We start from the raw sequence: 101,189 nt of genomic DNA on the forward strand, positions 1-101,189 counted from the left end.
ACCCGAAGCGCCAGGCTAAACTTCACAGATAAAGACTAGATGAGCGTTTCGTTCTTCCGCGTACTAATTTGTATATTTGCCAAGAAATTCTTCAGAATTTCTCGGTAGTCAGTGCACTTCGAGCATGTACGAGAACCCCGGGTGAAATATTTAATGAAATATGTAAATTAACGAAACCATCGGAACGTCACACCTCGCGATGTACCTTCATTTTACTTACCCGATACTTGCAGTTGGTCCCCTCGTCTTGCACCCTGCAGATTCGCCTCCTTCTTCGGCTTGTGGCCAATGCACTAGCACTCACTTCCCCTTCGTCGATCGTTCACGGTTCTTCCGACCATCTGCCCTTGGTTCGCCGATGCGCGTCCATTCGGATACGCAACGTGACACCCCGCGAAGAAAGAGACAATTCGAGGAACGCCCAATCCGGCATAGCGTACACGTAAGAATAATTGTACAATAAAATTATGATGTATAGCTTTTTCACGTGTGGTATGGGCGTTATGGATATTATGGATTTAGTTCTTTTCCTATTTTTGTTCCTTTGCTGATTTCGCAGCGAGTTTCGCGCGCTCACATACCAGTGTACTTGGAAAGTATCCGAGACTCGTTGAAAGTAGCGGACCATATAATTATTGGAGAAAGTAGTAAGAAATGTTGCGATCGTAGCCATTTTTACGGGTTATATCTTTCCCCGCGTGTACGATGTTGAAGAGAGGAAAGGAAACGTTCGCGTGTGTACGTATACGGGAAAGAAAGAAAAAGGAAAGAATTCATCAACCTATTCGAGTTATGTAAATATGCACATAACGCGAGTTCTTGTTCGTTACCAGATGTTGATGCAATTTTATCGACTATTTCCCGCTCCGAGGCGGTAACTAAATAGTTTTAGCTAGTGAAAGCAGCTGGAATTACCGCAATCCGCATTACATTTCCAAGTTTTGTTTCTCATGTGTACATACATCCGTATTACGCTTCTACCAATTCCTACTAGTTGGATCTTATTGGCTTCGACTAATTTCTACCGATTGGCGAACAAGTTTACTTTTCTCAGTTTCAAGAAACCGCTAGAGGGCCCCCCATTCTTCCTCTAGTTCCATTAACTTACATCTTCGGAAAATCATCGAGGAACGGTCGGCTTTGCGGGCTCCACGTATCCAAAATCAGTGACCCACCGTTAGCGAGTTACATCTCTTCCACGCGTGTCGAGCAGAGAAGACACGTTAATGTTTATTTTTGACCGTCGCGAAACCAAGCGTCGGGTCGCGGGATAAAAATGGCATCGCCTCTTTTCCCGCGACCGCCGTGGCTGGGCGGCAACCGGTGCCGAGAGTGAGGTGCTCTCCTTGACACTGTATCTCCCTCCAGAAATCTCGCGATCGCAAGACCCGCACGCCATCCATGCCATCGTCCGCCATCACGCGTCCACCTCATGGACAGTGTATCCCCCGGGCGTTCCAGAATTCGTCCATCCGAAAACTGGGGGAGTTCCTTTACTTTTTTTTTTTTTTTTCTAAAGTGAATATTTTCTGAGTTGTTCATTCTTATAGTTGACTTATTCCACACACGCGATTCAAACCCTAAGCGCGCGCTCGACGCTCCAGGGTCCCGCAGTTTTTATTTCATTTCATTTTTTTTATTTTCATCTCATAATTAAGTTAATGAAAAATAAGTATAATTCGAATATTAAAATACAAATAATTAAACAATTCCACGTAATTATTGGTTACTAAATTACTTAGTAAATATGTCAATTAATGAGACATTCAATTCAATCGAGTAAATGAATTCTTTGATTTAATGTCAATTATTGAAATAATTACCGATGAAATTAAATACTAACTCATTTAATAGGAGCGAAAAATATCTTGAGTTACTAATTTTGTATTATTTTAATTATTTGTAATTACTTTTAAATTAATTAAGCCTTGTGTGCTCGATGAAATTCTAATCGAATTAATGAAGCAGCCATATCGTATAATTCAATGAAGATTCATCCTATAAATCCTCGTAATCACTAAAGTCACGTAAACATTTTGTAATCACAACGCCGCAGAATCGAATAAATACTCTGTTAATGCAAACCAAGTCGTTTACGACACTTCGTATTTGGATCGTGTAATAACTTCCCAGGCAAAAAAGGCTTGGCTAATAAAAACATGATCATGTGACGTCAACGAACAAAACCTATTAACGAGTACTTGCGAACGCAACATAGAATTATTCGTTGATTGCGCATGCGTTTCATCGGGCGTTTAACAGATAGTTCGCAACTCATCATTGCATCGGAATAATTATGTTATATCGATGAATACAATTGTTCTTCTTGTAAAAAATCATCAGGTTATCCTCGTCGTAGCACCTTGTGCAATACAGGACAATCCAATGAGGACTGCCATTTGGAATATCTCGTTACGTAGTAATTATATAAAACAATATTTTTGTAGAATGTATAATATTCGGTGAGCACCGTCTCAAATTTTTTATGGTGGAGTGAAACACGTTGAGAAACTTGATGGATATCGATAAGAAAGGTTTTGTCTAAATACCTACGTTATCTACGTTCGTATTTATATCGACAGCGGAAACAATTCAATCTCAAGCAGACGGAATTAAAATGCAAACCTCAAGGTAATCTACGACGGTTGCGCAAAGATGAAAAAGAAGAACAGAAAATGACGTCCGCTTTTCAAAATTAATGGCAATATTATGAAAATATGTAAAAGATGAAAAAACATAGCAAACGAATCGACTCATTGGTAACTCAATTTATTTGACACTTCTGGCGGTTAGTTCGACATTCAGCTACGCAATATGGAATCTCTTTTGGCTTTTTTTATTAACACTTTTGCATATCCAAAGACACGAAATCGACGGAACGCGATAAGAATTGTAAATTTCGGATTTTCAATAATCATCGTGATCGGGGAATCAACGGACTATGGAACATGCTATCTCAGAATACAGATGCAGCGTGGTCATGTCATCGATCGTAGAATCGAGAAGTAGGACAACGCAGAACTGAAGATCTACAAAATGAAGATTGCTCGTTTCGGATCGATGCTTACGTAAATCGTTGCGTTTCGTACCGTGGCAACCTGGTTTAAGCTGAGGGGAAAGAAGCCATACGCCGTGCAGAAGAAGGGCGTCTGCGAGCGTCTCATTATGACCATGAGGAGAGTCTTCATCGAGCGATCGCAACCGAACCAGCTCGACTCGTAAGCCCCATGACCGACTCCCTCCGTCTGCATGGAACGTGAAAAGGGAACGCGGCTTAAAACAATTCCTAATAGCGTCGACACGAGTGTATTTATAAACTTACCTGGTCAGTTAGCATTGTTGCAAACCAGCAAAATGTCACGATCATCATAAACAGAGCGGAGAGGTGTACCCAGTTCAGTACAACTTCTATGTAGTCTCCCATGGACAGCATCTGGAACGGGTAACGGAGGGTTTACAAGGAATTACGTAAAAATATGAAAGCCCGTGAATAATTAAATGAACAAGTGACCTTCTCCATTTGGTACATGCAGACGCACATGTTGGTAGCGCACAGCAGCATCGTCAACATCACTACAGGGCTGAATATGCTTTCGATCGCGTTGCATATACTGAACAAATGCAATCGCGGACTCATGTCGGTTATTCATTTTCTGCTTTTTCATGTTTTTAGCAATCGAGTGAGATATTTGGCCAATTATTCCGTCATAAACGCAAAAACGTAGAAAAGCGGCGACGTCAAATGAAAATATTCGCACCGATGAAATTCGAGATCGGATCATTTTATGCAGGCCTCACCTCAATAGTTCCAAATGATGTCCGATGAGAACGATGACTTTCAACTCGACGATATTGTCGGGCCGAGCCATACCTTTGTCATTGAAAACTTTCTCAAGTTTATGACGCAGAAGCTATCAAGACCAGTTGAGAAAAAGTCAATAGGAGCGAATACGGATGAAGTTTCGAAAAAGCCACGAACATACTTTCAACGGATATCGATCAATTTCCTTTCAATTAATCAAAAATACTGTGAAACGGTTGAAAGTCACCCAAACCATGATTATGCACGTACAATGGCTTACCCGCAAGTGGATGGCTGTAAATGTGGTCAGGTGTGCAAACAATATATCGCAGGATACCCACATTATTACTGCGATTACCACAAAAGCCTGTTCCAGACTGTTGACAAGAAAGTAGACGAACGCGGTCTTCAATGGAAACGGATACATTATTGGATACACCATCTGCGTATGATCGTACGAACGGTTCTCGGTCTTCATAAATATGTACTGAATAGTGATGTCTCTGGGAATCAATTTAAGGAAGAGAATTATTTCGATTGCCATGAGATACGATCCTAGGTACAGTAGAATACAACATGTATCAAGACAGATCCCAGCCAAAATAATTATTATAATTTGACACTTTGCATTAGTCTACCGATAATACAGTCGAATGAACACGAAGGACATGAAAATATGAATATTGGACAAAAATATAATTAGAGTGCAGGAAGTTACGGATAATTTATTCAACTTTTCCGATGTAACGTCAAGAAATTTCTTTATATCCTGGTCTTTATTGTCAAGTATCATTCGTCTCGCAGGACTCCCAAATGAGGTTATGAATATGCTGCAGCAAGATACGTACAAGGGGTATGCTTACATATATCTAGGTAAAGTATAGAAGATGAAGCCGCCCACAATTATAGTGAAATAAATGTTTCTAGTAACAAACAATTTATCGAGCATCTCGTCAACGGCGTTTGAGTTTAGATCAACTGAATTTTCCCAATGTATCGCCATCTTCTGAAGGAGGTTCCTCAACTCCACTCGCTTCTGAATAAGTCTTACACCCTGGAATATAACGCAGAGAGAAGCGTTTAACGATAACTGGAAAACTGTGTCGTTAATTTATTTGGATTCATATCAGTGAACAAGGAACAATTTTGAAAATCATATTTTGTTAAGAATTCCGAGTGCAGTTTTGGGTACGTTTGAACTTCGTTAAACATCTACGCGTAAATGAATAAGATGAGAACGTGACCATGATAAATCATTTTTAGCGGTGCAAAGCTACATAGATGCTCTGTTTATATGCCATACTTTCAAAATGATAAAAAGCAATACCCTGTATTAAAGAAGAAAAAAATGAGGGCTGAAAAATTTACTTCTCATCATAGTTTTTGCGGTTTAATTTTTTACAAATAAACGAAGGTGCAACAAATTACATTAAGTACCAACAAAAGTGTGGGACACAATTAGGAATGTATGACAAAATGAAGAACGTTATTAAGTAAAAAATAAGAAACTTATTAAACATTGGTCAATTTGCCCCGGTCTCCCCTACCTTTTAAAATCGTTTACGCGATTACTTGCAGTGCTTACCTTTGCAGCTGAGAGGACGACTGAGATTATCGTGGGAACCGAGTTTAGTGCATGCATAGGGTTGTCTTGCCATATGAACAGCAAAGTTCGGAATTCGACAGCTATAACTAGCCAGGTTCCTGTGATGCACAATGCACAGACAATTGTTTCCAAAATCGTTGGCATTTTGTTTTCCCCGGTAAGTACGCACTGCATAAATGGCATTCCGATACACCGCATCATTATCACGCTGGGACCGATGAATTCCTTGAAGGTGATCGTCGCAATCTTTTTATTCCTGACGATCATATTTCTACAGAAACGGAATCGGACAGGTGGTATTGATTCACGTCAGCGGATACATGCAGAAAGATAACATTTTGTTTAAGATAAATGAGTTAATTTCTGGTCATTGTGTTTAACGAAACTTATATCCGTTCATTCATTCTGTATTTAAAGTTATGATGTTATGAATAAAATATTATGAATTCGAACGTATAATTGTTAGTACATGGACGGTGATGGCAACAGATGTTAAGGTGAAATTAACATGAAACGCGTTACCTAAACCCATTCGTGTTAGTTTCCAATTTAGATATGAAGTGTGAACGCAAACATAGAAATCGCTCATTCTTCACTGTTTCGATATTACTTACGAGGACTTGGGATTCAAAGAGAATTAAAAAGTTTCCACTAGTTAGAGACCACTGAACTGCCCGGATGTTTTAGTGAAACCACTAAATTGCTTCTTCGGTAAAGTATCAAATGTGAGCAGTTTTTGCTACTTAACCGTGGGACATCTGCGGAACAAACTAGTTTACCCCTCTCCTGATCTGTAGGCTCCGCAACTCATAGAAATTGAATGAAATTATTACAATTGTGGACTTAGGTAGTCTTTAGTAGCTTCTTCTAAACGTGCTTCCTCACAATTTCACGTCCTCTCTCCGTCTGCGTTACTCTTTAGTAATTCTTGTGATCCGTAATCGATGAGCATCGTGTGTGTGTGTGTGTGTGTGCGCGCGTGTCAGGGCTCTACGTGCAATTTGCTTGCATAATTGCGTTTTACTCGTCGTTATCATAATTCCTGGGTGCTGTGACAAGGGGAAGCCAAAGAACTAAAGGCTTCCCCTTGGTAGAGCCCAGTACAGAAATACAGAAGTTCAAGAAGGGTCCGTAGGTACAGGCTTCGGTTCACCTGAGTTTCCTTGAAAACTTTTATCTACAGCGTTCGTTCCGCTTTCAAATACAATAAAGTTTCACTCGTCAGCCAATCAAGTTCTTTGCTTCCTTCAACGGAATCAACTTGTGGTTACTTTCGTGTGCTTATATCATTTTTGAAACTTGAACGATAATCCCGGTTGCGTGCATTTTAACTTTATATGTTACTTAGTAAGGGTACGTTATACACCTGTCAGTTGGATCATTGGTCATGCCATCGATTGCAGCAAATGTGAGTATCAACAACGTTCAAATTCATTGCTCGCCAGCAAATCGATGTCATGTACTAACTCGTCGATTGTATTATCTGTGCAAAATCGATCGGTTTTCAAAATTAGTCTTCAACTATGTTTAAAAAGAAATCCTCGATAACGAAAATGATTTCGCTAAAGCTGTAGTGAGCCTAAAAACAAAAGATTCAAGTTCTATTTCCATCGCAGTCTAGGTTATACATTTTATTTTCAAATATCTTTTTATGTAACAATGAAATCTCACCTTCTTATCCGATAATCGTTGCCAAAACTTGCTTTGAATACTCCGTGGCACTTCGTACACATCCCCCATGGTAGACAAAGCATTAAAAACACTTATCGATGACACGTAGACGGTACCGAAAGAAGCATTGAATTTTTCAAAAAGAATCTATCGGGTTGGTAACTAACAAGTGATTGCAGATTTTTGAATGCCATCTATCGACAAAATCCGCAATCATATAGTTGCCAACCCAATGGTTTATTAAAATCTAATTCATCGGAACCCAAGAACAATCGGAGGTGTAGGGTTTACAACACTGATCTGGGAATTAACCAATTATGAAACACACGACATTAGAACATCGAAGTAGCACGATCACGTCATCGTCCTTAGAATCGAAACGTAGGATATCGCCAAACTGAAAATCTGCAAAATGAATGACAATTTACAGATGCATGTATCGGTAAAATATAACTATCTCTATAGACCGATGCCAATTGTGACGTTGCATAAGACATTGCCGTGCTTCTTACCGTGGTAACTTGATTTAGGTTGAGGGGGGAAAAGCCATACGCCGTGCAGTGGAAAGGCATCTGGCTGCGTGTCATTATGATCATAAGGAGGGCCTTCATCGTGGAATCGCATACAATCCAATTCAACCCATGAGCCCCGAAACTGACCTTCTCCGTCTGCACATGACGCAGCGCGGGACACATTTTATTAACAATTTCCCGACGTGTGTTGATGTCAATATATTTATAAGCTTGCCTGGTCATTCAGCATTGTCGCAAACCGCAAAAGGTTAAGACCATTCGGAACGGAGCAAGAAAATGTATACAGTTTTAAATCCAGTACTTCAGATCTCCAAATCTTCGCAATCGTTGAGGGTCATCTTCCGATTTGTAAAGAATTTTAAGATTATGTCTAAGTGATGTAAAAGAAGTCTCGTTTATGAAACCTTTCCCAAAGTTGGGTGTACCGAATCGTTTCAAACTTTATAACGTAAATGTGGAGGCTATAAGAAGGGTCATGACAACCATAAAATTTCTAGTTTTTTTTAAATTCGTCATAAAAAAATGACATTTTATGAGTATCAGGTACTTCCTTATAATCTCCATATTCACGTTGCAAAATTTGAAGCAATTTGGTACACCCAGCTCGAAGAAAAGTTTCTTGAACGATTGACCCCTCTAATGCCACTTTCACATTCCCTTAATGGCAGGTATAGCTCCCTCTCCCTCTCAAAGTGTTTTAATTAATATGAGATGCTTATAAAATACAGATCCCTAGTGAAAAAGTGTAATATTTCAAGGTTAAAAGCTTAAGAATAAGGTTTACATCTTGCTTAATGACCTCACATTTACTGCAGTTACCAGGACCTCTTTTTACATAGCACGTTGTCACATAAAAATACACCACACCATATCATGCACTGTCCAACACTCGTTACAACACTTATTATACTTGGCACGATTGTCATATGAAGTTAGCCAGTCGGTATGAATTTTTAGAACAGTCTACGCAGTCTGCATAGTTCGTTTACAAATAGATTCTGATCGCAATCTACCTCCCAAAACGAAAATAAAAACCCTAACCTCCATTTTCCATTGCAAATGCCGAAACGCTTGGTTAATGAAGATCCCGTGGCATCTACAATAGATGCGACAGGCAACGTAGTAAATACAGTTATCGATAACAATCTACACGATGCTGAGAAGAACTAAATTCCCCAATTAGTATCTGATTTGTTGAGAGCGAATTCACCAGAACTGGACGTCAATTGTATGTCGATATGGGACTTGCAACATTGCAATCAATCGATTTAATCGATTACGAGGCTCAACATTAGAAAGTCGAAGCAGGACAATCACGTCATCCTCCGCAAAATCGAAAAATACGACAATGCCGTACTGAAGATCTGCAAAATGAAATCCAATACTTAATAAATTTTGGATTAATAGTCGCGATGATCGCGTCAATTCTAACTGATCGTTAGATTTCGTACCGTGGTAACTTGATTTAGGCTGAGAGGAAAAAAGCCATAAGCTGTGCAGTGGAAGGGTTTTTGACTGCGCCTCATTATGAACATGAGGAAAATCTTCATGATGGGATCGCATTCGAACCAATTTGATCTATACACGCCTAGACTGACTTTCTCCGACTGCGTATAATAAATAAATGAGATATTTGGTAAGAATCACCAGCAGCATTGACACGAAGTAGTGTTTTCAAACTTGCCTGGTCACTCAGCATCGTTGCGTAACCGCAAAATGTCATGGTCATAAGAAATAAAGCTATCAGATGTGTAACATTCATTGCTACTTCTACGTAATCTCCCAGAATCAGCATCTGAAATGGAGTATAGACTTTCTGATATATAATATAATTATTATAGAATAGGAGAATGCATGGGTAGATAAGTAAATAACCTTCTCTATTTGGTACATGCAGATGCACATGTTTGTAGCGCAGAGCAGCATCGACAGCATTACTACCGGACCGAATATGTTTTCGATCGCGTTACATAGTCTAGAAGAGATACGATTAAAAGTTAAATAACGTTACCAATGACATTAGGGGAGACCGGGGCAAATTGATCGACTTTTCAGGGAATCTTTAATTGTAAGAAAAACAATGAGAATTTTCGAATATAAGCAATCGATATGTAGGGCATGCATTCGGGCACAATAATTACAGTTCATGATTCTTTAATTTTTTGCGAATAATTATAGAAAAAATTATTTATGCACGTTGGCGCGGTTAGACAACTTACCTCGCTTCGTAAGTCAATTTGCCCCGAACGTCATTTTAACAATCAAAAGCATACCGATAAATGATAAACAATTTCATATAGAAATGAATATACAACGATACAAAGCTAAATAGATGCTCTTTTTATGTGCCGTATTTTCAAAATGATAAAAAGCAATATACTGTACTAAAAAAAGGGGAAAAAAAGGAGGACTGAAAAAATTTACTTCCCATCATAGTTGTTGCGTTTCTAACGTAGAATTAGTATGTCAACAACTGATAGATTTAAAGTATAAAACGATTAAATTTGTAAAAAAAGTCCTCTATTCCTGGTATCATCTAATATCCTTGTTTGCGAATTTTCAGAACTTTTCGAATACGAATTTTCATTATTAGAGGAACTTAAGAAGAACGGGTCATCGAGGACAGTTGCACGGGGGTTTCAGTGAATTTACCTGAATAATTCCAAGTGACGGTCGACAAGAAGGACGATCTTTAAATTGGAGATGTCATTGGGCCGAGGCTTGCTATCGTTGTTGAACGCGTTCTCCAGCTCGTGGCGCAGAATCTGTCACAAAACATCCGACTAGTTGGCAATACGAGCTACCGAACTTATGTTATCAGGTTGAGTGCCACGCCGATCTTCCGTGAGGCGGTTTAATCCGAAAACCACTTACATCGAAACGTACGTATATCAAATCGAGTTTAATTTGAACAAGGTGGACGCGGCTTATAAATCGGAGCAAGATTTGACACATCGTGTGCTGCGTCATTTCATGCTAAACTTTTCGTTCAATTCCGTAATCCGTTTATTTATGAAAAAAAAACATGAAATGCTCAATATCATTTAACAAATACATTGTAATCATTACGTGCAGTGCACGTTGTCTTTTGCGCTTTCTACTTCCTAATAATTACTTTTGCACTTTTAGAAGTATCAAATGTTTCGTAAAAATAAATACCGAAAACAATAATGCATATCATCCGTGGGAGTATAGCTGGACCTGGCTGGAACCGACGGCGCGCCAAAATGGCTGGACCACTCGCCGACTCGGCCGACGCCTCTTCCGGCACTGACTCGCTCTCGAACCAACTCTATACTCCCCAGTCCTATATGGCTTGTCAATTCCAACCCAATTTCTCCGGTCTCGCCCCCCTCGCGGCTTGCTCCGCGAGTCGTAGAGTTTCGCATTTGGAACGTCTCGATGGGTGATGGGTTTCGGGAATCCGCCGGCGAGCCTTCCCTTGGGAATGGACCACCCCGACTTCCTACCTCGGGTCTCCTCGTAAGCATACGGCATTTCCACGTGATCGCTTACCCGAAAGTGTATGGCAGCGTATGTGGTTGCATGGGCAAACAATGTATCGCAGGATGCCCACATCGTGGCGGCGAGTAACGCGATCACTTGTTCCATGGTGATGACGGTGAAATAGGCGAATGCATTCCTCGTCGGGAACGGATAGACTACCGAAAATATCGTCTGAGTGTAGTTGTACGAATTGTTCTCATTCTTCGTGAGAAAATATTGAATACTGATGTTTCTGAGGACAAATTCAAGCGAGATTACTCCGACTCCGTCGGGAAATAACGTAAAACGGAATACTGCAAGTGTGCAAACAATGGACAATTAATAATATTCAATTTACGCGCGAATGAATGCAGGAGATTGATTTCACTTTACAAAAAGAATGGACTCTTTCTATCTTAAATAAATTGCAGTAGTATAATAATAAATATGATCGTTAATGCAATGTCTACTTGAAATGGCAGCCCGTTTTAGACTTGGTTTTCGTAGCCGAATAATTTCTTCCTTTTGTTAACGTATGTTTGCTAAAACTGAAAATTAGAAGAGAGCTTACAAATCGCCGATAGCGTTAACTATTATTACGTTGCAGCGATAGAAATAAACACCGTAAGAAATTCTTAAGAGACTATTATTATATAAAATTCCAATTAAGTTATGCATGTGAAAGATATGCTTACGCATACACGGGGACGCTGTAAAAGATGACGCAACCCACGATTAAAGCAAAGTAAACGGTTCTACAGATAATTAATGCCTGGAACATCTCGTGCACGATGTTCATGCTTATATTTGTATTAATCAGGGTATTCCAAAGTAATGCCATTTTTTGAAGGAGATCCCTCAACTCCCCACGTTTCTGTATGAACCTTATGCCCTGGAACGTCAAACGGAGAGGGTAAGCAAGAGAAAGTATTTCAGATACATACTCGGCGTAAGGATTACTTTCTATGATTATCAAATGCGATTTTGAATATTTATGTAGCGTCAACATCTTTAATAAAAGTCTGCATCTAGGAAAATAAGTTTACAGTTTCTCCGTCGAGGTCTCATTTCCGGTGACCTCATTGAAGAGGTACAAGGTGCCTAAATAATTAATTGGGACGATTTTTTTCTTTTTTCTTAGCGCATTTTACTGCGTCAACTGGAATACCTTTTGTACTTGTGGTCAAACTGATTGGAAAGGAATTAAAACTGCGGATTATAGGGAACATCGTAAAGCAGAATAATTCTAAGCCGACAATAGGTACAGCAAAAGAAGGAGTTCTTAGATATATACGACTACCGAAGCATACAATTTATGAAATACATCTTTTGAGTTGGTTTATACGATCACCTCTAGTATTTACCTTCGATACATTGAGTATAATGCTTAACAATGCAGGGACAGTGCTTAAAGCGTAGACGGTGTCTTGTTGCCAGAGTGACATCAAAGTTTGCAATTTCAGTACCATCACCAAGCAGAGTCCCGTAATGCTCAATGCGGAGAAAATCGTTTCCAAAATTCCGAGCATTTGACGTTTCCCGAAGAACGCGCAGTTCATAAATGGCATTACTGTACACCGCAGCATCGTGACATTGGGGCCGAAGAAGTCCTCGAAGGTCATGTGTGCATTTCTTTCATTTTTTGCAATCATGTTAGTCCTAAGAGAGAAAACTCGAGCAAGTCCATCCGATCGTTTTCGGAAGCCACGTACTGCAAAAAGTTACGGTCTTATTTAAAAAAACGCTGCATCCATTTTTGCAGTCACGGTTTACGTTAGATTTCGACTATCTCTTTGAACCGTGCCTGGAGTTCAGGCAGGGTGAACAAAATACTGAAAATTCGAATAACAGATATAAAAAAACGCAAACAATTGGATTCGTCGTAGATGTATAAAATTCCAAGAGTCCTCTAGTATTTGTTAAACTTGTACTGCAAATTCAAGTTTACAAGTAATTGAATTACTTTGCATGTACATTTCAGTGATACGAAGAAAGTATTAATGCGCTAATATCATTCATGTTTTCAGGCTCTCCAACGGTTAGACGTGATAAAATATGTACGTATTGAAAAGTATCGGCCAAAAGGATAAAAGAATACGCAACCCAAAATTTCGGTGAGGTGTACGAACATTAATCTGGAGATTATCCGCCTCACTATGTAATTTACACGACCACTGACTTTTCTAATGCTCCGTACTTGGACACGAGCCACATAATTACGGACAGATGTATTCCGGAATACCTGACAAAGTTCATCAAATTTGTTCGGTTAAGTGTCGGGTGCCACCGATTCCTCCAACTTAACTCCGAGACACCTCCGGAGGGAACTGGTCGAACCCTCTCCTGATCGATACGCAGCCCATAGGACATGGCAGAAATTATTATACAATAATTGCTGGTCTTAGTAGCTGCTTCTGAATGCCTTTCCTTTCCTTCTCTATCGTCCCTTCCACGGGTCTTCGCTCTTTCTCCGTGTTGAGTAATACAAGTGATATCTAATCGAGTTGCAGGGTTCCATGTGCAATTTACCAGCATTATTGTATTTTACGTATTGTCTTCGTAATTGCTGGGTGCTATAGAAGAGGAGCGAGAAAGAGCGGTTAACCTCTCTGGTCATTTTAACCCCCAAGACCATTGGATAAGTCTATGGACTTCGGTTCATCGTGCCCGAAAGCTTTCGGCTGCTTTATTCGTTCTCCCTTCTGATAAAGCGAGCATTCGTGACAGCGTTCTCTTGAAGTAACGTGCATATTAATTAATTGGACTAACTGAGTGGCTGGTATTAATTTTTCACTAGATCGTTATCGTAGAAGATGTTTCGACGCGATGATAGCTGAGCAAGTCAGTTTTCTTCGTCGAAGATAAGGCATGTTGTTGATATCTTTTCGATTCTTAGATGAGCATTGATAATTTGCGATGCCACAGCAGTAATCAAAGTCTCGCTGTCATGTTTCTCACTCGTAAGTACGATATCCTTTCTATTGGTCACTCTTAGAGATGTCAATTTTCTAAATCGATTACATTTTGAGCAATTAAAGACTCCTCTTAGCTTTCCGCAGTCACTTTAACTTGAGTAAATGCAGCATTATTTCTGTGCCTGTATTGTATTCAATAATTGACTCACCCACCTATATAAAACGTGAAAATTGGTGATGGGGTTATGATTCTGAAGCTAAAATACACATATTGATCAATGTCTCTAAATATCATTTCCATAATATAAAAGTAAATGCAGGGACGGAAAATAAAATTAATAGCTTACGGGAAAATTTAACAAAAAGCGCAGAAATAGATGCGTAAAGTAAAGAACCCTTTATTTGAAGATTCTCGGCATTCATGTAAACGAAAGATATTCACTGTACTAAGTTCATCGATCTAAAAATATTGTGACGTGCAAATTTATATCACATTCTCGAAGCCACATCATTTCACGCCATTGTTTTCAACATCATAAAGTACGACAACGATGTATTGAAAATCTGAAAAGTGAAATTAATTAACAGACGTTGTTCTTCCAATGATTGATTATACTTTAATGAAAACACCGCTGTACGAAATAGCTGTTCGCTCTTCAGATACACTTATTCGCTGTCCATCTCTGTTTTCAGTGGTAGCGTTGTTATTGCGAATTTTTACCCACCGTGGTGATCTGGTTCAGAGTGATGGGAAAGAAGCCGTAGGCTGTGAGGTAATATGGCTTTTGAGAACGAATCATCATGATCATCAGAAACCTCTTCGCTCTCCTGTCGCATCCGTACCATTGTGATCCGTAGACACCATCGCTGATCATCTTTGCCTGCAACGGAATACATTAGCCGTATTGTTTTATCTCTTTTACGGAGGGGTAAAAGCACGGATAATCAGCTAGTTATATAGCACAAAGCTTTTATATCGTCGTGAAGTAGTCATTCGTACGCAATCGTAGAGTAACCAATAGTTAATACCATGACGATTAAAGTTAAATCTACGACGATGGTTTAATTGAGAAGCAACGTCCCGCAAAGTAAATGTATTATCTAAAACTTTATTTGATAATGCATTACCATACGTGGAAGAAAAACAAAATCACCATGTCTTTAGTACATAATTGTATCGCGGTTATACGTGTTATAAATAACGGTGACTGACACTCGTCTGGGCGATTCATTCGCAATAGTTTGGAAACTTACCTTATCAGTGAGCATGCTAGCAAATCCACAATAAGTGACTATCGCCGAAAAGAGTATCAGAAAATGAGCTAAGTTCTTCACCGTCTCCATGTATTCACCAAATGTCAGCATCTACGAAACGAGAGATTTAGCGATCTTCAGTGGACTACTGGTAGATACATCTTTCTCTTTACCATTTCCATTTGGTACAGACAGAAACACAGGTTAGCAGCGGTCATTAGCGTCGTCAACAATATTATCGGGCTGAATATGTTCTCAATGGCATGGCAGAGACTGAAAGATACGATAAAAAGGATTAATAAGATAAACGTTGCTCATTAATTGTTCTTTCATTGGAACCGTATGCGTTTTTAACGTTATTGTATGAATTCCCCGAGTCTTTGTTAGCACGAATATGACAATTTCTGGCAAATTGCAGATATCCGTTGAATGCTCCTCAAATATATATAGCTTCTGTTATTAACATATCTAATGTAAATTTTTTTAATCGAAGAAAGTGCAGAAGGTGCACAGGAGAGGATCTCGTTACCTGAAGAGTTCCGAGTGACGCTTAGCAATGCTTATTAATTCTTGAACATCGATATTCTCATTCCCGGGAAAATTGCCATCGGTACAAAATCCATGCTCGATGTCATACCGCAGATTCTTATGGATACAGGAAAAACATCGTCATTAATTAAATTACAGATTCAAGTGAAAGAGAGATCCGAAATACTAACTTCAAAATGGATCGCAACATGAGTGGTGACTTGTGCGAATACAGAATCGCAGGAAGACCAGAATAAGCCTATGGAAAGTACCACGAGGTGTTCAAGCGAAACACATAACGAGTAAGAGAGGGCATTACTCCGTGGAAAAGGGTAAACTAGGGGAAAAACTGTCAGACTGTAGTTAAAGGAATTATATTCATTCTTCGTAATAAACACTTGGCCCAATATGTATCTGAAACGTGATGGTTCCGTATAATACAAATGTATTAAAGATTAATGTCGCTAGACCAAAATTAGGAATTTTTATGATCCGACCAGCGGAATGGTAAAAACAAATGGCAAGATATATTTTGGCTTCGGAGAGATGAAAAGAAAATTATAAAATTGACGCAGGACAATTTTGTAAGATGAATCCAAAAGTTTCCGATCTCATTTGAAAAGAGTAAACGTCATCGAAAAAAAGGATGACTTGGGTGCTTTGCGAGGAATTAAATAGCTTCGGAGCAGACCACCTCCGTCTTACCCTAACAAATGGCGTTTTCTAGAAACATGACGAGGCGATGGGAAGTGATCGATAACTGTTCTGCATGCTGTTTGGCAGGTAATATCCTTACATATGCGCATGAATGACGTAGAATGGAAACGCGCCCATGATCACCAGGAGATACAAGTTGCGATGGCCGGTCACGATTCTTATCATCCTCGAGACTTCTGCCTCGTTTCTTCTTCTCTCGACAAACGTGTCCCACAAGTCACCGAGTTTGTTAAGCAGATACGTGATGTCTCGAGACTTCTCTAGAAGCCTTAGGCCCTGAAAAAAACGAAAATTTGTGAAACGTACGTACGCGGAAAATACCAATAACTAACTAAATCCAGAAAGGAAGTAGGCGTCACCAAGTCCTAAGTTTTTCAAACGATTGTGTCAATGATATCGATCGAGTATCAACCGGCATTACCAATCGCTTTTATTAACCAATAATTTCGGTCAAGATGCAAACCTTGAAAGTACACAAAGCTGCGGATATCGCAATTGGCATCAGATTAAGAGACAGGACGATGTCTTCCTCCCACACAAGCAGGACGGTGCGAAACGTAAATGCTACCATCAGCGATACCAGCACTAGACCGGCAGATGTGAAAACTGTTTCAAGTGCTCCAGGTCTTTTCGGTTTTCCCGTAAAAACGCAGTCCATGAAGAACAGTCCCATACAACGCAGCAATGCTACGTTCCCACCCATGAGGTCTTTGAAGCTTGCAATCGTCTCCTTGTGTTTGCTCATCTCTGGTTTTCGATTTAGACGGATTTAGACCGGTTCCTCTGGAGCCTTGTAAGCTCTAAAATCTCCTTAATCGATTTATATGCTTCAATACTCTAGAATTAAACGGACGAGATGACGAACTCTTCTGGTCTCGACTTAGGGTCTAGATGCCTGTCTAGAACCTCACCGTGTAGAGGTATCATCTTCTTCGTTCTCTGCTGATTACTCCCTGGCGGCCCCTTGGTGTCTCCTCAAAGCGGCTTAATAGGCATGCGATCTATCGATCGACGCGTCTAAGCGCAAGCAGCTTGCATTTCAACTTTTATATAATAGCTTCTGAAACCGAGGACGTAATTGCTAGGTACTGCTTGGGGACAAGAGGTCGTGCGATACGGACTCTTTCTCGTTTAAAGGTAGGCTCTGGCAAGTAAAGACGGTTTCTTTCACAAAATGGCCCCAGTCCTGGGTAGGATCTGCTGTAACGTGGCCACGTACATTGCCGACTCAATGGGAAGCGACCAAGTGGCAGCAGGGACGTCAAGAAGTCGAAGCGTTTCGATGATGATCCGAAGTAATAACTTCTTTCGGACAGGCATTCCGTATCTCTTTTTATTGTTCCTTCGCTATACTTGAAGAGCAATGAAAAATAGTACAGAGTGAGTTAAGTTATTAACCCTTTCGCGCCGAGCGCCGCATATATGCGGCATCCACGCCACGACCTGTGGGTACGAGCGCCGCATGGATGCGGCATTCGCGCGGCACATTTTCGGCGCGAGTTTCTGTCCTGTGACGGTACTTTGGCGGACGGGACTACCGTAGCGAAAAGGTTAATGTTGTTTCGCTATTTTTCATTCATTAATTCGTAGAAATTAAAGCAGCTGCAGTGCAATGTCGGTCAAAAATAATGAAAACGCAAGCAGAATTAATTAATCGCGGAGGAGGACATTTCCGGGAACATTATTCATTGAAATGACTACGAGGCCTGAAATTAGGATGTAAACATGACAACGTAAGCATTCCAATATTATTAGAGTTTAGTTGTCGATACAAATACGAACGTTGGTAACGTTGTCCGTCATTTCATGTTATCACTCAAGTACTCGATATGGCGTTATCGTCTGCTGGCGATTATTTCAGACGGTACGCCGCTTACAAGACCTCCTCTTTACCGACGGCGTGTAAGTTCTCCAACGCCTTTTACCTTCCTAGCATTCAAGTCCTAGTACGGAAACTTGCTTGTGAAATTGTAATTCCACGCGAATTCAGTGGAGGGCATCACTCGATACTTTCTATCCGATCTTATCCTGTCCGGGGTTCCAAGATCTACACGCTTCAATACCGAAAGGAAACTTTTGGCCGCCACAGCCGTCACGGTCTGTCCAGATATTGTATGTATAAAACTGAAAAAAAAAAAAAAAAACATTTTCTACCGGTGAATGCAAAGCGTGTCTCGTGCTTGCAACTTTCTCCTTTACGGACGTGCTCGAAACCAGGGTTGGGTAATTCCGCGTTTTTCGAGGTTTTTGACGTATATTACGTAAATCAAGTAATTTACCGTAGAAAATCGTAGAAAACCAGTAAATTACGTTAACAACATGAAGGATACGTCGATGCACGATATACGGCATCCACTGGTTATAAACGTCTTTTGGCACATATGTTAACAAGAAAATATTTTGAAGAATAATACATTAATCTGACGCTTGTGTTCCAAATTCTTTTGTTGAATGTTCAATTTCTACCTGCGTTTATTATTACCTATTCAGAAATAGAAGGGCGTAATATACTTTGCGCTGGCGTAGAAAATTAGTGACATATTATACGTTGTAATATACACATAGAAAATCACATATTTTACATGACGTATTATACGTACCCAACCCTGTCCGAAATGAAGGAACGAAGTAGAAGTCGCGACGAACTGCTGACCACGAAGTAGTATATGGAGATATAACACCGTGTATCGAAATCGCCCCCACTTTAGGGGTCCAAGATCTTCAGATTTTTTCCAATCTAGAGCCGAGAGCGTCTTCTCGATGAAATTTTACATTCCAAAAATATCGTCCGCTAGTCTTTATCGCGTTAAAAACATCACATTCTGTATCTATTTTTATAATATTTGTATAATACTAGCTCCACGTGGTTTCATAATATTTTTCTTATAGATATGCAAAACGTTTCGTTTCATTTTAACATAGGTATTTTTTAAATACTATCTGCCGGATACATTGTAAACGTTTAAAAAATGTTTAAAATAAAAATCATACGTTTTGTTCCCATAATGAAAGAGCGGAACGGAAATATTGAAAAAATTTGTCGTGCTTTTGATACTAAATAAAGTGTTCGATAACAATCATAAAGTAAACAATGTATTTATACTATATGTTTATAAATTATTAAAACTAAATATGTCATTAAGATGTTTAAGAAATATTTTAGATATATGTTGAAATGAAATCTACGAGACATCTTAAAACGTCCGTCGCTTGAGATATTTAGCAAAGATTACAAAAGAATAGTTAAAAATTATTCCGTGCTCCTAGGGCTGCTTCGTGGTCCTGACGTTGTAAGATGCGAACGCTTTCCCGACATCCGCGACGACACCGTGTTCTCGGGGAAGGCATTGGCGTCTCCCGGTGAACGTGCAGAATTCGATTCGACCTCCCACCCCGGGACTCTCGGGGACTCGCGGGCGAGCAAGCGCAACCCACGGAGGACCACGCACGGTCTCCGCTATTAAAAATAGCGCGCCGGTATTATTGACCCGCACGTCACAACTCTCGCTGAGGTCCTTCCGGTCGACCGACTCCTGGAGGTTCCGGCCCCACGTCCCGCTCGCGGACCGCCGGGTCGATGCTCGCTCCCCGGAAACGCCGCCAAGTCCTCCCGGAGTCCGGACCGGCCAATTCGATTCCCGAAGAAGAGGAAAGGAAAATCGCCGACACGGACCCCGCGAACCCGACCGTCCTCTCGCGGAAAGAAAACGGAGGGGGAATTATTTCGCACGGGCAGGCAAATATTTGATTGAGCCGGTTTCGCAGCGCAACGTGGGGACGATCTGTCTTACGGCAAGAGACAAAGAGAGAGAGAGAGAGAGAGAAAATAGCCGCTCTTTTCAAGAATCCGAGGAAGTTCTCGGATGTCCAGACTCCGCGTCCTCCGTCCTCGTCGTAAATGCATCGAATTTCCTTTCCTTTTCCTCCGGAATCAATTAGGCCGAGACCAACACCCGGCAAAAGGGAATTAGCCGGTGTTTAACGAAGAGCGACATCCCGGGGAGAAGGAGAGAGAGAGAGAGAGGAACCGGGTCAACGGGGAAAGAAAGGGATTCGTCCCGGAATCGATGAGCAGCTCGCGTGGGACTCTCGTCAAATGAACTGGACTGGAAAGGTGTCTCATCCGATTACCGAGCGGCTCCCCCAGGAGCGCATCGCAAGTGCCGGAGGAACAAGGACCCGGGAGACCATGAAAAGGATCTGCCTTTACTATTTTCAGCGCACCTGTGCCCCGGTTCCCGCCTCAAAAGAGGGAATGAATTTCAGACCACCGCGTCCTTTCTCGGCTGCATACATTATGGACCCGTTCTTTTCACCGGGAAACCAAACTCGCTGCTTACCGGCAAAAGGCGAAGTGCCATCGCGAATTAACCGACTTTTCATAACGACCGAAACGGAAACGAGTGCGTCGTCTCCCTTGAAGAAAAATATTCCATCTTTGCCCTATGAGCATTAACATTAATTAAGAGAAAACGTTGCCGACGTTCTTCCGGAAAGCAGAAGGCATCCGATTCCTAGCCTGACCTAATCTAACGTAGCCCGAGAACGGATTTCACGCCACATGCGCCTGACTTCCATGCACCCCGCTCAGGAGGCGTCGTTCATACATTTTTCAATGTTGGACCGAGAACATTTCTGCGCGTTCCGCGTGGCATTTGCAGGGACGCACGGCAGCTGTCAAGCCCAGCTGACCGGGAAGACTCGTCCCACGTGTCGGCCGTGGGGAGCGAAGCCCGGCGGTGGCGGCGGCGGTGGCGGCGGCGGTGGCGGCGACGGCGGTAGAGGTAAGCAAAGGCGAGCAGGGCCGCGCGGTCGTCGCTCGGCCGCAGCCGAATGTCGATACTCCGCGTGCGCGGCACGGCCCGCGCAGGGGTGCTGCGCGCGCAGGCGGTGGGAACGAGCGCGGTGGTGGGGGCGGAGCTGGCGGCGCCGGGCGGTCAGACGGTGCACGTCCGAGTACGGTGGCGGACGCAACGGCGTGGTAAGTACCGAGTTCTCGCGAGCGGATCTCTCGCGCGGGATCGCGAGCCGACCTCGGGCCTTGACGGCCACGCGGCACCCTCGGGAGCCCAACCCTCGGCCGACCTCCGCCCCCGCGGGGCCGCATCGCACCCATGGCGGACGAGGACGGCAACGCGTGCGAGGACTCCCTCGGCCCGGGGGACTCCACCACCGCCTTCGCCAAGAAGCTGCGCGGCCGCAAGGGCGCCCTCAAGAAGAAGAACGTCTACATGGTCAAGGACCACAGCTTCATGCCCCGCTTCTTCAAGCAGCCCACCTTCTGCAGCCACTGCAAGGACTTCATTTGGTGAGTGCTACCCTTTGATCGTCGCCCCCCGTTTTTTCGCCGGTTGCTTCTCTTCGTCGAGTACCCCCCCGTAAAGAACTCGTCGGACCCCCGTAGAAGCCCGGACGAACGTTTGATTCTCGATAGTTGGTTGGCTCACCGGTGGCGGCGCTGGGAACATCCCGCCATCTCTATCTTATGGCCCTGTAAGACGGGTTACGTACGCTTTTTATGTTATTCGCGGTTCCTATAGGGTTTCTATAGGTGAGATTTTGGATAACGCGCGTAACCTCGTTGTTGGTTTGTCGGTCGATTGAATGAACATCGGATACCGCTCTTCGCGATCTTCCGATTCTATGGAGTTCTGGGAATTCTTTGTTTTGAGGCCGGCTCCGCTTGGAAATGTTTTTGCTTGATTACCTTTGACGTAACACCTCACTTGTGTCGCGAGTCGAGCGCGGATTCAGCGATCGGCCAGCCAGCCTCGAAGCGATGGGGTTGTTTTATGGAGTACGTTCGCCTTTGCGATCACTCGATACGAGGAGGTATTCACTCGGGAAATCGTGGATTTTAATGCTCGAAATCACGGGGAAATGTGCTGGAAATCGCAAGCAGAAATCACTAGAAATTGTTGAAAATCATCGAAATACTCAGTTTGAAGATCGAACGTCCCTCGTTACCGAATGGCATTGTTGTTTATTGTCCAAAAGCAATCGATTCTCAAAGAAGGAAATTGTTTCCACTGATTTCCAAGTGAGTAGCCTCACGACTCGATATTTAGCTATTCCCTTTGACCGATATTTGTGCCTTACGAAACGAGGTGTTCAATTTATTCGGTACGTATACTCGTAGTTTCGCATTTTATTCCAATGCACGAGTTCCCCGAGGGTGAAGGGGTTAACGTATCCGTGACGTGTTTTATCTCATAAATCGTACTTTGATGCAGTACACTTTTTTGGAATACTCGAAGAAATTTAAAAAAATTTTAAATACTCCGAAGGTTGAAAATATTTTTCGAAATATTGTACGATATTTTTTTGAAATTCTCGACGGGCATCCAAGAATCTATCGGGGATGATTCGTACGTGGATAATTATTAAGCAGGAACCTAATAAGTGTGTACATTCGAGTGGAGCGGAAAAATTTCTTCCTAGGAGGAATACGAGTAATTTGCAACGCGGAAAGTGAATTACGAGCGCGAGCCATTAGGAATGCAAACGAAGCTTTAAAGAATCTTCAGACGCGAATTAATGACATTCCGATATCATTTTGACCGTAAGTACAGTCGAGTTAGACGAAAGTTGTAAGCATTCTTTTCTGAATAATTTTGGTTAAACAATTTTTATAAACGACATAATCTGAAGTGATGATCCGCTTTGCTACTGATCGCGAAATAAATCATTTTCATTAACTGAATGAAACAATAATGCCATTCTTTTACTTTCAGTTGGTATCGGAATAATTAATATACTGTAATATATATACATACATGAATGTTCAATTACTAACATGCTAGTTTAAAAATTGCTGGGAGGAATTTAGATTATTTAGAGTAAAATTTACTGGAATACAGTATAAAATGACACAATTCCTTGTGATTTTGGTTTATCGGAAACTTCATTCAAAAATGTAATTTAAATGTGCGAACGTTATTGCGTATTTAGTCCAAAGATACAAGTTGCAAAATATAATCTAGAAAGAGGAAATTTGAAAATGCAAAGCGCGACGAATTGACGCAATAAAAACCCTGTTTAGCATACGCGGAAGAGTGGTGGTGTAAATGAATCCAACGTTGCGAGGAACTATCGACGCGTGAATCGGATCGAAGCACTCACTCGAAAACGATTATAAGGCTAATTAACGCGCGATAGTTCTTAGCGTCGGAGCCATCTCGAAATTGATTTCGGATAACCTCAAAATACCGTCGAGGCATCCGGGACGCGTTCCGAACAGTCGGAAGGGATTTACTTCGATCCCGGGGGATTCCGCAGTCCCGGCTCGGCGGAAACTACTCTGCGAACCTCGTTCCATGGAAGTTTCCTCCGAGAGACAAAGTCGGACGGAATAATTCCGGATTAAAGTTGACGAATCGCGTTACAGATGGGCGGGAGCACCACCGACTCGGGATTCCGCGTTCTCCGCGGAACCGGGGCTAAGATGATTCGAATCGGTCCATTAAAATCGCAATTAACCGATCTCTGGTTCTAGTCGACTAATCTACGTTATTTAGAATGCCGATTTTTTTACCGCGTCATGGTCACATGAAAGGGTCATTCTGTATACATGAAACGTCATTATATTTCTTGTATGGCAGATAGTTTGGAGATAGATTTTATAAATATTTTAACGTCGTATATGCATAGAATGTCTCCTTATGTGCGGAGCCGATTTTGCTGTGAAATATTTGTTCTATACAGAATTCTTGATGCCGCGTCAGTCCCACGGGACCGAACGGAAAGTTCACTGTCAGTCCCCAGGGACTGACGCCGCGCTTAACGCGTTAAATGAGGTGTTCGGTCCGATTCGTTAAAATATGAAGAAAATCGTAATTTAACGACAGATCGCCGACTTTTCATTTATCTGTTTTTAATCGTGATTTTGATCAACTCCGTATTGAACATACAAACCTAATTATACCCTCGGTATTTCTGTCAAGTGGGAAGGAAAGTGACAGCGAATCGAGGGGCTATTTTCTCTCCCCCTCTCTCTTGGAGCTGGATAGGCGATTTGCCAAATTGCCTTCTATTGCTCGTTGCAATCGGTTCGTGTAAAAAGAAAAAGAGAGTAGGCAACCCCTTATGATCGGATCGGCATGTCCTACGTCGAATTTTCGTGCACGGTACCGGTTCACCCTAAGGCACAACGATATTCATAGGTATGGAAATTCTTACCGTGGGTGGATTAATTATTGACGATTTTTATTCAACCTTTGTCTAGCAAAATTGCCGATGTAAGGTTACGTCTATCAAACGGACAGAAACGTGTCCCCCTTTGTTTCTCTTGCGCTCACCTGCGGAAAATGATTTCTAGGGGTTAGGTTTGGCCGCTATCGTGTACGCAGGTCTGGACCCTAGAGAACATTTATCCCGTGCATCGTTTAAAAGTTTTATTTCGCGTGTTGACTTTTCACGTAAAACTCAACGTTAGACCTTTTTAATAGGAGCGATGGGCGTTCATAGTCCGAGTCGGGCACCGATTGGTCTCGTTACGTGACACACAACGCGACGGTGATAACATCGCGCACACTTCGGTCTCTACACGTGATACATCAATTGAGGGCAAATACAGCGATGTCGTTTTAAATGCCAATCCGACACCGTGCACTTAACGCCGCCATCCGAGTGCATCTAATTTCTCTTGCTTAGACGTTAACGCGTTTTGTGCCGCGATTCTCTTTCGGTCATTTCACTCTTTGATCGAATTTTTCATGAAAATTTAAGAATTTCTGCAAAATGTGTCGAGGTGAGCAGCTAGCAACACTTTTTCAAGTGTTTTCATTTCTCGGGAGAGGTTATCGTTTAACAGCTACTAAAGGCAACTAACCTCTATTTTATACATTTATTTACAATTCATTATTTTAAGTGTACTAACCTTTAAGTAACAATCTTGGCGGTGTCCTTACCAATATGCTGTTAAATTTAATACGAAATCATTTTTTTTTAACTTACGGTACAGAGTTGAAGCAATTATGTGACAATGCCCTACTCTGCATTTAATGTTAAATCGAATGTGAGCACGTTCGCAGGGTGCAGTTAACGCGTATACTCATTTGAGGTTAAGTCGAGCACTAATTAGGATATTCTCGGCGCTCGTTACGGCGCGAATGTGTATCACATTTGATAACATCGCACATCGTTGTTAACATGTAACGCATTAACGGGCGTCATATACGGGGATGTCGTTTTAAATGCCCAGCTGTTAACGCTCGTTTATGCCGCGCATTAACTGAAATGGATGACTCGTGCATACGGGTCTGGAAACTACAATGGGGGGAGAGATCAATTTTCGTAGAGGATTTTCCCACCCGAGTTGTCAAGGTACCCCGTTCAAAATGACTTCGGTATTTCGTTCGCTTTTCGAATACAAACGTGTACTAAACCGCAACGACACTTGAAACGAAAATCGGACAAATATACCCTATATTTCGAAGGACGCTAATTCTGCGCGAGTAGTACCCAAAATCTTGAGCAAAATGGCAGGATGAGTAAAGAAATCGGCAGAAATGTTAATAGATGTACCGTAGCACAGTTTTCTCAAGCAAATACGATGGCGTACGTGTACACGATCGACGTTCAGAACGGATAAATATTTTCGGCCAGTATTATGACAATCAATCTTTTTTACCGACGTCGATCAAATTCCTCGACGCGTTTTACTTCACCTTAAACGGTACACTGTTATAAATATTCATTAAATTTATACACTTTTAGTACATAAGGTTGTAATGGAACTATAAATGTAATGTCCTAAAAGTCAATTAGTATATATTATATTTATTACGAATTTCTAAACAGACTTGTAATACGATGATATATCACATTATAATTTTGTGAAATTACGTGGAAAAATGAATACACTTATGTCGTAAATTTATACCACATTTTACAAATTTCTTAGAAATATTTTATAAAATTAGTATACCATGTCTGAATTTTCCAAGAAAAAAGTATTATAAAAGTGTAATGTTTTTTTTGAACGGTACATTCGAGAAGTATATTACGTCGAGTAGCGGATACAAGTGGTTGCATACCGTGTTGTAATAAATTGCAAGTTTACGCATCTCCCCGGAATGTCCAGGGCTAGTTTGTCAATGTCGGTGGTAAACGGACCGTCGAAAACGGTGAGCCGGTCGAGGAGGAGGCTGACGTCTTCCGCAACGACGGAGATTACGTTGAATAAACTCGGCTGTTATAAAGTATCTGTGGCGGCAGAGACGGCATTCGTGTCCGACAGCGTTCGGCCGTCGGTAAGCGATTCAACCTTGACAGACCCGAACTCTCCGAATTAAGACGGCCGCCATTTCTAGCCTGCTATCGGATCTGCCGCCATTTTATGACCTCTTTTACGAGTGATCGTCGTCGAGAGGATCGCCATTGCTAAGAGAAAAGGCAGCGGATCAAATAATACGGATTTACTTTCGAGTTCGGAACACCGAGGAGCGTCCTTACAGTAAATAGCGCATTAAGATGAGGCGAAAGTGGGGTCCAAGCGGTCTCGTTTATGAAACTTTCAACCGAATCGTGTTAAACCTTACGGTGTAAATACAGGGGCTATAAGAAATGTCCTGACGTCCTTGAAATTTCAATTTTAAGATAATTTCTTTGTAGTTATTTTTAACATTTGTTTTATAAGATATATCAATATTTCGCAGGTCTCGAGACCTACCCTTGACCTTTTTATTTATGTGGTAAAATCGAAAACAAATTGGAACACCCAATTCGAAGAATACTTTCACGAACGATTGACCCCTCGGATGACACTTTCACATCCCCTTAAGAACTGTCACCGGCAACCGAAACACGCACAGGCCGGATCGTTTGAGCCATTGGGTCTCTCGTCAATCGGTGACGAGCAAAATCGGTCTTGGTTTGCACTTTTTGCATCAGCGTGGGAACGATCCTCGCCTAAGCAAGGCCAAGACCGATCTCGCTCGTCGCTATTGTCGAATCGTTGTCCCGGAATCGGGAATCCGTTGCCGGGCCCGACGCAATTCGACTTTCGGAGAGCGATGCCCTCGATCCTTCTTAACGCTTTGACTGCGGACACATTTCGTCAATGTCTATACCAGTTTCCTCGTATTCCGATTCTCCTCCGAAATATCCTATTCTTGGGAGAGGCCGAGCGAGTTAAACGGTTCCCATGATTTGAAATTTCGGACGCGAAATTCTCTGCCCCGCTGAATGCTTAACCGGGAATAATCACCGCTTGAAAAATGCAAACGCGCGGTTCGAGGTAATAAACGGAGCTTCGGGTGCTCGACCCTCCCCGCCGGTTTATTCCGGCGTTTCGGCTGATGTCGACTTTCTCCTCGGCTTGTGTTTCGAGTAGCTCGCCAACCACGGGGTTCGTTGGCATTTTCTTCACTTCTCAACGAATATACCCTGTTAGGAATGTGTAGAAAATTCATACGTCTTTAGTACACAAGGCTGAGGTAACATGATAAATTTCATGTCTCAGAAGTGAATTGCTACACATTTACGATGAACTTCGAAATTAATTTGTAATTTTGCAACATCGTATTAGAATGTTGTGAAATTTTGTAGAACAATGAGTACACTTGTGTATTCAATTTTTAACATATGGTGTAAATGTTGTTTGGAAGGGTTACAAAATTAGTATGTAACAAAACTTCCGACAAAAATTGTATAATGTTTGAATCATTTTTTGGCAGGGTACGTGTACAGGGCGAGTCGTAGATTTTTATAAACACGGGTGTAAATAACACGGACCATGTTTGAAAGTAAATGCGACGTGGAACGTTGTTTCGTGTACTTTGATCTCGATAAACGAACGCGGTATCGAAGAATCGCAAGTCCCAAAGACGTCGACAAGGAGGAAAGAAGCCAACAAACGCGGGAAACACCCGGAAGCCATGACGCGACCCAACAACGCGAACCGAGGAAACCTACGATCTTCCCGAATAAATACGTTATTTAGACGTGAAACGCGATTCGACAGCTTTTCTTGCACAACAATCCGGGAACGCTTGTCTTCCGGAGAATGGGAATACACGGTTAAGAGAGAAGATACGGATCGACGCCCTTCGAACGGTCCTTTTCACGCAACATACCCTACACTCTTCGAGGATATTACTCTTTAAGGAAAATAATGCGTTTCTACCTTTTTCTCATTTTTCAATGCATGCACGGAACTAAATAATTGCACTTACGGTGGTGATTGTAAAAGGGACCATCGAATGCGCGATACCGCGAATTAAATCAACGGGGCAAAAATGATATGCAAATGCCCACCCTTGCATGCGCATAATTAATCGTGAAATTGACATTTTTGGGTGTTCGACGTAACCTCTCTCTGCCGCGATCCGTTGCAGAGACGGCGGTTCCCCGCATGCGGTCCGATAACCGACTTATCCGACTTATCGATGCGTCGCCCGAGTAACTTGTCCGTAAAGTAAAAGCGAAATCGGGGAATGAGAGAATCGCGGATGACTCGCGGTTAACGTCAGGTGTAACGCTTAAGTGACATTGTCCGAAGTCGTCGTAACCGTTTGAGCACTTTTTTTTTCCGCCACCGGGGAATCCTTTAATTGGCACAAAAAATCCCATTCCCGCGGAATGATTAATTAAACGTCTGACGTAATAAAACACGCTCTCGAAGGAAACGGGAGCGGACGTCGAACGTCAGAAACACGCGATCGTACTTTGCCATTTGGTTTAATTAAAATGCTGGCGGTATCGAAAATTGGAGGACGCCCGAAGGGAGCGACGCGAGAACAAATCGAAGTTGCCGTTTGACGAATCCCCTGAGAAATTTCTACTTGTATCAAACGAGGACGTTTCTTATCAATTTGCGTCGCTACGGTGATATAGCTTAAAGTAACGACTCGCGATTTCGCTCGCCACCGTTTCAATTTCGATTTCTCTAGCGGGAAGATACATTGCATTTGTCACTTTTTAACGGATTCTTAAATAAACGAATTTATTTTGCCTACGTACATCAAATGGAACAATTTATATCGGTCAAGTCGTCATGTTTTGCATTTAAAAATTCCTTCTTTCCGGAAAATGTATTGCGCTTCGCGTTTATTAACTAAACACATGGATGTTGCGTATTTAAATAGATTTTTATGCAAACTAAATTTCTTAATACATCTTTTAATCAACTAAATTCACGGCGATAAATGCATATAAGTCAATGGTTCATGTTAAGCATTTACAAATTAATTACAATATATTCTGTACATTTTTAAAGAAGAAGCAACTTTAGTAGTTATATTAATTATAATAATGGTCACTTTATCGATTGGAGCAGCAGGTCGAGATGACGTAAAGTGGATGCACCGTTCGGGTATGCACTTTTAATTGTTTATGGGTGTGGATGAAATTTAAGTATCACCGAAATAATTCTGGACATACGGCAAACGAGTTAACCCAACTTTGTCATGAGTTAATTTAGCTATTCGGCACTGATATTGACCGAGGTCACGGATTCCGGCCCTCCGACAAGGGATAACGTTGCGATTTATCGGGTTACAATAAATCACGTTTCAGCGTCTTCTATCGGGGCGGCACTTTTTCAAAAATATCCTTTTTTCTCTGCGCTTATAACCTGCAAGGTTCATTCCCAGTGAGATTTAACGGACTGGGTTAATCCGACGAATTAAATTAAATTCAGTTTAATTTGTGTAATATTTTACTTAATCGGTAGCGGAGCATTTCGTGGCGTTCAGAACGTTACATCGAGGTTTACGTTGACGAGTCATGAGATGGAAAGTTGACCCTCGTTATTATTTTTTATCCGACCAATGAGGAAGATTCATCAAACCACGTAACGACGCAGCCTTTCTCCGAGTTCTTTTTACGGCTTCGTCCTATCGAGATTACGTAAAGTTATCTTCCATTCGCACATTTAAGGCATTAGAAGTTATGTCGTGGTACCGTGCCAGTTTATTTAAACTTCATTTTTTATTTCTTTCTCCTCATTCCTTATACTTTATTCGTTGGCTCTTACTTTTTGGTCCCTATTTGGCGTTCGTCGTCTTGTCTCTGTGATGCACTTTTAGGCGTTCCGTATTATCGATCTCTTTCTTCTTTCTAGCTTTGTTTCTTATTCTCCATACATCCTTGTATTCCTATTTTGATTATTACGTCCCACTAACAATAAGTAACGCGCGTCCACGCGGAAAGAAGCTGCGATGGAATCAACTTTTCTAGTAAACGTATAGATACTTGCGTTAAACGACGATTTCATTTGGACGTATAGACAAGTGCTAGACTATTAGTCGATGGGCTCGTAATCCGAGGCTAATCCGTAGTTGCTCCTAGTCGTTACATCGTTTCCTGGGGTATCGGCTATCCAGCTAGGATGGAGCAAATACAAGACCAAGACCGAGTCGATCATGGCACGGCTCTGCTCTCATCCTTGGTTGCGTATTCTCAATTTCTGGTCCCGCTCGGTCGAGTCCTGGTCTTGGTCCTTCGGTCTGGTGCACTTTGAAAGACCAAAACCAAGGCCGATTCCGCTCGTCTCTGGAAGAGAGAGAGATCAGTGGCAGCTTCCCCTATCTCGGTAATCGTTAATGGGGGCGAGAGAGAGGGAAGTGGACCCTATAGGAGGGGAACCCGAGGAATTGTGGGATTTATCGACGGATGCGATGTCGAGTACCGCCCTCGAGGGCGCCTATGCGCTTTTCGGGGGCCGATTGTGCCTAAAATTGCCCGGAATCGATTCCCTCGAGCCCTGCGTCGGAAAAATAAGTATAAATACTTCGCCGTCGTCGGGAGAGTAAACGATCCCATTAAATACCGTTCTTGTGTGGCGTTTCCGCGTTACGGTCGTATCGTGGCGATCCCCTTTCGTCGCGGTGCATTTCCGAACGATCTCGTATTCATCGACGGCAACCGATGCGTAGGTTCACCGCCTAGGCGAAGTCAAGAATTTTCTTCGAAAATCCACATTTTGAATGCGTCGAGATGATTCTTCGGTGCTCCGAAGTAACGTGTCAAAGCTTCGGACGGTTCGGTCCAATACCCTTAAAAAAGAAGTGGTCTCGATTCGAGTCGATTGATCGAGGGGGGTTTCGTTTCACCTCAATGTCGAAAACCGTTTCGTATCGATACGACGCCCGATAGCGTCGCGTCGGAGAGTGCACCCGATTCGGACCCGAAGGAGCCGCCCAGAAGGGCGGATTGCCTTCGGACGCTTCTTTTCAGCCTGCGTGGCCCCGGGATATCTCTTTCCCCCTTTGGCGTGCCGCCATGTGAAAAACGAGTCCCGTCTTGCCTCGGGTCGTTGTCGTTTCTTTGTCGTTTCTTCTCGCCCATTAGTGCCCACTATTCCGGCCGAGGGGAACGGAAAGAGGAGATGCTCGCGTTGCCGTACCTTGTCAAGAGTCACGGTTAATTTGCGAATAAAAGTCGATTAGACGCAAACTTAAGGACCCAAGAATCAGGTAACTCCTGGCTAACCCTTCTTCGGAAGAGGTCGTTAATAGCTGAGAAAAAACATTCATTCGATAAAAGAAATGTTTCTTTGAATATAGTGCCAAAGAAATATTTCGAATTCCGAATAAATCTTGCATCCAATTTATTCGAGCTCATTTGAGTCAAATAATTATTCTTTGAATTAACGAGATATCTCATTGATCCTATTCAATGAAATATTTTTTTCGTTCAATGATATTTTTTGCGCAGTGTAGAGGGTATATATTGAACGACCTATTTTTAATTACTAACTATCGACTTTCGCGACAGCTGTCGAATGACCGTTCGTAAAAGTCTATTAGGCGTCGCGAAGGGACAAACGATCTCTGCCCAATTAAAAGAGCATTATGACTTTATAATATTTTTCTTTCAAGTTATAACACGTGTTATAAATGTATTTAACCCGGTATACCCAATTTCCTCTGCAATTTCGCAAGATCATAACGGGACGTTATAAAATTATAAATTTACTTAAATTTACTTTATAATCCATCTTTCCTAATTTACTTCTAAGAGGGCAAATTCATCATTTCACTCCAACCTTACGTCCTAAGAGCGGATGAATTTGATAATTATTTCCAATAGGGCGAGGAGGTACGGGGCGATAATTATCGCGGTAGTCGAGGAACGTCGATCGTTATCAACCCAGACGCGAGAAGATGAATCCAAAGTTAACATTTACCCCATTCGGAATGTCATTATTTTGTTAGACACGAAACCGTTCGTGTACAACAGGTGTTACTTCCCCCGTAGGTGAGTTCCGAACAGTCACGCAATATTAATTGGGCGCATGAGAACGTCACCGCGTTCTAATTTACGGGCGCCAGATGGAAAAGCCTCGGTACACGTGAAATACGTCACGAGCATTGTGCTCGGCACGGTTGCGGGAAAATCCATCCCCAAAGTAGCTGCGACGAAGCGTCGGCGCGCCGCTAGTGATTTTCCACACCCCCCGAGTAACTAGATTTTCCACTTCGAGCCGGAGTCGATGCCTCGCGTCTGTCATCCTTGCCAACGAGTTCGGAGATGTCCGGGATTTAAGGCGCCGCGAAATTAACTCCATCCGCCCTCTTTTCGGCGGACGCGCCATTTTTAATACTCGAGGGAGAACGCGAGCCGACGTTTATATTTATGTCGAAGTCCGTTACCCTCTACGTTGAGAATTATACGAAACTAGGTACTCCACGTGTCGTTCCCACGGAACGATCGTAAATAGATCGAAGTAAAATCGGAGATATCTCTTGGACTCGTGACTTTTGATACTCCAATCGACCAATGGCGCCATCTCGCACATTTAGGAAGAACTGCAGTTTGGGTCGTTCCCAAGATGTCGGAGAATTTCTCTACACGCGTTGATAAAACTTTTTTCGTTTACCTATATTATTCCTTAGTAGCGCAGAGTAATTTCTAATTATTTCTTTGTAATCTTGGCTAAATATCTCAAGCAACAGATTTTTCAAGAAGTCTCGTTGATTTCATTTGAAGATATATCAAATATTTGTTGAAAATCTCAATGACGCGTCGTTTCAATAATTTATAAACATATAATAAAAATATATTTTTTACTTTACAATTATTATCGGACACTTCGTTTGGTATCAAAATACGACAAATTTTTGCAATATTTTCATTCCGCTATTTGATTATGGGAGCAAAACGTGTGATTTTGATATTAAATATTTTTAAAACTTTTATAATGTATTCGATTTAAAAACCAGTTATATTGAAACGAAACGAAACGTTTTGCGTATCTTTAAAACAAATGTTACGAAACCACATGGAGCTAATATTACGTATACGAATAACATAAAAATAATATTCTTAAGTAAATGTTTTGTAAATATTTCAAAGGACTGCTACATATTTACAAAATGTACGATATTCGTTAAATATATTGATAACATAAGAGAAATATTTTGTGCCACGAGGGTTAGGTCGAGGAACGAGTTTCCGCCGTTTTTAACGTAACGTAACGTAACGTAATTAAAACGGCGAGAACTTATTCCTCTACTTAATATAGGTGTATATTCTTATTGCGCGGTTAATCGGTTCCGAGATGTATCAAAGCCGCGTTGGATGAATATCGCGTTGCGAGAGGACCGATCCGCTTTTTGCACCGTGTCGCAACGAAACCGTTTCCGGAGTACCGCGTTGTAAAAGAATCGAGCGCATAAGGGCGGACACGAAAGCTCTTCCCTCCGGACATCTTATCCTCGGGGAAGGCATTCGCGTCCACCGGGCCCGATCGTTTCCGAAACGGAACGGAACGCCGGTCCCGGATTCGGTCACGAATAATAAAGAAAAAGACCGCATCCACCCTGCCGCAGTTGGGGCGGTAAATCTTGACGACACGTCGGGGCGCTCTTTGTAGGCGAGTGCTCGGACTTTACGTCGTCGAGCGTCGTCGAGCGTCGTCGAGGGCCGGTAAACGACGACGTGGACCGATCGGGCCGACATTACGACCCATTTGGTCGGCATCGCGTGCCTAGGAAATTCGCGGAGACCTCCTTTCTGGGCCGGTGTCGTGCCATCCAATTACGTCCTCCCGGTGACGGAGGAACCGCGATCAATCGTGCCTTCGGGATTTCGAGAAAGTCCTCCCGGCGGCCTCGTTGCGCAACGAGCGGAGGACCGGCTCGGCTCGAAATCGGTACTCGGTTTAGGCGCCTTACTCCGGTCGAATACTTTCCCAACTCGAGATACTCGAAGAATTCGATTTTGGACTCGAGTAGACGATTTCAATAAGGATTACTCGAATGAACGAATAAGGCGCAATATAGCGATCAAAAGGCCTTCCCTCCGGGGTGCCGCGACATCCAATTAGGTCTACCCGATAATAAAGGAACTTCTGCCGATTGTCCGCTTAGGAGTCGCACAAAGCTCGCCCGGTGGCCTCGTAGAACCGGCTCGTACGAGTGTACCGATCGGAAGGAATTACGTAACCTTCGCGACTCTCGGTACTCGTCCCCGTCCTTTCCTCCAGGTGTAGATATTCACTTACGTTAGGAATACTTGAACTGTGGCAACGAGTACTGCGTCGCGAAATCGATGAAAGGAGGTGGTCGACGCATTTTCTTCGCGAGTCGGAATATACCCGACAAGAGGAATCGACGAGGACGCGATCATTGGATTAGGGCAGCGGGGAAGCGCCTCCGGGATTCCTGTTCCGAGTCGTGGAAACTCGTTTACACGGGACGCCGAGGAGGGAATCGAATGACCGGACAAAGAGCTCGATAAAGGACGTTAAACGCGTCGGGATTGCTCCTCTTCCTTCGGCTCGGCTCGTTTGTCTTTCGGATTTACTCCGCTCCTTTTACGAGTCCTCGCCCCCCGACTCCATTTTTCCTCCCCGTTCTGTCCTTCCTGCAAGAGAGATTCCGTGCTCGAGTGATATATTTCAATGGGAAGACGATAAGTGAGCGAACGTACAGATTACGTAAATATATCGTTCCATTGATCGATGTTTGCGGGGGGGGGGGGGGTATTTACTAAGGAAATCATGAATTTTAACTAACGCTCAAAACTAAGTGGCAGTCGTTGGAAATCGCCGAGAACTGTCACGGAAGTCGCTTGTTACCGAATCGCATTGTTGTTTATCGTATCGTTATGCCGCGAAAGGCGGTAGAATTCTCGAAGAAAATTAGCATTTTTTTTTGGCATTGGGCCCAGTTTTTATTATGCACCATGTTCACGTTTTAGCGCTGCGTTCCAACGGGTTCGGAGGTCTAGCGTAGGACCGACTTACTTGCTCCCGAAAGGAATGAATTCTAAGTTTGACAAGATTTCTAGGAGGGTAGAAGGGGCTCCTCGTTTTCTCCGTTTCCGCGGACGTGAGATCTCTTCTCCCGGGATCTTTCGACGACCTGCAGTTCTCGGAACCCACGTGCGTTTAGGACATTCTGGACTATCTCTAAGTGACGGCATTACGATACGAAATCATAGGCAATCGGCTCGCAAAGAAGGAAATCGTTTTCACCGATTTCCAAGAAAAAAGCCCCTCGGATTCAAACGTTGATTCTTCAAATTCAGAATGGCGCCGTTTTTAGGTTTCTCGCAAGCATCTTCCGAGTGTCCTTTTTTTTTAATTGTACAGCTTCGGTTCTCGGAGTGGGTTTGATCATTGTCGAAACGTCTTCGCTTCAAAGTACAAGAATGAAAAACGTACGCATCTCGACGAGCAGAGTTCATTGAATTTCCTAAAAATTCGGGACAATGTTATCTCTAACCTAGCCTAAAAACGCAAGTTGCAGCACTGCATTCGGCTCGGCAATTGATTTCTTATTTCTTCCTCTCGTCCCTCCCATTTCTCGTCTCCGGGCTCATCCATCTCCCATCGTTTACTCGGTTTCTTCTTGGTCTCCATCGACGTGGATCCCTCCGCCCTCGTGGGTGTCCGTCTTTCGAGAGAGATCCATCTTTCCTTCCTTCCATTACTCTTGCGTCCTGTCGCCTTCCCGGGGACACGACTCCAGCTTTTCCCCTCCGACCCCGTTGAAAGTGATTAAAAAGTTTGGAAAATGGAGGAGAAACTTCCCGAGAAAATCTTGGAAGTGCAATTCCCGCACCGGTCGCGTCGACGTAACCTCCCTCGCCGAAATACGTTTCCACGTGTTCGGCTGGGCTTATCGCGCGACAATTGGCCCGACGATGATTAACGATTACGGCATCGTGTCGTCCGGTTATGTACACGAAGACGAATCTACGATGCTCGCCCTCGAGAGAAGAATGCCGGAGATTCAAGAATAGCACCGGGCGCGACCGTGTTTTCATGTTTCGTTCCACCGTTTTCAGCCCGAAATGCGACGAGATCGGATAATGGAGGAGGATTACAATGTGCGTCGCCATTTTCGAAGCAGCTAACCCCGTGCGAGCTGTGCTTTGGGTTTTAACGATCGTAGTTAAAGCGTGCGACGCCAATTTCGAATTAGACGATAGCGAGTACCGAGCCGTGAGTTGAATAATGATCGCGCAACATGGTCAAATTGAAAGTAGTACACACGAGTCTTGAGATCGAATGACACTCGCGTCTAATTTCGGTACGACCAAATCGAAATATAGCTTACGAGACCCCAAATTATTGTCATCGTTTCCAGTATTCCTGGATTCGATTCGATCGTTATCGAACAACGTAAACATATCACTGTTGAAATCGATGAGTTTACCGGTTTCAATGAAATCGGACAAATTTTTCCAATACCTGTGAACGTTTGAAAAGTCGAGGTTGTCGCGCCGTTGCGAACTCGGCAGTTTCGAGAAACTCGAAACGTTAAGGCGACGTGAGAAAGAGGTAGGTATGAATCTTTTTTTAACCGAGCGTGCCGAATCGTTCCAAACTTTTCAACGCGAATGTGTAGGCTATAAGGAACGCCCTGACATCCACGAAATTTCATTTTTCATTCAATCTGTTTATAGGCGTTTTTTAAGTTTTGCATTAAAAATACAATTTCACGGGCATCGAAACCTTCCGTATAGCCTCCGTATTCACGTTGTCAAGTTTTAAACGATTCGATACCTCCATTTCAGAGAAAAGTTTCATTAACGAGACCTCCGTGTAGCCACTTTCATCCCACCTTAATGGACGACTCTCTTGGGCAGAATACAGACACCATTTTAATGAAGCCGATCTGTACCGTTATAGACTCGATATTTCGGAAAATATGGGACCCGACAAATCGAAACGCTTATATCCGACGAACCCCATCGAGTAAAATACATTTAATGTAAAAGATTTTTTAACCAAGTCGATACATAAGGAGATATTTCAGATAGCGGCTTTACACAACCGACAACTACCAACGAAATAAAATCTCATTTTATAAAACCGTTAGAAATCGCAATATTGAATTTCACCTCAATTATCCAATGTCCAATGTATCGCTAGAAGATTGTACGTAAACGATATATGATGAAAGTAAAAGTAAAATGTGACACGCCTTTTCTAAAGGAAAGTGGCGAATGAAAACATTTTGGAAAATAATGAAAAAGGAAATACGATTAAGCTTAAAAACTAACGTTTTCGATCAAATGACACGGACAGGCGTTCGGAGGAAATGATCAAGTTTTTGAGGTCATCTCGCTCCCGGCCGCCATGTTGGAAAGCTCGAGCTTAGGCGGGCATGTAAAATGCATTCGACAATTTCCAGGGAAGTTTGTCTGTATTTCATGCAAATCCAGGTTAATTTTTCATAGCGTGTAATATTTCGCCGAGGCCACAACGAATTTAGCGGCGTCCAACTCCGGTAGCGGACTTAACGGGCGACATTCCTCGCATGCGGAAACGCGAGCTCGACTGGCCACGTAAAACGGATTAGAGAGCTCGCAGGGCCGCGAATTTCCTCCGGAAAGTTGCCCCACTTAACGGATTGTACTTTTTCATTACATTTTTGCCCACTTTTTCACGTATTAAGATCGTGGCGGATCTCGGCCAAGTTTGGCCATTCGCTCGCGTCGCTTTTGGAAAGGCAAGCTCGAGTTATCGGGAAAAATTGCATGAAAGTTCATTCCTTGATGATTGCACGTTTAATTCCGGAGGGAAAAACATTATTAATTGATCCGTTTTTAAATTGCGAAGAAAAGAATGCAGATAGTTTCGTTAAAATCAGCTTATCCACTCGCTTCCTGCGTTCCAACTTAACCGATGTAAAACCTACCTCGATCGGCATCGATGATACGGTATGACGTGCCCCAGCTGTCAGAAAAGCATTGCCAACGGGGACAAAATATAATACGAAAGACGAAAATGTTATCCCAACCGTCTACGCATCTGACCACTCGAATGCAGGTAGGAAACGGAAACCGCAAGCTCGAGGAACTCCGCAAAGACCAAAAGAATGTTTCGAATACTATGTTCGTGCGGTAACGGAATGAGACGATTGTTTCCCTTTTACCAATTCACAAGAGGGACGGCACAAGCGGCATAATTATTAACGAGCTTACGGTTATTCACTTTTATCCCTGGGAAAACCGTAAGCTCTCGAGTAGCCTTGGAAAACGCGGAAGAAAGTTGAGAAATCTTACATGCGTTCTAGTAAACGGGATGTTCGTTCAACTATTTTCAGTTTACAAGGTACGCACCTAAGCTCAACCGTTGAAGATGATACCAAAGCGGTATCTAAGGGGTCACCTTTTATGAAACTTTTTTCCGAACCGGGGGTACCGAGTCGTTTCAAACTTTACAACGTGAATACGAAGGCTACAAGGAAGGTCCGTACCCTCGTGAAATTTCAATTGAAAAAAAATTTCTTTATAGATATTTTCAAATTTGTATCTAAAAAGTGAAATTTCACGAGGGGCGGATTTCCCTTACGGCCTCTATATTCATATTGAGTAAGGTTTAATCCGAATCGGGAGACCCAGTTCGATTGGCCTTTCGGATGCCACTTCTGGGAGAATGCAAGCTCGAGTAGCCCCGGAAAGCGGAGCGCCGTGCATCCCCTAAGGTGAATTCCGGGCGTGGCGGCCGGCTAATTACTTGGATTCTGGCCGGCATCCAAACGACCGCCTGTTGGTCCCTCCGCCGAGGACGCGCCGGCGCCAAAGACGGACTCGACCGAACTCGTCCCGTCTCCCCGTGGACTTTGGATGTTTGGAGTCCGCAACCCCAAAGTAAGAATCATTGGATCCAAGAAATATTTTATTCGTTCAAAGGATAATTATTTTACTCGAATAAACTTTCACGATTCCGAAGAAACGATGCGTCCCATTTATTCGAGTGAAATAATAATTCTTTGAATGAAGAAAAACAATTCGGATTTAAACTGGAAACCGGGCTCAAATCCGAAGGTGGAATTTAACGTAATTCAATGTCGAATTGAAACGGAAAATCGAATTTTAACTTGAACTTGGATTCGATCTCAAATTTGCGCGATGATCAAAGTCAAACTCGGACCGAATTCGAACTCAACCTTAAAATCGGACTCAAACTAAAAATCGACGCGGGATGGATTCCGAATTGAAATTCTGACCATGTTGTATAGAAGCAAGCGACAACGCGAACTGGGTTAACTCGAATCCATTAAATGGAGCCGCGTAGCTGGCTAAAGTTATTCAAGGTAGTATCGAGTGGTCAAAAGTTGGTCAAGGCATTCTTATAGACCTAACGATGATTGGAGTTAACGTCATACGATTCACCCTCTGTCCCATCCACGGGGTCCAAAGAACCGTTTCAATTTAATCCATGCAAAATACGAAATACCGATGTCGCATCTTTGTCGCTTGCACGTTTCACATAAATCGGTAATATGCCACCCTGCGAAAAACGATTCATCGAAACAAAGAAATACATCTTTGAATGGTTCCAAAGAAACATTTTGTTAACTCGAAGAATAATTATTTGACTGCAATAAATTGACATTATTCCGAATAAATGTTGCTTCCAGTTTAATAGAGCTTATTTCAGCGAAATAATTCATCTTGGAGTTAAGAAAGTATTTCTTCGGTACTATTCAAAGATATATTCCTTTGGTTCGATGACATTTTTTTTCTCAGGACACCTAACGTAACTTGACGGATCAACGGAATGCAATAATTATTATCGTTATCGACGACCTCGCATGGTCAAATTGCTAAACGCTTGACCTCAAAACCACCGACGGCGCTCGTAGAATCGGAAAATTTCAATTTACCGAAAGTACGGTGACACGAGCAAGTCTAACCTAAAATTTCAAAGGTTTTTCCTCCCCAGTCCTCAGCTTACGCGATCGGTTATCAACTGGATTAACCTAGTTTCGGGTAATGGTGCTCCCGAAGTGGTTAATATTATCCTCGATGTTATCGCGCGGTTGAAACTTATTCACGGTATTCTTAATGGCCTAAAAGTGGTTCAATTTAAAGTTATAAGTGGGTTACCGTCCATGCCACCCGAAGGTAGTTCCGGTCGACGCCATACGCCGAAGAGGAAATCATGGATTTTAATGGTCCAAATCGCTGGAAATCACCGAAACATTGCCACAATTTTAAGACCGGCTGTCCCTCGTTACCGGATCGCATTGTTTATCATAGGAAATCGAAGGCAATCGGTTCTCAAAGAAGGAAATCATTTTCCCTGATTTCCGAGTGAATAGCCCCTCGCGTACGCTGCACCCCCGGCTCGAATCGAATCCGAGTTTCGTACATTTGTCGATAAAACGTTGTCTCAAGTATTGTCCGTGGTTAACATTTTTTCCAAATATTTTTAACTACCCAAATACGACTCAAATCGAGTTGCAATTTTCAAAGTCGATCTTTAGCTTACACGGTAGACGACGGTGTTCACCCAGTTTCGTAGAATGGCCCAGGGTAACGAGTCGTTGTCGTTCAAATATCTTTCAATAATTCTTAACGATCCTAAAGTAATTCGGTTGAACGTTAGAAGACTACGTTTAGTCCCACCTGGAGGTAGGTCTACATGGCACGAACCAAGTTGAAATTTCCCAAGTTTTTCATGGCCCGTACCGAGCTTCGGGCAGGAGTCTATATTAGCCTGAACTTGGTTGGCCTAGTTACCTACATGGAACATCGTAATAAGCAACGTTATAGCGTAACGTCATCTTAGAAATTATCGCGCGGTCAATCCGTATCGGAAGGGTCCTTAAAGTGATGCGAAAGGGCCGATAAAGAGGCCTTGTTTAATAACACGAATATGGAGGCTACGAGGAAGGTCCAGACTCTCGCGAAATTTCATTTCTTTTGAAATTTCTTCCAATGATACTTTTGAAATGTTGGATGCCACTATCGCATCCCCTTGATTCGCAGATAATCGTCTGCTAACCTAATTTCGCAGAACGTTGTAGCGCGACGGGACATACTCGAAGGAGAAAAAAAGGGTCGAATCGAACGTTACCCGCGGTTTATCTTGTCTTCCGCCCCGCAAACGGAATCGTCCGGTGTCAAGCCACACACGGGCAATGCGCGGCACAAAGCGAAGATAAATTTGGCGAGTTTTTCGCGGGGGAGTCGGTGTCGAGTCGAACAGGGTTAACCCAGTTACGCGGGACAAAGCCTCTCGGCGGCCGCTCGAAACGTTCCACGTATCTAGGGTAAACGTTCTTTGCTACAAGTCGGCCTTTAATCCGCGGATCAAGCCGAGCCGAGTTCGGGAAAATGGAGCACTTTTTGCTCCCCGCGCCGACGAGGGCTTCCGAATTGTCCGAAGAGGGCCGACGAATGCAGCGAGTGGCGACGGGAATTGATTCATAAATACCTACGAGACGGATCACTGGGATACGTCCCTTGACTTTGGATGGACGGAGCGAGCAAACGCGACCATTTCCCTGGGATTCTTGCGAAAGCGACGAAGGGCCGTTCTCCGGGGTTCGCGTTTCAAATCATTGGCTTTAATCGGATTCATTTCTAATTTAAATGACCACAACTTTTTAACAGGCGGCATTATTTTTAACAGTTTGCGCCTCGATTCTCCTATAGCGTATCGTTCATATTATTCACTTTTACAAAAAAGATTGTTGTAAAAGTGTGATAATCTCGTAGATGGGATTACCAGGGTTAGAAACTAAAACAAAAAGTTTTAATGCTGGCGTTTATTTGCAAATATAAAATAATCGATATTCGTTAAAAATTTAAACGAAGAAACTTCCTATGCGCGCAACAACGTTAGAATATGTTATTTCCGAAGAATATATTATTTTAAATGTCATCTTGACTCTTATTGACTCTCTTTCTTGCGGGACACCGTTTGGGATTTGCGCGCGATTTCCTCGAGTTCAACGTCTGAAACATTCGGTATGGCCGACTTGTCTTTGCCAAGGCTTTGGAGGATGAAATGAATTCGGACATCGCTCGCAAAGGGTAGGTGTTTTCCTTGCAGTTCCAGTTGAACGGCTCGGCCACTATTGTGAGGGGCCAGTTACGAGTTTGATCTATTTCGGAAGAGAGGCTCCGCCAAAATCCCGGGCACGGCTGCAGGCTCTCCGCAAAATTGCTCCGATTTCGCTAATTTTAGATTTTTACGGCTTCGCCGTAGATGAAAATAAAGACAAAACGCATATCCTTCGCGATACTTGTCAGCCGACGGTCCCTCGTAAAATTTGCCTAGATCCCGTCGGCCGGTCAAATTTCGCCATCTGCAAGTACTACGGTAGAGAAAGGGGAAATGTAATAATAAAATGGATCGGTTTCACTTGCACCGTAAACATAACATCGAAAAGTCTCCCTATGTTTGACGTAGCACGGTAGTTCCTCCTGCAGCCATGACGATTTTAACCGTTTCGATCCCAGGGGCCGTTGAAAAAACGTTGTCGACAAAGATGCCGAATAGCGCAATAGCGCTTGCCTTAGTTTGTTCTTTAGCGCTAAGTAGAGAAGAAAGGAAATTAGCGAAACGGGTGAATACTTTTACGACCGTACCGACGCACCCATTGGGTCGTCGGCAAAGTCACGACGCATTTTCGTAACGGATGGCATGGAAAAAATGCGTCACGACTTTTCCGACAACCCGATATAACGGTGGTCTTTTGATTTGAAAAAATGAAAAGAGCAACGAAGCAATGAAGAAATTATGTTTATTTCTCCCCCTTCTGAAGTCTCGATCCTTCCTGTATACAACTTCATAGCGTCTCGCTTGACGTCACGAGTTTCTTGATACCGGAAAATGGTTAAAGATGAATTTCAAGGCGGCAATCGGCGAGATAATAACGGGGAGATAATAACGGGGATGATCCGGTGGCAGCGCGTCGCGGAACACGCGGCCATGTTCCTCGAGTATTCCTCGGGTGTTCCTCGGGAGTTCCTCGGGTGTTCGAGTCGTAAGCCGCGGAGCAATGTAGGCTAATCAGAGATTTGTACTTCCCGCGCCTCCGGGCTCTCCAGCGGGGGAAAGGGCGCCGACGAAGGAGCGACGGAGACGACGCGTGGCTTCCTCTTCTTTGTACGAGTTCTTCCCCCCGCCGCCATTTTGACCGGTCGACCGAAACGCGGGGACGTTGCGACGGTGAAGCGACGGAATGGATTGGGGCAATTGCGATAGGCGGAATCGACGACGATCGCGTTAAATTCTTCTCTCCTCTTCTCGGTGATAACGTTATTTTGGGGAGTCAAGTGGAACCACGCAATGCCGGAAGGTCATTAACGCTAGAACTACCAAGAAGGGTCGAAATTACTTGTTTCAAATGGCTCATCCTGTACAAACAAAAATCTGCCGGTCGTTCCAGCGTTAAATTCTTCATCAATCGGGGTTTTCCCAGAGATCGTATCGGGGAACCGAACTTTTTACGAAATCGTTAAAAAAGGGAAGAGGAATTACGCGTTTTCAGCGCCGTTCGTTTAAGCGATATCACTTAAAATGCGGATGATGCCGTGGGAAGGATAACGTAATTTTCAAGGAATTTAATTCCCAGCGCTCATAAACCAGCGAGAAACTAAATTTCCCGGTAAATTCAGTTTCTCGGAGCCCCCTTAAGAGCGGCCCGGTTTTTATTTGTATGGTGGAAATTAAAGGAACGCTCCCTCCCGGGAGTGGCCTACGTTCCTTCCGATTTCTCGGCGAGGTGTAACGAACGCAAACCCGCCGGCAGGTAAACGGTATCTAACGACATTGGCCTCGGAATTCGGTCGCGCACCGTGGCCGATCGAGAATCAATTCCGGGATCTCGGAAGGCGAAACCGTCCGATGCCCGGAGAGTCTCCTACCCCCGACTTACCCCCGACTTACCCCCGACTTACCCCCGACCTACCCCCGACCTGCCCTCGACCTTTAAGGTGGAAAAGGAAAAAAAAAGTCGATTCACCCTATCCGGCACGGATCGGGACGGACGGGTTAAGGCGAAGCGAAACCTCCCTCCAATAGGTCAATTTGAATAAGTAGTTCCGTTTTAAGGTGACATGAAATCCCCCTCAAATAAGTCGACTGGAATGAGACACTTTTTTTAAGGATATTGGACCGAATTGTCCGAAACTTTGACGCACGACTCGTGATCGTCCAAGAATTGTCCCGATACATTGAAAATTTAGATTGTCAAAAAAAAAAAAGGATTTGATTAGACCTAAACCGGAGCCAAAATGACATCGATATCTCATATTTCGATCGACATAAAAGAAGGGAAGGCTTCGATATGACAAACAAAAGGGTCAGGACAATCGTACGATGATTTAGAACACTAGTAATCGAGAAGCTCGCGTTGGAACAGGATGAAGGCAAAAAAGTGTCTTATGCGTTTCCATATTAAAACGATGCGAACGCGAGGTCTCGAAGAGAAAATTTAGTTGAGCCCAAAATCACAGATGGCGCGTGGTCGCCCAGATCCAGGGGATTTCTGGAGTTTTCCTTCGATTTCTTTATAATTATTGTACGGAAACGACATATCGGGGATGTCATTTGATACGATACCCGATATAATTCGAAAAAGCTGTCGGGATAAATACGAACGTCGGCAACGTAAGTATTTAGAAAAATCTTTTTTTACCGACGACGACGAAATTTCTCGACGTGTTTCACATCCCCTTAAGAGGATCGATTCTTCTCCCCATTTCGGGTTATTCCTTTCGAGGCGACGATTCCGCGCAAGCAGTCTCCTTTGTCTACGCGCCACTGGTGGACCGACGATTAAATCAGCTTCAACGAGCAAATCGATGCCCAAGGCTCGCCGAGGGGGAAGGGGCCGTCCAATCGGAACGGGGAACCACTCGAAGCCGCTTCGAGCTCTCCGAAAACCCATCTCGGCGAATTCCCCGGCTAAGTCCACCCGCGACCGTCCGCCGGCTCGATAGCGATTTTATTCCAGAGCTCGGATCATCCGAGATCTTCATTAAAGTTTCACCGAGCCGGGAATCTCCCCTCGTGGTCGCCGGCCTCGACGACGAGACCGAGCAACGGGGAACGACGTCTCCTTCCTCGTTTCCGGCGAAGTCGACTCTTCCGAGTTCGAGTCGAGGAAGCCTCTCGTATCGCCTAAGGCGCTTAGAAATTTAGTCGACGTCGATAAAATAAAATTCATCTATACTCTTTTTGGCGGTAACGCCACTTGGGTGCTCAAGTGGTAACGTAAGATGGTGCGTCACGTTTCCGACATTTATTATTTACGCCGAAATCTCTTACGCTCTACGTTGGGAGTTAAACGAGACGAAGCGTTCCATATGTCATTTCGGTAAAGTAACGATAAAGAAATCGAAATCCCGTGAATTTTGGACTTTTTATATGCTAACGGACCGACGGCATCGTCCGTGACGTTTAGCTGCAACTAAATTTTTCCTCTAAAAATATGCGTTACCCCCGGGCAAGTCAGCATTCTCTTGCAATCGTTGGTGAAAGTATTTTCCATATTTTCCCATTTGACTCTGTAATATTCCGTTTCTGTGGTATTCTAAATTGTTCGAGTTAGGTCCTGAAATTCTTTATTTTTTATCGTAAGCCTACAAGAAGCGTAAAACATCGAAAAAGTGCACGGACAGTGCCGTGTTTGTTCTAGACCGTGATAAATAAATTTTGTACGAAGAATGAAGTTTTCTGAGTTTTAAGACCTGCCTTCGGGTCTGCACATTCACGTCGAAAAATTTCAAACGAATCGGTACATCCATTTCGGAGAATACTTTCGCGAACAATTTGACCTCTCAAATATATATATATATATATAGGCTGACTATTTCATATCATCTTAAGGCGACGTGAAAGTGACGATAGAAGTCTCGTTTATGAAATTTTACTCTAAACTGGGTGTATCGATTTATTTCAAAGTTTACAATATGAACATGGAGGCTGCAAGGAAGGTCCTGACACCCATGAAATTTGAATCGTTTAAAAATTTGTTTATAGGTATTTTAATAATTTTGTTATTAAAAATGAAATTTCATAAGGGTCAGGACCTTCATTGTAATCTGCATATTCACGTTGTAGAGTTTGAAACGATTCGGTACACTCAGTTCGGAAAAAAGTTTCACGAACGATCGAACCCTCGGATGCCACTTTCCCGTTCCCATAATATCGGTATTTAGTTACCATTTGAATTTGTGGAAAATTGTGCGATTCCTGTTGCCTAAAGGTGAAACATCCGGAGAGGGCGTTCTTTGCACGCGTCCTCTTGGTTTTGCGCCAACTTCGTTTCGTACGATTGGGTCGAACGAGGGAAGATTGGAAAACGTAAGTGATTGCGAGCACGGCGTCCCTCGGCGGGACAATGGGAATGCTCCATTTAGTGGATGCCATCCAACAGGAATGCAGGATTCGCCAGCGGTGACCGCGGCCGAAACCCACACGGGACATTCCCACGTCGAGTCTACTCGTAGCGAGCCGTGACCATCGACAAGGATATATCCAGGATATATCCAGGATATATCCAGGATATATGGAGGCCACGAAGGCAGCAGGACCCAGAGAGAGAGAGAGAGAGCCCTTGCTCTTCCTTTTTTCAAGCGTGACAAGAGACGAAGGCAGTCTATCCGAAAGCATGAAAAAAATAGCTCCCCTGTTCTCTGCCATTGTCAGGAGCCCGATTATCGAGTTCATACGAATTTTTTTCGCACGCGAATAGATTGGCCTGAGAAATTTGGCATTGTTGCGAAGGCGCGTCCATTGGTCAACATTTGAAAGTCGTATTTGAAACTATCAATATCGCCCGCGAAATTTTATAATATTTTTGTTCGAAGTTTCATTCTGTCATGGCACACTAAACTTATAACATATTTGCAAGAAATTTATAAAATGTGTCGAATTTAGTACATACGTGTACTAATTTTCTCTCGCAATTTCACAAAGTTTAAACAGGATGTCATCAAATTATAAGTTTATTTAGAAATTTGTAATAGACGTCTACTAATTCACTTTTAGGACACTGAACGTACAATTCTCCTACAACCTTAAGTACCAAAAGTACATGAATTTGATGAATATTTCTAACAGGGTGAAGAAGATTTCGGAACACGGCGTTGTATTTCCTTGTACCATTTCGTGGTCCATATATTTTACGTCCGGGCATTTCCGTCTCTACCCTCGTCCTCGAGAAATGGCCCAGCTTCGCAGGATTTTCAATCGGACGTCTCCTAAAAATTCAGGGGAAATTCGTTTCGTTGTATCCTCCCCTTAAAAGCTCCATACGTCTCGGGAGAAAAATTCGGGCGAGGGAAACGGATCGATCGGATTTATCTCTTCCGTCCGACCGACAAATCGAGAGCAATATGGCGAGCGAACGGATTTAACCTGAAAATTCACCAAGGACTGTAAAGGGGATTCGCCCTTCCTGGGAGACGTAGGATGCCGCGGACTCCCCTTCGACAGGATATTCGGTCACGCATTCTCGAGGAGACCGAGAGGGATTTACTCCGCCATCCTTTATCCGAGGAGCTTCGCATTTTTCAAGAGGGGGAGAGTCATTTTTTTTTCATTTTCGTGAAATATGAAAATACGCGCATGTGTTCGCTGCCGCTCGTGTACTTTGTCCCGGTGTCTCTTAACTCTTTGGAATTAGGTGGGTTAAAACTGTCCCACCTTTTGCTTAGATTTTTAAAGGTGGGACCCTCTTGATACCACCGTGCCTCAACGGGTTAAGGGGATGTGAAAATGGCAGCCGAGGAGCCAATCGTTCGTGAAACTTTTCTCCGAACTGGGTGTACCGAATCGTTTCAAGCTTTATAATATGAACATGGAGACTATAAGGAAGGTCCTGACCCTCGTGAAATTTCAGTTTTTATACAAAATTTGGAAAGTATCTATAAAGAAATGGTTAAAAAATTGAATTTTCATGAGGGTCAGGACCTTCCTTACAGCTTTCGTGTTCATATGTTCAAGTTTGAAACGATTCGGTACACCCAGTCCGATGAAAAGTTTCATAAACGAGACCTCTTTGACGTCCCTTTTACATCACCTTAACTGTACAATATGGCTGCTTCCTTTCCATTTATTTATCGGTTTATTTCCTTCACCTGGTCGTTGGTCGTGAAATTTGTAAACTGTATTTAGTGTCAGCGCTTAAGGGCGCTTATTTGACGTAAAATCCAAGTAAAATACCTAATAAATTGACCGACAAAGTTGGCGAGACTCTAACCTCACTTTTTCATAGTGGTCAAAGTATACATCGCTTGCGAATAAACATTTTAGTCAAAAGAAAAGAAAGGAATGAAGAGCAATGGCAAGTAGGAGCAAGCGTTCAAAATATTTAGGCTTCGACGTTCCAGGTTTCCATAAATTCCATGGAAAATTTGGAATTTTAAGCGTATCGGGAATGGGAACTGCGGAAACACGAAGTCCCATATTCGTATAACTTACGTATGAAATTTGTAAAGTCAAATGCCTAGTCCAATTCCCTACAGAAAACTGCGTAAATTATCTAGGACATTTTATTTAGCCAACCCCGTGGCAGCTTTGGGAAATAAAAAAGATACAAAAGCCGAGAATCCGGGGATTCATCCCTCGTCGAAGCATCCCTTGCCTCGCTCGATCACCGATGTGGCGAAATAACGAGATTCCCGAGTGACGTCGGGTCTCGCGATCAAAAACTCTCGACCCTCGTCAGTCGATTAATTGGCGGGTGCCTCTCGGGCAACGTTCTCGCTAAATGGATCTCTTCTTCCCCTGCTCTCCTTTTTCCCTTTGCTCACTCTTTCTCAAAGATATTGCGCGCAGTCGACGTTTGAAGGAGAGCTCCCATTTTCTCCTCTCTCCGGCCACCGTGAAATTGCGAGCGCTCTCCGTTCCAAGGAAAAAACCCTGAAAATGCGGCTTCTATTAGCCTGTTACGAGTCCTTTTTGAATACGGGGTGTCCTAGAAAGGATCCGCCACGCGATCCTCTTCGTTTTCTTTTTTTAGGGGAAAATGCTTTCGTCATTTTATACAAACTAAATCGTATATATTTTTGCAAGTTTTCCCTGCAATTTCGATTCTTTCTTTAGAAATATGCAGCAAGTGCCGATATTTTTTGCTCGCAATTATTAAGGAAATTTTTTATGTAAAATGTTTTTATACGTTAAGAAATAAAATGTGTGTCGGTACTTCCTACATATCTTGATAGGTCAATAAATGTTTCATGGGTTTGAAGAATATCATGTTTCCCGAAGAAAAAGATTTTCGTTCTTCGTCTCGGTTTACGTTTGGCGTCTTCTTCGCGCTCGGCGAATTTTTTGCGCTTTCCTCCACTTTGCAGTCGCCGGTACTTCGCCGATAATATTTTCCGGAAGGGTTCTTTCCCCGGTGGAGTTTCTGCCTCCGTTATACGAGGCTTCCTAAAAATATCCTCGACGGAAGTTTGCTTAACTTTCGAAACTCTCTTGATGAACCATTCGACGCTTTCCATTCTATAAACGATCCTCTATGAAGAGGATCCTGAACATCTTCGCTGAATTTATGTCCGCCATTCGACAATATACATGCAACAACGTATTATTACAATTTAATACCTCGCGAAAGGATCCACCGTCCCGTTGCGTCGACCTTGTTATCCTCTTTAGTGCGCCTTAAGGCGTTACGAAAGGGTCATTCTATATCAAAACGTCAAAACATAAAATTTTTCTCCAAATTGGATGCACCTAATGATTTGAATCTTCAGTACGTGGCTATGCACGTTCTAAGGAAGAACGCGATGCTCGTGAAATTTCATTCAAAAGTAAAATTCTTTTATTTATCTTTATTTATCTCTATTTCTTTCAGACTAAAACCAAAGACACTTTTTTGGAGTAATGAAATTTCATGATCGCCACGTTCTTTCTTAAAATCTCAATAATCGCGCGCTGATAAAAATCGATGGTAATTGAAATAATTGACAATTTAATTTCTTTCGGTTTCAGGGGCTTTGGAAAACAGGGATACCAATGCCAAGGTGAGTGTCACGGATCCTCGAGGTCGGCAACCCTCCTCGAGAGGGAAATCTCGATCGGCCACGTTTGCATTCGATCGATGCTCGCCCGACCGGCAAGCCTTTTAAGTTCAATAAGTACCCAATTACTACATTCGCGTCGTTCGTCGTCCTTCTCCGAGCACTTCGGATGTATGAAGTCCACGAACCCAACCGTTCGGTTTGTATTCCGGCGAAGGCAACGGATCCGAAAGAGACGTTCTTTCCCTCCCTCTCTTTTTGCCGTTAGATTGGCCACTACCCATAAATATGCGGGATGAAAATTATAATAATCTAAGTATTATAAACCTAACCAGTTTTGCTGGCGGACAAAACTACCCACAAATATTCCGCGTACGAAACAAGAATTTAATGATTCGGAGTACCATTTACATCTTCGCGTTTGTCGTCATTTTGAAAGAGACAATAGGGTATCTACTTGAAATGACAATTGTATCGTCTTAAAACGTTAAAACGGAAACGAAAATGTCCGTATTCATCCTTTTTTGAGCAATCTCGTTTGAACGTCTTTTGTGCTTCTCGGAACAATTTCCTTATTCCCGACGGAGTCGGCATTCCGCCTTCCGGAGATCCCAAAATATCCGGCTACGAAGTATCGTAAAAGAAACCTGTTTACATGATCTCTTTTCTTCCATGGACTCCCGGCGAGCCTGGCGCATTCTTTTCCGTTCCTCCGAGATATTAATTCCTTCGTAAATAACCTCTTTCAAACTTCCCGATCCGTCGCGGTTTATATCTTCTCGATGCACCTCTTTGACTCCCTGGCGGAATGAAAAGAAATGTTCTTCGTTTATCGTGACGCCACCGCGAAGCAATTAATAAACGGACAATATTGAGACGCTAAAAAGGCGACAAAATAAACACCATGGATGTTTTTAATCGGTCATCCAAACTCCAAACATGACACGTTGGATATCCGTCGTTTTTCTTTGCAGCGTTCGGACGAAGGCAAGAATAAAAACTCTTACAATTTTTTCGGTAGAAATGAAAAATGAGGTGAAAAAATGATCGCTCTTCGCCACCGAAAGTTTATCGCAGACTTGTACATTTTAACCATTCCGAATTAAAAGGTCACCTAACCCCCAAAATCTTAGCTAGAAACGAATTTTATGTACTATATATGTACTGGTGATGATATTTCTTGATACGTTAGATTTTTAACGGAGCTTAGCGTAATTAAAGCGACGAAACCTTATACCTCAACCAAATAGGAACGGTAAATCTACCGAAAACAAAGGAGTTGTTTTTTTTTTCAATGCCATATCCTGCACGTTTCCTTTATCATGACGCGAAGCAACGCGGAATGCACGAGACAGCCGATCCATGCCTCGTCGCATGTTGCCTCCGTTCGGTATCGAAATCAGCTTGGAATTTACAAAACGGAGGCTTTATCGTTAGCGGTACTTGTTGCACTTAAATATTTGCGATCGAAAGAGACAAAGGAACGTCCCTGACGTCGATCCTCCTTTGACGTGTTGCAGTGTGCAGCTTCGTCGTCCACAAGAGATGTCACGAATACGTCACATTCACGTGTCCTGGAGCTGACAAGGGCGCCGATTCCGACGTGAGTTTTGCGTTTCTATTTTGTCCTCCGACAACTTCCTGGTCTTCGACCCTTCGTTCCCGCTCCCATGTTCATTTTTTTACTTATGGAGAAATGGGGGGCACTCAAACTCAACGTCAGTCCTGAAACGAAGTTCTCGACATGGATCTAGGCATGGAAATCAGAATTTAGACACGGAGCCGAAGTTCGAGACGCGAGCCATTTTTCTTTATCGATTAAGGGGATGTGAGAGGTCAATCGCTCGTGAAACTTTTCTACAAACTGGGTGTACCGGGTGTACCGAATCGTTGCAAACTTTACAACATTGATGTGGAGGCCCTAAGGTAGGTCCTGAAACTCATAAAATTTCACTTTTTACAAAAAATGTTGAAAACATCTGTAAACAAATTTTGTAAAAATTGAAATTTGATGGATGCCAGAACCTTCCTTATAGTTCCTTTATTCCCGTGGTAAAGTTTGAAACAATGCGATACACGCAGCTCGGAGAAAAGTGTCACGAACGATTGACCCCTCGCATCCTCTTAATCGCGATCTAGCATGGCAAGAAATATAGAGACCGTGAAATCGTGTTGTACGTTGCTTTTAAGAATACAGACGTTAAAACGCGGGACGGTAACGGTTACCGGGTACTTTAGATTTCTTTTATATCCGTTTAAAAGACGCCAGAACGCTTGTAAAGAAATATGGCCGCCCCCGCCCCCGTTCTTTTCCCCTTCGTCTCGAGCTTCGCTCCCCGAAATCCCTTTCTTCTTAAATCCATGCCTTTCGCATTAACCCTTTGCGATCCGAATTTCCGCGATCGCCTCATAAACGTTGAGTCGAACTCGAGACGGAACCGCAGAGGGTTGAGAATCCGGGAACGAGTCGGCCATGTTGGATTTTGGCGACGGAGGAAATAGCACTAAGTTTCCGGCGACTATTCCTCGAAGCGAACGATACTTGTCGAGGAAAATCAGGGCAAGAAGGTCCGAGGTATTCGCGTCATTTTAAAACGAATCGTGCACTAGGAAACGAGACGTCGTGCTTCGAAAATCGATCCGTCGGGCCCAATGACGGAATTAGGATTTCAAGGCAATGATCCTACAATTAACGCGATGTTATCGCAAGCACGGACAGGCTGACATATTTTACCCGCCTCGACGAAAACGTGAAAGGTGTAACCAAATACCCTGGGGGAATTTCGCACGGTTTTCTCGCCTCTGGCGACACGATTCAATGTGGCCGACTTGGTTTTATCAGGTCCTTGATTCAGGACAGGGTAACTACACGCGTAGGGACAAAATGAAAGTTAACAAAGGGACTGTGGGAAGAGGACCCAAGCGTGACATGCTTATGCGAACTTTTAAACGACACGTGAAACAAAGGTAACTGAATTTATTAAAAAAAAAAAAAAAAAAGAAATAGGTCACGATTTTACACGACTCCTGTTTCCATCCGAGCCAGATTTCGACTAAGTTTTTGCGACGAACGACTAAACAACGATGGACTGTAACGATACTGTAACGAGGGGAACGACCGAAGCGATTTACACGACAGTTTCAAAACGACCGACTCCTTCCCTAGGTATCGCCGCCTTTATAGGCACACGCGATAAAGGCGAAAACGTCGTATATGAATCATTTTTTCCCGGGAAAGGAAACGACGCACGGCGATCCGAACCGATCGCGACTCATTAAAGGCGTGTAGAGCAACAAGGCATTTCAAAGTATAAGGAAATAAGATACGCCCTACGAGACGTTTAAAAAATGTCCAAACGTACATCCTCATGCCTCCAGCAGTTAGGGATGAGTCGCGCTGAAATTCAGAACTACAATCCCGATGGGGCTTTTGTATTCTCTCGTCGAGAAGCCAGCTTATCCCCGCATTACCGTGAAGTCCGTTTTGTTCGGTGCATTGTATTCAAATGCAAATCCTACCCTGTTAAAAAAAAGTACTGTCATTTTATAACACTCGTTGAACGTTTTATTCAAACGTGGTACTCTAATTTTATCATTTGTTTTCAAATAAAGTTTCTAACGTATGTTACAGATCTGATTATATTAATTTTTTAGATTTATTTTAATTATTATATACTTTACTAGAAATATTCGTGAAACTCGTACACTTAGTGCATAAAGTTGTAGTAAAATTTTCAATTTTAATGCAAACCATTTTATTTCGGGAATCACGATCTGCCGGTTTGTTCGTTCGGTCTACATCGGATCGCTATACCCCGATAAGAATCGACAGAAATTTACATACATTTTTACATACCTTATAAATGAAGGTTTACATAGAAAAACGTATAATGGAAAAATAACAAATTAGAAAAAGTATAAATATACAAAGCATTGCACATTTATCGTTTAAGTGCATTTTTACTTGAATCAGATTAATATTAGATTCTAATTTTCTATACTTAACTTACATGCTGAATTTGATATTACAAAGAAATTGTAATTTTACTGCAATTTATTGTGGCACCGAAATAACCGCAGCTTGAGTATGTAAATTTACGTTTTTATCATTGTACAATCTAGATTTTTGTCAAAATTATGTACAATTTAGAAAATTGTAATAATTTGCAATAGTTTCGATCAAGCGGGTCTTTCCGCGAGCAAATTTTGTCCTCGCAACCCGCTGGAGGCCATCGTTCGATCCTGACAGACCACTTGAAAACTCATTAACTAAGACCTATTACGCGGTATAGACGGATACCCACTCGGCATGGACGGTTTAATTACATCAATGCGAACTGTGCCATCGGCATATAGTTCGTATCCGGTCTGGATCCGGCTAGTGTTAAATCCAATCCAAAATCGTGGGACAAATCGATCCGTAAAGACTTTTAGCGATTTCCTTAACGTGATATTCGCTATTTTTCGACAAAACTTGTCATGGTTGAACAATTCATTTATAAGTTCGTCGAGGAAACTTTCTAAACGGATTTGTTACATATTTTATATGGACGAATAGAAACGGTTCGGTTAACTGACTGAACACGTAACGAGGACCATCATACAAGCACTTGGTTTTAACATGAACATGTCTTATCGCTGGGAGTCGGTCAAAAATGTGCGTCACGTCGTTTTCAAACGCGTTCTTTGTCACCATGATTTTCTGATACCCTTACGAATGCGTTGCTATGATTTTTCAACTTTGTTACTTTCTATCCGATTTGGCTGATTCTTTTTGCAACGCGTATAGTTGTTTTTTTTTTAACGCTCTAACATCGCTTGCATCGCTGCCGCTGCTCCGGGAAGGCAATAGTTCCATGTTATTATTCACAAGATTTTGTGTCCCATTGATTTCTCTTTGTCCACCGTTGTAGGATGTAACTAGTAACTAGCTAACTACCTAGTCAGTGACACGTATCGTGTCGCGTTCCTAAATGTATCGCGATGATTAATTTAATTACTCCATTTAATTACTATGAAAGGGAACTCGTCCCTGTTTTTACCCCTCTTTGACGTTTCGTTCTCCGTTCTCGGGATCGTTTCAGCCTCCGTAGACGATATCGTTGCAGCCCCAATTTTCTGTACCGTGCATTGTGAATCGTGCGGGCTAAAAGCTTCATAAGACATGTTCATGACCTCGTGCCTTCTCCACGAGGTAAAGAAGGTACGAGTTTTGATTCCAACTCGACGGATCTGTCCGAGATCTTCTCTCACGACCGGTCTTATCAAAATTAAGCCGTATCGAGTTCGCCACAATCGGATCGGTCCCTGTAGACTCTTTAATCGGGGAAACGAGGCTTTCGATCCGTCCAAGCTGGAGCAATCCGATGGTCAAACTCGAAGGCTACTTTGGCTCCCACCGGATTATTCCAGCGAAATATTTGACATGGATCGATCGGACGACACGCAAACTCGAAAGGGTTTACCCGGGGTGAACGACCCCGAACGATTCCGACGGATCGAAGTCGATTAATTGGCGATTATCGCCGATGCCCCGGCGTCTCCGGAGCGTCTCCGGAGCGTCTCCGGAGCGTCTCCGGAGCGTCTCCGGGGCGACTCCGTTTTCATTTGCGAATATCGCCTCGAATAATCCCCTAAATGAGCGCGGCCGTGGGCGGTGCCGGAAGACGGTCGACCTTGGATGGCCATCGTTTTCTGGACCGACCTCGAAGAGCTCTCCTTCTTGCAATCCAATCTCGGATGGTCCTTTTTTCCGGGCCGACCTTGGACTCTCCTCTTTCAGGTCGACCTCACAGGGCGGGGAGAAAAGTTCCCGTGCGAGCTTGAAAACGTTTGGAGACGAACCTGTATACGAAGACTTTTCCCCCATCCCGAGCATACATACAGGTATGTACCCCGTCCCTCAATTTACGCGCAGTATCCGTTCCACGTGGATTCGTTTTCCGCGAAAGAAAATCGCGTAGAGTCTGTCGGGACAAAAGAAAAATTAGTAGAAGTAGAAGCTAGGATGTATCAGCTTTTGAGGTACATATTAAAAAAAAAGGACGTTTCTAAAACAAAAGTAAATTTAATTCGATGTCGCCATCGCTACTGTAATTCAAAACGTTCAGTCTTTTCTATTTAATTGGCACAAACGTATCGCCTGAAATATTTGGCAGTTCGACATCATTTTCATCGTTAACGTTAATATATTTTCTGGTCGCGTAAATTAAGATCGCGCATAAAAACTACCACGTAAATTGAGGAAGGGGTGGATACATATTTAAAGGTAACATATTCATATTATTTGTATACAGGGCGGGGAAAAAGTTTTCGCCCAAAGTTTCATTCCGAAACGTTTGCAGGATTGTACGGAAATGCCTCCTCTCCTTTTCCGGTCGATCTCGAAGAAGCCTTTTAAAAAGTCGAGCCGACCTTGGATGGTCCTCCTCTTCCGGCTTCCGGTCCGACCTCGAGTCTCGATCGCGTCGTCCTCGGTCTCGTATGTAACGGTGACCTAACGCAGGACACTCGGACGAAGCATCAGTTCAAGCAACATACCTACAACAGCCCTACCTTCTGTGACCACTGCGGTAGCCTTCTCTATGGTGTCATCCACCAGGGCATGAAGTGCCAAGGTATCACGTATGTCCTCCGTATGGTGTGCTTTCTCTCTACCTCGCTGTCTCTCTTTCTGTGTCACGCGTTTCGTGCATCTTGGGTATGACGTGTGTACAGGGTGAGTTACGTGAAATGCCCAGAACAGGGCAGAACGGTTCGTTCCTTCGAAGCCACGAATGGGTGAATCGACGCGCGCTCTGAGAAACGTTCGTGCCATTCGTGCGCTCATAGTACATAAGGTTGTCCCGGCATTATACATTTAATGTCCTGAAAGTGAATTGGGATACATTTATTAGAAATTACGAAATGAACTTTCCTTTTGGTGACATTGCGTAAAAACTTTGCGTGGGAAAATGAATACACCTGTGTACTAAATTTATGACACATATGTTATAAAATTATAATGTCCTTTTTAACAGCGCGACCAAACAAGTGCCATCCATTTTGTACCTTTCACGTGACTCGTCCTGCATATACTTACCCGCACCCTCGGTTTGTATATACACTCGGTTCTTGTATATACACCTATCGGGGATGGTCTTCAAGGGTGCGTCTCTTCTTTTTCCGAATGACCTGCACTAGTTCCCGAAGAAGCGAAACGACGAGGTCAAAATATAAAGTCGTTCTTCGAGATGAAGTTGCCGGGAGGGATGCTGGAGATGTACCAAAAATCTATGCGAAAAACTACCCAGATAGAAATTCACGATCATCGTATGACGAGGCAAATCGATTTACAAACAATTTGTTGCTGGAACAAAAATTTGCGGTCAATTTGTCGTAAGCGATTAGAGCGATATATTTACCGCATCCTCGAGTCATATGCCAGTTATGCCATAACCGATATTTATGAGCCGAAAATTCATGGAAAATATAACAGGAGCTACAATATCGTTCCGTGACATTAATTTGCGGAAATTGTATGAAGTTAGTCGATGGTACAAATGTGAGCTCCATGTTCCCGTTTCCTTCGGGCCATGACTCAAATATGAGCTATGGACGCTGGAATTGTTTATCGGTAATGCGTGAGAATTTAGCTGGACGTGTGCGGACAGACATCGAGACATTGCGGGTACTTAACTGTGTTTCATATTTAAATATTTTTGGTTCGTCATTGTGCCCTATGGACATGAGTTCCGAGTGAGGACTCGTAAGCGACGAGCTCATGATTCGTTCCATGATGTTTTATGAGAGAAAAAATCCCTTTTTCTATCTGGATAATTATTCCATGTGAATGTCCCCGGGTTATCTACTTATAGACGAAAAGGAGAGTCCTATATCTTGAAGAACCATCCCGATGTACTTACCCCTATTGTAATTACGTTATTACGTGTTTTCGTGTACGTCTTCGTGCGTGTACATAAACGGTCTCCGATGGCTCTAAACTCCGACGTAAAAATAAACGAACGAACGAAAATAGCCGCCTTCTCGCAGTAATATCCTTGAACACCCATTTAAAACAGACGTACATTGAGAAAAAATGTTCATTCAACCAAAGAAAACTTTATTAATTCCAAGAACAATTATTTTATTCAAATAAACTGTCCCAATTTCGAACAAATGTTGCATCCAATTTATTCGAGTTTACTTGAGTTAAATAATTATTCTTTGAGTTAACAAAATATTTCTTTGGTTCAATGAAATTCTTTTCTCAGGGTAGAAAAACTCTGCAACGAGAAGTCCACGATTAGCCCCGAATTAACGACGGGAACTCGAATGGGTTTCGCCACTGCTGCTTTAACGAAACTTTCGAAATTTCCCGCCTCTCCAATCTGAGGAAAGTCCGTTTCGCGTGTTTCGCGTAAACGGATTTAAGGAACTTCGTGCCTTGTTAGCGTTTTCAAAGGCGCTGCTAATGAAAGCTCTCAGCACTCGTTGCGACCCTCTTTTCTGCAGAACTGTGCAAAATGGGTGTCCAGACCTGGTGCACTGATAAAAGCAATTCATCGAACGGAAAGAAATATTTCTTTGAACGGTACCACTTAAATGTTTAGTTAAGGTGATGTGAAAGTGGCATCAAAGATGTTTCGTTTATGAAACTTTTCTCCGAACTGGGTGTACCGAATCGTTTCAAACCGGACAATGTGAATATGGAGACTGTAAGGAACGTCCTGACACCTTCATAACTACGTGTTGAAGTTTTAAATAATTCGGTGCACTCGGTTTGGAGAGCAATTTTAACTTAATATTTTTAAGTTATATATATAGAATGACCCTTTCATATCACCTTAAAAACAGGAAGGAACGGAAAAGAATCATGAACGGGACAATTGAGAATGAATTGTAAAAAGAACACAAAAATGTTAATGAGAATCGGAAGAAAGAATCGATCAGAGCCATTCGTTATTACAGAAGGAGGAATTGTGAAATTAAATCTACGCAATTTCGCTCGTTGAAGGGAAGAGAGGTAATTAAAGAAAATCAATCGCTGCTAATTGGACCTCGGAATTAATTTTTCGACGTCCATTAATTAGAGCTTTCCTCGTTCTCCGTTCCTTGTGTTATTTTAAAGTCTGGAAAAAATGTTAATCTTTAATATCAAAGCCCAGCCATGGATCAACAGGCATCGACCTGGATCGCTTAATAATTAACATCACAAATAAACATTGATTAAAAATCCGAAGTACTAAAATATTGTGTGAATACGTGTTTCATGCGTATTAAGTGTCGTTACCCCACCTCGTTTATCGCTTTTTCTCGATTATATAATGTCAATGATGTACATACACAGAATGTGTTGTCGATCCCTGCAAGTTTGCTGTGATTTCACTTCTCTTTCTCTTAAATCTCTCTTGAAGCGTTTCGTGGCTTTGTTCTTCTCTGTTTCTATCGAGAGCTATTGTCCCTTTTCATGAAAAATCTGTATATTGTCTTAAAGGACATTTCAACGTATTTTGCGCCTTCGAAGTTGTCCGTTCTTGTATTTTTTATATCCTTGTCGACTGAAAGATTGTTTCATTTCTTGGGCAATTTAGAGCCTCTCCTGAGGTTGTCTGAATTATATTGATTTGAGAATTGTCTCATTTTCTGGAGTGCGTATTTACGGTATCGAGACGAATATCTATAAATCGGTAATTTGTATTTCTTGTCCCCAAAGTTTCTAGTTGTAATAATATTGCATTCGTCGCAGAAACTGTCTAATTACTCATATTAAACGATTGTGCGCTCAGAATGTATGCCTGATTCTGTATATACTATTATATTTATGCTCTGCGGAGTAGTCTAATACTAATAATGTTGAATTCTTCGTCTCAACGATCGTTTAATCATCTGCATTCAGAATTTCCTCTCGGAATGGTTGTCTAATTTTCGTACGGTGTATTCGTCTCACATTTGTCCAATTACATCGGTATTAGGAATTTCATTTTTTACACGCGTGTCTAATTCTATGTATTATATACTTCTGGTTTCCGGAGATGTCCTGTCTTCTATACTATTTGTTTATTGCCTCGAAGATTGTCCAATCGTGTGGTTATAATGTGGCCAATGAATTATTTTGTTACTTTTCTCAGGATCATCTTCAACTTTTAAGGTGATGTGAAAGTTACGTCAAGAAGGTTTCATTTATGAAACTTGTCTCCAAACTGGGGGTACAGAATCGTTTCAAAATATACCATGTGAATATGTAGGCTATAAGGAAGGATCTGACCCCCGTAAAATTCCAACTCGAACAAATTAGATATTTTCAAAATTGAAAACGACTGACTTCTCAGATGCCACTTTCACACCCCCTTAATACCTTCATCGTCTCGAGCATTTCCGAGTACATCCTGTTTATTCGTCATCGGGGTCGTCGAATCTTCTACAAAATGAATATATCGTCAGGAAATCTATCGGATCTACCAAAACCATAATAGACACTCTCGATGTCACGTTTTCTCGTAAGTCGTATTTCAACATCTTCGTGGTGTGACGTTTTGAAAGATCTTTGTCCTCTGATCGTCAGATCTCGTGCCGCAAAGGGTGAAATTGTCGGAATAGAAAAAATTGATTTTGGTCCCTTCTCCAGGAGAAGTCAATCTTTCGGTTTCTTTCCTGACTCCTTCTCGATGACTCTTTTCCTCCACGGCGCGTTATTAGACCGTCTTTTTCTTCCTTTCAATTTCCTGCGCCCCCGATCGATGGGGCATCCTGTTGCTCTCTCGGTTCTTTGCAACCTCCTTCCTCTACATTTTCCCTTTTGCATTTTGCATTTTGCCTCGTTTCTCCCTCGCCGTCTATTTTCCAGCATAGTATCCGATACAGCGTTCGACAACGGAGGATTCTCTTGTTACGCTTCGAGCAGCAATGGTCTCGTGATAGGATGAGAAAGTAACGAATGTCGTGGGATAACGGGAAGAGGAAACTCTCGTATCAATTTCCAAGGAAATGCTAACTCTGGAGAGATTGGATATCCCGATGAGATTTGTGCCTCTTCGGGTCTCACCATGAAGAACATGATTCAGACATCGTGCCACGATGACTTCACGATAACTTCACGGTGACTTAGCAATTGTCCAATAGTAGAAGAATCAGGATATTTTCCATCGAATTCGACATTGCAATATTTATGAATGTAAATGTTGCAGCCAGAATTCTGTCGTTTCGTTAGCGTTACGACAGGACCCTAGTAGCACAAAATATTAGTCTTATATTTTCTATATATTTAACGAATATCGTACATTGTGTAAATATTTGCAAAATATTTACTTCAGAATATTACTTTTATAATATTTATATAACATTAGATGCAGGTGATTTCGTGATATGTTTCTTATGGATATACAAAACGTTTCGTTTCATTTTAATATAATAATTTGTTTCAATATTATCTGTCGAATACGATGTAAACGTTTTAAAAATACATTAAATCAAAATCACACGCTTTGCTCCCACAATGAAATAGCGGAACGAAAATATTAGAAAAAGTTTTCGTGTTTTTTGATACCAATTGAAGTGTTCGATAATAATCGTGAAGTAAAAAATGTATTTCTATTATATGTTCATAAATTAAAAATTATAATTTCTATATATGTTCAAGAATGATTAAAACTAAATATGTCATTGAGTTTGTCAAGAAATATTTCAGATATCTTTGAATGAAATCTACAAGAAATCTGAAAAAATCTGTCGCTTAAGATATTTAGCAAAGATCACAAAGAAATATTTATAAATGATTCCATGCTACTAGGACCATTGTCGAAGGAGGTGCCTCTTCGGTTCGGACGTTCCTCCACGACGCAGGATTCCCAGGGGCGCAAAATGGTCGAAGCGTTTCCGGCAGTTAGGGGTTTTTCCGCCGTTTCCCCTCCTCCCGAATCCTTTCCGCTTTTCTCCGGCGTGAACTATTCGCGCTCGCAGCCGCGTCGATAAACGACTCTGCGGGAGTTTTCGCGAGACAACGAACTCGTTAACGAGTCTCTCTCTATTTACGAGAACGTATTCCGACGTAACTCGCAGGAGAGAGACCTCGCAATTTCCAGATTGCCGGGGCGTCCCGAAACTTTCTTCCCTCCCTCGTTTCGAGCGAGTTCCTCGTTTTCCGACTCTTTCCTTTGCGCGAGCGCATGCCCGGGAACAATCGACTCGTTAATATTACGTCGGTGCTCCTCGTGGAGGGGCAAACTTCCTCGAATTCAAGTTCCGACGTTTCTTCGGGTCCGGTGGACTCCGATCGGCGGTTCCAACTTTCGAGCGAGTTCACCCGAGCGCCTTTCGCCGCTAAGCAAAATCGATGGGAATTTACGCGGATTTTTTACACCTCGTACCCGAAGTATCCTGGAGAGGAACGGAAAATGAAAATATTACATGTCATTTTATCGGGCGTTTTTACCTCAATTAATCGTAACATTATATAAATAGCGTTTCATAGTTGCAATCCCTAGATGCTCCTTTCCCTTCACCTTAGGGCGACGTGAACGTGGCGGCAAAGGGGTCTCGTTTATGACATCTTTCGACGAACCGGATGTACCGAATCGTTTCAGACTTTACAGGGTGAATATGGAGGCTATAAGGAAGGTCTCGACGCCCCGGAATTCCATTTTTTATTTTCATTTTGCTTATGTAGGATAAAAATTGAAATTTCATGGAGGTCAGGACCTTCCTCCTTAGCCTCCGTACTCACGATGTAAATTTGGAAACGATTCGACCCATCCGGTTCTGAAAAAGTTTCGTAAACGAGGTCCCTGGACGCGCCTTTCCCGTCGCCTTAAACGGCAATCGTCCCCTCGGGGGCCAAACTTCCGCGCCGTCTGGCGGGGAGAAAAGTCCCTAGACCGGACCCGGGGATCCCAGGGAAGCCCTGCCGCGATTGGCTGGAATCCCGCCATTGTGCGGCGTCGTGAATAGTGACTCGCTGCTAGATTGCTAAGTTTAATTGAATCACGGGAAGGGACGGGAAAAGCTGTCGCGCGTCTCCGTCTCCTCTGCCCCTCTTCCCCTCGTCCCGTCGTCCCGTCGTCGCGTCTCTGGAAGGCAGGATGGGAGTTGAATGAAAACCGGGCTTTTGGCCCCGTGTTTGTGTTCTCAGGCCGTGAGCGCTCCACACAAATGGGATGTTTTCACGTACCTGACGCCGACCTTCTGCGACCACTGCGGCTCGATGCTTCACGGCATCGCGCATCAGGGACTCAAGTGCTCAGGTAGCTAAATTGCGACTCGCGATGCGCCGCTTCCGGTCGATTTGTCCAGGGATAGGGCATCCTGCCGGTGGTAGCGGTCGTCCTGCTCCTCTACGATGTGCCAACGTCCTTGTTACGGCCTTATCGCGTCCTTGATCACATCCCCGGTAACGTCTTCGGGGTATCCACGGGCACCGTTAGGTCGTTTGCCCCCGGCCGGCAAAATCGGTGCCGGCGCCGCTTTTTTGTTCAACGGTAATAATGTAAATAAATGAAAGTTGCACTGTTTTTGGCAGGAAAGTCGATGCCAGCGCCGGTTTTTCCGGATGCAATGTAAATAAATAGGAGCTTGCTCCCGTGATCCGGCAATCTCCGGTCCGGCTCGGTCGCCGGTCCGGTCGTCCGGCGCGCCGGATGTCGGAACAGCGGTCGGCTTGCCGATTATAATGTAATCTTATGGGGAATGATCATCGGAGCTGGCGCCGACTCCGATTTTGCCGGGGCGGGTGAAAATTATCATGCCCGATGCGGGTGCGGATGCAAACGGCCTTAACCGGAGAAAATGGACGCCGGTTGGGAGACCGTTCGCCCGCCATCTTGGATCGTCTTGAGAAGATTTCATGTCTAGAAAGAGAGCTATTTTTTAGAGCCTTTTCTGTTAGAAAAATGACAAATGAAGTATCCGTTTACAAGCGGTTATTGTACAACTATTGAAGTACGGAAAAATCATTTTCTTTCGTGGAAATAGCTGGGACCGGTCAAAGGAAGCGTTTCCTTCCTCTCTGTGAAGAATAACTGCAAAGCAGGAGGACGAGGAATAAAAAACAACGAATTTTCATTTTTTACATGCCGTTTATGAAAAAAAATATGTATGGCATTAAAAAATATGACTCTTTATAAAAGTGGTGAATGTTTGAGAACGGATATCACTTTTACTTCAAAATTTAGTATAAGAATATCTGTAGCAAGGTCGATTCTTAAAATGTCGCAAAACACCTACACGTTTCTTTCATAAAATCTCATAAAGAACATGAAAGCATTTAGATTTTCCTTTGCGTGCTGTTCCTTATATCAATCGGCCCCAACTATGCCATTTTATTCGAAATGAACTTTCTCCCCCGAACTGCAATAACTGTACAAGAAATGCTTGTTGACAGGTAATTTATTTTCTTTGTTATTTTCTAAAAAAATACTCGAAAATAGCTGTTTTTTAGGCGCCGAAGTAATGCAAGTCCTGATACGTTTACGTGTTAATTTAGTTTCAAAATGCAAAATCGTAACGAACGATCTTAAAAATGAATGTCAACACCTTAGAAATGTCATAACCTGAACCTTTATAATACAGTTTCAGTTTGTTATTTACCTTAATATATACAAATATACCCAAGCATTAATTACAGGTTTATAAAGAAATCTTCATTTTATCCATTTTACCTGGATGTTGACTTCGTATAGATAACTGTGACATACCTTCGAAGTATTCTAAGATGTCGGACACGTATTATATGTAATCAGGATCAGGATTTCCCCTAATTCAGGATATCCCCAGGATGTTCTCCGAGTCAGGGGTCGATAGAAAGGGGATGAAACAAGATGGCGGACGACGATTCCCTCCTAATCACAGTCCTACAAGGAGGTACTACATATTCCACTGGGGGAGGCAGGAATAATACCCTAGGTGAGGCCATCTTCGGGTGGAAAGATAGCATTGGCTTAAGGTCATATGAAAGGGTTACTCATATATATATATATAAAACGTAAAGAGATTTATAAAATTTTCCTCCAAACTGGAGGCACCGAGTCACTTAAAACTTCAACACGTGATTATGAAGGCCCTAAGAAAGAACGCGGTGCTCATAAAATTTCACTTTTGAAAATATTTTTTTTTATTCGGTAGAACCGATCCGATCTCAAATTATGCGATGGACAGAAACAACAAACACAATTTCAGATTAGTAGGAATGAAACATTATTCCGTGATACTGCTCGTAACTCAAGTTTCGCGATTCAGCGAAAATTTAATTAAACTCCATAATTTCGATACTTCTTTCAACCGAATAATTGCAGGTGGAATTAAAATTAGGACCCGGGTCTTTTATGTGCTAATTTATTACGTATGAGTCAAAGATTATATTATAAACGTTTTATTTGAATACTCCTTGTCTATGCAAGATGCCGCAGTATTTTATAAATCTATTGTCGTTTAGTACCCATTCATGGTAACACTTTTTGTAAACCATTTTAATAAAAATTGTTTGCGTTAATCATTCGCACATGGAAAGAAGTTCCAATTTTATGTCTTTCTTTAGCGATTATTATAAATATCCATAATAATTGTTACATAAATTCATAATTATTATTGTTTATTGGAATTATTCTTCAATGGAAGTAAGCCAATGACTCTGTTAGCAGCAACCCGTCGAGTTACCAAAATGGCCTCACTAAAGGAGTCACTTCCTCCACCGAAGTGAATAGTTCGAAAGCACGCACGTAGGAAATAACTGGACAAAGCCTAGGCATAAAGGGTTGTAACCTAAGGGGCGAGAAGAATGAAAAGCTATTGTCGCGGATACGAGGAACCAAGTTGGCCGCAATATTCTTTTCTTGCAGCCTTTTATCCGACAGCCGGGTCTCAATTGAAATGTTTCTCCCTGGGACTACAACTTTTCAATTAATGTCATCTTTCCTGATACCGAATAAATTGACCATTCCACCGAGTTTTAACATTAATCTAGCAGAGATTAATGAAGGAAGAAAGAAGAAATTTTCGGGTCAAATAGAGCTTTACTGCTTTCTGTCAACGAAACGATATCGAATTAAATTCATGCAAATTACAAACAACATTCAATTTTGTTAAGCTCAGTTTCGCTAAGTCTGGGTGTTTAACTTATCGTCGTCGCGTTCCGTGGGTCCAAACGTCTCGGAACGAAAAGTTAATTTGCTTCAAGGAGTCACTTTAGACTCTGTCCATTTATTTCCTATCCTACATCCACGTTGGCAGGTGAAGTCCCGATTTCAAAGCCCGTCCTAGTACCTCATCTTTAGGCCATTTGCCCTCACCCCGGCAAAACCGGCACCGGCACCGATTTTTCACCCAGAAGTAACGTAACTTTCGTTCATCGACATTATTATCGGCAAAAGACCGGTACCGGCGGATGGATCCTGGATGCGATGTAAATAAATGGGAGCCCACCCGGCCGTCTAGGGCGCCGGTGCCGGAACAGCGATCGGCTTGCCGATTCTAATGTAATCTTGGGTGAAATGGTCACCGACTTCGATTTTGCCCGGGGCAAACGACGCCTCTTGTCCGTAGTCTTCGAAGGTCTAAGGGACGTTTTGACGTTAAAAGTAAGGTACGAGGACGAGACCCCACCCCAAGTCCACGTCGAATCCGCCGGCACCCTTAGACCCGCTAGTTAGTTCCCATCTAGCGGATCCTCGTCCAGTGGCCGCGGTAGCAAAGGGTCCCTTCGAGGTGGCTTCTCTTCGCGGCCCTTTTTGGGGCCGTTCCGATCGAGCACTCGCGTCCTTTACGGACGCGCTTCGACGCCTCGGGTCTAGGGACTTCGGGCGTGCCAACGGACCCGGGAGATGCAAGACTGCACGCCAAAGGCGCGCCCTTCCTCTTCGACCGTCCATCCACTGTCTCCCCGTTCGCATCCGAATCGATGACTCATTGGCCATTGCGTACCGGGTGAGCATTGTTTGCCAACAATTTGGCAACGTCATGGAGCCCGCAAACCTAACCATTCCCGTGGTATTGCGAATTGGAAGGCAGCGCGATCTCCTGTGCCGCTCTTTTGGATAGGCAGTCGCCATATCGCGCAATTATATCACGTAAAGAGAGAAAAAGGGGAAGAAACTCCAGGGTTTCTTCTTCCTGGATAAACTCGTCTTCGAGAGCCCCCCTGTTGGCCAACAATGTTCTTAGATGGTACCGGCTTTAAGGGGACGTGAAAGTGGCACCTGAGATGTCAATCGTTCATAAAACTCTTCTCTAAACTTTTGTCTCGACCGAATCGTTTCAAACTTTACAACGTGAACATGGAGGCTCGTGATTAACATTGAAACGTTTGAAACGTTTCGGTAACCCCAGTTCGGAGAAAAGACATCTTTGACGCCACTTGCTCGTCACCTTAATGGCCTTTGCAAATACCTCGCGTAATGCCGAACACCGCCATCTGAAAGTTTCCGCATTCGATTGACCAGTTCTTCCCAGCGTGCTTACAATTTGCAGTTACGCGAGATATCTGCGAAGGTCTTGGCGCTCTTTCCTCTCTTCCGTCGTTCTATTATTTTTGCGCCCATCAGCTGTCCACTCCGTCGTCTGCCGGCCCTTTCTCGAACGCTCGCTTCGTTCTCTCTACGTGTACCATTGCGTCGATGCCTAATGTATCCGCTACCCTTGTACATACATACGTAACACCTGCCCTCGAGACGCTCTCGAAAGCGATTGGCTCGTCGGAACGGAACTGGGAATTTCCCTAGATTCGAATTTCGATTCTGTTCCGATACGCGCTGGCAGGACGGAGGACCGATATAAACACGGATCATGGACCGTAGATGAAACCGGATGGACCTGAATATTTAGTGTTTGGCTTAGAAGGTGACACGTGCATGCAATGAAAATGACAAAGTTTCTCTAGAGTCCTCACTTTCTGCATTTTCATTAGATTTCAGTTACAGAATTGACTCCCTGAACCTTACTTTAAGCGTAGGGTGTAAAGGTCATGGACAACGCGTTAAGCTTTGAATGATATCACGCGAGAGTTACGTTTTATCAACCGATGCCGTCAGATTATAGCTATCCGTTACCGTGCGCGATAATTGGCGCACAATATGTTATTAGCCTTCCTCGATTCGAGCACGAAAAGGCAATCAACCATATTTTTCCATTCGCGCGATGCCGAAGAGACATCGTTAGTAATGAAACGTACATTTCGAGATTTTCAATCGATATTGTATGCGAAAAAGGGGAGAGTTATTATGAATACCATGAAATAAATTTGGGCAGATCAAAATGCAATGCTACGAAAATATAATTAGCAATGATCGATNATATTCTAAGATTTACTCTCTGTCTGGTATACGAAAAGAGGAAAATTCAAACGCGATTACGAAATTATTAAATAAATTCGGGCAAATCACAATTTTTCCTCGATTGCGTGTATGGAAAAAAAAAAGGAAAAATTGAAACTGATTATCAACGTTACAAAGAAAGTCAGACAATAAATCGGAAGGGAACATTTCCCGCGGCGTGATTCCGATATCGATGGGCAGAATCGCGCTACCGATCCCTCGGCAATCAACGGTCGACGCTTTAAGAGAATCCCGAGCCTCCTTCCTACCATCGTTCGAAACACGGTTACACGTCGACGCGAAGAGCCTCGTGAAGTCGTCTTCGAGCCAGTTTTATAGCCGTCACGTATTGCCAGAGCCGTATCGGGAAAAATCCCAAGGTGGGAAATAAGAGAGGAAACGAAATCGCATCCGGTCCATCGCCTTCTTCGGCGTCTCGACGCATCCTCGACTTTTGCGACTTCTGCATTCCAGCATATCAATCGCGGATGTGGGACCCGCGAATCCAGTCATTCCCATGGTATTCTTTTTATAAGGTGGGACGAAAAGATCATTCTATTAAAACATTTATAAAGCTGAAGTTTCAAATGATTCGGTGCATGAAGCTTTATAAATATTTTGACGTTTTATGTATGCGGATCACCTTAAGGTAGCAAGACGGAAAGAGGGAGAACGCGATTATTCTTCTCCTTCCCTCCCTCTCGGTCGACTATGCCATCGCCATCTTGCGTTGTGCAACGGTCTCACGTTCTCTTCCTTTCGGTCCTGCATCCACGATGTCGATCCATTGTATGCGCCTTCGTGTCATTCGTGCATGCCTACCCTCTGAATGTTGAGAATAGCCATCCACGGTATCCATTATGGTCTGTTTAGTGGTGATGCGAATTCTAGGCTCTCCGTAGCTCGATGACGGATCGCGAGATGGATCTCTCGTCGCGTCGAATGGCGCATAAATAACGCGGACGAGCAGCGCGAAGGGAGAGCCGAAACGATAATATGTCATTGGGAAAGGAGATTACGGGGTGTCGTTTGAAAATAAAGATCCTTCGAGTCCGTTTCGGTTTTGGCTTCCTTTCTTCTGCCGATTTGGCGCCAAGTTTGAAAGTACGCGGGAAAAGGAGGGGGCAGGGGCAGTCCAGTAACCCATGCAAACTATATATGCTCACGAATTATGCAGCATGTGATATGAACGTTCACAAAAGATGCGAGGAGAGCGTACCGAACCTTTGCGGATGCGACCACACCGAGCGTCGCGGACGCATCAATCTTCACATCACCTGCACCGGAAACAAACTCACCGTCGAAGGTACGTACTTCGTTTTCTTTGAAATATTCATTTAAGGTGACGTGAAAGTGGCGCGAAAGGGTCCCGTTTATGATACTTTTCTCCGAACCGAGGGTTCCGAATCGTTTCAAACTTGACAATATAAATATGAAAGCTGCAAAGAAGATTCTAAAACTCACGAAATTTCAATTTTTTTTACATTTCTTTATAGGTATTTTTTAAATTTGTTATAAAAAATGAAATTTCATGAGGATCAGGACCTTACTTATAGCCTTCATTTTCAAAGTTTAAAACGATTCGGTACACCCAGTTTGGAGAAAAGAGTCATGAACGATCGACCCCTCGGATGCCACTTTCACATTCCTTTGAGCGACGAGAAACGAATTCCCTTTAAAAGAATAAACGATAGACCAATCAATCTAAGAATGAAGGGATGGAACCAGTGTTGCCAACATCAGTTTTCTTTATTCCAAGACAATCGGATTAAAATAATAGATCAATTCGGTACATTCAAGAAAATAATACGACAAATTGAGAAGTTCAAATATTTAAGAATTTAGAGAAAAGTTGCGTCCGATGTTAAATAGGAGAGTAAATGCAATACCCAAGATGGCGCAGAGGGTCCCTCTCCAGTCAATTAGGGCCTCGGAAACCATGAATCCAGAGGATTTCTGGAGTTTTACCTCGATTTCTTTATAATTAGTGTACGAAGAGGACAGATGGAGTATACCATTTAGTACAATACCCAATATAATTCGACACAGCTGTGAAAATAAAAACGAACGTCGGCAATGGAGGTATTTAGAAAAACCTACGTCGATCAAGCTCCTCCACGTGCTTCACTTCGCCTTAAACGATGAATGGAATTGAATACATTTCTTTATAACGCTCATTTCTAATATTTCAAAAGTCAACTGGAAACTGAACACGCGATTAACTGTAATGAGCCGAAAATGAACTGAACACTGAATAGTTTAATTTCATTCTCTATTTTAACAAAGCACAAATGTCTTTACGAGCAAAACGAAGGATGTAAAAAAAATATCTACCAATGATAAAAACGTCATCCATACAGTTTCTTTTTCTACCGAAACAGTGGTGCAATTTGCGTCGTATATATGCACAGTACTCCGAACTGAAATAATAGGATGAATACTATCATAATAGTACGATTGGCAATACTGGATGAAAATGGTATTGGATACAACGTGACATGAGGTTTGCAGCTAGTATAGAAAAATGGGACGGGATGCATTTTCATCCGAGATTTAGTACCGTTGACGCAGGCTCTTAAGAAATATAAAACTGATTTGTTACCGTAGGTTTCTATTTTACCCCTTTTTACGTCAATTTCCAAACGCGAAAATAAACTAACCCCCCCAATTATCGATGGGCTCGCTCGATAAAGAGTGATTTCCGTTGACAACGAATTTTCGTAATTTTCCCAAGTTCCGCTGACATTTCTTATCGTCAGATAAGAAAAGCGACTGTCTAAAATACAGTGATTAGATGATCGATTACCGATTCCAGTGAAGCAAGGGAGGAATCTCATTCCGATGGATCCGAACGGACTGTCGGATCCCTACGTCAAGCTGAAATTAATTCCCGACTCGGACAACGTCAAGAAGAAAACGAAGACGATCAAGTCCTCCCTGAATCCGGAATGGAACGAGACAATCATTTTGTGAGTATCTGGCCATCGAGGCGCAGTCGGGGAGCCCAATCGATTGTTGCTTCGAGACGAGGGTAGAACGATTCCATGACAAGCGGGTCGCCTTTCAAATAGAGATGCGAGTTCATTGTTTTATCAAATAGATGTTTCACTCACAGCTGACAGTGATGCACAAAAACATGCCATTCAAAATTAAGTTGATACGAAAGGGTCATTCTTTACATATAAAACGTCAAAATATTTATTAAACTTTTCTCCAAATTGGGTGCACCGAATCATTGGAAACATCGGCATGTGATCATGGAGGCTCTAAGAAAGAACGCGATGCTCATGAAATTTCCTTCTAACAAATTCTTTTATTTATCCCAGACTAGAACCACGGATACATTTTTTTTTTTAATGAAATTTTATGAGCATCACCTTCTTCCTTAGGACCTTCATAATCACGTGTCGAAGTTTCAAATGATTAGGTGCACCCGGTTTGAAGAAAAGTTTTATAAATATTTTGACGTTTTAAAGAATGACCTTTTCATATCACCTTAATAACTCCAAGTTTTCAAAGATCGTCAGGTGATAGTTTCGGAACAAAGATGATCTCGTTGGGGAAGAATGCTAAACCCTTTCATTATTTTGAGTTCATGTGTGGAGTGAGATCGAAAAATTATTAGAAAAAAATGGATATCGAATATGTAGCATCAAAGAATTCAGGAGTTCCTCCAGAAGCCCAGAATTAGATCTATGCATTTTGATCCCACTTTTGCATATCGATCCGGATTGCATATAAGTAATTATTATGCACTTAAACATCCGTCCAATCGTTTACACATTTTTTAACTGCTTTCTATAATTTCAATTACAAGGGCACAATTGTGTTCTCTAAAGAACACGATGTCACGGTTCTCGGCGCGTTCAGGAGTTTAGATGGAAATGTGGTCATCCAGAAAGTGAAAGACTCCGAGCTTTGTTCAGACAGGACTGTACAATTAAGGAAGGTTAACAATGATAGTCAATAGTTTTAGACAAAAATGATACAGCAATCCTTATGTTACTATAAACATTTTTTGGAGAAACGGTAAACGCATGTTGGCCAAACATTTTTAAATTATAAAAGTTATATTTACGATTGCAATATTTTTTACTAACATTGGCAATCTCCCACTATCCCGCTTAGTTATAACGATGCTTTCTTTTGTCGTTACAAATTTATTTGCTCATTCAGTACTTTTTCTAAAAAACATTTATTACGATCACAATTATATTGACTGCAATTTCTGTCGTTAGTGCATATGCAACTGCAGTAAAAGCTAAAGTTAGTTACGACATATTTTTCTGGAAAGAATTTTACGCAATTACGTTTCCATTCCACCTTATTCATCGAGATAATATTTAACACCTTCTATACAAGTAGCGATGTATAAAAGAATCCATGTACGATTTTTTACCAACCCCTCCTGAACAAAGCACGTCGGAGGGATTAAATACTTTCCATATAATCCATCCTTACCATTGTCGCAAAGAGTTACCGAGGATATTTAAGGGGATGTCAAAGTGGCGTCCGAAAGGTCAATCGTTCATGAAACTTTTCTACGAACTAAAATTACCAAATCGTTTCAAACTTTACAACGTGAATGTGGAGGCCCTAAGGTAGCTCCTGAAACTGATGTAATTTCCTTTTTTATAAAAAATGTTGAAAACATTGATAAACAAATGAGAAAAAAAATGGAAATTTGATGGGCGTCAGGACCTTCTTCATAGCTTCCATATTCATATCGTTAAGTTTGAAAAATCGTTTCAGATTCGGTAAACTCGGTTCGGAGAAAAGTTTCATAATCGAGACCTCTTCACGCCGCTTTCGCATCACCTTAACCTCTTCGTCTCCACAGCGATCTCAAGCCAGAAGACAAAGACAGGAGACTGCTGATAGAAGTCTGGGACTGGGATCGGACGTCCAGGAACGACTTCATGGGCTCCTTATCCTTCGGCATCTCCGAGCTCATCAAGGCCCCCGCCAGTGGCTGGTTCAAACTCCTGACCCAGGAGGAGGGCGAGTTCTACAACGTCCCCGTTCCCGAAGAGGGAGTTGACCTCGCCGAGCTCAAGAGCAAGATGCGAGTTAGTAGCGAACACCTCGTCCGGATCTGCAGAAAAAGTGTTTTTCATTTTATTCATTTTATTCGTTATTACCGAGTAGAATATTAGCCCCCATTTTATCTACAATTCCGAGGAGAGAGTGTCAAAAGTGACGCAGCTTTATGAAATGTTGCTTTCGACGCTGATACAAATCAATGGAAATTTAAATACATTTCTACACACTTCGTTGTTTTGCAAAGTGTTCTCTCCGTTTTGCGAAGCTGCTTAAAATTCATAGGTTATATATTCCATTCGTTGTATTCTAATTGCAAGAAATTCATGCAACGAGCCATGTGCTGCCACCCAGAAGAAGAAAAAAAAAGATTCAAGCGTCCGTTTTCTATCGGGAGAAATACATCTCCGGCTCTTTAATTTAAACAGCTACATTTTATCGTTCGTCTAAATAATGGGTCGAAAAAATGTAGACGCATCGAACACGATACGAAACCAAATTATCGATGTACGGAGTTGAAATTATTTTATTTCATTTTTATCTTGATTCAATCTCCTTTTCGTAACTGCGCACTATCCACATTTTGTAGGGTCGAATAAAATAAGATTTGTAAACAGAGCACTTTCCTCCAAGAGTGAAAAAATTGCACTCGACGATGAATGAATTTTCTAGGTAGCAGTACATGACCTCTTCCGGCCCCTTGAAAGCGTCAATTATCGAATAGTTACAAGTTCGAAAGCACTAAAAATGTGATTTAACGTCGTAGAAAACCTCGGTGACGAAAAAGTCAACAGTGCCGCAGGATAAGGAAGTTCCGCACAACATGGGCAAGAGCGACGTGATCCGAGCTTCGGACTTCAACTTCCTCATGGTTCTCGGGAAAGGCAGCTTCGGCAAGGTACTTGAAATACATTATAACGTCGCACGAACGACTACTACCCTAATGGCACAATATATTTCTCTTATATTTTCCATATATTCAAGGAATATCGAACATTTCCTTAATATTAGGCAGACATTTGAAATATTTGCAAAAGAAATGCGTCAGTGGTCCGTGAACCGTATTCGTTTTCAGGTCCTCCTGGCAGAGCGGAAGGGCACGGACGAGCTCTACGCCATCAAGATCCTGAAGAAGGACATCATCATCCAGGACGACGACGTGGAGTGCACGATGGTGGAGAAGCGCGTCCTGGCGCTGTCGAGCAAGCCGCCCTTCCTCGTTCAGCTGCACTCCTGCTTCCAGACGATGGTCGCCATCGATCCTTCCTGCACTCTAGGCTGGCCCTGGAAAGGCAACACCTAACGTTAATCTCGCGTTTTCAGGATCGGCTTTACTTCGTCATGGAGTACGTCAACGGCGGGGACCTCATGTTCCAGATCCAGCAGTGCGGCAAGTTCAAGGAACCCGTTGCGGTGTAAGTGCCTTGACTTTTCAGCTGGGGAGCCTTTGGCGGAGATAAGGGAATCGCCGCCATTGGGGGGGGATAATGGGAAGTACGCTCGTATTGTAATGTCCTGCACGCGGGATACTACCAAGCGGCTCCCGGAACGTCTCAAGGTGATGCGAAAGCGGCGCTACAGAGGTCGCGTTTCTTAAACTTTTTTTTTTAATTGGGGGTATCGAATCGTTTCACAATTTACAACGTGAGTACGGAGGCTATAAGTTAGAAGTGATCGTTAAACGAGAGCTTCCCCGTAATTCGCGTTAAGTGACTTTACGATCGTATAGTAGTTTTTCCGGCACTTTCGCGTCAGCTCGAGAGAGGCTTTTGTTTCGTACCATCAACGGTTTAAGCTCTCCGTCCGACTTTACAGATTCTATGCCTCGGAAATAGCGATCGGTCTATTTTTCCTTCACGTTCGGGGCATCGTTTACCGGGATCTCAAGCTTGACAATGTCCTGCTGGACCACGACGGCCACATCAAGATCGCGGACTTCGGAATGTGCAAGGAAGGCATCACCGGGGACAAGATGACGAAGACTTTCTGCGGCACTCCGGACTACATTGCCCCGGAGGTGCGCTGTTATTGAAATACATTTAAATAATTATTCAAAGTGATATCCGCCAGGCTGCGTATGAAGCGCGTCTTGTCATCTCGCGCACTTGCCTAGTAATACGGAATAATTTTGTCTTATATTTTCTATATATNAAATTATTAAAACTAAATATGTCATTGAGATTTTCAACAAATCTTTTAGACAGCTTCGAATGAAATCTACGAGACATCTTAAAAAATCTGTCACTTGAGATATTTAGCAAAGATTACAAAAACATGTTTAGAAATTATTCCGTACGGCAGTAATGATCATTACTGCCGTTTATCCCTTACTTTTCTTGCCCCGATGCTCCCGAACCCCACGAATCGCCATTTTCCCTTTCTTTAGGACCCTCATCCAATCCCTTACATAAATAGGAAAATCTGGAAAAACCAGTGATTAGCCGGTGATATTCGTTGCATTAGCACTTGTGATATTGAGATAAAAAGTATGATACTATTCCTACCACATATTTGTAATCTTATTCCTTCTTATTGTTACTTTTAAATTCTTCGACGTTAGAGTTTTTCTGAGTAATCATTTACATTACCTCCAAGTCGATTACACGGACTGCTGTGCAAATGGTCTTTTTCTCCTTGAATTTGCCTAGGGAGTTTATTTAACCCGTTTCATTCGAGACCTTTGCCTTTCGACCTGCCAGCGGCGATTGCAATGAGTGCAATGAGTTAAAATTAATGAGCTATGACGGAGGGATTGAAATAAGATATTTATCACTTCGAACGGAACCTGTAGGTTTTTTCTTTTTATTTGGACAAGAACCAGCAGAGTGTATATGTATCGTTTAAACGATGAGCAGGTCCGTTTGCTTTTGTTTGTTCCTTTACAGGGATGATTAATAATAACATCGTAATCAATGTTACAGATCATTTTGTATCAACCTTATGGCAAGTCCGTTGACTGGTGGGCCTATGGGGTTCTTCTGTACGAAATGCTGGTGGGTCAGCCTCCCTTCGACGGGGAAGACGAAGAGGAACTCTTCGCAGCCATAACCGATCATAATGTCAGCTATCCGAAGAGTCTCTCCAAGGAGGCCAAAGAAGCATGTAAAGGGGTAAATATCCGCACGTCCTTTTCATACATATTTTGTTCTTCATGTCCTAGTAAGTGGCAACGTGTTTCAGATAATTGGCGCAAAGGTTAGGCCTCATTAAATCCTTTTGGTTAAAAACGACGCCAATTCTATATACATCAAAACGTCAAAATATTGAAAACCTTTTTCTCCAAACTGTCCGCACAGAATCGTTTGAAAGTTTTGTATACGATGCGGCGAGACTTCCCATCCCTTGTCGGCAAATCGTCATACGCCTTGGACCCTGCATGCGAAAGGGGTCAAGCCCGGAAAACTGATTTATATTCGGACCCCGGAATTCCGGTGCCGGATAGTCGAAGCAATTCGAAGCAATTCGACCCGGTTCGATCGTCGGGACCGGCCAGTCAGCCCCGTGAGGACCTTACGCCCGCCACGGCACGGTAGAGTCGGGGAGCGGAGTTCGGTACGCAAAAACGGTATGAGTGAGGAGTCGTCCTCGGAAAGGTAGACAAAATAATATTAAACGGAAAGCTGCGATAAACGATCCCTTCGAGAGATTTATTAACCGGAACAATCACACGGGAACGCGTCACTGGCACAATGAATACGGAAGCCCTAAGAACTCTTGATTCTCCTGAATCTCATTTTTTATATTTTCTTTTAACACTAAACATCCCGACAATTTATAACCCCATTACCAATACCATTTAAAAATGGTAATTTGACCACCAGCCGGTGGGAGGTTTAGGGTTAATTAAACAAATTAAATTTCATGGGCTTCAGAAGTTTCGTTGGAACCGCCATACTCACCTGGTAAAATTTTATCCTTCAAATGCCGCTTTCACTTCGCCTTAATTCGGCGATCCCTGAAGTTTCAAAGAACGTTGCAGAAATAACGGACAAATATGAAGAAAGGAGAGTTCGTTAAAACTCTCCTTCTCTCGAATGAGTCATTCCCAGGGTGCCTATTCGGTGCTCAGCCAATCAGAGTCCTCCCCGAATAAAGTAGCCATAACAGGGAACCGTCGGAGGCTGAAGAAGCGAGTAAACGTGTAATATCTCCGGACGTTCTCTTTTTTAACGGGCTCCTGCGAGGACCTTCCCTCTTCCGAACGAGACATCCCGACGAGCGTTTGCGTCTTCAGCGAATCAAAGTTGGTTCCTCGCAAAGCGGCCAGTAGGCCAACTCGGGTCAAGTGTGTCGATCCGGAGCTTGGATGCCCTGAAAACTGGCGAGAGATGAAACGAGTCCGCCACTGTTGACTCGTCTTCGCATAACCGGAAACCACTGGAGACCTTGTTGGGGAGAGTTTAACCGGAGGTTTTATTCACTCAGGAAATCACGGATTTTAATGCTCGAAATCATGTGGAAATCACCGAACGCTCACAATTTTAAGGTTAAACGTCCCTCCTTCGCTAATCGCATTGTTATTTATCATATGAAATCGAAGGAAATCTGCTCTCAAAACGGGTCATCGTTTTCACCGATTTCCGACTGAATACTCCCTCGGTTTAACCACTTGTGCAGGGAATTTATTAAAAATTATGTTTCGCAATTTTCAGGTCTCCTTATTCAGGTGGTAAAATTTGAAAGAAATTGGTACCCCCAATTATCTATAGAAATCCAATGAAAATATGATGTCATTTCCTCTTCATCTTCGAAGGATCATTTACAAAATTATCATCCCCTCGTTAACTCATCTTTGTCTTCGCTTCCAGTTCCTGACGAAGAATCCGAGCAAAAGATTAGGCTGTGGTCTCAGAGGCGAAGAGGACGTGAGGAGCCATGCCTTCTTCAGGCGCATAGATTGGGACAAGATTGAAAATCGCGAGGTGCAGCCACCGTTCAAGCCAAAGATCGTAAATATCCCTTTTCTATGAGTAATTATCTATTACCATTAATTGCAGAGAAAACTATTAAAAACCTAATCTGGACTGCAATAGTTACGGCTTTGGGGTTAAATGTCGTTGTTTCTTATTGCATTTTATCCTCGATGTAAAAATTAGGAAGACCTATTCAAATCTCGCGCCGCGTTTTGACACGGTAATATGGCTGTCCCCCCCGTCTTGTGGCTTCACCTCCCATGTCTAAGTTCCCATTTTATGCCCAGTCTCCTGTATACCCATGTCCCTGGGTATCAGCTACCCAGCTCGTATATAGATCAGTGATACGGACAATCGGGTAACATTATGTAACGGTGTGCCTTGCTTTGATCAACAGAAACACCGCAAGGACGTGAGCAACTTCGACAAGCAGTTCACCTCGGAGAAGACCGACCTGACGCCGACGGACAAGCTCTTCATGATGAACTTGGACCAGACCGAGTTCATGGGTTTCTCGTTCCTGAACCCTGAGTTCGTGCAGCACGTTTAAGGCGATCCGTCTGTCCCGCTCTTTCCCCCTCCGGTGCGCTATCCCCTCTCTGTCTCTGTTTCGCCTCACGTTGTATCATCTGCGCATGGTCTCTTGCATCCTATGGCACGAAGGAAGGAGAGGCTTCGACGAAACCACCGATCAGGCGTGAGACTCTCTCGCGGGGTGTGACAATCGAATATAGAATCGGGTTGCGGCCCACGTCAGGGCGAACTCGACGCGCAGGTTAGGAAAATGGCAAAATGGCGGCCAAGGACCGACGCCGAGTCCGCTCGGCTCTGCTGGCGGCTTCGCGTGGACAAGGAAACGCGCAACGATCGGCAACCGATACACCCACGAAGTGGTATCGGATACAACGCCAGCAAAATGTGGACCCCACTTTAGGGGTCCAAGATCTTCGGATTTTGGCTGATTTAGGACCGAGAACGCCGCCTCGATGTAATTTTGCAATTCAAAATTATCGTCCGCTAGTCTTTATCGCGTTAAAAACGTCGCATTCTGTACACGATCCGCGGATTATCGTTTCGCTTTCATTTCACCATCTCCCGTGTTTGTGCAATACATAAAGTGCGTAAGTGTACCACTTTCTTATAATAACAAATATACGTATTCGTTAGAAAACTTGGAATATCAATTCTCATGAAATTTATAGATATGTGAGTTCCGCGTCCGTGTGAAGGAAATTAAAGCCAAGATGGCGGATTTCCGCGTATCCACGTCCACGTGAAGCCGCCAAAAGCGAACCGTCTTCGTTCTGCGTACGGATATATATATTGCATTTACTTCAGTAGCCTCTACTGTCGCCTTCCAGAGTAATATGTGTATATATGTGCACAGGTGTACACACTTGCGACAAGTCGGTGTACAGGTTATGTATGCATATATATATATACATACATCTACGTATACATATACATCAAGTTTCTATCGGAATTTCGTTAATGTTGCACCTTTTGAAGCGAGTTTAACTTCGTTAGCGCGTAGTCGAGTTAATTGTTAGATAGGGATATACATATATATACATATATATACATAATACATAATATATCCCCAGAGGACCCATAGGAGAACTAGGTCCTCTTTCTTTACTGACTTTCCTCCCAAGGAGGACGCGATGCGAAAAAGCAACCCTTACCCTGTCCCTTCCCTTAGTGCGTGGACCCTGCGTAACATGTCCCTTTTCGGAAGACTTTACGGTGAGGCGAACGTGCTGCTTCGCTGACAGATTTGGACGAACTACAGCTTCTTTATGTATCTGGGCATTTGTGCAAGAAATTCTCTTTTAAGGTGAAGTGGAACACGTGGAGAAATTTCATCGACTCCGGTAAAAGGGATGCTTCTAAATACCTACGTTACCGACGTTCGCATTTGTATCGACAGCTCTTTCGAATTATATTGGGTATTATACTAAATGGCATACTCCATATGTCGTTTCCGTGCAATAATTATAAAGAAATCGAAGTAAAACTCTAGAAATCCCCTGGATTCATAGTTTTTGATGCCCTAGTTGAGTACGGAGCGTCACCCTGCGCCATCTGTGATTTTAGTGTCAACTAAAGTTTCTAAACAACATATGGAGTATGTCATTTAGTACAGTACCCAATACAATTCGACACAGCTGTCGATATAAATACGAACATTGGTAACGAGGGTATTTGGAAGAATCTTTTTTACCGACATCGATCAAATTCCTCGATGTGTTTCGCTTCACCTTAAACGAGAAAGTGATTCGCGTCTCTATGAAACAGTTTGTGAATTACTCACGGTTATTTCCAACGTGTCGTTATCGAAGCTACCAGATATTGTAGTTTGCTCAAACCTATTCGTCGGTACCTTTAAATCACCCTAATGCCTTCCCTTCCTTGTAGCATAGAATTCTGAAATTTTCGCTCCTTTTCAGCTGAAATTTCTTCTAACGCACTGAGGAAAAAAATATAGCTGTCGGAATCACTTGTTAACCACACATATGGTGTGTTTTGGAACGAGTGTTGTTTAGGAATCATAAGAAATGTGAAGGATTGGATGGCAGTTAACCTCACTTCGGTGTGCAAGTAAATCATGGTTGTAAGAACCTTGTCGCCGCGCAGGACAGATCGCTTGAACGAAACATCTTATTTTTATAAGATGTTTGTAAATTCATTACCGATCGGAGATCTGTGCAAGATCTAAACATTACAATCAACGACATTTTGTCACATTTCAAACTTAATTTTAATTTTAATAGAACATGTCTTCAACGTGGAAGTTCTGTTTGCGAAGAAATGCACCATGCCAACACTTCATTAACTTAGCGTAACCTCAATTCGCGGACGTTAAGCATGCTGCGTAGTAAAAAGTTCAAGGTTGGATCCACCTTATCATGGTTTAAATGCTCCGAAACATAATCGAACCGACCATGATTGCAATTTTAGGAACACTACCACTCTCGACGAGCAATCGTGGTCTATCCGATTGTCATTTTTTTTTTCTCAGTGCGAGATCCAGTCGACGAGGTCGGTATCGGCGCAGTGGTGAACACTTTGCCGTCGAACTTTTCGGAAAGTTTTTTATAGATCCACGAGGAATTCTTAAATACCGAAATATTCATTCTTACGAATTTAACACACCCGAACTTAGCGTTAAGAAGTCTGTGGCATTTTACGCATACGCGTATATTAGTATGCAAGTGTGTATACTTGGCGCGAAACTCTATCGGGATTCCTGATTATTATGTCGAGTTAGCTTAGTCGATACCGTGGTTCTTTTACCCGTTCCATTTTGATCTCACCTCATGGACATAAGATACATGGATGCTGCGAGGTGATCCGATCACGAAAACAGCAAAACCAAAAGATAAACAATGGAATGACTGCCTCGTCGTTTTTTTTTTTCTTTTTACGTGAAACCGTTGCGCTACATAATGGTACGTCTACCAGCAAGAGATGGAAAGAAAGAAAATAGATCCTCCGTTCTTTCTCTTTTCGTTCCACGGTCTTCGTAATTGGATCAACGTGTGGACTCCACGTGGCGAAATTACGAAAAGTTGCAAAAGCACTTTCTGCAAGGTTTCGACGTGTCTCCACCAAAATCTGCTGCCGACCTGGTTTCTGGTTCGACAAATAGCTCAATGAAACGGTTGCATATATATAGAGGTCTGGAAACTCCCATAGTGAAAGAGGAACAATCGTCGTAAACGGTTTTCATGAATCGTTTGCTCGAAAAAGTCGCCAAGGCAGAGTAAGGTCTATGAAACAGATGAAAATACATCCTCGCTCCCTATCTTTGTTGTGCTCGCACCCGGAGGAGGGTTTTTTTAGAGGTTATATTTAACGGAACTGTGCCGCATCGCAGCGCCGCGTAGTGGCAGTTTGAGGAAAGAAAAGATGCTGGCACCCACCGTCGAAATCTTAAAGAAATTTTCAGACACGTATGTTAGAACGCGATCTAACGTCCGGTCGGGGAACTTTGCCAAATTTTCCAATGACAAGGTCCATGTTGTGTGGATCAAACTTTACCTTACCTTAGTGACAAGTGGGGAGAATTTCGACAAAATCGTCTACGAATGTAAAGTTTTCCCTACCGTAAGAGTTTCGAGACCTGGGACCCGATTCTCGAGTTCGTACGATCAACTTTTGCACGCGATATTACTTTCACATAATTTTCTTAATTTTTCGTGCGAAAAAAATCCGCATGAACGCAAGAATCGGGTCCCTGTATATACGACCGTCCGGAGCGATCATCCGACGTTTACCTGACTCGTTGCAACGACGTAACGATTGCGTCAGGATTGAAATCGTCACGTCGTTGTTGCTAGTCGCGTCGACGGGGTCGAAGCTCCACTAGGACCACCGAAATATTATACGTGGTCGACCCGGATCGCCGATCTCCCGGTTACCCTCGATTCGACGATCGGCCTCGTACGAAGAATTCCGAATTTTCCGTAGAAGCCTAGATACAAATATGGGCTTGATGCGCCCTAAGTTTGATAACGAACATTTTTTCGGAGTTGAATGAAAGATCGTACGATATTTCATGTTATATTATGTAAGAAACGGGTACTGTGAGCGAGATAAAGGAAGCACGTAATCTACAATCTATCGTCGTAAAATTAAGGTAATGTGAAAGTAACGTCAATATGGACTCTATAAGAAAGGTCCTGACACCCATGGAATTCCAATATAATTAAAATTTGTTTATAGATATTTGATTAATTTGTTATAAAAAATGAAATTTCACGTGGGTCAGGACCGTTCTTATAGCGTCCATGTTTATGTTGTGAACTTTGAAACGATTCGGTACACCCAATTTGGAGAAAAGTTGATTGACGAACAAAGGTGATATGAAAGTGGCTTCCGAAGCGTCAAAATATTTATAAAACCTTTCTCCGAACTGGGTGCACCGAATCATTTGAAACTCCAGTACATGATTATGGAGATTCTAACGAAGGTCTTGAACACGTGAAATTTTATGTTTTCAAAAAAATGTTTTATTTATCGCGGACTAACACCTTTCATATCACCTGAGGTGATATGAAAGGTCTGGAAATTGCGCGAAATTTTCGGAGCGAACTCGTTATTGTCGGACGTACCGTTTAACATGAAACGTACGTATCCTCTTGAGCTTCTACGGGAATTTCTGAATTCTTTGCCTTGTATCAACTCGTACACGACTAAATTACCCGAAGGATATCCCGCTGATCACTGTTACCGATTAGTGACAGCTAATTGGCGACTTCCCGAGACGTGTACTCGTAGCGAATCGGCGGCGAAGTTAGGATTATCGTTGCGCTGCTATTGGCGAAACTACGGATCGACTGGAATCCTTCGGAACCTGAAGAAAAACGCGACGTAAATGCGAAAACGTGTGAGTTGACAGTGAATTTGTTTCTCGAATAGTTGTTGCAAAGATGTTACGTTCGCGTTTTTCTATTGGGAAGGACTCGGATAAGAAAGATTCTCTTGGTTGTCCTGGTTCGAAGCACATAGCATAATTTGATCGATGTTAAGCATCGAATCCATCCAGTAAGATAATTGTAAGTTGATGATGTTTGAAATTGTATTAAAACTCAGTATATCTTTTTAACTTAAGCTATAAGAGGTGTAATTTGGAAGGCAAAGTAAATCATGAGTTGCAAATGGTGTATCGTATACACCTTGTGCATATTTACTTTGATTTCCATTAGTTGCAGCAAAGTGACTTCGGTGTTCTATACAATGCAGGATGAAATCATATTTGTTATGGATTATTTATCAACTTGTCAAACCTTCTTAACCTCTGTAAATATGTGTAAAGAATCTGAATGTTTGCTTGAATTTATAAATCAATTAGGATTCGAATATTCATTTATTAGGCACTCGAATTCATCCGATTGATTAACGATGCCAGATTTTGATGAATTTGTTCTGTCCACTAAATCCAAGAGGTACCCGAGAAGACTCTTTCTTATTCGAAGAGAATCACTGCACACAGGACCTGCGACTTACTGCAAAAATACCGTGGCAATATTACAGACATATCGCAGGAAACACTGCAGCAATGACACGGAAGCATTTTGACCATGAAAGGACATTACTTTGAGGCTCCGCAGTGTTCTTTGTCGAGTGAATCTTGAGGATCCGTTCGACCCGTGAAATTTTTTGTTCGCGCGAAATCTATTCTTGTATACCGATCTTCGATGAGTCTTCCACGTGTCTCTCGCGCGCGCTTTTTGTACAAAGTTTCACCCATGCATCGCCTCTTCGTGGCCTGCCTATGTCCTCTATGTACACTGATTGTGGGACGATGCAGTCGAAGCAATCTTTACGTTATATTCTCAGAATTCTGGCGCCAAAAGTTTTCTTGCAGTTGCACGGGACGTGAGTAATTCAACTAAGGAATGTAGAGAACTTGTGCCGTGTAATTTCATAGGTTATGGTTGCAGGAAACAAGATAGGTCACTTTCTAGGTTAGCTATGTTTCGGAACCTCATTTAATAGAAACTTATACATTTGGAAAAATTTGATTTTAAGCACTGCTTCGAATTGGAGTATTCAACTATTATATTTCTGATATTTTTACAGTGATAGTTTCAAATGCTACGATATTCTCAGAGATATAACCACTATTGCTCGAACTGTAATTTCATTCTCAGTGGATGTACTCATCCTTCTCATAAGAGCTGCGTAAAGCACCGTTTCGAATAGTATTTTATTCCAGATGTTCGATACATTGTTTATATGGGGTAAAGTACTATTTTAGTTAAAGAGTTGAAGTTTCGAACATTCACTGCAAAACTAATGATTCAGTTATAATTTTTTTTAATTATAAAAGTTCAGAGATAAAAATCAAAATATAGGGTTTCTTAATTATTATGTCAGAAGTTATCGTTATTCCTTAAATCTCAGATTGTAACAAATAAAAGGTTGAGGAATGTTATCCGAGAGACAACACAATCATTGATTCAAGCTATGAGTAAAACAAGTTAAATTAAAGATTTCACTCACTGGTTGTTCTAAACTTCAGCGATACTCTTCGACTGATCTCTACACAGCTCGTTCCTCACTGAATTGTAACCTTCTGTCTATTTTTACCTGCCATTACATTCCGCTGGCTAAGGGATAGACTCTACAAAGAAGGAAATGAAGTACTTCGTGCAGCTTTAACCATTCGCAGGGAAATTAATTATCTAATCTAGAGACAGCGGATGTTGTTCAAGTATTACAGATGGATAAGTCGCTGCGTTGGAATGATTTTCCATGACTGTAACAAACGATTGTTATTTTTCTCTTGTTACGACTCGTATGATGTATCATGTAGTGTAGCATAACGTAGGACCTCAGAGGACTGATTTCCTAAGCGTATTTCCTACAAGTACTTTAAGATCCCGATGTCGTTTTAACGATGATTTTACTATTGAACAGTCCATTTAGTATTCAACGATATCTTTTCTGTACTTTGTACATGAGACTGTGCATGTGAAACCATGCCATGAAATCATGTATATCCATGTGTGGACCGATCTTCGACTATCTGCGATTATCTTTGCGAGCATCGTTAGACCATTACCTATCAGGGTCTGGATCCATATCATAGGCCAATCGTTACTTGTAATTATTCTCCGTATTACTTAATAAGCTCCGCTCTGCTGTCGAATAAGGCGAAGAAACCCGAGACTTTAGATATTAGTTCTGATAATACTTACCTTAAAGTCGTACAGACATCTCGAAATTATTAATGTCAGATTTTAAAACAGAGCTCATCGACGTTAGAAGAAGATTAATAGTTGAATTCGCTCGAGATTAAAATGGCATGTTCAGGCTGGGAAGTCTTAAGATATGTTAATTTGGAGAGATACTAGTTGAAATTTTTTAAGATTCTGGATCATGGTATTATGTAGAAGACTGGAAATTTCTGTCATTTATTTTCTTAGACGATTTTCGTTCAACCTTTGTCCATCAATCACTAAAGTAGCGTTAGGTCTGTCAAACAGGTAGGCATACCTCCCCTTTCTTGGGCCCATGTACAGAAGATGGCGTCTGAGGTTAGGTTTGACAGTCACGTTCAGTTTCTAAAGCTATCAAATGGAAAAGTTTCGCATCAGCAATTTATGATCGTTCCCTGAAATGTGCATACATTTTTAAGGAACCAGTCGATACCTGTAATGTATTTCGGAGCATATCGGTGCTGCTTTCAAAAGTGTTATGGAGGCATTGTCACAGGTACTATCGTCAAAGTGGATTGCGAAGTGTTACCAGAATCATGAATATTCGAAGACTTCACTACTCGAACACTAGAGAATCTGGCTAGTTAGCACAAGCCCTTTACAAACGGTAACACTTTTACCTACTTTAATTCCAGATGGGATTTAGGATACGTTAATGGTACAATTATCGATTACTCATCAGAGTCTATCTCTCCAGTCAACGGTGGCCTTCTCAAACCGATCTCTTCAGCTTGTAAACCGTGTGCTGATTCGATGATAAATCCTGTGTCTCAGTTCCGTTCCAATGAGTACTAATAAATATGAAATAGGAAACATCAATACATATAGAAAACTCAAATTTGCTAAGCACAACTCGCATGGAAATTCCAATCAAAGATGCAGTTATCAGTTGTTCAAATTTGTTTTGTACAGATGTTTTGCATCGATGTCGGAGGAACTGTACAAGACAGAACTTTCGAATTTTTAGACGTCGAGATTCTGAAAATATTGTCACCAAATATTCTCTGAAAAGAGAGTAACGGTATTTAAATACAAGATGAATTTATTAAATGATTTGAAGTTTAAACTTTTTCTTTTCTCTCCAAAAGAAGATGTTCAAATACGACATGAATTCATTAAATGACCGTCATTGTTTAGAATCCAATATCAAAGATGTAAATCTGTAGAAATCGACACACTTAAGGGGAAAACAATTCTTGATCTCGTTTAATTACATGACATTGTTAACCAGCAGTGATTTCTCATCGAGTCGGTGCAACGGCGTTAATTATCTGATTAAAAGTCTAATCCTCTGTGGAGGTCAACATTTTCGTATTAATTCTAAGTATTGTAGAGATGATCGATGCCCCCAACCATCTTCGAGGTGTAATCTATCTTGAGCGTGCACTATATTTTTAAGAATATTCCGTACATTTATAATAAAGAAGTCCGGGTTCTGTCACGAGAAACGCCTTTTTGCGACGCGGCGAAACGTGAACGGCTCGTCCAACACTTTACTTGATTTCCTTTCATTCACCATCAGTTGGTCTGGTTCAATTCGCTGTACTAGTTGTTACTTATTGTTAATTGTTAAAATCCTTAATTATATATTACAATACATGTATGTACATATAAACAGCGATGTTCGCGCAATCCTGAAACCGACACCCTCGACTCGTTCTGGAACTCGATCCATCCCTGAAATATCTGTTCCTAGTGATATTTATTAATTAATTTATTTATTAATCCTCTTGCGGTTTTCTTTACGTTCGCTCGCTTGATAAAGAGAAAAAACATAAAAGAGAGAGAAGTCTTTTATCGATTAAAAGACGTCATTTAGTCATAAAAATGAGATATTAGTCGGGACTAGAGTTCGAAAATTCTGGGTAACATAAAATTGGAGAAGGTAATTGGGAAACATACCGTAAGTTACCGAGAATATCGAGAATTTATGAGAACGTTAATTTTGTTATTTATACACTTGAAGTTTTTTCGTTTAAGTAGCATTTCTTTTCGATGCACTTTGAAGTTCAAGTTAACGAATAATAAATGTTATTAAAAGATATTGATTAAAAAGTTTTATTTACTTCCAGGTAAAAATATTTACGTATAGCTTCCCAGAAATTCCATGTGATTTCGCCCAGAATAGAGCCGACATGCATTAAGCCGACGATGTCGTTCAACGAATCAAACGAGAGGTTTCGATTGGTCCCAGAAAACGTGCAACGGAAGTTCTCCTGCTACAGGGTTTTTCTACAACCAATCGGAACCTCTCGTTCGCTCCGTCATAAATTTTTTTCTCGTAATTTCTCGGGAAAAAAAGCTTTGGAGAAGTTACCGATACGTTAGCAGGAATTTCTCATCCTTCCTGATGTAACTTACCACGTTTAGAACACTAGTCGGGACCTTATAGGATGCAATGGCATTAAGGTCTTAATAAACAAGTTTGAATACGCCGCCAAATCGTTTAGTTTGTTGGAAGTGTATTGCCAGCAAGGATGGCGTTGATGTCTGGCGCTTAGACCATAAGGTCCAAAGGCCGGCTGCGGCCGGCAGTCGAACAGTCGAAGGCGAGCACAGGTGTGCAGTTCGCAGGACGGCATGGGTGAAGTCATCACGGTTTGCCGTAAGTTAACTCACCTGATTCCTACGTCCGAGCGTATAGGCGTAGGATATGTGGAGCAGATTCAAACATTCCCTTGGTATTCCGATGGAGGCGAAGGACGGAAAGAGGAAGAAAGGAGGAACTATTCTCCCCCAGTGCTGTTAGATAGTACGTCGCGCAACGGTTTCAGGAGACGAGAAAATGGTCTCTGTTCTCCGTCTCTTTTGGCTCTGCTGTTTTCATAGTTTAGGGTGTAGAATTAATATTCTACGTGTACGAGTCTGATTATGAAGGCAGTAAAACTAAAAAAGGGAGAACTGAGGGACTTCTTTCCCGGCCTGTTAGAATGTTGCTAAGTTGCATCGCTCAACCGTTTCATATATACAGAAGGGAAGGTCAAAAAATGGCCTTCCTTCCCCCACTTTTTGTTTTGCTACGGGCAGAAAAGTATCAAGGGAATGATTGAGTTTGAGGGCTTCGTACATTCAAAGTCCATGACGAGGCCGAGGTGAGGATTATTCGAGGCGTCGAAAAACAGCCGGCATGGTAAGACGCCATTTTGTCGTCGTGAACGCCTCTTGTCCAATATTGCGGCATCGAACGCTTCTGCTTGCCTTCTACCTCGTTGAATTTCTTGTGATGATTCACGTGGAGTAAAGTCAGTGCACACCGTGAGCGAGGATTTAGTCAAATTTATCATCGAGATGCGTTCCCATTGACAAGACTAATGACGTTGAATCTGTGGAACTAACCTTAAAGGTATTGCGTCGGTGTCTTTTAAAATTTAAATATAGAGTTTAAACTCCGTCATACGCTTAATTCCTTTTTCTCTTCTTGTTTTTCTTTTTTAACATGATCTCACCGTATTATTTGTTAATTTTATTTGACCGCTGCGATGCTTAATGTTACTAAAATCAAAATATTCAAAGGAAAATTGTTCTTATTTTGAGGTTATATAAAGTGAGTTTTCACTGATTTTTAGTTAATAGAGAAACTGGGCTACATTTGTGCAAATTGTAAGTGGCTGTGCCATGTTCTCCTTGTCAAGGTGCACCGATTCAGATATATTTTGTTCGGTTTTGCTGATTTTTGTAGTCGAGTCCGTGTTCATTGCTAATGTTTTTAACCCGTTGCTTCGTGTGCCCATAGGAGCATGGAATCACTTCAGCCAATGAGAAACTGCAGAAAGGTATGAGAGATGCCATCGTCAAATGCTCTCCTTCAAAACCAGGTCATCCGAAAGCCGAATTCCTGTTACTTAATTTTTGAAAAGACCGTAAGTATGCAAAATCATCAGAATCTGCTACCTGGAACCAAATGCAACTCAATATTGGATGAGGTAAACAATAATAATTGACTCGTTAAGTACGTGCACAGATATGTAGCAATGGATGCGAATGCCTTACAATGAGATATCGTTCGTGATCATTAGGGTGCACAACCATTTCAAGAACATTTAATTCTTTGATCGCTCTCTTCAATTTAGTGAAGACAATAGCAATGAGTTAAGGCGTAATCGAAGCAAAATATCTTGCATATGTAGTAAAGCAATCGCGTAGAAGGTTGCAACGTTACGTAAGATTTTTATGGGGAAAGTGGACCATTTCGGAACTATAAGAAAGAAATCGGTTGTAGGTTTCCACGGAATAGGGGAATTTATGAAAGTACAAGACAGACGTGCGGTGTCCCATCGAAGCATCTGCTTCGTATGTTCTAACCGATCCCGGGTGATAGACGTGAGGATGTCGGGGCCAATTTCCACGTCGACAATATTTGGGACCAGCGACGCCCAGGGATTTTCGATAAAGCTCCGCGATTTCCCGAATACCGAATTGCGACACGGCACGGGCCTCGACCGAGCGGCCTCGTGCTACGGAATGGGCGGCAGGCGTCTTGCGAAAGATGCTGATTTTCGATAACACGAGCTTCGGGTTTCGGGCTACGGTCGGCTTACGGTATCCGGTGGAGGGACCAGGTTCGATGTATCGCGATGAGCTCGAGAAGGATCGGGTCGGAGGAAAATCAGTAATCGACTTATTTCCTTGAAGTCACAACAATTTTTTCCATGCTTTTTCCTTTGCACGGGGTGAGTGCCGGACGAGTAGGCCTGGCGCACAGGCGCACGTGCGGACGGGTTGAGGACATTGTAACATTTCTTTCCTTTTTTAACCAATAAAACAACGCTTAGTGGACATTTTATGGCTATTACAATCTGATAAATGTTCAATAAGTAATTTTGCTCTAGCTGGATTTAATTGTGATAAAAACTGCGACGGATATTGGGGCCTCGCACCCCACACCCTGCAAATTTGGGCTTCGTAATATTTTTTGGGGAAAATGTCGACTTCGGTCGGAAGGTAAAATTTGAAATATCGAAAAAGACGGCTCACTGTATTTCTTTTCGGGGCAGATTCCGAAATGTAAACGACGGACGCCGGTCGAAACGTTTCTTGATCGAATTCGAATATTCTCGTCACAAATTAAAATAAAAGGTTTTCATTGCACACCGCCATTTTCTACTACGCGTTCCGAAAACTCGTCTTTGGTTTGTTAAAACTTACATTTTACCATTTAATGTTTAGAACTCTTTCGGTGCATGGGCAATTATTTTTAGCCTCGGCAATCCGCTTATAATAACGTTCGATACGACGAAATCGTTTAACTCTTTCGATACGGCTATGCCTGTCATCAAAATGCGAATAATACAAATACAAATTGCGTTTACGGAACTACGGTATGGGCCACTTGCGATTAAAGTTCACTATTATTAAAAAGAAAATGAAAAAAGATTTAAAAAATAAAAAGTGAACGAGAAAAAAATTCGACTGACGTTGGGAATCAATGCAAAATTTTAGCATGCAACTATAGTCACTCGTAGTATTGAAAGGGTTAAACTACAATTGTACTAAGGTAATTATCTTTCTCCTAATGCGATAAACATTCCGTTGATATATTTCGTTAGTTAAGCCCAGAAATGTATATCGTCAGCATGGTAATTACGTTAACTTACGACCGTCTTCGTTCAATGATACAAGAAAAACATGTGTTTTCTTAGGTTAAGCTTGCGACATTTTTTTCACTTTGTACTGTGGTAATTTTGTCCTTTTTGGCAAAATGTTTCGCGAGCAATCATTTATGCGAGACGAAATAATACCTCGAAGACTCCGTGGCATGATAAATCTTTATTCCGTAATGAAGTACACTTCTGCGCTTAGTTAAGCTGGAAGTTAAGCCATCGTTGGCAACATGCGAATGTCTTTGAATAGACGTATTTTACACGTGTAATTATTATTTATAGATTAGGACAGTAGGTACTAGATATTGTACATGTAATATTGGGTAGTTCCAAAAATTCCGTCGTTTTCTGGCCACCTTGTTTCCCGTTCTTCTAACTTTACTGGCCTTGACTTTATGTTACCGACTGATTAACTTGTGATTTACACGTGATGTTGCTTCAAGGTTCGTCTATAAAAACGACAGAACGTTTGGAATGACGGAGAAACGTACTCTTGCGATGATGTAAACACCTTCCATATTAGAAAAGAAGCAACACTGGAGCAAGATATTAAGGGGTATAAATTAAATTTATTGAAAAACTTGGTACAGTATGGAAAAAAAAATATTTTGACGTGCCAATCTCGCAATACTAGCATTTCTCGACTCACCGAATAAGATACTCATGGACTTCATTGAAAAGAATACTCGCTTTGCTCTGCAAAAGCGTTCTTTTATAGACGCGTTAATCTCCGAACCAAGGAGCTTGCGTCCAACTCCTTATATGGGCATATCTCGAAGCCCGCTGGACGATGGAGAAACGTCGTTTCTGTAACAATGTAGATCTCAAGACAGGGAAACGTAAAGGGTTAACAAGATAATTTCTTCTAACCCCCCAATGTCGATCATTAATTATCGATGGACCTTCTCCCCGCCTAGTTTGGACGAAGAAAGAAATTGACAAGGATTGGGAATTACCACCTTAACGTTTTGTTAAATGTGTACGGGAAAATAAAGATGTCCTTATTTCGCTGGAATAAATATCAGCCGCCATGACGTAGTTGGAAGCAGAGAACTTGAGGTCAGTTACCTAGGAACAACGTTCTACTTCGCGCGAAGAATTGCATTTCCATTGTCAATGGATCTCCTGGAATACCACTGATGACTCGGGAGATGTCACTTGGACCTGGGTGCAATCTCAAGAATCCATGCCTGCGGAATTAACCAGAGGAAGTTCCTTGGACAGGACGAATATTCCTGCTTGGAAATTTCAGCGGTTCCTGTTCCATTGTTCCTTTGTACCATTGCTGCAACTGGTGTAGAAATTCGACCGTCGAACGTTACCAAAAAGATTTTTTGATCTGGATGAATTTCATCTCGAACGGCTGGTCGGGATGCCGATGGTGATGTCAAGAATGATCCCCATGCGGTTCTTAACTGGATGGGTCCAGCGACGTGCAACGCGGCTCTATTTTGAGTTGCATTTTTATCGTCATTGAATCTCCTGGAATGCCAGTGGCGGTTCTAATGGTGATGACTCGGGAGAATTCACTTGGACATGGATGCGGTCTCAAGGATCCGTACCTGCGATTAACCAGAGGGAATTTCTTGACCAGGACGGGCATACCTGCCTGGGTATTTCATCTGGGCCTTGTTCCACTTATACCATCGCTACAGCTGATGCAGATATTCGGCTGCCCAACGTTACCAGAAAGATTTTATGATCTGGACGAATTCCATCTCGAACGGCTGATCGGGATGTCGATTGTGATATCAAGAATGGTCGCCACATGGTTGACGACGACGGCCTTTCATGGTCCTTAACTGGATATGTCCAGCGACGTGTAACGCTCCACTACGGAAACAGACGAGTTGATCCGACATGCCGAAAGATCAGGACATGTATTCCTTTGACTTCGTTTATGAACGCGCTAAGCAGTAACGAATGAGGATTTAATAACGCCTTGGAAGAATACTGAGCGTTAGTAAGATTCCCCCATTCAATGTGGCCTGCTAAACCTCGCCTTGTTGGTTAAGAATTAGAAATCAGCTCGTCATTGAGGAATCTGACCAGCTTCTAGCGCAGTTGAAACGAGCCGGAAGTTCGTGCAGCGTTATGGCTTGGTAGGTTTACGTTCTGCAAGAACCTCTGGGAGGGACCTCCGTCAATAAATTTTAGTCATTGATGCGGAGCGGAGCGATTTACTTTGGACAATGTCGTATGAAATTGAAGGTAGAAGGCTGCTCAGCTTCGACCAATCCAATTGATAAAAGAATTTGGGAATAACGAGAGACGTCTGATAGCGTCGGAATCATCGGAAATGCGGAGCAGCTGATCGTCCGGCGGTACTTCGATGCGTTTGTCTGCACGTTATCAATAATTGGCGTTCTTCGGACCATCAAGGAACGGAGATCATTTCAAACTCTTCAATAATTTCAAGCCACTCGAATCGATGTTTGGACGTGTTGAATATCTCTAAGGCAAGTCTCTAATTATGCGAGATCTGCTCCTCTGCAATATTGTTCGGCACTCCCAGGCGCTTGACAAATACAAATGATGTTTATTATAAATGCGAGCGGACCATGGACTTAGGATATAGATACGACTACGAAGGCCGCAAGGCTTAAAGAGAGGAATCAGCTGGGCTTTTCTTGCGTTCTTTCTCTCTACGCGAAACGATTGCGTAAAACAATATGGCGACAATTTACCGAACGGAAGAGAGGGAAAGAAGGGGAGAGCAGCCCTCAGTTTTTCCTCAACTTCTATTTTGCTGTACTTCCGAAAATAACAACGGAATTGTTGGGTTTCCTAAGTCCGTTGACTAAACGTTTAATTAGGCCCGAATGTTATTACATTGCCCGCAATTGAGATTAGGCGAGCGATACAGGAACGGAAAAGTATACATAACCCATTTAATGCCGAACGATGATATATCGTCGTTTTACAAGTGCTAACTACTTCGAACAGCACTAAAAGGGTAAAATAGATCGTTCAGGTTATTAACGAAGAGAACGAAAGTTGAGTAAACAGCGTTTATGTAAAATTAGGCGAATTCACTAGAAAAAGTGACCAGATAGGAAACAGATTATGCAATCGTGACGCTAATGACATTTTAAAACCGTAGTAGAAATTTAGAACCTCAGCGACGATGCTCGTCATTCGTTACCAGATTTTCAGATTTGGGAAAAAATAACGAATTTCGGGACAACGGAACCTAGGAAGAAAGAGTTTAGGTCGGGGCGCCAAAGACGAGTAAAGGATCGCGAGAAAAGATGGTGGGGAGTACAAATGAATAATTAAGAAACCAAAGTTATTTGCAGAAATATTTCTGCATGCAACTTTCCAAAGGACAATTTATACCGGATCACAAAAAAGTCACGAGTCATGAAACTTTTCGGTGGTTTCCGTCCGACGACCGCGAGGCAACGATCTATCTTCTTTGGACGCTTCCAAATAACGATTTAAAACGAAATGGAAAAACTTTCAAAAAGCGAATCGTATTTTATACGTCAATGTAATTATTGTGGCGCGAGAGCGCAAAACATAAAATTTCCTACTGGAACTATAATTAACGGACTACCTTTGTGACGTCTTAAGGGGAGAAATTACAACTCAGATATCCGTTTTAACGAATCTTTAATCATTTTTGTATATAAATGAAACGCGAGAAAAAGAAATGAGAAGAAGGGGTTCTCCTCAGCTGATCCACCGCGGATCATTCTACATAGGTGGGGACGGTTTTTTTGCTCTTTGTCTTCTTTCCACGCGAGGGTTGTCCGTTCTTGGGCTTGTGTACCTTCTGCTATGGCATTTCCTGTTGGATTAGCTTTTGTTCCTTTCGTTTCTGCCGGCTGTTGTCGCACCGCGCGCGATTTAAATCGCGACTGTCACAAGTGGGGAAAAAAAATAATTGAATACGTCGAATGAGCAAAACGTGTCATTAAGAACGCGTCCGCGGCCGCTTGGTTCTCAGATTCGGCCGGCTACAGTCACATTCTTGTCCAAGTTCGATTTTCAATTCTAGACCAATCTCGCCCATGTCCGATGATCCTAACGATCTTTCGGCTCTAACACCGGAACATTTCCTCGTCGGAGAGGCTCTTACCAGTCTTCCAGAGTATGATATTCGGGAAATCAAGGACGATCGATTCTCTCAATGGGAACATGTAAAAAGAATGCGACAGTTCTGGAATAGGTGGTACAAGGAGTACCTTAACGAGCTTGCTAATAAATTTCTGTTTAAATAGTAGAGAAACGACCTCTTTCTTATCTCGAGTGATATTAATTTGGTAGCTCGGGAGTGCCGGAGTACACCGATTTCAACGGTACAGTCCACATTAACTTGCCTTAAACCTGGACTTCGCAAAGGCTTACTTTCGGTAACGTCTTTTCTTTGTCTTCTTCGTTGACAGAGAATTGCGCGTTAACTTTTTCACACCGTGGGGTGTCTTAAGGTTGGAGTTTCCTATGATCCTTCCGTCGATCCGGAAGACGTAGAATAGTGTTTCCTAATTGTTGAACCAATGTTCGTTGGACTACCGAAAAATATTGCACATTACCTTTCCACGTTGTTGCGTGTCCTAAGGTTGGAGTTTCCTAAAATTCTTCCGTTGATCCGGAAGACATTATTGTTGGACCAATGGTCCTTGGAGTATCGAAAGATATAATTGCACCTTACCTTTTTCGCACCGTGGGGTGTTCTAAGGTTGGAGTTTCCTAAAATTCTTCCGTTGATCCGGAAGACATGACAAGACAAAGACAATGGTGTTTCCTTATTGTTTTTCGTTTAAATATGCATGTGGTCACTCTTGACTAAATTTGACGATGGAACAAAAGGATTAATTACAAAATTCGTACATATAAGTACACCTTTCTGTGCCTAAATTTAACTAAGTGTTATGCTTGTATCTTTTCTATCATTTCTATTGTTCATATAATACGTTGTGATGCGATATCGGGGCCTCATCGCGGCACATCACGGCCCCGACCGAGCGGCCTCGTGCTATGGAATGGGCACTAGACGTCTTACAAGAGACGCCGATTTTCGATAACGATACTCGGGTTTCGGGCGACGGCCGGCTTGCAGCTTATGGTAGAGGGCCGGATTCGATGGATCGCGATGGATTTGAGGAAGATCGGGTCGGAGGAAAAGTAGCAATCGACTTATTTCCTTAAAATCACAGGGTCCTTTGTTTCGATATTGGGTGGTCGAATCTTAAGCTGGGGCCAGGGTGCAAAGAGAACTTGACGAACTTTCACGAACTCCACTCGCAACTCGATTTAGCTTCGAGTTTAGATTCGATTTCGTCGAGTACGAAGGTTCCGAGGAAAAGCCGTCGACGTACGTCCTCAGTCACTATCAGAGACAAAAGAAGACCTCTCCTCTCGAGTTCAGCTAGAGGTTCTCGAAATTCGTAGGAGAACGCGGGGGAGAGCCAACCGTCGGTGTCGTTGGCCCTTGAAACGTACTATCGAAACGTTCGACACGGATCAAAACGTTTCTAGAGGGAGTTTCCAATATCCTCGTTAAAACATTTATATTTGTCTTATTACTGTGTATGTTTCAAATTCTGAGTTTAATTCATATTTTTTGACAGGTGCTGTTCAAAATAATGCTGGACAGTTTGCTGGACCACGCAAGTTCATCCAAATGATTTCTACTGCTACGAACATATTTGTGTAAAGTACATATTTGACTTCAATGTCCGAATAGTAAGCTGGTATCATTGACGGTCTTGATTTTCCTCCTATGTTGCTCGCCATTTACTTGTTTCCATTGAAACGTTCCATGGAAAAATTAATGAATTCGCCTCATCGAATCATCCTACAAAAAGCAAGAACCATGAGAAGCTGTAATAATTAAATTCATGTGCATATGTACGACAGAGCACTTACCTCACCCTGGACGGGGACAAATCACGATTTACAAAATAAGAATTCATTCTTATAATGCGTAATCCACGTATTTAGTTCCTTGTACGAAGACTACTATTTGCTAGCTAGACTACTAAATATAATCATTGCATTTTTCCATTTATTGGTACTGCTGAATTTAACAGTTATGCCAGCGTTACGATCAATGCCGTTAACTTTAACGGTTACAGTAGTGCAGAGCATTATGCTTAAATGGGTTTCTTTCTCGTGTTCTTTCCTCCGACATTGCTTACATTGTTGTGAATCACCGATGGCGGTGAAAATTAAATAACATTAATTGGATGATATTAACCATGAAACATCAAGCATCTTTTTGTCACTCATCACTCAGAGTTATCTGTAACAAAATGTTTCTCACAGCAAAAGGGATAAATTTTCTTACATATTGAATAAACTGTGTGGGTGTGTGAGACGGCTAAGGTGTCTAATCTAATTTCTCTGGGTTTATTCTACTTCCGCGGTTCGGGTGTCATGAGAAGGCGCTTGTTCGCGGGTCATGATAAGATGTTTGTTCGCGGACGCGGGATACGCTGTCGCTGAAATTCTTCGCTGTTTATATCGCGGCTTACGCGTACATCTAATCTGTTTCGAATTGCTGAGATTTCGCGCTCAGTTGTTCGGGAGGACTGAACAATCTTTTTCTATCTGGTTACCCGGAGATAGGCATGGAAATCGCGATAATGGTTAAGGTTTGCTTTGCTCGTAGATGGGGGAGATGAAATAAAGGTAACATAATAACGAAGGTGGTCCGAGTTTGCAAAAGGCTCTATATCTAGCTTATCAGCTGTCAAATTCGGTGAAGTCTCTCCTTTGATATACCCAGTCGGATGACTGCACGTGAATACCTTCAATCCGTGGCATGTCCTAGGGTTGGAGGTCTCCAAGAATCCTTCCGTCTAACGGAGATCTCTTCTTGGCTTGATGCACTTGGATAGCATGAGTGCCGAATAGCACTACTGCGGTTCGTGGTACAAGTGACCTTCCGAAAATCTCGATGGTTTCGGCCTTCGACTCGCTAAGAACTGAGAACCGAGAATCAGGAGTTCTATACTAGAGACTCAGGACTGACGGATAAAGGCGTCGCTAACTTACCGATTGCCAGTTTTGTTAGCAAATTTACGGAATGTTCCAATTGGTGAAGGGCGTTCTGATGCACTACGGAATCATCGGGATATTTTTGATCGATCGATGACTTCCGGAGTGTTGTATAATCATATAGAATATTGTCTCGATATTGAGATCTTTAGAAATGCGCTTATTTCATCGCGTGTACTTTTTACAAGGAAGGTGAAATAAAAAACGAGTAATAACGATCCCTCGGCGTAATACTAAATGGCCAAGTGTCGTCCGCTATTGTTGGGAGATTTTCCTCCTGTGTTGTCCGGCATTTTTCAGTTTCCATTGAGACGTTCATGTATTTGTCTCTTGAAATCATCCTACGAAAAAGCAAGGCTTATGGAAATCTGTTGAGAACAATTTACGTGCATATGTGTGATAGAGTACATACATACTGGCACGTTCAATTTTTTAACGTAGGATATGTGAATCAAAGAGTTTCTTCTGTAAAAACTAAATTTTATTCTGTGTGTTGTTAGAGCCATGCTACCCATGCAGCCGCCCACCACGATGGGCTTCGGTAAGGGCAGGCCGTAAGACCCGACGGTATGATAAACTTATCTTATCTTAAATAAATTATCCATCAACCGGTCGGTGGGTCGATAGCCACAATGTCTTCGATGCCTCATTCTAGGGTTGCGATGGATATTTTCTTGGTCCAAGGATTTCAGGAGGGCTGTCCGATGTCTGAAGTACCCTGTAAATAAATGATTAATTAATTATTTTATGTTTATTAGTATTTCATCGACTTGCCGTTTTTAAACATTTTCACGTATTGGGTTAGGGCGATACTACCGAGCTCGTCAACCATTTAAACGTGCTGGATTACAAAAAATGATTCGATTTAAATTTTTTAGGGTATAGCGAACAAAGGAAGAGGAAGCAGAAATAGCAAAGGCGGAGAAAGCGGAGGCAGAGGTGGATGCGGCCAAATCCATCTTCGGGGCGGAGGCAGATGGAGCCGGGGCCAAAAACCCCAAGTCTCCTTCGGGAGGAATCTCCAGGGGGAATACCGCACGAAGAGAACGGACCATCTCGTCGGTGAGCTTCGACATTTCGTTCCTCCGGTCTTCTCCTGCCACAGGACGACAGGTCCGAACTGGCACGGGGGTCAGTTGTATGTTACTCGATTTATCTGATTGATAACCGGATCGACGGGATGACCTTTCACCGACTCGTGAGTAGCTGCGCGGATTTTCTTTATTTTTTGTGTGTTAATTTAGACTAGGAATAGACTTCTCCCATGTCCACGGTAAATCATGGTTCGCGATACTTCATCGAACACCGAGAAGCCGGACGATTCCTCTTCGGGGCCACTGGGTTCACGGAGTTTCTTTGATTGATTTGAAAAAGATACGGTGGGGGTCTCACAAGGAGCCGGACCCGAGTCGAGGTGGCATTTCGATGTCTGCTTGCTGGTCGACTTAGAGCCGCCGCCTCGGCGGGGGGATCGGCTTCAGGGATTTCAGGATTTTGCGACCAAGCCTTCCACTACCCTGGGGCCGTAATGCGATAATAGTCGTCAAACAGAGTCGACACAGTGTCTTCTTTAACCAATCAGTTGTAGCGACCTCTTTTCAGAGCGGACGCATATGTGTGTCGCGAGAATCAAGCGATGACGGGTCGTAGTCGTCAAACACAGAGTAAGTGACGATATTAAAAGGATTAAAAAGATGGCTTTACTTTATAAAATGAACAATTTTCATATACTACATACATAATAAACGAAAAACTTGGGAAAAATCAAATATCTATAAACTGTACTGTACTTGGTACGATCCGCTGACTGATACACACTGATATACACTTTTTGGGGTTGAAACACCAAGATGATCGGGATAACCAAAGATTCAAAGTTGCTGCACTGCTTACGAGTTAGCTCTCAGGAAGCAGGAAGTTATAGAGCAGATT

General features: G+C 42.5%; 3 protein-coding genes and 1 long non-coding RNA gene across 5 annotated transcripts; 2 read left to right on the forward strand and 2 right to left on the reverse strand.

The window, feature by feature from the left end:
- Positions 1 to 2,827: 2,827 nt before the first annotated feature.
- On the reverse strand, positions 2,828 to 5,675 carry LOC105694309 (odorant receptor 4-like). The gene is made up of 8 exons (XM_012414842.2): positions 5,388 to 5,675; positions 4,666 to 4,856; positions 4,083 to 4,305; positions 3,799 to 3,911; positions 3,512 to 3,611; positions 3,323 to 3,433; positions 3,090 to 3,245; positions 2,828 to 3,029 (listed from the first exon to the last, which is right to left on the reverse strand). Exons 1-8 carry the CDS (start codon positions 5,673 to 5,675, stop codon positions 2,979 to 2,981), a joined length of 1,233 nt encoding a protein of 410 aa, XP_012270265.1. The 3' UTR covers positions 2,828 to 2,978.
- Positions 5,676 to 8,806: 3,131 nt separating this feature from the next.
- Positions 8,807 to 12,750, reverse strand: LOC105694310 (odorant receptor 30a). Its single transcript, XM_012414843.1, has 8 exons — positions 12,463 to 12,750; positions 11,794 to 11,990; positions 11,129 to 11,351; positions 10,265 to 10,377; positions 9,488 to 9,587; positions 9,297 to 9,407; positions 9,064 to 9,219; positions 8,807 to 8,976 (listed from the first exon to the last, which is right to left on the reverse strand). The coding sequence occupies exons 1-8, from the start codon at positions 12,748 to 12,750 to the stop codon at positions 8,926 to 8,928; spliced, it is 1,239 nt and encodes a 412-aa protein (XP_012270266.1). The 3' UTR covers positions 8,807 to 8,925.
- Positions 12,751 to 21,471: 8,721 nt separating this feature from the next.
- On the forward strand, positions 21,472 to 83,799 carry LOC105694333 (protein kinase C, brain isozyme). Of its 2 annotated transcripts, XM_012414870.1 has the most exons (14): positions 21,472 to 21,820; positions 50,663 to 50,694; positions 52,212 to 52,294; positions 63,797 to 63,908; positions 70,144 to 70,272; positions 71,782 to 71,935; positions 73,807 to 74,035; positions 74,773 to 74,904; positions 75,082 to 75,255; positions 75,330 to 75,421; positions 75,822 to 76,023; positions 76,928 to 77,116; positions 78,815 to 78,955; positions 79,317 to 83,799. In XM_012414870.1, the coding sequence occupies exons 1-14, from the start codon at positions 21,627 to 21,629 to the stop codon at positions 79,467 to 79,469; spliced, it is 2,016 nt and encodes a 671-aa protein (XP_012270293.1). In that variant the 5' UTR covers positions 21,472 to 21,626; the 3' UTR covers positions 79,470 to 83,799. The 2 variants fall into 2 exon arrangements, with proteins under 2 accessions (XP_012270293.1, XP_012270294.1); XM_012414871.1 differs by lacking the exons at positions 21,472 to 21,820; positions 50,663 to 50,694; positions 63,797 to 63,908 and having other exon boundaries at positions 52,247 to 52,294.
- Positions 83,800 to 89,136: 5,337 nt separating this feature from the next.
- On the forward strand, positions 89,137 to 92,295 carry LOC105694334. Its single transcript, XR_001103524.1, has 2 exons — positions 89,137 to 89,254; positions 90,383 to 92,295. It is a non-coding gene; the product is annotated as an uncharacterized LOC105694334 (long non-coding RNA).
- Positions 92,296 to 101,189: the final 8,894 nt, after the last annotated feature.

This window comes from Orussus abietinus, unplaced genomic scaffold (genome assembly GCF_000612105.2).
Source record: "Orussus abietinus isolate OABI.00-Male unplaced genomic scaffold, Oabi_2.0 scaffold145, whole genome shotgun sequence".
Lineage (NCBI taxonomy): Eukaryota > Metazoa > Arthropoda > Insecta > Hymenoptera > Orussidae > Orussus > Orussus abietinus.

Excerpts from the sequence above, each read along its gene's own strand:
- LOC105694309 (XM_012414842.2), bottom strand. The coding sequence starts at position 5,675 with ATGATCGTCAGGAATAAAAAGATTGCGACGATCACCTTCAAGGAATTC. Across the intron at positions 4,306-4,665 it reads TATACTTTACCTAGATATAT|AGACATCACTATTCAGTACA; the intron begins GTAAGCATACCC and ends ATTGATTCCCAG. Across the intron at positions 3,612-3,798 it reads CATCATTTGGAACTATTGAG|TATATGCAACGCGATCGAAA; the intron begins GTGAGGCCTGCA and ends GCATTTGTTCAG.
- LOC105694310 (XM_012414843.1), bottom strand. The coding sequence starts at position 12,750 with ATGATTGCAAAAAATGAAAGAAATGCACACATGACCTTCGAGGACTTC. Across the intron at positions 11,991-12,462 it reads TTATACTCAATGTATCGAAG|GGCATAAGGTTCATACAGAA; the intron begins GTAAATACTAGA and ends TTGACGTTCCAG. Across the intron at positions 9,588-10,264 it reads CGTCACTTGGAATTATTCAG|ACTATGTAACGCGATCGAAA; the intron begins GTAAATTCACTG and ends TATCTCTTCTAG.
- LOC105694333 (XM_012414870.1), top strand. The coding sequence starts at position 21,627 with ATGGCGGACGAGGACGGCAACGCGTGCGAGGACTCCCTCGGCCCGGGG. Across the intron at positions 50,695-52,211 it reads ACAGGGATACCAATGCCAAG|TGTGCAGCTTCGTCGTCCAC; the intron begins GTGAGTGTCACG and ends GACGTGTTGCAG. Across the intron at positions 74,905-75,081 it reads GGAAAGGCAGCTTCGGCAAG|GTCCTCCTGGCAGAGCGGAA; the intron begins GTACTTGAAATA and ends ATTCGTTTTCAG.